The sequence below is a fragment of the Nannobrachium achirus genome (assembly GCF_963921795.1).
Source record: "Nannobrachium achirus genome assembly, chromosome: 19".
NCBI classification, from domain to species: Eukaryota; Metazoa; Chordata; class Actinopteri; order Myctophiformes; family Myctophidae; genus Nannobrachium; species Nannobrachium achirus.
Genome location: NC_137826.1, coordinates 10353257 through 10497435, shown reverse-complemented (window position 1 = coordinate 10497435; position 144179 = coordinate 10353257). Strand labels below are relative to the sequence as shown.

The 144179-nt window shown below is 41.7% G+C and overlaps 7 protein-coding genes and 1 long non-coding RNA gene across 9 annotated transcripts in view; 4 read left to right on the top strand and 4 right to left on the bottom strand.

Annotated features, from left to right (window-relative positions):
- LOC308304598 (teneurin-2-like) overlaps positions 1-24920 on the top strand; it is a gene marked incomplete at both ends in the record, with an annotated part of 147239 nt that extends 122319 nt beyond the window's left edge. The window contains 15 exons of the mRNA XM_080749225.1: positions 186-421; positions 1606-1713; positions 2859-3047; positions 7386-7614; positions 8970-9123; positions 10336-10624; positions 12250-12408; positions 13170-13456; positions 17558-17714; positions 18135-18245; positions 19045-19142; positions 20584-20753; positions 21986-22116; positions 22775-23005; positions 24405-24920. Of these exons, the coding sequence (XP_080605351.1) occupies positions 186-421; positions 1606-1713; positions 2859-3047; positions 7386-7614; positions 8970-9123; positions 10336-10624; positions 12250-12408; positions 13170-13456; positions 17558-17714; positions 18135-18245; positions 19045-19142; positions 20584-20753; positions 21986-22116; positions 22775-23005; positions 24405-24920 (3065 nt within the window). The remainder of the gene's footprint in view (positions 1-185; positions 422-1605; positions 1714-2858; positions 3048-7385; positions 7615-8969; positions 9124-10335; positions 10625-12249; positions 12409-13169; positions 13457-17557; positions 17715-18134; positions 18246-19044; positions 19143-20583; positions 20754-21985; positions 22117-22774; positions 23006-24404) is intronic.
- Positions 24921-37288: 12368 nt separating this feature from the next.
- LOC308304465 (methionine adenosyltransferase 2 subunit beta-like) lies at positions 37289-52453 on the top strand. 2 transcript variants are annotated; one of them, XM_080749066.1, is made up of 7 exons: positions 37289-37404; positions 42136-42330; positions 44482-44596; positions 45230-45385; positions 46872-47068; positions 48867-48980; positions 50510-52453. In XM_080749066.1, exons 1-7 carry the CDS (start codon positions 37375-37377, stop codon positions 50684-50686), a joined length of 984 nt encoding a protein of 327 aa, XP_080605192.1. In that variant the 5' UTR covers positions 37289-37374; the 3' UTR covers positions 50687-52453. The 2 variants fall into 2 exon arrangements, with proteins under 2 accessions (XP_080605192.1, XP_080605191.1); XM_080749065.1 differs by lacking the exon at positions 37289-37404 and adding an exon at positions 38272-38407.
- A 9431-nt stretch (positions 52454-61884) lies between these two features.
- medag (mesenteric estrogen dependent adipogenesis) lies at positions 61885-63993 on the top strand (the record flags this gene model as incomplete). Its single annotated transcript, XM_080749224.1, has 5 exons — positions 61885-62081; positions 62691-62827; positions 63208-63323; positions 63619-63786; positions 63895-63993. 5 exons carry the CDS (start codon positions 61885-61887, stop codon positions 63907-63909), a joined length of 633 nt encoding a protein of 210 aa, XP_080605350.1. The 3' UTR covers positions 63910-63993.
- Positions 63994-66425: 2432 nt separating this feature from the next.
- On the bottom strand, positions 66426-70179 carry alox5ap (arachidonate 5-lipoxygenase-activating protein; the record flags this gene model as incomplete). Its single annotated transcript, XM_080749043.1, has 5 exons — positions 66426-66588; positions 66799-66880; positions 68059-68129; positions 69872-69953; positions 70110-70179. 5 exons carry the CDS (start codon positions 70177-70179, stop codon positions 66426-66428), a joined length of 468 nt encoding a protein of 155 aa, XP_080605169.1.
- A 4132-nt stretch (positions 70180-74311) lies between these two features.
- uspl1 (ubiquitin specific peptidase like 1) lies at positions 74312-96542 on the bottom strand. The gene is made up of 9 exons (XM_080749793.1): positions 96430-96542; positions 93762-93942; positions 91435-91557; positions 90345-91320; positions 86995-87105; positions 84181-84310; positions 80422-80547; positions 78388-78548; positions 74312-77652 (listed from the first exon to the last, which is right to left on the bottom strand). The coding sequence occupies exons 2-9, from the start codon at positions 93909-93911 to the stop codon at positions 75599-75601; spliced, it is 3831 nt and encodes a 1276-aa protein (XP_080605919.1). The 5' UTR covers positions 93912-93942; positions 96430-96542; the 3' UTR covers positions 74312-75598.
- A 7520-nt stretch (positions 96543-104062) lies between these two features.
- hmgb1a (high mobility group box 1a) lies at positions 104063-109022 on the bottom strand. The gene is made up of 5 exons (XM_080748393.1): positions 108907-109022; positions 106290-106463; positions 105737-105882; positions 104990-105164; positions 104063-104808 (listed from the first exon to the last, which is right to left on the bottom strand). The coding sequence occupies exons 2-5, from the start codon at positions 106446-106448 to the stop codon at positions 104659-104661; spliced, it is 630 nt and encodes a 209-aa protein (XP_080604519.1). The 5' UTR covers positions 106449-106463; positions 108907-109022; the 3' UTR covers positions 104063-104658.
- A 3012-nt stretch (positions 109023-112034) lies between these two features.
- Positions 112035-116493, top strand: LOC308305115. Its single transcript, XR_013963088.1, has 3 exons — positions 112035-112440; positions 113478-113580; positions 116255-116493. It is a non-coding gene; the product is annotated as an uncharacterized lncRNA (long non-coding RNA).
- A 12198-nt stretch (positions 116494-128691) lies between these two features.
- The window catches only part of ubl3a (ubiquitin-like 3a), a 63172-nt gene continuing 47684 nt past the window's right edge, over positions 128692-144179 (bottom strand). Inside the window, exons 2-5 of the mRNA XM_080748797.1 lie at positions 143254-143362; positions 139101-139187; positions 134059-134136; positions 128692-130388 (exon numbers count right to left, since the gene is read on the bottom strand). Coding sequence (XP_080604923.1) covers positions 130336-130388; positions 134059-134136; positions 139101-139187; positions 143254-143362 — 327 coding nt within the window. The 3' untranslated portion in view covers positions 128692-130335. The remainder of the gene's footprint in view (positions 130389-134058; positions 134137-139100; positions 139188-143253; positions 143363-144179) is intronic.

Below are 144179 nucleotides of genomic sequence, written 5' to 3'. Positions count from 1 at the left end.
GTAAATATCATACAATAATCATTTTCTTTGTCTTAGGAATGCGACAAAAAACAAAAAATATTATTGAATCAAGTCTCCATGGCGTGAGTAATCAATAGAAAAAAAGTCATTTTGGGGATGAACTACTCCTTTAAGTATATATATTAAGTATACTTAGTTACTTTACAACACTGTTTGTCTCTCAGACCAGATCCGGTCCATCTACCAGTTCTTCTCCAACGGCACCAGTCAGGTGCTGTTCTCCAGCGGGTTGCTGCTCAGCTTCCACCCAGAGCCCCACATCCTGGCGGGCTGGGCCAGCCCCACCGTGGGCCGCCGCAACGTCTCCGTGCTCACCGACGGCGGCATCAACTCCCTGGAGTGGAGGATGAGGAAGGAGACCATCAAAGGAAAAGTCACCGTGATCGGCCGCAAACTCAGGGTGCGTGCTGTGTGCGTGCGTGCGTGCGTGCGTGCGTGCGTGCGTGCGTGCGTGTGTGTGTGCATTTGTTTTGCACAAAAAACATTCCTTGGGCTACAAATGGCCCCAGAGAACTATGGTTTAGTGATGAAAGTGATGAGTCATCACTTTTCACAGTTTTGTGGGTGTTTTCTGGGGCCATTTATAGCCCAAGGAATGTCGTTTGTGCAAAACAAAATGCTTGCAATGGATTCAGCATCATGACAAACCCCTAGTTAGACCCCTCACATCCTACTTAAATACCCAGAAAAGAAAATCTGGGTATTTTCCTCCTGTATAGAAAGTCGAAGGGAGCCCAACTTGATTTGGCCGCTGTGGCGACCCCAAAGGTTGCAGACTCGGGCGCCCTAGCCAAACCATTAGAGCAAGCCCTGGGCTACAGTACATCTGTGCAAAATTTGGCACTTTTAGACTGATTAGCACGAAAAATCCCTAAGGCCTCCTACTACCTGGAGAATTAACCCTACTGAAACTATTTGAGTGCCCCCATGATCTTTCCTATAGAGCCACCCTCAGGCCAAGATGTCAACTTTGCACATAATACTGAATATCCCATAATCTATTCGATTGCAGCATGGGTTTAACTAAATAGCAAAGTACACAATAGAATCCTATGTGTTAACTAAGCTTTGGATCATTCAAGTGCATTTGTATCGTCTCAGATTTAAATGAACACTAGGTCTTCACTGTGTAGCCACCAGTCATCTGAACAACTGCAACACTTTCCTTCCTCACTCTCTCTCTGTCCCCATCCGTTTTTCTCTCTCTCCCATACACACTCACACTGACACACATAAACTCGTTTTATCTGCTCTCTCTCTCTCTCTCTCTCTCTATATATATATATATATATATATATATATATATATATATATCGCCGCTGTCGGGTGAAAACCTTGTATGTCCAAAACCGTTCGTTTTGCATTTATCATTTTAAAAACGATTTTAAACTAGTGAAAACAGCCGATCTACAAGCACACAACGCGTTGTGTGCTCGTAGATCTGCTGTTTTCACTACTTTTGTGCGACGGCCTTGTACGATGAAGCAGGGCTTTACTTTGCGAAAGAACGTACAAATTTGAAACTCGGAGATACGAGGTGTCCACCCGACAACGATGATATATATATATATTTCCCTCTCTTAGGCCCACGGTAGGAATCTGCTGTCTCTAGATTTTGACAGGACAACGAGGACAGAGAAGATCTATGACGACCACAGGAAGTTTACTCTGCGTATCATCTACGATGCTCAGGTAAACACGAGTTGTCACGAGAGAGAGACTCAGTTAGGGCTGTCACGATATGACATTTTACATGACGATTAATTGTCACTCAAATAATTGGCGATTAACGATTTAATTGTGTATTTGTTGTTGATAATTACATTTCTGTTTGGCTTTTAGGCTTTGAAGTTGCATATGGCAGATATGACACTTAACCTAAATACACAAATAAATTACTGACATATTTGACAACTTACTACTTAAAAAATAACATTGATAGTGGAAATAGCCGATCTACAAGCTCACAACGCGTCGCAATGCGACGCGTTGTGAGCTTGTAGATCTGCTATTTCCACTATTTCTGACATTTTTCAACATTCACGATTATGACGATTATGACAAAATAATTGCGATAATGTCAAATAATCACGATTAGACGATTATGTAATAATTGTGACAGCCCTAGACTCAGTATGTCTACAGTCCACACTCGCGGCCCTTTGCACAGCCACACTGAGTCTGATTTCTTTGCATAGAAGAAAAAGAAAAACAGACGACAACGTTTAAGCGAACACGCTTCTGTGACCTTGCACACCTACTCCGAAAGTGTTCTGTAACAGTGTGTGAACTTTTCAAATTACATTTTTAAATCGGTTCTGATGCATTAAAAACTGAATGACCAATTAATAATCACATTGGACACATTGTGCAAGGACCTTAACAATGTTGCAGTGTTTGTGTTTCAGTGTTGTTGATGTTTGTTAAATGTAACGAACATTACGTTCTGTCTAAGCAGAAGTGATGCTGATATACTAATGCTGATATACTGATATACTGTGACTTGAACCTTAATAAACGGCGTATATATACTGTATATATGTATTCATCAGGTTTGATGTGGTTTGTGAGCAGTGTCATGTATGTGATGGAAAGATTTACACACAGACTCAGGATACAAAAGGAGCTGTTTCTTGAAAAATTGGAGAAATGGACTGAATACACGTCGGAAGAATTACACCATGGAGGATTGATATGGACTGAAATATTACGAAGAAAATGATGTAAAACATTGACCCTGTGAATGTCTGTGCATGTGACAAAATAAAAATTAAGTAAAAAAAAAAAGAAAAAAAAACAATTACGACCAGCGACTAATAACAATGAACCCCTTCCAGGGCCGTCCAGTGAGCTGGTTGCCTAGCAGCAGTCTGGCGGTGGTCAACGTGTCCTACTCGCCTACGGGCCGTCTGATTGGTCTGCAACGAGGAAGCATGAGTCAGAGGGTGGAGTATGACAGCTTTGGACGAATCGTTACCAAGAGCTTTGTAGACGGCAAAGTCTGGGCCTACAGCTATATGGATAAGGTAAGGTTATCCCTAGTCCATCAGGCAGGTGCACACACATAGACATCAAAGGGGGCTTGAGCCTCTGCCCTTTTATCCGTCTGTAAAAAGTGCCCTATCCAGAACCACGAAGGCAGTTTTCAATATGGTGAAAGAAATGCAAATGCCTCCTTTCCATGCCATAACTGAAGGCAGCATTCAAGAGAATTTGTCCAAACGTGTCCAAACTCTTCTGAACTTGAATGCAGCATCTTATGTTGAAAGAATTGCCCTCTCTGCGTAGAAATACATGCCGTACGCCACATCTCCAGTATTTACTATATGCTTAGTTCAGTGTAATATCAGGCACCGAAAATATCAGACCTCCAAGCTCACAACGCATTGTGAGCTTGGAGATCTGCTCTTTTAGAAATTTCAGCCCCTGCCTCTCTAACATTCTCTGCGCGTCCCTGGTCCACATTTTTATTCTTCACCTTGATCCCTTTCCATCCCACATGGGATTGCACGGTACTTACATCAAACAGCTGCATAATCAGCATCTTATAAGCCATAGTATATGAAATAGTATTAACTTTATCTTTCGGGATATGCATTCCTTCACATTCGATCTGAAATGGTGAGAATATGCTTTGTCCAAGGGTTGCCTCAGATGAATATCTTGTAGTGTGCATTCAGCCCAACATACTTTACACCATGTCTCCTAGAGTGGGGATGGTTTTACTCCCAAAAGATAGATAATATCTCTGCTATGAACCTGGCATTATATACTCGAAAACCCCAAACCCCAGCACCCTAGTCCAGCATAAGCAGACTTGATGGAGCGTGGTGTAAGTACAGTTGTAAAATCCATATCTCTCATACAGTACTTCTTTTAGTATTAGTCTTACTGATAACTCCCTCTAAAGCCTTGATTCGGAGAACACTGTAGCTTTGAAAGATCATAATGGTCATCTAGGTGGAAACCAATATACAGTATAAGAACCAGTGTAGTCTTTCTCCCCGAAACGAAACAGATGGACTGAGATGGGATTCTAAAATGTATTGTTTGGGAGTTTTTATTTTATTTTATATATTGTCGTTGTCGGGTGGAAACCGTGTATCTCCAAAACCGTTTGTTTTGTATTTATCATTTTAAAAATGATTTAAACTAGTGAAAACAGCCGATCTACAAGCACACAACGGCTAGATCGGTTGTTTTCGCTAGTCTTGTGCGACAGTCTTGTATGATGAAGCAGGGCTTTACTTTATGAAAAAACATACAAATTTGAAACTTGGAGATACAAGGTTTCTGCCCGACACTGACGATATAATGTGTACTATTTACTGTATTAGTTGCCACTTTATACACAATTTCCACTGCCAGTAAAACAACCTGCATACTGTACATTCTCTTCACCCTGTTCTTCGGTTGGTGCATGTTGGAGAGAGGCCGTCACTCTGCCCCAATGTCGTTGAACACCAGCTAACTGTGCGTTTAATTACCCTGATACGAGCAAAATTTGATCAACAAAAGTATATTTAAAATCAATAGCTTTCTTGATGTCAGTATACTGCAGCAAGCACATTTATGCAGAAAAGCCTGTTTTAATTGATTTGTAATAAGTTTGCTGATTGAATAATCATGATCATTCAATCAATGCTGCCCCTTACTTTTTCCGTGCCAATTTCGTTTTTGATCCAAAACGTTTGTTTTCTCATTATTAGTCTCTTGTGTGTTTTGAAATGTAGATTCAGTACTCAATACATGAATTACTTTAATTTAGGAGACTGCTTGGGTCAAACGTTTGGCATCTGGCTATGGGAATCTTCATTGCCATTTGTTTTCATGAGTTTTGCACGTTTTAAACCTCTTAAGATTGTTTTCATCAGGGTTTTTTTATTTTATTTTATTTGATCTTTTACTAATATCACGGATACAGATATCCCAATAAAGAGCACTTTAAAAAAAGGTTTGGTTACAAAAGAAATACCCTTCATTCATAGCCTCCATCTTTTCAATACTAATGTCGTTTCATCAATTTCTGTAATATACCATCTGGATTCCACAACTCCATAGAGACTGCAATTTACATGACTCAGACGTCAGTGGGTTTGATGTCAGAACCTTATCTAGATGCAGCACAAGCCTCCACTGGTATCTCCTTTTGTAGATTCTATGTTTTTGATCAAATTGATATCGACTCGTTCCGTAGCTGCATGTTCCACGTGGCTCTGTACCTCAGGGCCACTTCATTAAGAACAAACACTCAGATTTATGAATATCTGCATACGAAAGGAGTTGTTGTTTGGGGTTTATTAATTATTCATTGGTTTTGCCGGCCTTCATTTGTGACATTTTGTCTCCACTTTGATTCCACGCTGCATACATTACATTACAACATGTCCAGTCCCGTTTGTGAATAATGACACACTTTTCTTTAGCCGTTGACAATCATTAGAATCATTTTTGTCAGTAGTGGTAGAATAAACAAATACAACAGTAGCTGTACTATTAATTCCAGTGATATTACTATTACTTTAACCCATTTAGGCCTGAACACATTATGACGCAATATTTTATGCTTTAACTATTGAAAAATAGCAGATATACAAGCTCACAGCGCGGCACCGAGTGCCGCGCTGCGAGCTTGTAGATCTGCTATTTTTAAAAAATCGTGAAAATTAGAATTTTGACCCGATTCTATAAGTGTCTTTTGAATCCTTCTAAGATTTTTGGAAAAAACCTATGTTTCTATGTCAGCAATCTGGCCAGCTACCGTCATGGAAAAGGTCCTTTTCACTTAACTGGAGCTCAGTTAGTCTGTTCTTGAGAGACTACTATGTCAGAGGTTCTCAAACCTTTTCATGTGAAGGACCCCCAAAATGATATTTATTTGTCCACGGACCCCCATCTCAAAATATTTAGTTCTAGGGACCACCCAGAAGCAAAATTTGAGTTACAGACGTTCGCTTTGAAAAATACATATATTCAAAGATTTGCACACATTTTCATGACTTTTTCAAAAATAGCAGATCTACAAGCTCGCAGCGCGGCACTCGGTGCCGCGCTGTGAGCTTGTATATCTGCTATTTTTCACTGGTTAAAGCATTCAATCATTTCTAGGCCTAAATGGGTTAAAACAGGGCCTGTTCACTTTTCAGCATTTGCACCTTCATAACCGAACAGGAGCAGTCTCCATCATTAGCAGTCCTACCATCCACTGGTGTGTGTGTGTTTGTGTGTGTGTGTGTGTGTGTGTGTGTGTGTGTGTGTGTGTGTGTGTGTGTGTGTGTGTGTGTGTGTGTGTGTGTGTGTGTGTGTGTGTGTGTGTGTGTGTGTGTGTGTGTGTGTGTGTGTGTGTGTGTGTGTGTGTGTGTGTTTGTCTCTCCCTTCTCTTTCCTGTACATTGAATCTGTTTCATCCTTGGCATTTCAGAAGGTCAAAATATCCCTTTAAGACTTCCCCTTTCTCCTCTTTTCATTTGATAGATTATAAGATTAACCCTGTGCCTTCCTGTTACAGCAAAGCCAGTGCTCTATGCTATCTTTTCTTTTTTCTTTTTTTTAGGTCAACTTTGTAATTAAGATCACTTCTGCTGTTGTTATGTGTATTCAACAAAGCGTATTTTGTTTCTTGGCATTGCACTGCTGCGGGGCTCAAACCTGTGACCTTAAAGTTACAGGGCGAGGGACTGTGGGTTGTTTCTCGTTAACTCCAGAGTTAACGCTCTTCCTCCCTTCCTTTTCCTTGCCTCTTCTTTCGTCTAGTTCCTGACTGCAATAGCTCCAGAGTGCCACAATCAAGTCCTAACACATTTCTTTCTTTCTTTCTTTCTTTCTTTCTTTCTTTGCTTTTCTCTTTCTTTCTTTCTTTCTTTCTTTCTTTCTTTCTTTCTTTCTTTCTTTCTTTGCTTTTCTCTTTCTTTCTTTCTTTCTTTCTTTCTTTCTTTCTTCATTGCTTGCTTTCTTGCTTTCTTGCGTGCTTGCTTTCTATCTATGTCTTTCTTTCTTTCCTGCTTGCTTGCTTTCTATCTGGCTTGTTTTCGATTTCTTCTTTCTTCTTTCTTCTTCTTTTTTTATTTTTTTTTATTTTTTATTTTATTTCTTTTTATTTTTTTATTTTTTTATCTTGCTTTTCTCTTTTCTATTTCTTTTCTTTTCTTTCTTTCTCTCTTTCTCTCTTTCTTTCTTTCTTCCTTCCTTCCTTCCTTTCTGTCAATCTTTCTTTCTTCCTTCTTTCCTTCCTTCCTTCCTTTCTGTCTTTCCTTGGCTCGTATCTTCCCCTGTCCTGTCCTTGCCTCTCCTCTCCTCTCCTCTCCTCTCCTCTCCTCTCCTCTCCTCTCCTCTCCTCTCCTTTCCCTCTCTCTTCTCTTCCTCCAGTCCATGGTGCTCCTGCTCCAGCAGACCCAGCGTCAGTATGTGTTTGAGTTCGACCCGACGGGTCGCGTCACCTCGGTGACAATGCCCAGTATGGCGCGGCACACCATGACCTCACATGTGTCTCTGGGTTTCATACGGAACACCTACAACCCCCCCGAGAGCAACGCCACCGTTATCCATGACCTCAGTGAGGACGGCAGGCTGACCAATGTACAGTACCTGGGGACAGGTACACCTCCTATAGCTACGTCATGCTCATGCACATGGATGGACAGTTTTATTAAAGAAATCAATAAAGCCATTATAATAGTACATAATAATACAACCTGGAGGTGTGCATAGTTGAGCTGCATGGTGCCTTTCATTTTGGGCTAGGAAGAAGAGGAAGGGACACCAACGTAACTTTCCCTATCATGCAATTCCAACCGGCAGATTCGCTGCACCATGGGTGCAAAACTGCAGCCGGAAGTTCGGTGGAATGCATTGGAGTCAATGGAAGCCTGTGGACTAAGCTCATGAACAAACACTATTTCTTCGCTTCTGGAAAATAAAAGAAGGCAATTCTTTTTCTGCTGTGTTGATTTTCAATGTGCGCACTGTGTAATTTTATAGAGGTATCTAAATAATATAAAGTAAGTTTCTGAACGTGTCAAGTATCGCAAGACTGTCCACCGTTTCCAGTCTGGCAACCAAATCTCGCGATACTTCCGAGAGAGAAACGATATCTGCCGCTGTTTAGAAAAGCAACTGATTGTAAAAATACCTGTGATATGTCTTCTTTTATTACCTAGAACCGATTATATGATAAAGGTCTCAGTTGTTCAGAAATAGTGTTTGTTCGTGAGCTGGTCCAGCCGGCTCCATTCACTGCCATGTATTTCATCGCACTGCCGGTGCGAGTTTTGGCACGTGTTTCCCTTCCTTCTATACTTTCCTTGATTCTGGGGCGTATGGTAGTCTGTTTTAGCCCAGGGTTTGGACATTTTCTGCACCCTCTCATGGACAGATTTGCAGCCTGCAGGCAGACAGACACAGCCTCATTACAATGGTCCCGCATCGCTTCGCGGCTCAACTGATATCAATAAATATTTCTACATTCAGCAGTGTGAAAAGGGGATGTTTACCGGGGCCTTTCTGTTTATCTTTTAGTGTCTGCTCACAGCTTTCGGGGCGACAGGCGCAAGAATGTATTCAGTTTTTTTTATTTTTATAGAATCTCTATTTTCCATTTTTATCACCATGGCTAAAAGTGGAATTCTTTTTCAAGGAACTTCAGTTTTCAGATCATATCGCTATTCGTCCCCCGCACAAAAGGTGACTTGCAGACACTCTGCGAGGCCCTTCCACACTATCTACAGTACAGAGATGGTATCACGTAGAGATAGATAGCACCGCTGTCATCTTACCCTGTTTCTGTCCTCCTTTTCTCCTAACCTTTGTTTCCCTCCACTCATCCCCTCATACGCTCAGGTAAAAGGTACCCCAAAACGCCATTAACACCATTCCTCACAAATCCTCTCCTCTCCTCTCCTCTCCTCTCCTCTCCTCTCCTCTCCTCTCCTCTCCTCTCCTCTCCTCCTATAGGCCGCAGGGTGCTGTATAAGTACAGTAAGCTGGGGAAGCTGTCAGAGGTGCTGTATGATGGCACAGCTGTCACCTTTGGTTATGACGAGTCCACAGGTGTGTTGAAGATGGTCACGCTGCAGAGTGGAGGCTTCTCCTGCACCATCAGATACAGGTGACACGCACACATGCACTCTATGAACACATTGGCACATTATATAGGCTTACTAGGTATGGGACGATATGAAAATGTCATATCACGATTATTGTGACAAAAGAAATCGCGATTTACGATATTATCGCGATAATCAGAATCCATTATACTGGGGTGGAACATTTTCCAAAAAATAGCTGATCTACAAGCTCACAATGCGTTGCGACGCGCTGTGAGCTTGTAGATCGGCTATTTTTTGGACATGATAGAGAGTGAAAAAAGGACTATCAAGTACATATACTGTATTAGTACATTTTACCAATTATAGAGAGTTTAAGTGGTACCGGATATGCAGCTCGGCAAATAAAAGGTGAATTGATCCCACTGCATGATGGAGGACGATATCACAATAAATTAAAAATGTAAAAGTTTTTTATCACGGTAAGCGATAATATCGCTTATCGTCCCATCCCTATTATATATATGCATGCACACAGTGGCTCAGGGTTAGAGTTGCCGTCATAGAACATGGAGGGTTCCCGAAAGGGTTCCCGTTCGATCCCGGGCTCCCCCAGAGTTAGTGTCAAAGAGTCCTTGAGCAAGACTCTGAACCCCTAGTTGCTCCCGGTGAGGAGGTTGGTGCCTTGCATGGTTTCCTCCACAATTGATGTATGAATGTGTGTGTGAATGGGTGAATGTAATGCACAATCTCTGTAAAGCGCCTTGGATAAAGGCGCTATATAAATGCACCATTTACCAATCTTACACAGACACTGATGGAGAGACAGCAGTGCTTTTGGATACACAGTAATCCCTAGTGTTTACGAAAACTCCAACATCTACAGATAGACTGTCATTTACCGGTCTATATGTAAACTCTCAAAGTACATCCTCACATCCTGTAATGGCTTTCCTCGAGTGATTGTAAGTGGTTGTATTTGAGTGATTCCATTAAGACTAAAGGTGACCCCATTCATTCCATCTATGAAGACTCATTTGTTCATTGTCTCGCCGTCATGTTAACTTGACTCTTCTCCTATGTAGGGCTGACAACTGAGTGGAAGGGTACACTATATACAATATAAAAGCAAATCAATACTTTTTTTTACTATTCCAGGAAAGCAGAGCTGGTCAAACACATTGACTATGTCACTGTGGTGATTAATTTCCTTCAGTTATTGTTACCATCGCTGTTGATATTGATATTATTGTTCTAATACTTGTTTCCAACAGGAGAGTGGGCCCCCTGGTGGACAAGCAGTCCTATCGCTTCTCGGAGGAGGGCATGGTCAACGCGCGCTTCGACTACACCTACCACGACAACTCGTTCAGAGTGGCGAGCTTGAAGCCCGTGATCGGCGAGACCCCCCTGCCCGTGGACCTGTACCGCTATGACGACATCTCGGGGAAGGTGGAGCATTTCGGGAAGTTCGGCGTGATCTACTACGACGTCAACCAGATCATCACCACGGCGGTCATGACGCTCTCCAAACACTTTGACGCTCACGGTCGGATAAAAGAGGTGAGACCAGGGACGTGCACACATAGACATCAAAGGGGGCCCCTGCCCTTTTATCCGTCTGTAAAAAGTGCCCTCTCTAGACCATGAATGCAGTTTTTACTATGGTGAAAGAAATGCAAATGCCTGAAAACCTGAAGGCAGCATTCAAGAGAATTGCCTTGTCCAAACTCTCCTGAACTTGCAACATTTTATGTTGAAAGAATTGCCCTCTCTGTGTAGAAATCCATGCCGTACGACACTTCTCTAGTATTGACTTGATTACACTTAGTTTAGTGTGGTATCAAGCACTGAAAATAGCCGACCTCCATGCGTCGCAGCGCGGCGCATTGTGAGCTTCGAGGTCTGCTATTTTCGATATTTTCACCAAAAGGCCCTTTTAGACATGTCAGCCCCTGCCCCTCTAACATTCTCTGCATGTCCCTGGTTGAGACCATCGCATACACACCTGTGGTACACCTTCAAGTTGCTGACATTTTGGGTGATCGCATATTGCAATAACATATATTATATTCATATCATAATAATTAAAGCTGCAATCCGGAATGAATATGTTTATGTTTATTTAGCTTTCGGCATGATCACAGGTTTAAAAAGACAGGTGCCATTAAAAACACTGTATTCTGTAGAAGGTCCTGGGTTCAATTCCCGCCGGGGGACGCTGTGGGCACTGGCAGCGTGTTCCTCCTCCGCGTCATCAGCGCCCACACCCTAGGTGGGGTTGGCGATAGGGCCTTTCTGTGTGGAGTTTGCATGTTCTCCCCGTGTCTCCTAGGGTTGATACCCTCACAAAAACATGCACGTAATCCTGGTCTCAATAATGCCTCCCCCTGGCCAGCCGGGGCGCCTGATGGAGGGGAAAGGAACTGGTTGGAATAACGTGTTCCTTCCACGCGCTACGTCCAAACTAGGGATATCTCCACTGTCAGGTGAAAAGAAGCAACTTGGACTCCTCATGCATAGAAGGAAGCATGAGGTCAGTCCGTTGTCTCCCCAGGTTGGCAGAGGGAGAGCAGAGCCCAGGATTACATAGGCAATTGGCACTGGGTGAAAAATGGGTTACAAAATTGTGGGATAAAAATTATAAAAAAAAAAAAAAAAAACACTGTATTCTGATTACAATTGAAAACCTCAATGTCAATATATCAAAAGTTCTGAATCTAAAAGAGTGAATAATAGGTTATTTTAACACAGACTTCTGTGCACACATTTTTAACTAAAATCTTTGCTTTTGGCGGTCCCTGGAACAAAATGATTTGAGATGGGGGTCCGTGGCCAAATACATATCATTTTGGGGGTCCTTGACATGACAACGTTTGAGAACCACTGATATAGCAACATAATTACGTTCTTCTTTTTTTTTTTTTTTTTTTTAACTGTTAGGATTTAGAAAAGATTTGTAGAATCGGCCTAATCAGTGGTTAAGGACCCCCAAAATGATATGTATTTGGCCGCGGACCCCCATCTAAAAATATTTTGTTACAGGGACGCCCAGAAGCAAATATTTGTGTTAAAAAAACTTTCACTCTGAATTTGGGTCTTGCCTTAAGCTAGATGCAGAATAGACATACACCCCACACATTCCAATGCAGCTTTCACTTACTCCCTCTGAAAATCCTCTTCTGCAGGTCCAGTATGAGATCTTCAGGTCGTTGATGTACTGGATGACGGTTCAGTACGACAGCATGGGTCGGGTCGTGAAGAGAGAGATAAAGATCGGCGCGTACGCCAACACCACCCAGTACAGATATGAATATGACGGAGACGGACAGCTGGTAGGCGTTAAGGTGAGGAGTGTCTGTGTGTCAGTCAGTATCATCATCATTTCACATCTAACCTTTTAGGCATTTAACTGATACGCAATACAATGTAGAAATGGTCATCCTATGACTTTAAATACATGTAACTAGGGTTGACATTGCAAACTACCTGAAATTCAAGGTCTATATATGTAATTATTTTGTCTATTATATTAACCTGTATTATAGTACATGAGTTGTTTGAACTTGTTAGATGTGGTTCATTGATTGATTCCCCAAAAATAAGGAACAAGGTGTTTCCCTTATCGGTTTAATAAGGGACATGCCATAGGGGCTTTCTTGGGTTTAAAATGCTCTTAGCAGACCTTGTATTGAACTGTACTTTCCTGTGTCAAACTGCTAATATGTGTAGCAGTAGTGCATTGCCTACATCTCCCAGGATGCTTTGGGGCGGGGTTACTTCCTGAAAGACTAGTAAACAGTACAGTTGCACGTTACTTCACTGTGTCCTGTGTCTATCATTATACAGAAGTAACCCCCGCCCCAAAGCATCCTGGGAGATGTAGGCAATGCACTACTGCTACAATATGTATTCAATCAATCAATCAATCAATCAATCGAAAGTTTCCAAAAAAGGCAGGGCGACAACTGGCAACCCTACATACACGTAACAGAATACATTTAACATAATGTTGCATGGACGACTATGAACTCCAAGACATTACAAGGCTCTTGGCCTATATGACATTTTACCAAATGAATATGGTCTTTGCGTACATTCTTTCCAGGTGAACGATTGGTCGGCGTGGCGCTACAGCTACGACCTCAACGGGAACCTCCACCTCCTGAACCCCGGCAACAGCCACCCGAGCAACGCCCACACGGGCAACCCCGGGGCCAGACTCCTCCCCCTGCGCTATGACCTCCGGGACCGCATCACCAGGCTGGGCGACATGCAGTACCGCCTGGACGAGGACGGGGTGCTGAGTCAGCGAGGCTCCGAGTTCTTTGACTACAACTCTAACGGCCTGTTGGAGAGAGCTTACAGTCGACTGCCTGGAGGCTGGAGCGTCAGGTCTGTCTGTGTGTTGGTACTAGTATAGCTCTGGTCCATAGCGTTAGTGGAGTTCTCCCTAACGCTATGTTCCTCTACCTCCGTATTCCTTGGTAAAACCGGAAAACCCCGCCGTCTGGTCCAAAAATAACAAAAACTATTTCGCCCCTCACCAAGGTATCATTGGACAGATGAAAGCTTACTCTACTTAGTGGACGACGTTTGAGCCCCCCACCACACGATTAAAATACATTTCTAGGGCAAAATGAAAAATATTCCACCGGATGGAGACGCACTTCCTGGTTGAAGACGAAACAGCGCTTCCAACGCCACAGAGTTGAATAACACCCAGTGAGACTAATGCTCTGTGTGGCAGTAGTGAGTTGGCACCTTGATGGCGACGACAAATAGTGAAAAACGAGAAGAAATGGAGTCTCCATCTGGTAGAATATTTTTCATTTTGCCCTAGAAATGTATTTTAATCGTGTGGTGGGGGGCTCAGACCGCGTCCACTAAGCAGAGTAAGCTTTCAACTGTCCACTGATGCCTTTGGTTTGGTGAGGGGCGAAACAGTTTTTGTTATTTTCGGACCAGACGGCAGGGTTTTCCGGTTTTGCCAAGGAATACGGAGGTAGAGGAACATAGCGTTAGGGAGAACTCCACTAACGCTATGGACCAGAGCTAGTACTAGTAACTTACAGTGGTGTAAAGCAGTGGTTATCAACCTTTTCAGGCTGCGACATCCCAAAATAATTATATTTTAACTGGGGACCCCCTAAAATAATTTGGCCCACAGGTTGAGAACCACTGGTGTTACTCAAGTACATTGTCTATACTTTTACTTCTACTTCACATCATCTCAAAGGCAAGTATTGTACTTTTACTCCACTACAGTTATTTGAATACTTTAGTTACTAGTTACATTGTAGATTTTGATTATAATTATATAATCGGTTATTACCGGACTTTCTTGTAACAGAGTATTTCTACATTACGGTATTGATACTTTTAGTTAAAGGAGTAATTCACCACCAAAATGACTTTTTTTCCCTATTGATTACTCACACCATGGAGACTTGGTGTGAGTATTTTTTTGTATTTGTCGCATTCCTATTAGACAAAAAATTGGATATAGTAAATTCACCCCCATTGATTCCGGATAATCAATGGGGGTACATTTATTGTAATCAAATTATTGTCTCTAGGAATACCACAAAAAACTAAAAATATTATTGAACTCAAGTCTCCATGACGTGAGTGAGTAATCAATAGAAAAAGGTCATTTTGGTGGTGAACTACTCCTTTAACCCTTCTTGTGCCTATCCCGGAGAAGTTAGGGATTTTTGCTATTTGACTTACCCTGAGCTGCTTGTAGAGATGTGGGTGGTCCTGGCTCGTCCTACGCTTTCCAACGAGTGATTCTAGATGGTCCGACGATTTATTCCATTGAAAATGGTTTAGAATAAAGTTTAGAGCCCCCCCAAAAAAACTCAATCTATACTGTCGGCGGCGCGACGTATTCCGGGGTGCCTATCCCGATCTAGTCTGGGATATTTAATAAAATGAATTAATTAACTCAATGAGTGCCAATCACGAGATATCTCGGGATATATCATCGCATCCCATAGTGCCAATCACGAGATATCTCGTGATTAAAACTCTCTCCCAGCCATTTACAATATGCTTGTGCGCCTATACTGCCAGGAATATTATTAATTTCCAAGTTATCAGTAGCCGATCCCAGCAGGGATAATGTAATTGCAGAATGTAGTACACGTACTATCCACTAGAGTGTGCCCAACGATAAGGTCTTGCAGTCTGCTGTGCAGCCTGTACAGCATTGTGGACCATAATGGCTTCCTATGGAGCAGCCATTATGGCTCCCGGTCCGCCGAACGGGAGCCATCCTGGAGCGAGTGCACGTCGTGCACACTTCATATACACTCGTTTTTGATCCTGAGTGACCACTCTGTCAGCCTGCCATTTTTTTCCGAATGAAAATCCGTCTACATATGGTAAAGTTTGATAAGAAAAACGTCAGCTTTCAATGCTATGGAAAGGCCCATGCTTTGTTATGGCCGAACGACTTCCGGGTTACGTCATCGATGATGTCATTTCCAGCGCATTTTTGTAGCTTAAGCTTATATGAACCTAGAATGGTCATTTATAGCTCAAAAAATGTCAAAAAAATACCAAAAAAATCAGAAAATGATCCCCAAGGCGACGTTTGGCGATCTGGCTGGCTGGGCTTCCTCAAAATGGCGATGGAAGGCGATTTGGCTGTGAACTAGTTAAAAAAAAAAAAAAATTAAAACATTTTTTTTTGAATTTTTTTTTTTGGACCCCATCAAATCTAGTGAACATGATTTCAATCGCGATTTTGCATGTTCCACCCCCATACAACCCCATCTAACATACAGGGCGGCCATGTTTGTTTACATAACATGTAAAACATAATGGCTATTATCTCAAGAATGCCTGAACGGATTTCCAATCGGATTTTTTTGTTTGAAAGCTGTGAACAAACTGCACAAATCCACTCCAATGCAATCCAGGATTGCATTGGATTTTTTAGAGCTCATTCTTCTCTGTTTTTTTCCCATGCATGAGGTGTGCAAGGTTTAATCATGGCTAAGTTGACGAAAATAAGGCTTCTAAAATGCTTGGTAGCCAATAGCTAACTTCAAGCTAACTTCATCCTCTTCCTGTACATGCACAAAGGAAAGTGTTCAGGCAAGTCATGGCTGCAGGGCTTCTGCATATACCAGCATATCTCTATGGGATTTTCTATGGCCACTGGGCGCCCTCTAGTGGTGAAAGGGTGGCATTAAATGAGTTAATCGGAGGCCTCAACGAAGCCCCGGTCTAATTTTCCATCCATGCCCCGGGCCGCGATTCTGTTTACATCGGCCCGTAATCGGGTAACGCCGCCGCACCGCGCCGCCGACTCCAATACAAACTCACATCTTTAGAGACCTTTTTCTCTGAACTGTGTTCCAGGGCAGCGACAATGTTTTTTTGCGGCTAAATAGCTTCAGATCGGGCTTCTAAAAAATAAAGAAGCTAATAGCTAACTGTTAGCTAACTTCATCCGGTCTTCGTTCATAACAGTGTTTGCAGTGAAAGCCTAAGCCACTTCTGCCTGTGTAGACGGAAGTTAGAGCAAAGATATTTAATTAATGAAGATAGCTCATCCTCATTGGATCCACTAGAGTGTGACATGGTACACAAATCCTACAAATAGACTCCTAAGTGGGCGCCGGCTCTGACAGCAAATCTCGCGCACGTCCTGTTTACTGGTGCTATAGATCCCGCGAGAATGTGTTGCTGGGACAGCTAAAGAGCAATAATAAAGTTGATTTTCTCAGTTGTTGTGTTGCTGAAAAAAGCCACTTTAGTATGACAATTTTGTTAATATTATGTGGCTTGTGATGATCTGGTCCAATATTTAGTTCAGTGACTATAGCTTCTGAACTATTATTTTGCTCTGTGTTCACGTTAGCTCTCCCATTGTAAATGAATAGACTCCAAACATGCTTCCTTCTCCTAAAAAGGTATCTACCTACATCACACAGAAACGGGATGTACAGGTCTTTTGCACCCTCTTGCTATCTATGATTGATTGATTGAAGACTTTATTAGAAGTTTGCATAGGAAAAGGTACAGTTTCATGACGGTACAGTTCACTGGTACAAGGTCTACTAAAAGGAGATCCATGAAAAGACTAAGCTTATTTCCACTGGAAACCATTGAAGTATCTCATATAACATTGAATGACAGACAAATAGAACACAGTACTAAGCAGTAGATATGTAAAGAAAAACAAAAAAGAAAACAGTAAGTCTAAACAAACAGTATATACAAAGAAGGGGCAGGGGAGGGTAGGGTTGGGCTAGGTTAGTTTTTTACCAGTTGCGCCCTCTTGGGTTAGAGCGAAGGCCTATGCAGAAATGTCTGGCACTCTAGCGGCACCTTGTGGCCCCTGGCAGTAAGTGGGTTAAGTAAAGAAATGTAGTAATCTTTTCCGCCACTGCTATCTTTATCTTGGCTTGTTGATTGGACACTGTTTCATTGCAATTCAAAAGTGGTTCACATCACTGGTTCTGTGACTTCCTGTACCAGGTACCGCTATGACGGTTTGGGTCGCAGAGTTTCACGAAAGACCAACCAAGGAGAACACCTGCAGTTCTTCTACGCCGATCTGAACTACCCAGAGAGGATCAGCCATGTGTACAACCACTCTGGAGGAGAGATCACTGCCTTTTACTACGACCTCCAGGTAAAACATCTGTCTGTCTGTGTCTCTGTTTATGTTAGCTTTCTTTATCCTGTATAATTCAGGACCTGTCGCTGTCGTTACTTTTACATTTACTTTTCAGGAAATGGAAAAAATAACCTGTGTTCCAAAGGATCCAAAGCAGATATTATTAGTCTCAAGCTCTTGTCAATCCTTTTGATTGTTTAAACCCAAAGACAGGCTTAACCGCTTTAAAGATTTGTCATGTCATTATTAAGGTGAAAATGATTTTTTTCCCTTCTTTTTTCAACAATAGCTGATCTACAGCTACTTACACTGTCTCGCAACAAAGTATAAAATAGTTCATTCATTTATAAAAGCAACATAAAAAGATGGAATATCAAGATGACATACAAGGTTTCTGCCTGTCACTGCAGTGTATTTTATGCTGTGTGTTTGCAGGGCGATGTGTTTGCTATGGAGGTGACGGGTGGAGAGGAATACTACATCGCCTCGGATAATACAGGAACCCCTCTGGCTCTGTTCAGTAGCAACGGACTGCTGGTCAAACAGGTGAAAGAGACAGACACACATACTCAGACACAGACAGGCTATCAAGCCTCTTTATTGTTTTATATTATATTATATAACTAGTCCTGTGCCCGGGGGTGTGCGATGAGGGATTGAATGTAGGAGTCTCAGAAGTAATGTTGGAGAACCCAGACCGGTGCCCTTTGGGCAGAATAGTCACCATCCATGTCCAGCGGTGCAATACCTGTTGTATCCGTCTGTCTGGCTGGCACTCTTTTATGCCCATATATGGTGTTCCGTGTCCAGGCCAGTCTGTGATGTCATCTCCAAATTTGGGCACTGTAGTAAAGTCAGCCAGTGATGTCAGTTGGGCTGTGTTGATGTCAGTTGGGCATTGTTACCATGGTGGTGACACTGTTTAGTATCAGTGATGTCAGCAGGTAAGACGGCGGACAGACATTCGGTAAATTAATTGTTAGATATTACATTATAAAATCGAACCTCGGTTCGAAGTGAAGCGGTGAGTTCTTATTCTATGTGTTCTAGAGCTATGAAATCTGTGTTCTAGATCTATACATTCTGTGTTCTAGATCTATACTTTCTATGTGCTTTAGTTCTATATTTTCATGAATTCTGAATGAATGAATGATTTTGTCTGGAGGGCCAAATTGGCATGTGAAGCTTGACCAATCCTCAATTCTGCATGCACGGGACAGACATGGGACAGACATGGGACAGACAAAGCCAAACCTTGGAAGCGGCTTTCACCGCTTCAATTATATTACATTAGACATTACATTACATGTCATATTTTGTTCCATTATATTTTGTTCTATCTCAGATGGAGTACACAGCATATGGTGAGATATACCACGATACCAACCCAGACTTCCCACTGGTCATTGGTTTCCATGGCGGCCTGTACGATCCCTTGACCAGGTACAGCACTGTTTCTCAACGTCATGTCCACCAGGGGTCCGAATGGACACCAACGGTTCTGTTACTCTGAGAGTGTACAAATGGACCCAAATGGACCCATTCTGATTAAAAACAACTAAACACTGAGGATACTGCAGTGTAAATTGGGGTCCCATAGATGAAAAGAAATAGTATCAAATTATACAAATGAGGGTCCACAATCTCCGAATGCTATATAGAGTCTGGAACTACAGCTCCTGAACGGCGAGTAATGGAAGCTGGCATTTCCGTTCATGAAAATATATTCCAAAATGTCATTTCTGCTAAGCAGCAAGCTACATTTTTGTTTATATTAGGATAAATGTGCGCGATGTTAAAAACGAAACAGAAGTGGGGAGGAGGCTTCACTTCCGCTTTATCCGGATACTCATCATAAGCAGTGGCATCAGTTCAGCAAAAGCTAAGGTATGGCAACATGACTGGTGTCTTGCGCGCGTGCAAGACACCAGTCATGTTGCCATACCTTAGCAACAGGCACGATGAAAAGTACATTTTATTATTTCCCCCTGTAGCCAAGGTATGGCAGGTGCCATAGCTTGCCATACCCAATTGACGCCTCTGATCATAAGACCTCCGTCGCCCCAGACTGTATAATGGGAGCATTTGCAAATCGCAGGAGTCAACAGTCTATGGCACAGTATTCTACTTTGGCCAATCATGAGACAGCAGAGATCTCTGTTTTCTGTAAGAGCTGAACCGTTTAATTCCGCTAGACAGCAGTAACACCTTACCTCTCTGCCTATCAGTAACATGATCAGAGATGTTATCCAAATCAATGACAAGGTTAAAAGCGTGATTGATTTCGTGGCAGACAGAGGGAGAAATGTCCCCGCCTTGCATAATTCTTGAAGTAAATCCAGGGTTCAGTTTGCTGCAGTGTATGGGGGAGAAGATCTGTACCTCTGCTTTTGATGTCCCCTCGATGTGACGTCTTTGTAGATTGTCTATTTTTGCTATTTGTTGTAGAACAAAGAATATATCGTCACTGTCGGGCAGAAACCTCGTATCTCCAAATGTAATTTTTTTCGCAAAATAAAGCCCTGCTTCATCATACAAGGCCGTCGCACTGACTCGCACAAAAGTAGTGAAAACAGCCGATCTAAAAGCACACAACGCCTCACACCGCGAGGCGTTGTGTGCTTGTAGATCTGCTGTTTTCACTAGTTTAAATCATTTTCAAAATGATAAATACAAAACAAACAGTTTTGGACATACAAAGTTTCCACCCGACAATGACAATATGGGTTTAAGTGCTTAAAAAGATTTCCCCCTGTGTTTTTGTTTGGTTATCATAAACCGAACCCTGCATGAATCAGTCACACATGTCAAATAAACAAAAATGTTACTGATAAACTGTATACACTCTGCTGCCACACGACATGTCTTTCTTTCCCGTCTCCAGACTTGTCCATTTCGGCCAGAGAGACTACGATGTCCTGGCCGGCCGCTGGATGAGCCCAGACCACAGCTTGCTCCCCAGGACGGCCCATGACCCCGCCCCCTTCAACCTGTACATGTTCAAGAACAACAACCCTCTGAGTGACGTCATCAGCCTCAAGAACTACGTGACAGGTAACCATGCATTGTTTCATGCACCCTGATGCCAGCACAGGGTTCCCACGGTCATGAAATTCCTGGAAATATTTTGAAATTAGAAAAATGTTTTTCCAGTACTGGAAAAGTTTTGGAATTTATCAAGAGTCCTGGAAGGTCCTGGAAAAAATTGCTATGCATTCATTGTCTTTGGTTATTGATTTTGTTAATACCTCTGAAATGACAAATTAAACATGGGCCAAATTGTCAAGTATTAGAGGCAGAAATGTTGAAAATAGCCGATCTACATGCTCACAACTATTTTCACAATGGAACCGTGTTATACAAAATTCCTCAACTCTTAGTGCTCGTCAGGGTGGGGGGGTCCCCAGTTAAAATATGATTATTTCGGGGGTCACGGCCTGAAAAGGTTGAGAACCACTGGCATACACTACCTGTCTTTGGGCATTGGGCATAGGAGTAAGCGACCTGTTATTGAGCTGAATTATTGTTCTATTGTCCTGGAAATTGCGTTAAATATTCTGGAAAGGTTTTGGAAATTAATTGGTAAAGATGTGTGGGAACCCTGTGCTAGACGTGGAGGGCAGCGATTCAGGAGTCCTGAGTTGGTGTTGGGCTCCTCCATACCAGATCAGCCAACACAGGGATGCTGACAGAACCCTCGCTAAAAACCCCAGGACAAAAATCCACTCGTCCAAGACAATTTGCCCTCCTGGCCCCCAAACTGTGGAATAAACTCCCTGTCGCATTTAGAACTACAGACTCACTCTCTAGCTTCCGCCTTGGACTAAAGACTCACCTCTTCAGACTCCACCTAAGCCCACAGCAACACTCCCCTTCCCTCGATGACCACACATGAAGCTATATAGCATTTTTACGGTTTTAGAAAAGTGTTTTTACTGCTTAGGTGCATCCTCTACCTATGTTATTGTTTTTCTAGATTGATATTCCTATGCATTTGTTGTTGCTTTTAATGTATTGACATATTATCTTGCTTATTATATTGATGTATTACCTGCTTATTATAAGTCGCTTTGGATTAGAAACGTCTGCTAAATTGTAAATTGACTGCACTCTCGTATCGCATCGCGTACAGCTCTGTGACGTAAAAAAAAGGTGTTTGGTTCATGCTAATAGGTTTTCTTCCTTTCCCCGCTCTGTGTCTGTTTGTTTTATGGGTCTATACCTCTCTCTTTCCCTCTCTCTCTCTCTCTGTTTGTCTTTCGTTGTCTCTGTCTATCTTTCTGTAGATGTTAAAAGCTGGTTGGTAATGTTTGGTTTCCAGCTCAGCAATATAATCCCTGGATTTCCTCGACCTCCACTTTATTTCACTGAGCCTCACTATGAACTGTTGGCCAGCTACTACTGGGAAAAAACACAGGTATTCCTTCCTCTCACCTTTCCTTTCTTTCTTTCTTTCTTTCTTTCTTTCTTTCTTTCTTTCTTTCTAGTCAGAGAATATTAATAAAATCTGGGAATAAATTCCTTACCAAGACATTTATTCACCAATGTGTTTGTAAAGGTGTCTAGTGTCATCTGACAAAATTTGAAATCCAAAATCCCTAGGGGAATCTTTGACAGCTGCTGAAAGTTGGGGTCCCATTCACTTAAAAGGGATGATTCATCACTAAACCATAGTTTGGTGGGGCCGTTTTTAGCCCAAGGAATGTTTTTCGTGCAAAACAAATGCTTCCAATGGATTCAGAATCATGAAAATATATATACATGCTACTTAAAGCAGATTTTTTTGGGGGGGATATTCTTTTCCTGTATAGTAAGTGAATGGGGCCCCCGCTTTCAACAGCTGTCAAAGATTCCCCTAGTGATTTTGCATTTCAAACTTTGTCAGATCTGTTACCAGACACCTTTACAAACCCATTGGTGAATACATTTCTTGGTAAGGAATTCCCAGATTTGACATTATTCTGATAATATTCCCTAACTATTTCTTCTCAGCGTTCTCCTGTTGTTGAAGAACCTTCCCTAACGCCCTCCTTCTCCTTATCTTTCCCCTGACTCCCCCCACCTCTCCGGTCCAGTCAATATCCGGGGTTCAGCAGGCGATGGATCGTCTTAACCAGGCCTTCATGGCTCTGGAGGGCAGAACTCTGGATAAAGACCCCAAGCGGGGTCCAGAAGACCGACCCGGGTATTGGTTCGGGTCCCGGACTCCTGCTCTGCTCCGAGGAATAATGCTGGGCATAAGAGAGGGCCGCGTTGTCGCGGTCGCGTCCGGATTGGCTGGAGAGGACAGTAGGAAAATCGCTCAGGTAGGGCATGGTGAAGGAATGGGTCTGAATGTCAGGTCTTGGGATCACCAAGCGGTCCATATGGACCCTTACAGGTCTGTAACAAATGGGACCAAATGGAACTCTCTTTTTCAAGTGGGAACTGGCCATGAACTTCCATGAATACACAGCAAATACCTAAAGTCCAAAGTGATACACTTTAAGCAATAGAAAAAAAGCTACCGTAATAATCCTACATAAAGTAGAAATGTACAAAAAGAAAAACCTACAAAGAGGCTAGTAAACATCCAAACAAGTGCAAATGTTGGTGAGTACGGTACATCTATGGTGTTCCTTTTGAAGCTTCTCAAGGGAATTAGCGAAGCCGATTTGAGTCTGGCCTTTAGGTCGTTCCACAACCAGGGACCAAAGAAAGAGAGACCTTTTTTTACCCACCTCAGATGAAAATGAAGGTACAACACAGCATGGTGTTGGTTTCATTTGTACAAGTTAAATCAACACTGCAAGTTTTACAGAGCAGATTGGGTTTCCCAAAGATTATACCGTATTAGCCCGAATTTAGTACGACTCTGATTATAAGACGACCCCTATTTTTCAATTATCATTTTGGGAAAAAATATGTTGAAGACAAAATATTATATATTATATTATATTAAGTTATTTATAAAGAAAAACGTTATTATTGTAAAATTATTATAGAAAAGCTTATACAGAGATAACATTCTGCTGTATTGTATTGCATTAACCATCAAAGTCAACTTCTATACAAAAACAACATTCACAATTCAGACTGTGAAAAGCACAATAACAAACACTACATTTCCCATCAAGCTTTGCGGCCCGTTTCATTATTCAGATGCGACGGTCCATTGTAAACAGAAACCATTGCAGCCAGCATTATAGCCTAGGGCTAGGCTATTCAGTTGCTGTTGGGATTAAACTTCCACGCTAAAGATCACATGTGCGCCCGTCATCCACGCCGATGTTCGCGAGAACAACGCACACGCACGCGGCCCGGTAAGTCCAATGCCAAAGCCATCCGACTTTGCCAAACGGGAGGTGAAATGAGCCGAGGTCCAAAGTTCGCTGCGCATCAATCATGTAGTGTACGGTAACTGCAGGAGCTCGCGGGGGCTGTGAGAGAGCAGGGAAAGGTCCTGAAAGATACATAACGTATCTCCCCGGTGAAAAGTCTAAGCCCCAATTATAGGACGACTCCCTATTTTGAGGATATGTTTATTAGAATAAAATATCGTCCTATATTCGGGCCAATACGGTAATTCTTTTTCTCTGTCTCAGAGTTGACAGACCCATGGCGGGCCCCGGATCAGACATTGAGAAACTGTGGTCTAAACAAGAGTAATCTTTATAATAAATTGATGATTGCATTGATGTTGTTCTGCCCTCCTCTTCCCTGCAGGTGCTCAACGGCGCCCTCTACCTGGAGGGCTCGCGGTCGACGGTGGACGGCAGGGACTGCCACTTCCTGGTCAAGCTGGGCATGGCCGAGCCGGAGCTCCTCCCCCTGGGCGTCACCGGCGGCCGGAAGTCCCTGGAGAACGGCCTCAACATCACCATCACCGGCCGCTCCCGTCGGGGGCTGATCATCGAGATCCACAGCGCCTCCATGTCCGTCAGCATCCGCTACGGCCTGGGCGCCGAGGTGCTGGAGAGAGAGAGGGCGCGGCTCGCCGAGGAGGCGCACGCCCGGGCCGTGGCGAGGGCCTGGGCCAGAGAGGTGCAGCGGGCGAGGGAGGGCAGAGAGCGGGACGGGGGGAGAGTGTGGGCGGAGGGAGAGAGGCAGGAGCTGCTGTCGACGGGGAAAGTGAGCGGTTACGACGGATACTACATCCTGCCGGTGGAGCAGTACCCCGAGCTCGCCGACAGCAGCACCAATATTCAGTTTCTTCGTCAGAACGAGGCAGGAAGGAGGTAACAGAAACTGGGGGGTAATGTCGTCGGTAGCACTGGAGGGGAGTAATCGCGGAAAAGCAACACAATTTCTCTAGCCGTTATTTTGCACCCCTCCTAAGATTATTTCGACCAAATGTTTACACGGAGGGATGCAAAATAGCCTCGAAACGGACCGGTGAGATTCTTTTGCACTGGAGGGAATCTGGACAAAAAAAGAAAATAATATATATATATATACTGTATCTGATTTAAAAAACACAGGAAAACAGGGTTTGTTCCTTGTAGTTTGTAATGTTGGCAGTCTAGAAATTCAAGCTTATCATTTTGCACTAATTGTATATTGCTCTTGATAACAGCATCAGCTAAATGCCTAAAATGTAAATCTCCATCATAGATGTGTAGGACTGCTTGGACTCCCAAAAAACTGATTCTGAAAAGGGAACGACGGGATCGACAGGATCAAAATATCCTGTGGATGGCATCACTTTTTTTTATACAGCCGAAATTGAAATTGAAATGGAATGGACACTGATGAGGGATACCAAATGGCCGCTGTACATTGACTTTGCATAGGAACTGTGACATCACTGTGTCACACTGTGACATCCTCAAGGCCCACACCCTGACCTTCCTACTGTGGTGACTGAGGGGAAACAGGGACCCCTCCAAACACCAGCGTTGTGCAAACTATGGTTTGAGGACTAAAACAGTTTTCCGGTGGGTCTCAAAAGTTTGTAAACAGTTGATTGTAGTATGTTTGGCAGACTATCTTTTCTAATCGGCCTGTGTTGCAGGGGAAGAGATTGCAGAGTGTATGGGATTTCACACACCATCCGAGAGAAAATGGAAGGGGGCAAAAATAACTCCCCTACAGAATGTTCAAACTGCCAGCGTTGCCCAACAGACGTTACTGTACCTCCATCCATTTGTTACAGCCAGAGAAACATCACCTCACTTCCTTGTTTGTCGGAAAGCTGACAGCAGCTAAACTTTTGGACACCCATCATTAGCCAGTGACTTATTACTAGTGTCGCTGTACAGTATGTGCTGCCTCTTGCAGCAACGTTATTTGTGCTACAGTATTGCTGGCATGCAGCTAGCTAAAAGCAGATGGTAGCACAGAGATGTGGTTGTCAAAACACAATATTATTGCCAGCCGCTAACAGAGCAGACATAGTCGGGAGAAATGGCAGAAACTGGTGGCAAATATGATTTGTCTCCAACCCTGACAGTTGGGTTTCCAAAGCCACAAAGACGTCTAGCACAGGGACCGGAATTCAGGTCCCATATAGAACCCTGGACCTGGTCAGTTGGATACACAACATCAGTGACTCAACCCTGGTCCTCTGGGAATGCATGTATGTATGTATTGTAAAATGAAACTAGAGAGAGGGGCGCTCCGTGGAGGACACATCTCCGCCAGCCCCCCTGCCTCCCTCCCTCCATCGTTGTGTCTCTGTGGTTCATGATGTGATGACATTGTTTTGGCGTTGTGCGTGAGTGTGAAAAGGCACAGGGCAATGGGGAGGAAAGGGTCTTGCCTTGTGTCAGTTATGTTTCTAAATGGCCAGACTGGGAACACAAATCAGGACAGGAATGTAAATAACAGGGGCCTCCCATCTCTGTCCAAAAGTAACACATGACTTAGAGCAGTGGTTCTCAACCTTTTCAGGCCGCGACCCACACAATAATCATATTTTAATTGGGGACCCCCCCCCCCCCCATCCTGATGAGCTCTAAGAGTTTAGGCATTACATTTTGTATAACATGGTTCTATTGTGAGGCGTTGTGAGCATGTAGATCGGCTATTTTCACAATTTCTGCCTCTAATATTTGACAATTTGGCCAATGTTTAATTTGTCATTTTAGAGGTATTTACAAGTCCTGAAATGGTCACTTTAGAAATTTGCAGATACCCTCTATACACTTAAACTTTATGTTGGTTTTGTTTACTGTTGAGTGAGAAAACAATGTTTCACATTAACCCTGCAAGGCCCAGCGTTGCTTTTTGGCAACGTTTTTTAAATCCTGTTCTTTTTTCACATTAACATCACCATTAAATCCTATTGTTTAGTATTACAATGCCATTGGCCACGATATTTGCATATAAATACCCCCCACAGGGGCTGACATTCACACCTCCCAGAGAAGTTGAAATTCCAGCGTCTGGACGAACAACATCTCACTTTTTAACTGAAGCTATTCCTCACTAAAACATAAGTAAAATGCCTGTAATATTGTTTTTCGTGATCATTAGAATGTCTAGAACATGTACATATGTTATTATTGTGAAAAATATCCCCAAAATGCAAATTAGAGCATGATTTATGATTTATGGCTATAAAACCTTACAAAAACATTATTAATTTTTTAACATTACATTTTCCTGTGATTAGGACTCCTACAACACCATCTGATTTTTTTCATTTTTTTTTGGCCAGTAGAAATTCATTCGGGCCTTGCAGGGTTAAGCTAATCATCTGGGGACCCCCCAAAATAATTTGGGCACCCGACCCACAGGTTGAGAACCACTGACTTGGGGCAGGCAGCCAAAGCACTGCAACCAGCTGAGCAGTATGGCCTGGTGGCAGTGTGCACAAGACATGTCACCTAAACAGACACACACACAGACACAGACAGACAGACAGAAAGACAGACACACAGACAGACAGACAGATAGGGACGGAAAAAAATATATATATAAATAATCAATTATAATGTTTTTTATGTATTATGCATCCTTAGTGCAGAAAGAAGTGGATTGAACCTTTAGTTTTTACTTTCAACACAGCTTGACTGTCAGAGTCCTGCTGGACTCCTAGAAAATTCAACAAAAGCTGAGAACTATAATATTTCTGAAACAAAGAAACCACAGTGTCTGTCCCTTTGCCTCTCTTGCTGTCTTTCTGTCTGTCTTGCTGTCTCTATATACACAGTAGCTCGATGTCTCTATTTGTCGGCGAGCGTTCGGAAATGTTCTGATACTGTAAATGTATTTCCTTTTTCCTCCTGAGTTCTTTATATTGCACTAAAACGACAATCATGAAGAACGTGTGCTTATAACAATTTGTATAGAATTTTGACTTGGACGAAAAATATATATAGTTTCTCTGTTTTTTGTAAAGATTCTAATATGTTCTTTAATGTTTGTTGATATTTCACTTCGGCAGAAGAAAATGTTAACCCGTTTCAGTCAATGTGTCTAAACTCTAAAGGAACAATTTAATGACCATAGGCAGAAGGCAGTCATTGTACTGGTTAGCTCACAAGTGTGAATGTGTGCTGTGTGACTGTGACTTTTGTCGGACTGAAAACCAGTATTGGTGCTCAACCATTCATGAATTTCTATGGAGGTGTGTGTACTAATATAATCGCTGTTGGGCGGAAACCTTATACGTCGCTACTTTTCAGAAAATGAAAGAAATGTATCTGTGTTCCAATGGAATCCAAAGTCACAAGCTATTTTAACAACATTTAATATTTATAGAATAACTTGGAAAAAGCCCAGCAAGCACGTTCAGAACCTGGACCAATCAGTGACGTCTCGATTGGGGCCAGATCAAGTCAAACCACGACTAGTCAGATCTGGCCTAGAATATCACCTGATTTCAACCAACATAAATCCTTCCCATGAAAAACGGACATCCTGGATTAATCAGAGAGGGTCAGATCAAGGCCAGATAAATATCATAACTAGTCAAATATGTCCCAGAATATAACCTTACGTGCTCATATTTCAACTAACATTACAAACAAGCAATAATCCTATAGTCCAAATGACGCCCTGATGACGTCAAGATCATCCCCATATGGGCTGTGATCTGGCCCAGTTCTGAACGTCACCGGAGGACGTTCTCATAACGCCATCATGACGTCATTTGGCTTGCAGAGAGAGAATGCTAGGACTCGTCAGTTAGTCGTTCACTTATCAGTTGTCACCTCTCTGACAGGAATCAAGTAGCTTCAAAAGATATCCAGCACTCTCTTTAAAGGGATAAGAAACCCCGCCTCTAATTTGTTTTATGGGATTTCAGAACATGAAAAGATTTCTAAAATGTAGGCGTGGTTATCTGCCGTTGTGGGGGGAGGGGGCGGAGTATTGCGTCTTCTTCTATCAGAGAGAGACAGACAGACCGAAGCTGTCAGCTGTGGGCAGTTGTTGCTTTTCCATTTCGGAAACATTTTTTAAAACCAGTCATTGGAGGTGTAAAAAGTATAAAGATTCGGCAACTCCAGGTTATATAACTAATTTAAATGTGCAGGTATTTTACAAACAAGCTGTCTGAGCCTTTATCCATGGACAAACTTTCTCCAGCTATGGACCATGGAACCAGTGAAGAATGGACGCTAGGCTATCACTATAGCTATTTGCTGTGTAGTGTGTGTGTGTGTGTGTGTGTGTGTGTGTGTGTGTGTGTGTGTGTGTGTGTGTGTGTGTGTGTGTGTGTGTGTGTGTGTGTGTGTGTGTGTGTGTGTGTGTGTGTGTGTGTGTGTCGTGACACTGCGCGCACACACGCGACGTCCACACACGAAAACTAGCAGATCTACAAGCTCACAACGCGTCGTGAAAGGGACGCGTTGTGAGCTTGTATATCTGCTATGTAGCTATGTAGCCTAGCTAACAGCCGTAGCATAGCAGCTTCTCATGTAGACACATGCAGCTTCTCATGTAGAGACATGTTGGTGTCGGCTCTACGGCTAATAGCTAGGCTACATACATAGCCTATATACAAGCTCACAACGTGTCGCTTTCGCGACGCGTTGTGAGCTTGTAGATCTGCTATTTTTCGTGTGGACGTTGTGTGTGTGCGTGCACTGTCACGACACGCACGCACGCACACACAGGCTACACTACACAGAAAATAACACAGGCACCACACAGTGTAACTGTCTGTTGACGGAGCCTGCTCTTCGTTCTCTCTGGCTATCTGGCTGAAAGTAACAAGCATACCGTGAAACCACGCCCCCCTTGATACAACTCTATACGTTAATATTAATTAGATATGCCTACGTCACGTTACACCACAGAACATTGATAGCTAATATTTAATGAGTGGCGCGAAAGATTTCTTTTGACCTAGAAACTGGAAGTACACAGAAATAGCTACAGAGACAGCAGAAAGCTCTGAATCCCCAAGCCTATGGGCAAATTGAACCATATCACTGCTCCCTATCACAAGTGACTCATTGATATAATATATATTTATAGAAAAAGTGATTTTGTGTTTCATGCTCCTTTAAGTCCTTTTAATATCTCTTATCTATTTCTGATGACCCAGCAGCAGCCCACGGTCATCTTCAGCGCAACGCTCATCGCCATGCTGGCTTGTGGTGGACATTTTAAAGTAATTTTTTTGCCATGGACATACAAATGAGCGGGCAATAATAAACAGAAACACATAAAGAGCTAGCCCTGAGTGACCATAACAGGTCTGTAAATCTGACAGTGTTCAAACAGTGTTCATTTGTACAGAGTTATGCAGGTCCTTGAATTTCTCTATTTTATTTTTTATTTTTTAGAAACACTGTCCTAGTGGACTCCTAATGTGCCATAATATTGGCATAGTAAATCAGTGTCATACTGAAGAAAACCTGGAGACTGACATTCAGTAATTGGGTCTTATGATCAAAACGTTATGATGTTAGGTAAAAGAAACATCTAAAATTTGCCACAGACAAGGCCGGGTCTTGCCTCTTTAATCGTGATAATTTGGCCGTGGGCCGAAACATTCATTCTTGTTGCTGGTGCAGTGTCATCATGAATAAATAAGAGATCCTAAAAGGACTTTTAAGTGGGTGCTGGTGAACCTGTAAGCTAAATATTTATACCACCTAAATATTTATAACACCACAGACAGATTTAATCACTTTCAACCTGCCGTCCCTATTTGGGGCGAGTCATTACTCATTATAGGCAGCCAATCATCCGTTATTTTATTTGCATAATATTCTAAAATATAGCAGATCTACCAGCATGCAGCCATGCACATTGGCTATTCCCATTACTTTTATGTGACACGTGTCATACAGCGAAGACGAAGTACAACATATGGCATTAATGAAAAAGAAAACATAAAGAAATGAAATATGGACATACAGTGTTTCTGCCCGACAGCGATGATGTGTAAAATGATATGTACAAATGTATGTTAAGAAAGCACGAACTGCAGCTAGCGAGATGACAGGGAAAGGAAACAAAAAGAAGGAGAAAAATCACACCCGTGTGAACTGAGCGGTGGTTTACCCACCAACCCCCCCCCCCCCCCCCCCCCTCGTGTGTGTGTGTGTGTGTGCCTGGTCTGGCCTGGCCTGAAAACAGCGCCCCTCCCTTAACATGTGTGGTCAGAAAAGGTACTACACCACAGGCTTGAGGCTACATACGGACGCACCCACATACACGTACCTCTACACACACGGCCACGTATAGGAGCGGCGTGACCACCGCTCAAAAAGGAGAACCTAAGAAGTAGGCCTACTATTTATTGCTCGGTGTTGCCTCCTTTCTCTTTTCTCTTCCCCCCCCCCCTCCCCCCCCCCTTTTTTTTTTTTTTTTCTTTTACAGATGTCTGGTTGCCATGCAAATGTGAGCTTCCATTGTGAACAGCACTTGAAAAATACAAAAGTTTCACTGATTATTTTGAAAATGTTGATATTTGCCATTTGGAAAAAAAGAGAAAGTTGAAAAGAATACTTCAAATTGCACGTTCTTCTTTTGACAAAACAACAACAACTACTGCAACAACAACAACAACAACAACGATTTTTAAGAATAGTGAATAACATTCAATCCATCCTCAATATGTATATTGAATATTGAGTTGTAGTTAAAAGGTATTTTTCCAAAATGCTTTTAGGGTACGGTTTTAAATAACCCATCACGTTTATTTTTCATGTATTTTCACAAAGTTCTCTGCCTAAATAAGTAATTATGTTTCTTTTGTTGTGTATAGTAATGGCAAAGATTGTGTAAATGGTATCATTATTTACAATCAGTGTTGGTTAGTAAATGTAATAGTAATCCAGGATTACATAGTCACATTACAAAAAGAAAAAGAAACTACCTGTGCAGTCTGATTCCAGTGCTTATAAAGATCACATTTTCAAATTGTGTATTTAGCCAGGGGAAATTAGCAGAATATCTGTCAAATCTGGGAATAAATTCCTTACCAAACAATTTCTTCACCAATGTGTTCGTAAAGGTGTCTAGTAACATATTTAACAAAGATTGAAATTCAACATCCCTAGCAAAATGTTTGACAGCTAGGTTAATTCTGGGTCTCATTCACTTACTATACACTATACTGTAAGGGAAAGAATGACTCCCAAAAATATGCTTTAAGTGGGATGTGAGGGGACTAACTAGGTGTTTTTCATTATTCTGGATCCATTGCAAGCATTTGTTTTGCACGAAAAACATTCCTTGGGATGTTTTTAGCCCCATGAATGTTTTTCATGCAAAACAAATGCTGGCAATGGATTCAGAATAATTAAAAACGCCTAGTTAGACCCCTAACATGCTAGGGATGTTGAATTTCAATCTTTGTTAGATGTGTTACTAGACACCTTTTCGAACACATTGGTGAAGAAATTGTTTGGTAAGGAATTTATTCCCAGGTTTTATTAATATCCCCTGACTAATTGGGAAATTACATTTTGAAAGATGAAGACATCGTAAATGTCTCAGCTTCCTTATGATTAACAATTGTTATATAGCACTTTAAATAGTTACACGATTTTGTAAAAAGAAATAAAATCACACATTACTATTATAGTCCTGTAACTGTAAGTCTTGAGAAAGTTATGTAGCTTAATTAGATTACATGCAGTCAGAAGTAATCTATTGGGTAATTCATTATAAATTGACGATGCAATCAGAAATTCTCTGTAACCGATTACATTTTTCACAGCCAGGTAATCATGCACATCATACTTCTGCAATTAACTCCAAAGGGGTGTACAATAAAAACTCTTTTTAATAAGTATTTTAGTGGCATACATGACTGTCCATTCTTTTGAGTGCTGATCAGGATTTTCACTTTCAGCACCACTTCTGCGCTTCGAAGTTTAGCGATATAGGTTTTCAAGCCAATAATCTCAATCCGAACATGAAGTGAGTGAGCGAAAGGACACTCTTTCTGCTCATCACTGTGGGATTGAGATCGTCCGCAGTGTCCACGGCTTGGCCTGGCATTCCAAGCTAGCACAATGGCCATGTTCACACAGTGGGGGGGAGAAGGGCTGGGGTGGGTGGTGGCCTGGCAGGGGCGTCAATTGGGTATGGCAGGGGTATGCAGCTGCCATACCCTGGATCCAGGGGGGGAAATAGAAGTTACTTTTAAATATAAATCTATGAATGTCTCTTTGTCTATCTGTTCTGGTTATTATGTTGTTAAATTACAGTAAAATAACTACAAATTTAACAAAATGGTCACTTTAATTGTAATTATATTCTCCACAAAATGGTATATTCCCAGGTTCCGCAGTTCAGCTGCACAGGTGCAATGCATTATTGTTAATTGTGGCACGTTTACTAACATGCTAAGTTTAGCTGCACTTGAACAACCGTTCCAGGCTGCCATATCCAGCCCAAGAAACAGTAGAAACCTGTGTAAAAAACGGACAAAACTTTGTTTTTTTTTCAGACATTGTGAAAATAGCAGATCTACATGCTCACAACGCCTCGCGCTGCGAGGCGTTGTGAGCATGTAGATCTGCTATTTTCACAATAGAACCGTATGTTATACAAAATGTAATGCCTCTTTTACATGAGGACTCCCATCTTTGCCATACCCTAGCTTTTGCTGAACTGACGCCACTGTGGCCTGGTGGGTATTTTCTGTCACTACTCTAGTGGCTACAGGTTGTTGGACAGGGCGCCTGTTCAGTGGGTGTGGATTCTTTGGAACTAGGAGAAATAGCATGTACCTCAGAACGTCCTTCCAGTGAAACTCCTCCCTATCTGGTGACTCCTCACTATCCTTGACTTCACACATATCAGAGGAGTCAAATGGTTGCATGTGCTCTTCTTAGGAACAACTGTATACTTAAGCAGTGACGTGGGACTACTTGGAGAATTGGCATAAAGACGCAGTTGGGCAAAAGAAGAAAGAATGTGAAAAAGAATTGTCTCATGTGTGTGAAAGATTTTTTCTCTAGGTTACGTTTTATTTTTTGTCTTTGCTCAACTCACATATCCCTTGTTTCTAAAGCAGGTTGCTGTACTGAGACGCCTGTTATTAGTTAATAACTGAGTCTTAACACACTGGCTTCTGGCTCGTGGTCTGGGAGTCAATTGGAGAAGACTGAAAACAACTTTCAAATTCTGTTGACTTAAATTGGATGTAATGTTATTCTGAACTCTGCTCTGTAGGTGTTGATATGCTTTCGGTGTCGGGAAGATAATGTATTTGGCCAGTGGGTTTCTGACCTAACATTTTATAGACACACTTTTATTTATAACACTGGCACACAAAGCACCAAACCATCTCAATTACAAAGTACACAGACGGGAGGGGGGAGTTGGGCCACCAACTGTCTAGGATGACACAGATCTTACCTGAGGGCTTCTACTGACCTGCTCACCCGGGTGTGTTGTTGATGCTGTTGGGATGCAGAGTTGTGCACTTCCCTCCTCAGTATGAGAGTTGTGTGGTGTGGAGGATCTCTCTGTCTCCACACTGTCCTCTTTTTTTTCAGATGGGTCGAACAGCCACCCAAGGCTCCTCACAAGCCTGTTTCTGTGGTGGTTGTCGGGGGTTCGTGTACGCGCCAGGTCGGACCCTTCTGGTTAATGCAGCACCTGTCCTTTAAGGAAGTTCAGTCAGTAAAACCCTGCACAATGTATAGTCAGGTCAGGGGCTGGTCAATGACACGTCACAATTCATGGTTCTCTACATCGAAAATCTGGGAACCCATTCTGTTAAAGGAAATCTTTGTTTTTTTACAAAGGGGTTCATATTTTAGATTGTAATTAGAGAAAAGAAAAGATGAGTGTTAAAATGTTTTCATTTACTGCTCTCTATTGTTTTAGCGATTTTAGTATTTTGATTTCAGTGGGTGGGGGCATGCGTACAAGTGGCTAAATATGTCTTTTTAGACACAATAAGCCGGCAATTTCTTTGTTAATATTTATACCAGCCCCCATAAGTCACATCTGCCCATGAAATATTGTGGTGCATCTTGGGATTGGGCTTATTGTGTCTAAAAAGACATATTTAGCCACTTGCATGAATGCCCCAACCTGGTGCCATGCATGCAAATCAAAATTGTTAAAATCACTAAAACGATAGAAAAAAGTAAATAAAAACATTTTAACACTCACCTTTTTTTTTTCTCTAATGACTATCTAAAATATGAACCCTTGTTGTAAAAAAAAAACAAAGTTGTCCTTTAAGAAAAGGGGCACTTCTTGGGCCATCACCTCCTTTTTTATATAGAAACAGGAACCCTGTTTGGCTCCTCCCCTTTCTTAGTCTACTCCCTCCAAGGTGCTTCTGTTCTGTGTTTATTCCTACTAATACCAACACTATGTTCAGGGCAGTGTTGCTGACAGTTAGCCGATTACTGCATCGATAACAGTCATATTGGCCCGTTGATTGGCTTCATCCTATATGCCACGGGTCTTCAATAGGGGGTCCGGGACCCCTAGGGGGTCCTTAGATTTACCACAGGGGGTCCTCCAAATCTTTCCCCCTTTTTTATATTGAACACTTGAATCCTAGCATCCATATTCTGAGAACTTTAGCCAAAAATAGCAGATCTACAAGTTGTAGATCAGCTATTTTTAGCAAAGACTTTTGGTGTAGAGCGGGAAAAGAGCAAAGTATTGACGGTTCAAGTGGTTAAATACGTATCTGAAAAACACAAATTGACATGAATCCAAAATACAATGATGATTGTGCTGTCAAACTATGAAACTGTATGGAATCTATGAAAATGTTGTGGGGGTCCCTGCCCTACTTCATCTCTTTCTCAACTAAGGGGCCTGAAAACGTTTAAGACCCCAGTCCTATCCTATCTGAGACAGAGGAAACCATGCAAGGCACCAACCTGCTCATCAGGAGCAATTAGGGGTTCAGTACCTTGCTAAAGGACACTTTGACAGTAACTCTGGGGGAGCCCAGGATCGAACTGCCGCTCCACTCTGCACCAAACATGGCATAAACACTGTTAAGTGGTCTGCCATGACAATAGTCCCATCAGTGGCCCCCAGGACCACAGGCACAAGTTAACGTTGCTCTCTGACACAAACACGGTTCAATGATCTGCTATGATAGTCACACATAAAAACATGCACACATATGGGGCACTAGTACAGCAGTGTTACAGCAGTATTTCACCTGGCCATCTGACTAATAATAACCTACTTAATGTCTAATGGAGCTGACAAGTATTTTTAAGATGTATAGGCCTATTTATATCAAATACTGTAGGATATAGACTGTAAATACTGTATTTGTCAAAATGTCTACAGGTGCTTTCTTTACGCACACATGCCTTACAACTCGAGTGTAGGCTACCCACCGAACACCAACGCTACAATAAAATATACCCATATCAAAATTCAACGGGTTGCAAAATTTAAAGGACAACTCCTCCCTAAATCACTTCTAGGTTCATTTTCCTACTTATATTGATCCAAAATGACTGTCCATGGGGTCTATTAGGCAGAAATGCCCCTGTTGTCCAGTTTCCCAGCAGAACCCAGCAGCTCTCATAGCATAGAGTGGAGCCTATAAGCCTATCGCTTTTACACTATTTGTTGTGGTCAAAAATGTTTTTATTTTTCATGAATGTGTTACTAGTTGTCATTACAAATTATACTTCATTATAGAAGTGATTTAGGGAGGAGTTGTCCTTTAAGAGCTGTGGATGTCTATATTTCTGACTGTGAATGAGTCCAAAAATGGGACAATGTTGCCATCAAGCGTCCAATTAGGTGAACTGAGGGCATCAATAAAAAAAGCTATAATTTTGTCTTCTTTACACATTCATTAACAATAAAAACACCAACATTGTACGCTCTCAAGAGTTAAATTATAGTTAAACACCTGCATTACTTAATTTACAAAAAGTCTACACAATTAGAAAATGTAGAATAGGCCTACTTGTTATTTTGGTATCATTTTAATATCACTCCTATGGTACCATCAAAAACAACAAAATGTTCAAATTTTTGGGTCTGAGAGGCCAAAATAAATAAAACAATATGTCTAAACAAATGTCCAATAAATAATGGACCTTGACACTGGCGTAGTTATTAATCATGGACTACTTTTAATTCATTTTATATTGAAAAGCCAAGCCCGTCAGTGTGTCGTTGCTGCTGGCTGCCTCTAGAGGGCAGTCCTCCCTCTAGTTTATATCATACCTCAATGGGCTGCCTGTGCACTCACTGCTAGCATCTTTGTGTAGTCGTGTGTGTTGTCTTGTCACTATTCTGTCCTGTCATCTCCTCATCGGACAACTACAATACAATGCCTGGATTTGAGTATGGCGACTGTGAGGTGAATTCAATTCACTTTATTATTTCATAAACGAAAGCAAAAACAAAAGCAAGAACAATAAAGTCGCTTTGTGTGGTAATAATGAACACTATTAGCCTTATCCAATGTTGTGTAACCTTATAGCAAACTCTTGACCATTTTCGCTATTTGTCGTACGATGAAGTAGAGCTGGGTTAGCAGCCTTGGTTTTGGTGCTTTTATGTCTTTAATGTCACTCTATTTGGGCTTTGATTTATGTCGCTATATATCAGCTAGCCGTTGAGCTACAGTGGCTTCTCCGCGTAGCCCTGAAACTCAGGACCGTCATGGATCCGGATTGACGATTTTCGGAAGGAGTGAGCTAAATCGCCGCTTTACAGCTACACAAACATTCATATTTCAAGAACAAAGTGCTCAATCAAGGGTCATAAATGTCTAAATTGTGTACGTTCTACTAAGATTACCCGTATCCTCCGTATTCTTTAATAAGAAGCATTTTTATGCGATCGTTCTGTTTTTCCTTCGGTCCGATTTTGCAAGGCCACGCCCACATCTCAGTGTCCATAGATGGGGTAGATGCGCATCGGGACCACCAGGAAAATCATTGGATAAAAAGGCTTCTTATTAAAGAAAGAATACGGAGGATGCGGGTAATTCTAGTAGGACGTACACTATTTAGACATGGGTGAGCCTTGATTAAGCTCCTTGTTTGTGGAATTTGAATGTCTGTATAGCTGTAAGCGGCAATTTAACTCACTCCGTCCGAAATAATGTCAATCCGGATCCATGACGGTCGTGAGATACGACCGTCATGTTTCAGGGCTGCGTACTCTTCGCGACACTTGTGCACGCTTTGCGTCAAACAGCTGATAGGCTGTGGGCGGAAGCATAGAGATAAGCAACAACATCGTCCTAGAATTAAACGAGAAGAGAGAACATTCGATGGTTAAATCGCTAAGAAATGAGCCGTAAAGACAAAGAGCTGAGGATCAACTTCAGCCCCGGACACGTGGAGGTGGTGGAGGTAATGTACACATTATTAACATGACGATGGAGAGGATAATGTCCTAAAGACAGCGATTCGTCGTAGGTAGAGAATCATTCGTAGTGTAATCATAAAGATGGATCAAAAAATCCAGCAGCTGCTGCACATGTCCTCGTCTCAGATATAAAAATGTATGTATGATCGACGTGAGAGGGTTTAGTTGTGGTCACTGCCTCACTGGTCATAATAGTAAAATGTTGACATGTTGTTCGGAATCAGGCCAGTTTTATGACCAATCTCTTAGCTGTGCAAGTGTGGGCCTGAGCTTATAAGCTTAATGTACCTATAACTTCTTCTTTCAGACCGATTTATCAAGTAAAATAATTGTATGTTTGAAACAATCAAACAAAAAAAGGTTTAATACCTCAGGCTGTAGTTTTTGTCACATCACACATGTTTCAGGTGTAAAAGAGAGTGAATTTATTTTCTGAACAAGCTTCAATTCATTGACAAAAGAAAATGTCATATAACAAAACAATAAAATATACGTAAATGAGGCAGAGTAGGCTATCAGGCCAGTCTTGTACAAGTAATTTTGTTGGATCAGACAGGTGTTATCCTTTCTGTATCCTTTTCGTTTTTGTTATATTTTTAACATCATCCACAGTGTGGGACAAAGAGGCACTTGTGTTGTGTCCAGTGTTAACATTGATTGTGTTTTTATTTATTTTTTTCCATTACAGCTTGTGACTTTATCTTGAATAGAATAGATAAAGCAGCAGTGGAGTGAGAGGTTCCGAAAGGAGCTAGAATAGATGGTGGTTAAAAAGTCCACAGAAGAATTCTCACTGATAGTCTAACTCTTGAGAGTGTAAACATGAAACCATAATAAGACCCATAGAGTTACAAATACAGGTACAGTTTTTTATGAATGTTACACAGATTATCTTCTCATGTAGGCTTACTGATATTACATAATACATGAACACAATGATTTCAGATAATCACAATTATTTCTGCATAGTTGTTTCCATGTTGGAAAATGTGAATACATTTGCAAACATTTCCAAAAATAGTGTAAATAGCGGTTACACCCCGCCATTCCGAAACACCGCTATTCCGAACGTTGACTTCTAACCCTAACCCTACCCCTAACCCTAACCCTAACCCTAACCCTTACCCTAACCCTAACCCTAACCCTAACTAACCCTAACCCTACCCCTAACCCTACCCCTAACCCTAACCCTAAACCTAACCCTAACCCTGCTTCGGAATAGCGGTGTTTCGGAATGGCGGACTGTTGCCGTAAATAGCATATCTACAAGCTTGCCGTAATATAACATTATTAAATATGCCAGGCATTTCTTTGTAGGCCTATGTTCAGGCTATTTTGTCATATCTGACATGTGCAACTTCAAAGCTTAGAAGCCAAACAGAAATGTAACTGTGGGCTTGCTTTAGCGAGCACCCACTAGTTGTCCCCAGTTTATATTTGTTGTTCTTCTTTATTCCGTCACTTTTTTGGCATCCTACTACTTCCACATTCTTTGAGCTAGACATTCCGTTCAAACTTAAAGTTGTTCAGCTTTACGCAGTGGCTTGCTCTGGGAAATGAATTCTGTCTTACCATTTATATTACTGCTGGGGCTTGAGCTGACTCAAGTCCGTCCGAGGAGGGATGTGTACACTGTACAGTTTCTAGTTCAACTTCTACTGTACATAATATACTTTGTGCACTGCGTGTTTTCAGCGAGCCCACGCAGTTTCTGCAGGAACTGCTTTTCTAATTTTAATTCATATGTTCCAGTTTTCAATGACACAATTAAATTGTTAATACCGATTATTTGCGTGACAATTATTCGTCGTGTAAAATGTCATAATCGTGACACAGCCCTACCCATATGGCCGTTCAGGGTGCATTTTTATCCCCCATGTTTGCTGCTTTGTCTGTCTGCCTTTTAGAGCCTAGACTAGAGGCAATGAATGGCTCGCAGAGAGTCACAAGACTGATGGGGCGAATTTGATTGAGTTAGACCGTGTGTGTGTATGCTGCAACAGTCCCTGTTCTGTTTTCAATTGTAATGTTGATTGATCACTTCGAAAACAAAGCTCATCATTCTGCCTGTTGCCTTTTTAGATTAGAACAGTGGTTCTCAACCAGTGGTCCGGGGACCACCAGTGGTCCTTGAGGGGGTTCCAGGTGGTCTCCGTCTAAATGATGGAGAGTTGGTAACCAAATGGACCCGTAATGATCTTTAACTCTTGAGAGATCTAAAATGAAACCAAATGGACCTGAAAAGAGTAACATTATTTTTAAACACCTGCATTACTTCATTTACAAGAAGTCTACACAATTTAGAGAATGTAGAAGGATTGTTATTTTGAATTTTCAATACGTCATGGAATTGTGGACAAAATCCTATCCAACAATAACAAAATATTCAATGTTTTGGGTCTGAGTCAAGGCTAAATCTCATCAAAATGCCGAATAAATAATAGACCTTGACAAGAAAAAGGTTGAAAACCACCGCAGGCATTGACACAAAGGCTTGCCCTCCTGCCCCCGGCAAGTAAATAAAACTTTCGGGCAGGTGGAGTTTGCTTTTTCAGGTCGCCCGACCGGGCAAGTGCTCGTTTGAGAGGGGACGCAACCGTCTCACAACACAAGATATCTGTCTAAACACCCACACGTTTAAGTCTTCTGGTCTGTGGAAAGTAAGTGTTAAACCATAGACATATATTCAATCATAGCTATATACTGTGTAGGGATTTGGAGGCATTGAGATATGATTTTTTTATCGCACAGCCCTTGAGCTGTAATTAAAATCTTACCTCTCATTTTACAATGGACAATTTACTTTCCGGGCAAGTGGGCATGAACTTCAGGCAAGTAGAACATGACCTGTACTTGCCCGATGGGCAAGTGCCTCTGAGACCTTAGTAGGCTTGTCACGATACTGGATTTCTAACTTCGATACGATATTTTGAAAAATTTCGATACTCGATACCATTTTCAATACCACGCAACCACAGCGATTTTAGTGTAAAAGTGTTTATTTTTATTTAAAGAAAAATACTGAACTTCTTGTAGATGGTAGTGCACTTGATGTTTTCACATTCTAAGTACAAATAGACCTTCAAAATAACTAGGAATAAGCCAAAGTAGGAAGGATACACATAAGAGTAATGTTGGTGTAAACCGAGAGAGGTAAAAACTGAGTATCGATATTATAGATACTATGGAAAAGCCATATTGAAAATCGATACTATATTCAAAATCGATACTTTTCGATAAATCAATATTTTTTACAACACTAGACCTTAGTGTCAACCCCTGCACTGGATTAGAATGTCATTGTGTGGAGTTTGCATGTTCTCCCCGTGTCTCCTAGGGTAGATACCCTCACAAAAACATGCAGTAATCCTGGTCTCTATAATGCCTCCCCCTGGCCAGCCAGGGCGCCTGATGGAGGGGAATGGAACTAGTTGGAATAACGTGTTCCTTCCACGCGCTACGTCCAACCAGGGAAGCTCCCCCTGTCGGGTGATAAGAAGCGGCCTGCTCACTCCTCATGCACTGAAGGAAGCATGAGCTCAGTTCAGGGCCCTCCCCAGGTTGGCAGAGGGAGAGCAGAGCCCAGGATTACAGCTTAGGCAATTGGCACCGGGTGAAAAAATGGGTTACAAAAATCGTGGGATAAAAATTAAGGGAAAAAAAAAAAGAATGTCATTGTGATTTAATTGTAAAGCCATGTCTCTCTCTCCAGGAGGATGTGTCCATCCCGTGTCGCAGGGTCCTGGTGACCGGCGCCACGGGCCTGCTGGGCCGGGCCGTCTACAAGGAGTTCCACAACAACAACTGGCACACTCTGGGGACGGGCTACCACCGCGCCCGGCCCAGGTTCCTCCGCTGTAACCTACTGGACGAGGACGCAGTCAAAGCCGTCATACAGGACTTCCAGGTAGGGTGTCTGTCTATGCCGTAACCTACTGCAGTGTTTTCGCAAACTTTCAAATTTCAAGGGCTCCCCTTAACTCTGATGTGTACAAATGGAACCCGTTAGGGGTTCCATTTGTACACTCTGTTAGAGTTACAGAATTGTATGGGTCAATTTAGAACTGGAATCCACTTTGAGAACCACTGACCTACTGGATAAAGATATAATTAGGGGTGTCAAACAGGACGTGTGTGTTCTCTCCACCAAACAGACTACTCCCAACTAGAGCTGTCACGATATGACATTTTACATGACGATTAATTGTCGCTCAAATAATTGCGATTAACGATTTAATTGTGTTTTTGTCGTTGACAATTACATTTCTGTTTGGCTTGTAAGCTTTGAAGTTGCACATGGCAGATATGACACATAACTTAAATATACAAAGAAATTACAGGCATATTTGACAACTTTATACTTAAAAAATAACATTGATAGTGGAAATAGCCGATCTACAAGCTCACAACGTGTCGCGATGCGTTGTGAGCTTGTAGATCTGGTTTTTCCAAAAAAAAATACTTAAAAAAAAAAAAGATATGCACATTTTTCAACATGGAAACGATTATGACGATTATGTCAAATAATCGCGATTATGTCAAATAATCGCAATTATGTGAAATAATTGCGATTAGACGATTATGTAATAATTGTGACTGCCCTACTCCCAACGGCCTCAAACCTTTTCAAACTGCTAGTCTGTTGTAGTCTGCTGGCATTAGTTGGCAAACGGGACATTGCATTTGCACCACAGTAAAATGCATATAGGGGAAACACTGGGTTAAGAGTTACCTTTTTGTGTTAGTGCTGAACGATATTGGGAAAGATTGACATTGCGATTGTTCCGTATTTATTTTGCAATAGGTTTTGCAAAAAAGCAGTAGTTATGTAATTTCCCCAGACGTGTGTAGATCTGCATATCTAAACTTCATTTCGAATTTGGAAGTAGTTTTTTTTATCTCTAGCAATCATTAGGCTGAGAGGGGAAATGCATAAGGACATCTCTTTGAACACAGAAGCTGCATGTAAGACCGAACATTAAATCATTGTGTTATCTATCAGGTATAACGTACTGTTTTTCTTTCAAATTAGTCATGAAAAATCTGAACTTTTGGTAAAAGAGTTAATTGTGACTTATTGGGCCAATTTGTGTTGGCTGCATCCTTTGCAATGACACCATTGCATATGAGCATGTTGCAATGTCAATGTTGAAACCATATATTTTGCATTGTGTGTTTGCGTGTGTGCAAATGGCCCATCTCTTAAACAAACTGGCCATTTCTAGACCAATGCTGTAATGCCTGGTTGATTCATACTTGGTTGCATGCCGGGTCGTGCTTCAAAGAATAATGCAAATATAATAATATTTTCTGTCTCCATTTGTTTATCTCATTACCAGCAGTTTTCTTTATGACAGATAACCAGAATTCATCCTATTCCAAACATGTAATACGAAATGTTTTTACCTCCACCAAGGACAAACAGTTTTTGCATGCCTGTCTGTCTGTTAGTAGGATGTCTCCAACAAAGAGCTGTGTCATTTTGCACTAAACCTGGCCAAGGAATAAAGTGATGAGCTTTTCGTGCCGATTGGCCGAAAGGGGACATGACCTTTCACAAAAAATGCAATGCATACAAGTTCTGAATAAATTAACATGACAGCAGAATGCTTTGAAAGAAGGTTTATTGCGCGCCAAGGAAGAATTAATTAACCGGTCACACAGTTTCCTTGTCAGGCTGTCGACCTCCAGAGGCTAAACCCCTCTAGCATTTTCTGCTCTTCTGGTTTTGATATCGTCAATGTCGAGCAGAAACCTCGTATCTCCAAGTTTCAAATTTGTACGTTTTTTTGTAAAGTAAAACCTGTTTCGTCACACAAGACGAGGTGGTTAGGGCTCAGAAACTAGTGAAAATGGCCGATCTGCAAGCACAACGCCTCGTGGTGCAAGGCGTTGCGTGCTTGTAGATCAGCTATTTTCACTATTTTAAATCAATTTTAAAACGATGAATACAAACAGGACTGTTTTGGACATACAAGGTTTCCACCCGACGACAACAACAATATCTAATTTTACCAAAAAGGCATCTCTCTTTCTGTTTCCATCGTAAATCTATCAGCCAGATGTGATAGTCCACTGTGCTGCCGAGAGGAGGCCAGATGTGGTTGAACGACACACCGAGGCAGCCGTCAACCTCAACGTACACGCCACGGGTACCCTGGCCAAGGAGGCAGGTGGGTCAAGCTCTTTCATGATCCCTCTCTGTCTTGTTTTCTTTCTTACCCTCTTGCATGGGGAGAGACTATGTTTTGCACCCTGTCCGTCCCTCCGTCTGTTACCAGCTAATCTCCGGCGCCGTTGGCACGGTCTCTGCCAAACTGTGCACACACACTCCCTGGATGCCAATTCAGAACCTCTGCCCCACATTTTTCACATGGCCCTGTTCTAGCGCCACCATCAGGCCAATTTATGCAAAACGCATTGTTGCACAGTACTCCTACAGATTTTGTCTCTACAGTCATCTGATCGACATGCATCTGTCCAATTGTCCATATTCCATCCTGATTGGCTAATATTGGCTTCCAAAGTTTGCAGGATTGGGCCGTTTGGAAGAAAATGCTGCACATCACAAACGCAGCTTGCGATTTGTGTGACAATTTGCACGCACATTCCCACTAGGCCAAGGAAGAAATACCACTTGACATTTTTTAAATCCGCCTCATGGTGGCGCTAAAACAAGCCGATTTGTGTTTTTCTCAATAACATACCTGACCTGGTGGAGACCTGTGCTCGGAAGAGCACTGCTTCTCGTTTTTCATACTTTGAATAACCGGACTGAAATATGTATTTTCTGTGTGTGCACATAGCATCAAACCCTGGGATCTTCCTGATCTACATCGGTACCGACTATGTGTTTGATGGCCGTAACCCCCCCTATGGAGAGGACGACGCACCAAACCCACTCAATCTCTATGGCAAAAGTAAACTGGAGGGAGAGAGGGAGACACTGCGACACTGCCCAGGTATCTGACTGTCTGCATAATGTCTGCATGCTCTGGATCTAGGCCTGTCACAATTATTACATAATCGTCTAATCGCAATTATTTGACATAATTGCAATTATTTGACATAATCACAATTATTTGACATAATCGCAATTGTTTTCTTCTGAAAATAATCGAAAATTGTGGAAATAGCAGATCTACAAGCTCACGACGCATTGTGAGCTTGTAGATCGGCTATTTCAACTATCAATTTTCTTTTACAATTGTCTTTATAAAGTCGTCAATTAATTTCTTTGTATATTTAAGATGTATCATATCTGCTATGTCCAACCTCAAAGCCTAAAAGCCAAACAGAAATGTAATTGTAAATGACAAAAACACAATTAAATTGTGAATCGCAATTATTTGAGTGACAATCAATTGTCATGTAAAGTGTCATAATCGTGACAGCCCTAATGCTCTGTGTCTAAAACATGTTGGTTCACCTGACTGTCAGTCTGTGTTCTCCCAAGCATTTCATACCGTATACTAGTGATACCGAATCAACACGGTATGGAGAAGAGCTTGTTAACATGCTTACAATGGGCCAAGTAAAAATGTTGCCTTTTTATTTAAGAAATAACTGAGTTGTATGTTCTAGAATTAGTTATTTAAATTTGTGGTTAATCAGTCCTAAACAGACCGCTAAATAAATAGATTTGCAAAGATTTATTTGAAGAGTGAGTGAAGTTTCAAGCACTCTTCCTCAGACTAATGTTGAATACAGAGTCGCCAGCTTACCGGCACACCTGTCATCCCAAAATGATATCTATAAATACAAACATTTTGCATGTACCAAAAGAAAGATGACAAATGGAGTACACACATAAAACCCACGCTTGCCTGACATTTCCTTTATAAATGTTAATCACAAGGCCCTGAGCGCAGACACTGATTGGCCCTTCCACCTTTTGGTTTCTGCAAAACGCCCAGCCAGCGCTTGTGTCTGCTGCCAGACCAGTCTGCAGATGTCACAAGATAATGTGAATCTACGCGACCGGGATGGTTTACCAGGCTAACGTTTGCAGCTATTCTTCATTCTGTCAAGGGTGCATTCTAGGTCAACCAGTTATGACCTCTCAATGATTAACGTGATTGAGTGGCAATAAATTCTCTATCTGATAGAACAGTGGATCTCAAAGTGGATTCCGGAGACTCTGTTGGTTCCTTTTAGGGGGGTCTAAATTGACCCATACAAGTCTGTAACTCTGACAGTGTACATATATGGAATCAAATGAACCCGACAGGGTTCATTTGATTCCATTTGTACTCTGTCAGTGTTAATTGGAGGCCTTGAAATTGGAAAGTTTGAGAAACACTGATAGACAACTTGTTTATAGTGTTTTGCCTGCAGAGACGCCATCAATGAAATTAATAGCTCCAATTGTAGAAACACCTGTCAATAGAACATAACAAGGCATGTCAAAACCAATGGTGATTGATCTTCATTTGTGTGTGTGTGTAGGTGCAGCTATCCTTCGTGTACCCATCCTCTATGGAGAGGTGGAGCGTGTGTCAGAGAGTGCCGTGACTGTGCTGTGGGATCGAGTCCAGGAGGGGGCAGCAGAGAGCTGCACGCTGGACCACTGCCAGCAGAGGTTTCCAACTGATGTCAGAGATGTGGCTGCAGTCTGTCGGAAGCTAGCAGAGAGGCGGCTGCAGGTGGCGCTTTGTTATTTGTATGTCTGTCTGTCTGTTTCATTGTCTGTAGCAAGCTAGTAGGGCAGAGGACTTGGATGTTTTCAGGCTAAGGACCCCTTATCTGAGAGAGAGATAAAGCAGGGACCCCCACTACGTATTGTATATGATTATTTCTTAGACAGCTTAGACTTGTTTGACAGCACTCATCAGTGTAGGTTGTCGTTTTTAAATGTATTTTTAGACATTGAACCACTTGATCCGTCAATACTTGGTCTGCTCTTCTTTTCCCTCTAGTCTACACCAAACCTCTTTGCCAAGAATAGCAGATCTACAAGCTCGCAACACCTCGCAGCTGTTCCACACAGAATAGGGATACAAGGTTTCAAGTGGTTAGTGTAGAAAAAAGAAAGTTCTTATCACACAACGATTTGGAGGACCCCCTAGGGGTCCCGGACCCCCTGTTGAAGACCCCCTGTAGTAGAGGGAAGATTGCATCTGTCTACATGTTCCTGCCCGTGTTACCGTCTTAAGTACATGATGCAACCAGCTGCAAATAAGTACATAAAGATAAACAAGTGCCACCAACACAAGTGCTCATGTCCATCACAGAGAAGCATGGGAAAAAAACAAATAAATCATAATAGGTTTAACGTGTTCCAGCCAAAAATTGTTAAATAAAGATTTGCCTTCCTTTGATGTGAACTGCGAATAACAATGATTCAAACATTGCATCCACCAAAAGTAAATGAATATCTATTTAAACTGTGTAGGCCTACATGTATTGTATTGGCCTCATTAGCCCGGGACAAGACGGACAGATTTTCTTCATAGGGATTGAGGTTTTTACCATCAAGCCACGGATGTTACCCATCCAATTAGAATTAGATTTAAATTATTTCATTTATATAGCGCCTAATCACAACAAAAGCTATCTCATAACACTTAACATATAGAGCTGGCAGTCTATAAAAACCCTGGTATCTGACGAGTATCAAACCCTTTGTCATCAGTACGATAAAGAGACAGTTCCCCTTTTTTTCCCCCTTTTCTTTTTAAGTGAAGGCCCTATAAACCTCTGAATCGCTCTAACTGTTTACATTGTCTTATTTCCTCTCTGTCTCTTTGAGTTGCATTTCTACCTACACTGTTTACTGAGCATGAATAATGAATACAAACCCAAAGTTAGATTTTTAAGATGAAGCTGTCCGGGGAGTAATACCCAAGAGGGCGATAGCAAGAGGGTGCAAAAGACCCGTACTTCCCGTTTCTGCATGACGTAGGGGGGACACCTTTTTAGGAGGCGGAAGCAGGTTGGAGTCTATTCATTTACAATGAGAGAGCTAACGTGAACACAGATCAAAATAATATTTCGGAAGCTATGCTCACTGAACTAAATATTGGACCCGATCATCACAAGCCACATAATATTAACAAAATTGTCATACTAAAGTGGCTTTTTTCAGCGACACAACAAAGGAGAAAATCAACTTTATTATTGCTCTTTAGCTGTCCCAGCAACACACTCTCGCGGGATCTATAGCACCAGTAAACAGGACGTGCGCGAGATTTGCAGTCAGAGCCGGCGCCCACTTAGGAGTCAATTTGTAGGATTTGTGTACCATGTCGGACTCTAGTGGATCCAATGAGGATGAGCTATCTTCATTAATTAAATATCTTTGGTAATACTACTGGTCCTTTGTTTCCTGGTTGACTTCCTGAAAGAGACATGCAATGACATGGTCTTTGTCGTATTCTTTTTCTTCCTCCTCCCTCTCTCTCTCCTTCTCTCTCTCTCCTCTCTCTCTCTCTCTCTCTCTAGGATCCATCTATCCGTGGGATTTTCCACTACTCGGCTAAAGAACAGATGACCAAATATGAGATGGCCGTTGCCATTGCCCAGGCTTTCAACTTGCCCAGTAATCATCTGATACCGGTAAGTGTTGCACACGCACACCCACAGTGACCCACTTACAGTACATACTGCTGTAATACACTATATACTGCACTGTATAAACGGTACACATTAGACAAACACTGATTGCACAAGCATTATTCATCATGCAACCCCTTTCCTCTCTGTTCAGGTGTCTTAAAGGAGTAGTTCACCCCAAAATGACTTTTTTTCTATTGATTAGTCACGCCATGGAGACTAAAGTTCAATAATATTTTTAGTTTTTTGTCGCATTCCTAAGACAAAAATGTGATGACAATAAATTTACCCCCATCCGGAATCAATGGGGGTAAATTTACTCGAATCAAATTTTTGTCTTAGGAATGTGACAAAAAACAAAAAATATTATTGAACTCTACTCTCCATGGCATGAGTAATCACTAATCAATAGAAAAAAAGTCATTTTGGGAGTGAAATACTCCTTTAAGCTGTGTTTAAACCTGAAGCTGTTTCTTCTATTCTAGTCGCTTCTATCGCTTCACTTTGGTCGCGCAGGTCCGCGTTGGTAAAAAAACCATGTCCCGTTGGAATCAAGGCGAAACACCCGGAAAAAAGGGAGTCCCAAATCCAAACACCAAAAACATGACCGTGTCTCCGGACAACATCAACGCTGATTGGCTGTCAGGACGCGATGGGTGGAGTGGGGTTGAAGCGAAGGTCGCTTCAGTTGAACTTTTCCAAGTGGGGCGAAGATACCGAAGCAACCACTCACGCCGCCCCTTTCGGATCGTTTGCGCTGCGCCCGTTCGCGCTACCCTCGGTCGCACGTCGTCTCGTCTTTGCATTTACTTTGTATGTAATCGCGCTGCTCGAACCATCCATGTTTGAACGCAGCTTTATCCCATTTAGACCTAGAATTATTGAATGCTTTAACTATTGAAAAATAGCAGATATACAAGCTCACAGCGCGGCACCGAGTGCCGCGCTGCGAGCTTGTAGATCTGCTATTTTTGAAAAATCAAGATCAAGTCTTTTGCAAGCGAACATTTGTAACTCAAATATTTGCTTCTGGGGGTCCCTGGAACAACATATTTTGAGATGGGAGTCCGTGGCCAAATACCTGCAATTTTGGGGGTCCTTGACAAGAAACGGTTTGAGAACCACTGATTTAGAGGAAGGATTTAGAAGTCGGGTCAAAGATATTCAAAGACTTGCACACATGTTCAAGTTTTTTCAAAAATAGCAGATCTACAAGCTCGCAGCGCGGCACTCGGTGCCGCGCTGTGAGCTTGTAAATCTGCTATTTTTCAATGGTTAAGGAATAAAATAGTGGTTAAAGTGGTTAAAATCGAACGCGACTCGGGCGCGTTCCAGGTATTTGAGTGTTATACAGTAACAGGGTTCTAATCCATTCATCCAGAAAGAGAACCTTATTAAACCTGCTGTACATACAGTATGTCTTGGCTTATGAATTAAAAATGGTATGCTAAACAGTTTTTGATGATTGTTATCGCTTCTTGTGTCTTGCCTTGATCCCTGTCTCTTCAACGTTTCTGGTCTCTCCTCTCCAGCTGACGGAGCAGCCAGCGGGTGCAGGGGCCCAGCGGCCGCAGAACGCCCAGTTGGAGTGCTCCCGACTTGAGCTGCTAGGACTCAGCGTGCAGCCTCGGCCCTTCCACGCCGCCATCACCGACTGCCTCTGGCCTTTCCTCTCCGACAAACGCTGGAGACAGACGGTCTTTCATTGAGGAGGGGAGGGGGCGATAGCGAGAGAGGTGTGGGGAGAAGGAGACGGGAACGTGGTAGGAGTGGATATTGCCATGTTTAGGGAGGGTGTTATTCCTGATTTATGCTTAGTCTTGCGCAGGTTTTGTGCAAACGAAAATGGACGATCTTCTGTTTCACGATACCTGCACACAACTAAGTATAGCTTACGTTAGCCTTTATGTTGAAGTAGACAGACGGGGAGAGATACCATTGTTAACATTTTTCAAGATAGAGATCTAGGCCTACAGAAAGCAAGTAGTTGAACCCACCATTTTCCACGGAACTAAGCCATTTTTGGTTTTGACCAATTTACTTCCCCTCACTCCCCTGCTCCCGTATCCACTGTGGACCTGGACCTGCTCTGTATGTGGTGTTAAGGTGCCCACACACTGTACGATATCGGCCGTCTCGGTGTCAAAGCACGTGAAGTTTCCACATGGTAGCGTGAACTTGGTCAAATCGTTTGTTGTAAGCATCGTGGGTCATTCAATGTGACAGGGTCGAGGACGGCTGTCTACGATTCCGTCTCGTCTTTTTCAGATTCATCAAATACGGTTGTAGATATTATCAGCTCCCTTTGGAGAATTGCCAAATTAATGTTGTCCTCTCTTGTCACGTTGAGACCAAAAATTCATCCCTTTTCTCTCTTTTTTTTTCTTCTTTTTTTTTCCCTATAAATAAAACATTGCCCATGGTCAATTTGCACATAATGTGACCGGTAGACTGGGTTTAACTGCATTCTAACTAGGTTGATAATCACAATGCTACCGTATTCCCATGTGTGGACAACGACCGTACAAGATGGCCAAAATCGTGCAGTGTGGAAACACCTTTATTTGTTTTGTTTGTTTTTTTACTTTGTGGGAAGTGAGCCTTTGGCCTTGCAAAATTATTCAGACCTCTTGAGTGTGATCATTTACTTGCACTTATTAGCATGAAACTGAACTTATTGTTCGTGCTCCCTGGAAGATCAAACCCTACTGATTTGTGGTGACTCCAGGGCTTTAAACCAAAAGGCATTTTGTAGCTTATTTTGGTGGTAATTTACTTGAAAGCTTGATTCTGTTTGTTTTAGTTTGTTCAATATGCGTTAATCCTTGAGGGAATGAATATATCGTCGTTGTCGCGGGAAAACCTTGTATGTCCAAAACCGTTCGTTTTGCATTTATCATTTTATAAATGAATTGAACTAGTGAAACCGGCCGATCTACAAGCACACAACGCCTCGCGGTGCGAGGCGTTGTGTGCTTGTAGATCTGCTGTTTTCACTACTTTTGTGCGACGGCCTTGTATGATGAAGCAGGGCTTTACTTTGCGAAAGAGCGTACACATTTGAAACTTGAAGATAAGAGGTTTCCACCCGACAACGATGATAATATAATGAACATAACGTACCCCCCCATCCTGACCCGATGTTATGATAGAGCTCCTGTTTCAAGGGGAAATAAGGAGACCATGGGTTCTACTGTACATAACGAGTATTTTAGAACTAAGTCTCCTAGGTGATGGACAGGAGGTTTACAGCTGCGGGATGGTGTTACTCGAGGTATAAAAGTGAAGATTTGGGGAATTGTTCACAGCCTGGATACTATTGCAAGGCGCTAATCTTCTATTGCTTTTGGTCTTATTCCCTTCTATTCTACCGTGGTTCTACTGTTAGTACAGACACTGGATGGTTTTATTGTCTAGCTGTCAGTATGTCTGCACTGGAATAAAGTGGATGTATAAACATTGTCTTTTGAGTGAGATTGAGGTTCACCTTTATTCTGCAAAGCTTGGGAATACCACAGATGGTAATTGTTTTCCCCCACATCCACTCTGTTAACCAGGCACGTGCACACATAGACATCAAAGGAGGACTTGAGCCCCTGCCCTTTTTCCATCTGTAATAAATGCCCCTCTCTCTCCAGACCATGAATGCAGTTTTTACTATGGTGAAAGAAATGCAAATACCCAGTCTTTTCCATGCCATACCTGAAGGCAGCATTCAAGAAAATTGCCTTGTCCAAACTCTCTGGAACTTGAATGCAGCAAGTTCTTATGCTGAAAGAATTGCCCTCTCTGTAGAAATCCATGCCTTTACGCCACATATCCAGTATTGGCTTAGTTCAGTGTGCTATCAAACACCAAAAATAGCCGACCTCCAAGCTCACTGAGCTTGGAGGTCTGCTATTTTCAATATTTTCACCAAAAGTCCCTTTTAGAAATGTCAGCCCCTGCCTCTCTAACATTCTCTGTACGTCCCTGCTGTTATCAGATTGCAGCCTACATAGCAATGTACATACTTTACAGGTAGAGGCATTACCACTGCTTAAAAGGCATGACCTCTAAAGAGTTCATTCTGTACATACTACATACTGCACTGTACAATAACTACAAAAGGCTAATAGGGTGGGTACTATGATACTGTACACACAGTTCACATATGGGGGAAAGAATTGGCCCTCTGATGAGTTTCCAATTTGTGTGCCCAACCCTGCAGCTTTTTGAAAAAGCAAATATCTCAAGAATAGAAATTTAAACATGAAGAATAGACCTTGTATAGGGTTCAGGGAGTTGAAGGTCAACAGCAACGTGAATCGACACATTTTATGTAGGCTGAGGGCATCTTTCCAGTGTCTAGACTATAGATCGAGTGAGATTTTCAGGACGATTCTTTGGGAAGTGTGATTTTCACGTCATCACCATAGTATCATTTAAAGAATTGGCCCTCTGATGTGGCCATTATGGTTATGTTTTCAAACCTGGTACTTTGAAATTAAATAGCCTTTTTAGGTCAAAGTTTAACCACTTACAGGATGCCTGTTGTGAATACCAGAAAAGTCGCCCTCTTTCAATGTCGCCCCAGACTCGTTTCCCAACGGGTCCGTGGCCTTAAGCTAGATGCAGATTAGACTAAAATCAAATCTGTGCTTCTGGGGGTCCCTGGAACAAAAACGTTTGCAATAGGGGTCCATCCATGGAACAAAATATTTTGAGATGGGGGTCCATGGCCAAAAACACATTTTGGGGGTCCTTAAAGGACAACTTTGTTTTTTTACAACAAGGGTTCATATTTTAGATTGTAATTAGAGAAAAGAAAAAGTGAGTGTTAAAATGTTTTCATTTGCCTCGTTCTATTGTTTTATCACGTTTACCGTGCTAAAATGTGGGGCATGCGTACGCATGGGGGCATGCGTACAAGTGGCAGAATATGTCTTTTTAGACACAATAAGCCAGCAGTTTCTTTATTGCTATTTAAAGTAACACTTCTAGCCCCCATAAGTCACATCCAACCATGAAAGGTTGCGTTGTATCTCGGGAATGGGCTTATTCTGTGTAAAATGACATATTTAGCCGCTTGTATGCAAGCCCCCAACCACTGAAATAAGAATCTCTAAAACAATAGAAAGAAGTAAATGAAATAATTTTAACACTCATCTTTTATATTCTTTAATTACAATCTAAAATATGAACCCTTGTTGTAAAAAACTAAAGTTGTCCTTTAACCACTGATAGGCACATTCTACAAATGTCTTCTAAATCATAACAATTTTCTGAAAAAAACTTATGTTGCCATCAGTGTTTCTCAAACTTTGTCATGTGAAGGACCCCCATCACAAAACATTTTGTTCCAGGGACCCCCAGAAGCAAATATTTGATTTTAGTCTATTCTGCGTCTAGCTTAAGGCCACAGACCCGTTGGGAAACGAGTTTGGGGGCGACTTTGAAAGAGGGCGACTTATCTGGCTACCCCTGTTGTAGATCAGCTATATGAGGGGCAGACTGCCCCTCATATAGCTAACAAACACATTTACATTTCTTTAAAATGTTCAAGCGCATTCCAATTTAATACAACTTCAAACGCTACCAATGCAACCTGAACAAAGAAGTCCACGACCTTTCATAAATATTCTACTGTAAATATAAACAGTTCTGGTTGTACTGGAGTGGAAAAAGAAATATGTGGTTTCCGTAAGGATTTGGAGAACGATGGAAATCACAATAGACATGTTGCGAGCTTGTAGATCTGCTATTTTTATGAATTAATTCTAATTCATTAGACTGTGCTATAATGTAATATTGTGTGTGTGTGTGAGACAAGTAGGCCTATACTTTACTGCTGTACCACCTTGATCCAATCACACATCCAATTAGTATGCTCTTCAGTTAAAGATAAGACCCAGATACAAACTTTGTTTGAACCAAGCATCTTCTGTTAACAAAGCACTAACCTTTTCCCATGCTATAGGTAGGCTACATGTGATTTTTGTGACAACTAATTACTTAACAATTAAGTAATATCATTTAGATTCAAAGTGAAGATGACCTTGATATCTGCTATAGAAGCATTCAATATCATATTATAATAGGCTATAGTCTCTAGTTTTTAAATGAGTGAAAAAGCTCCAAATTCCAGATTTCTAGGTTATTTTGAGTTTATTTGGTTCACATAAAAACTAAATTGTGTTTCACACATAACATTGCACAAAAAAAGAACTGTTCAAATGTTGCTTACCAGATATAAAAGATAAACCATAGAACTCATTTAAATTATATTAAGAGCACGGTTACACCAGTTTCTACCTAAGGGCGGATTCTTTCTTTTGAAGAAATCCATAAATGGTATCCGCTCTGTTCCCATTGAAAGCATTGGCAGAATCCCCCTTCATAGGTAGAATATTATTCAAAAAATTAAGCTGCTCAGATTTAAAATAAAATAAAATAAACAAAAATGTTGGAGTCCTTTTTGTGCGGCTAAAATATAATACAAAAATGGCAGTTCAAGTTACTCAACTGCTATTTTTAAATTCAACTTGAGTAGTCCTGGGTCAGGCTGGTCTCCTGGATGTCCTGTAGTAGCCTATCTTTTCCCTGGCGATGATGAGAGGGGAGAATCAGTACAGCGATGCGGTGACGGTCCGCCAGCCAGTGAATTTACATTGAGTAGCCTATGTAGACATGTTGATGGCGCTTATATCGTCGATGGGTGGAGCCAAATACCAAAACGCTCGCCACAAAACACAGTCGCCCCATCAGCCGCAAATCCGGCGACCTCGGAACGGTCTCTACTCTACCTGGAACAAAACGTATAACGTCAGGAAATTATAATAATGCCTATCTACGGGGTTAACCCGGGGCAGCCAACATTGCATTGTCAGAATCCAGGAGATCAGTTTTTGAAATATTTAACTTTAAAGGAGTAGTTCACCCCTCAAAATGACTTTTTTTCTATTGATTAGTCACGCCATGGAGACTAGAGTTCAATAATATTTTTAGTTTTTTGTCCCATTCCTATAAGACAAAAATGTGATAACAATAAATTTACCCCCATGCACCGGAATCAATGGGGGTAAATTTACTCGAATCAAAATTTTGTCTTAGGAATGTGACAAAAACCAAAAAATATTATTGAACTCTAGTCTCCATGGTGTGACTAATCAATAGAAAAAAAGTCATTTTGGGGGTGAACTACTCCTTTAAGCGCCTAAAATGCATTGTCAATGGAAAAAGTGCAAACTTTGGCAGGCTACTAGAGCTACAAACGTACACCTAGAAACACCGTTCATACTTTATCGTGTTCAGCTTATTGTGGAAATGTTTGCCTGAAAATTAATATTTGAAAAGTTTCAGGGTTTTAGAGATAGATAGTCTTTACAAAATTCAAAATGGCAGATTTGTGTGCGTGTTCACCTATAAACTCCATTCATACTTTTTATAATTCACCCAACTGCCAACACACATGCTTGAAGGTTTTACTTTGAAATGTTTTGTAGTTTTGGAGATATTTAACTTTTAAGACTTAAATCTGAAAACTTTGGCACCTCGCTGTTCCTACATACTTTAACCGAGCAACTTGATTTACTGTGGACATGCATGCTTGAGATTTTTACTTTGAAATAATATGTTTTTGAAATATTTAACTTTAAGCGCCCAATGCATTGTCAATGATAATGGACATTTAACCCATTTAGGCCTAACCTATAGAATAGGCCTAAATCAGAAATTAGCCTACAAAACAAATATGTTGCTACATACTACTGTACATGTACTGTAAGCCCCTCCCAAACAGCAAAATGTGTTCCCGGCCTTAAAGGAGGGAAAAATCAAAATGCCAGTGAACCTGCTCAGATGCAGAGGTGCTGGGATTTAATCCCATGACCTTTTGATGATGAGTCAAGAGCTCTTCCAACTAAGCCACCCAGACACACGTACAGTGGATGTCCTGTGCATTTTCAAAAACATTTTCAGTCACGCATGCATATCTTTATGGAGAACATTCCAAAGTACTCCATCATCAAACTACAGGTAGACTGTCTGGCTTCCTTGAAAGCCAGAATGCTGCAGTAGTGCGTCTGGCCCAAAAAATGGCGGACAGTCCCTCTCACCCCCTCCACGAGGAGTTTGAGCTTCTCCCATCGGGGAGGCGGCTCAGAGCTGTGCGGTGCAAGTTGCAAAGGACCAAGAAATCTTTTGTGCCCCATGCCATCACCCTCCTAAACAAGAAGAAGGGGGGTAGATAGGTGAATGAACTTTTAGAAATTTGGAATGAACTTTTAGAATTTTGGAATTGGACAATTTCCAGGTGGATTTGTTTTATTGCTGGCCTTGTGTTGTGTGGTAGTCTGTATGTGTCTGTGTTTTTATTGTGGTGTATTTGTTTTTAGTAGGCACTGTATGCACATTACAACAAATTTCTGTGTAAACAGACAATAAACTGACTTGAACTTGAACTTGAATATGGAACCTCTCTGCTGAAAGTCAGATCATTAGACCACTTTACTACCTGTCAGAAACTCAGGGCACAGCTCTCTTAGTGTTTTGAAGTGTTTTTCTTTTCTCCTATTTCTATTATTCTAGCCTTGAAAAGAAAAAAGGAAATCTTAACTAAGAGACATGTGTCAAGAGAGCCTGAGAGGTGGTAGTGGTCCAATGATTAGATCTTTGCCCTCAGAGGTGCCATGTTAAAACCCCAGTCTTCCCATAGTTCAATGGTGCACTACTTTGGAATTTTCTATGCAAAACATATGGATGACTCAAAATGTCTTTATGAATGCATTGGGTGCTCACTGCTCACACATTCTGCGTAATGGTAGCTCTGTTGGAAAAGCTCTTGACTTAACACCAGAAGGTCATGGGATCAAATCCCAGTACCTCTGCATCTGAGCATTAGACATTGATAGCCTGATTTTGCTCTCCTTTAAAAGGCCATTGTCATTGACAATGCATTGGTCGCTTAAAGTTAAATATTTCATAAACTACAAATTATTTCAAAGTAAAAATCTCAAGAATGCATGTCCACAGTAAGGTGGAATTTATGAATTGTGAATGAAGTTTCTCGGTTAAAGTATGTAGAAACAGCGTGGTGCCAACTTTTTCAGATTTAAGTTTTAAAAGTTAAATATCTCCAAATCTACAAAACATTTCAAAGTAAAACGTTCAAGCATGCATGTTGGCAGTTGGGTGAATTATAAAAAGTATGAATGGAGTTTATAGGTGAACATGTTTTTTTTTAGGTGCACAAATCTGCCATTAAGCTCCATGTTAATTTTCCGAATTTTGTAAAGACTATATCTCTAAAACCCTGAAACATTTCATATATTCATTTTCAGGCAAACATTTGCCCAGTAAGCTGAACGGGATAAAGTATGTACAGTGTTTCTAGGTGTATGTTTGTAGCTCTAGTAGCTTGCCAAAGTTTGCACTTTTTCCATTGACAATGCATTGGGCGCTTAAAGTTAAATATTTCAAAAACTACAAATTATTTCAAAGTAAAAATCTCAACCATGCATGTCCACAGTAAGGTGGCATTTTTTAATTTGGAATCAAGTCACTAAGTTAAAGTATGAAGGAACAGCAAGGTGCCAAAGTTATCAGATGTGGGGTTTAAAAGTTAATTATCTCCAAAACTACAAAACATTTCAAAGTAATCACACATTAAAATTGAACCTATACTGTGGACTTGCATTCTTGAGACTTTTACCTTGAAATAATTTGTAGTTTTTGAAATAATTAACTTTAAGCGCCCAATGCATTGTCAATGGAAAAAGTACAGTCTTACTAGAGCTACAAACGTACACCTAGAAACACCAAAATGTTTCAGGGTTTTAGAGATATATAGTCTTTACAAAATTAGGAAAATGAACATGGGGCTCAATGGCAGATTTGTGCGCCTCAAAAAAACACGTTCACCTATAAACTCCATTCATACTTTTTATAATGCACCTAACTGCCAACACACATGCTTGAAGGTTTTACTTTGAAATATTTTGTAGTTTTGGAGATATTTAACTTTTAAGAATTCAATCTGAAAACTTTGTCACCTCGCAAATTATTTCAAAGTAAAAATCTCAACCATACATGTCCACAGTAAGGTGGCATTTTTGAATTTTGAATCAAGTCGCTAAGTTAAAGTATGAAGGAACAGCGTGGTGCCAAAGTTATCAGATGTGGGCTTTAAAAGTTAATTATCTCCAAAACTACAAAACATTTCAAACAAACACCGTTCAAACTTTATCATGTTCAGCTTACTGTGGAAATGTTTGCCTGAAAATGACTATTTTAAATGTTTCATGGTTTGAGAGGTATAGTCTTTACAAAATTCGGAAAATTAACATGGGGCTCAATTTGTGCGCCTCAAAGAAATACGTTCACCTAGAAACTCTATTCATACTTTTTATAATTCACCTAACTGTGGACACACATGCTTGAACGTTTTACTTTGGCACCTCACTGTTCCTACATACTTTAACCGAGCGACACAGATATGGGCTGTCTTGGCTCTCATATGAAGTCCTGTTAAAGATATGGGCTTAATATTGATGACATCAGGGAACTCCATATATGGGCATAAAAGGGATTCTGTTAAGGGTTCAACAATCTCAAAGAACATTTTCACTTGTCGAAATTGTAAAAGCATCTTGCAAAGATGAATATGTGTAGACTGAAGATTTGGGAGTTCAAAGCTCATAAAGAACATTTTCACTGTCCATCTAAATTCTAAAAGGTGCGCTCCCATGGCTCTTTCTTCCTCCTTTAAATGGCCATTTTCATTGACAATGCATTTAGCGCTTAAAGTTAAATATTTCAAAAACTACAAATGATTTCAAAGTAAATCTCCCATGCATGCATGTCCAGAGTAAGGTGGAATCTTTGAATTGTGAATCAAGTTTTTAGGTTAATGTATGAAAGACTGCGAGGTGCTAAAGTTTTCAGATGTACGTTTTAAAAGTTAAAACTCTCCAAAACTACAAAACATTTCAAAGTAAAATGTTCAAGCATGACATAAGATCATATTTCTTATTTCAAATATATGTATTTCAAATACTGCCCATTTCTGTCATTATAACTCTGTCTCTGCTTCCTTCTGATTGGGAGGTCGTGGGGGGGATTGAAACCCGACTTCCCAATGTCCAGTCAGAGGCAGACCCTCCATACAGGGGTGTCGCACCAAATTCTGGGTACAAGGATTCACTGCGGGCCCCCCATGAATGTTGTTCATAGGGGGAAGTGGAACTGGGAACACATTATTACGCATTATTTTGTGCTTTACAAGCTCACATTGCGGCACCGAGTGCCGCAATGTGAGCTTGTATATCTGCTATTGCTATTGAAAAATCGTGAAAAGTCTTTGAATATTTCAAATCCTTCTATAAGGTTTTTTGAAAAACATATGTTTCTATGTCAGTGGTGCTCAAACTTTTTCACGTGAAGGACCCCAAAATGATATGTATTTGGCGACAGACCACATCTCAAAATATTTAGTTCCAGAAGCGAAATTTGAGTTACAAATGTTCGCTTAAAACATTCATACGTATATTCAAAGATTTGCGCACATTTTCATGACTTTTCAAAAATAGCAGATCTACAAGCTCACAGCGCGGCACTCGGTGCCGCGCTGTGGGCTTGTAGATCTGCTGTTTTTCAATAGCTAAAGTATAAAATAATTAAGGCCCCTCCACCTTGGGCCCTGGTAACTCAGTCCAACCTCCCCCACCCCCTTGTGACACCCTGCCCCCATAACAAGGCCTTTGAGTGGTCAGAGGCAGACCCTCCATAACAAGGCCTTTGAGCTTTCACAGATGGTTGAGTTATTATTTGAGATTATCTATCCTTTGACTAATGACAAATTATGCTGAGAACTGGGTGTTGGGTGGAGACTTTCCTGAAAATGGCATAATATTTCACATAAGAGTGAAATACTATGGACAGTCTTAAGGTGTGCCGTGGTTGTGATTTGTTTGCATTGAAATCAATCATGTGTAAACTTTGGAATGTGTTAACTCAAGTGTGTTAACTCACGTGTGCAAGACTTATTGATTACATTGTGCACTGGTATGCTGTGGAACTTATCTATAGCCCCTGGCCCAGTGACTGCTGTGAATTAACTCAAATTGGGTATCCCTCTATCCCCCCCCCCTTTTGGCTATATAATAGTTTTTATGTGCAATAAACTATAACTGTCTAATGAGTGGAGGGCCGAAGTTTGTCTCCTGTTGCGAGCATACTTCCCCACTCAGTCTGATAAACGTTACAATACTGTGTGGTGTGATATAATATGATATGATATGATATGACATGACACACGCACGTATGCACCACATCAATTAAAAACAATTACACCTTTTAAGTATAAATATATATATTTTTTTATACATTCCCACAAATAAGTTCCACAAAAGGTTTAAGAAGTAGTGTAAATAGCAGATCTTCAAGTCACAGCTAGTGTGGTGTGCTTAAGTTGTAGATCTGCTATTTTCACTAGTTTGGGCAAAATTTCTCGTTTGGGTCTTGAGCTAAAAAGTTTGGGAACCACTGGTCTATAGCAAGATTAACTTAACAAAATTCGATTCTTTAAAAAAAAAAAAGTTTAACGGCATGCTGTCTCATGAAGCATGACATCTTGCTCTAACAACATATATAGCCAATAAGTGTTGGCACACACAAAGCAAACAGCCTCTCTATTATTCCCATGTCAAGTTGAGCCACAATAAGTCACAGAGTGACTCTTTGTTCTTTCGCCGTGTTTACTTGCTCTTATTTCCAGCAAGTAGGCCAACTTCCTTGTCACGTGGTGCTTTCAACATCTGGATGTATAAAAAGTTCAGTCCGCTGCATGAGCTGACACACACAGCCGCACACTAGGCTACATTAACCCCGTACACACAGAGAGACAAGTTCTACCAGGCTAGGAGGAATCATGACCGTAGACGTAGTTCCCAGTGGTAAGGTTAACATAGTAGAACTGGAGCATTTCCTTAGAAACCCCCCGTCTGGTTTCGTGGTGGAGACGCACACGGACTGCACTTCTGTCCAGAGCAGTGAGAACTGCTTGGTGCTCATAGATGACTTCCAGTGCTGCAGGGGGAGAGTGGTCTTCCACAACTCACTGGGACGGTAAGGACACAGGAAAATACTTCTTTTAACTTACACCTACACTTTACAATCTAAGGATGTTGCATGCTGTGTTAAGGTTTATTACAATACTAGGCCAGGGGTCTTCAACGTTTTCAGGCCAAGGACCCCTTAGTTGAGAGAGAGATGAAGCAGGGACCCCCCACAACCTTTTCAGAGATTCCATAGTTTCATTGTTTGACAGCACAACCATCAGTGTATTTTGGATTCATGTCAATTTGTGTTTTCAGATATTTAACCACTTGAACCGTCAATACTTAATAAACTTGACCTTTCACTCTGTACTTAGTCTGCTCTTTTCCCCCTCCAAAGCTCTTTGCCAAAAATAGCCGATCTACAAGCTCACAAGAGCTTGTAGTTCTGCTATTTTTGGCTTAAGTTCTCAGAATATGGATACTATAGGGTTCAAGTGGTTACAGTAATATAAAAAGGAGGAAAAAACAAGTTACTATCACACAAAGATTTGGAGGACCCCCTGTAATAACTCTGAGGACCCCCTAGGGGTCCCGGACCCCCCGTTGAAGACCCTTGGACTAGGCTGTTAGGCTACTAACTTTCTGAGCTGTCTGTCTTTTTGTTTTCCAACATCAGAGCAATCAAAATGCACAATTTGTGGGACTACACACGTGTCAGAAAGAGCCTGCTATCAAAGAGGATCTACATGCTGGTGTCTGCGTGTGAACAAACCACAATAACAAACAAAAAGAAGGCGCTCAAAGCCCTGAAAGGTAATTCCTCCCTTTCTTAACCTAGACTAGGCCCTAGAGACACCTATAGTCCTATAGAGCAATGGTTCCAAATGAGCACTCACGTGTGCAAAATGTGCTGTTGCATGCTCATTTTGAGCATCATAAAGTTTCTGTGGGTTGCTGACATTGTCACTAGATTCAAATAAACATATAACGGCACCCGATTATAATTAAAGTGTGTGTACTCCGCTGCATAGTGAGCACATGAGTGAGTATACTATTTTTGGGCCGGTCACAGGCGGTGTAAGCCAGCGAAGGGCTGACTCACTGTGGTCGGTTTCCAAACATTTTTGCACTGGGTGGAGGACGTAGAAAAACACTACTTACATCAACTCATATCTTCTCTTCCATTCTGTCAGTGCTGAAGCAGTTTGTGCTGTCCGTGGACGGGAGCGACCCCTTCATCAAGTGGGAGCTGGAGAGAGGTCTCGACTGGACCATCTCTTCTGTTGCTGGAGAGAGCTACAGGGTTGATGTAAGCTAATGCACCTATACTGTAAAATCACAACTCTGACAGTGTTCAAATGAAACCAAATGGACCCGCAAATGGACCGGTAAGGGTCCATTTGGTTTCATTTGAACACTGTCAAGAGTTAAAGGTCTCTGTTGCTGGTCCACCAAATTCCATAATCGTTCCATCATTCCATCATTCAAGTCCATCATACATGTATGTGTCCATCATAACATCAGTGAGTGTGACTCACTCACTGATGTTATGCTCATGATGTCATGTTCATGAAAGTGTCCAACCTGGCTTATTCTTTTACCAGATTGATTTCGGGGAGACGTTGCAGACCTGGGCAGGAAGTCTCCATGTGCGAACAGACAGAGGGGTTGTCAGACCAGTGTGGAGAGACACAAGTTTCACCCTCAAATACTATTCCGACGCTCTTTTTGACTTCCCCCACTGGTTCGGCTTCAGCAAACGGCAATTTAAGGTAAACATATCTAGCCTATAATATATCCCAATTGTTATAGCTGTTTATTTGTCTTATTTCCTTAATGGTGCACACCTAACCATGTGTTTCTATACCCCACCCTGAAAGATGAGGCTGACCTGAACCTTCATCAATGACTTCAGAGCAAGGCGAAGCTATTTTGGAGAGGATTGTGTCTGCTTCCATAAGATAGCACCATTGAGTGGATCTTCTTGATAAACAGATTAAGGACTTGCGATCTGGTACCCTACAGCAGTGTTTCTCAAAAGGGGATACGTGTACCCCTACACGGAGGTACAGGAGAAAATGGGAATATCAATTTTACTGTTATGGGTAATGATGACAAAACATTGACAGTCTTTGTGTGAACCTTCTCATCTGTAAATTGTTAAACCAAATCACATCAATACCTTGACTAGTACAACTGTTATTGAATAGAAATCAATGTTTATTTGCCATTATGCTGTCTTATTTTGAACATACTAGCATTGGAACTGGACTTTTGATGTATATTTGATAAGCAAAATGCTGTAGTCAAGGGCAGGGGGTACTTGGCTTCAGAAATCAGTATACGGGGGTACTGTAACTAAAAAGGTTTTAGAACCACTGCCCTACAGAACAATGTACTGTATCATCTGACCTCATTCCACTGTTAGGTCCACTTTATACTTGGCTTGGGATCCTACAGTACATGTCTTCAGTTTGGTACGTGGTGGAGACATTAACCTAAGAATGGACAGTAGAATTAGAGCTTTCCCATACATATTCTGAATTGGATTCTGATGTTGAAAAGTACGGAGAGAAATTACATGTCTGAATTAAAATCCGGAAATCAAATGTACAATTTGTCAATTACAGGAGATATAAAACATTCATGAATAATTACTACTCTTGTACATATATGTTTTTGCATATTGTATATTATTGTCTGTCTTTAAATGTCTTGATTAATTGAATACACAGGACTTTAATGGGAATGTGTGCTTATTTGGGTTATCCTTGTAGCATTCTTTTTAAATAAATCTGTGCCACCGTGCCTATTTTTTGCAAACTGCTAATAAAGTATTCAATCAATTAATCAATTAACGTTACGATGATTTATAATATCTTCACTAATGTATAACATAATTAGAATTAGATTAATTTGAATTAATAATACGATGAATAAATAAGCGCATATAATGGTCTTTATTGTATCAAACTAAACTCAATGTTTTTATACAAAAATGTATTTTCAACTGAGATATTCATAGTTTCATACATCATTTGATTAAAAACAGGAACAAGTGAAACAACACAACACATACTTTGCTGACAGAGGCGTCAATTGGGTATGGCAAGCTATGGCAGCTGCCATACCTTGGCTACAGGGGAAAATAATAAAATGTACTGTAATCGTGCCTGTTGCTAAGGTATGGCAACATGGTGTCTGTTGCCATACCTTAGCTTTTTCTGAACTGACGCCGCTGCTCAGAGATGACCATTTACATGCTTATGTAAATTCAGAGAACAATTACACAGGCCTTATTAAAAAGTCCTCTTCCAAATAGGAGCTTCAAATGCAGAAGTGATCAATGAAATAATATGATCAAATGTAATTACTTTCCTCAATACTGTGACTGGATATTTAATTAGCAAATCTCCAAAGGATTGAACTATGATATTGAATGGCATGTCATGCATGCTCTAAAATCAAATAGTTCACTTAAAATGTAAGTTTTTCATTCAACTATTGACGATTTATGATTACATGCTGTATTCATTCATTAGATGTGACATGTGTATGTGTTGTGGTGTTTCAAGTATTCCTGTTTTTCTTTTCTTCAAACTACATATCCTAGTAACTTATTGAGAACCACTCCCATCGCAGAATAACTGCGTCCCACACCTGTGCACACAGAATAGGCAGACAGAGCATTATCTGGTTCTAAGAATTGCTTAAGCACTTGGTGCCGTAAAGTGATATAAATAAAATAACGTTTTTTGTTAAAAGGATAAAGCTCAACACTCTTATAGTAATCATTGCTATAGAGTGTTCAGTAACAGGGTAACAGTAACTGTATCTCCAACAGAGAACTGACTTTCAGCTCGGGAGACCAATGTAATCCAATCAGGAGAGAGAACCCCACAAAGGTGATTTATCAGCTGAAATTGGAAGTGATGAAACCAAAGAAAGACCACACAAAATTGGAAATGCAACACTATAAAATTGAAGCTCATGAATGGTTTCTCTGTCCTGATGGGAGAACATTGCTGTTACCTCCTGAAATTGTATTTTCTGTTCACTTAAAGGGTATGATCAATAGATTGTGTGATGCTTTAGCTCAATAATAAAAAATATAGCAGTAACAGCGGTTAAAAGACATGGGAAATATAGTTGCTTATATAAGCACAAATGATGTGCTTTGTCGTATGACCATGCCAGTCATACGGCAAGATATACATTCTATGCATGCACAGGACTAAGGCATTGGTTCTCAAAGTGGATTCCAGGGACTCTGTGGGAGTGTGGGTTCCAGGGGGAACCAAAATGGAACCAAATGGAACCAAATGAACCCTAACAGGTTCATTTGGTTCCATTTGTACACTGTCAGAGTTAAGGGGAGACCTTGAAATGTGAAGGTTTGAGAAACACCGGACTAAGGGATGAGGAGGAGAGCAGATGCTGCACTGGTGATGGTCTCCACATACTCCTTGTAGTTGTCTCCATAGAAGCGTGCCAGCAGGTAGTTGAAGATGCCCACCACGCACATGAGGATCAGGAAGAAGATGACACGTTTCCCGAACATAAAGCCTGGAGTGCTGTGATAGAAATGATGATAGTGACAATTAGTGAGACCACAACTAATAGCCTATCTACAAGCTCATATAGCTTGTTACGATGTGAGATTGTAGATTGGTATTTTGTTGACCGTTTTGGATAATTATGGACAATTTTGGCCTGCAACATGCATGAAATAGGCATGCCAGGTTAAATAATTTAAACTAAATGTGTCAGGTTAAATGACATACCTTTGACATGTTTGCCCCATGTAACCAATAAAGTACTTCTGCCTGACCATGAGGTACAGGATTCCAGCGAACGCAGCAGGAGCTGGAAGAAGAAGCCAGAGACAAAGTGAAACAGGAAGTCCAATAAAGATGCCTATTGGTATAATAGGAGCTTAACTAACTATGGTAGTTCCATTGATCCAACACGGGGCACAATTTAATGATTGATCATTAAATATTGATAGGCTATATAGGCCTATCTTTTTGTAAAGCGACTACTATGAGTCCTACTACTAGAAGACATTTGTAGAATGTGCTTATCAGTGGTTAAGGACCCCCTAAATGTGTTTTTGGCCGCGGACCCCCATTTACAAAATATTTTGTTCCACGGATGGACCCCTATCGCAAAATATTTTGTTCCAGGGACCCCCAGAAGCTAAGATTAGATTTTGGTGTATTCTGCATCTAGCTTAAGGCCACAGACCCGTTGGGAAACAAGTTTGGGTCGACTTTGTTTTAGGTCGACCTTTCATGTATTCCTTAGAAAAGCGCTATATAAATCTGAGCTATTGTTATTTTTAAATAAACATGCTCTGAAAATGCATGCAGCCCCCCCATTTGACCACTTAACACGGCAGCCGAGAGGCAAACACTTTTCAGGCCCTGATCCACAAAAGGTTGAGAACCACAGCTGGTCATCTGCTTGTTTCTTACGCCTTGAAACCCTCAGTGATCATTTAAAACTGCAATCCGTCAAATGTACGCTCTGGGATTGGAACCCGGGTCTTCCACGCTCCATACAGTAGAACAGATGAGATATTATGCCTTTAGCTGCATGCATTACCTCTTTCAACCAGTAGGTGTCCTACCTGACCACCACATCTAAATATCTCCATTGAAAAGAAGAGATTCCACCTCCAACCACTGTAGTTACATGTGTCTGTTATATTGTATTAACTTACAACACAAACAAACAAAAAAGCCTTTTTTTTTTTATTAAAAAAAATAAAGCTTTATTCACACTCACCAATAAAAAGAAGAAGGTTTGGATTGCAGCTCTATCTCGGAGAGTGTATAATGTACCATTTTACATTAAAAAGTTAAATTAACAGAGGATATTACTGTGTTACTCATTTTACTGAGTGCAGTTTTTACCTGAGGTATTACTGAGAAATGGTTATAAGCTTCCACAACCACGGTGACAGATTCAATTAATTGTATTTACCTTGTCGTTAAGTAATTAACGTGTAATTAGCGGTTAAACTGGGTCAAGTTCATTACCTTGGTTGAGACACAAACCAGCGCACCACATCACTGCCAAGAAGGTGGGATAGGCATCCATACAGTTACGACTGTAAGAAAAGAAAATCACTGTGATAACTGTTGAAACCAAATTTCTAGAGGAAGTGGTCTTGTATTGCGATCAACGACGATAACCAGATATTAAGCAATCACAAATATGTTCTGCCTCTGTTAAACGACTTATGAAAGACTTGTAATGTATGGCCAATGTAACGTTTTAATCTTTTTTGTAAATTCAAAGACAAACTGAGGCCAGCCAGCATGTGACATTTATGATGTATGCTTAAATGTAATTTCCTAAAAGATGAAGATAAAGGATAAAGATGGAGATTTAAAAAAGAAAACGTGACTCACTGCCTGCCTGAGACTGAGAGGGGACGTGTAGTGTCATTTATATTGACTGACATTTTAAATATATCATCATTACATACAAACTGTATGTGCCAGGCCCAGAAGCACTTCCTTTTTTTACAAACCAGGAAGGGCTTTGCAATACTGTACATGGGCAGAGATGAATTGCGCCAAGAACAAACAGTCAAACTTTGCTCAACATGGACAGCCAATGTATGATCACTTGCACTTACAGTGTTAAACCAGTGGACAAAGCACATCTAATCAAAGATGCCTTGTTATAGAACAATTGGCCAACTACTTAAACCCTACTTCGAGGGGTCTATACTTGGTTCTCTCCCTAGTCAATACTAGACCTTGTATCTGAACTGTACTGTTCTGTGCTTTTCCTATGTGAACTGCTGATGAAGTATTCAATCAATCAATCAATCAATCAATCAATCAATCAATCATTAAAATGTCTTTGCTGAAAATAGGCAATTTACAAGTTCACAACGTTTCCCATTACACTGTGTTGTGAGCTTGTAGATCTGCAATTTTTTGCCGACATACCCAAAATGGGGATGCTGCGGCTGTGGTTAATTCCAATTTCACATATAGTTATTGAACATTGAAAAGACAGATTTGGGCAAGGTTTCAGCCCAACCAGAGACCCAATGACTTCCATATCAAAATGGTAGATATAAAACATATGGTGAACCTCTACAAGACAAGGATAGTTGGGTGTTATACTGTAAGGGACACTTTTGACTCTTCTGTGTCCATGCATGGCAATAAAAATAAAAACAAATATTATGAATAAAACAGAAGAAGACCTCAAAATGTAGTAGTTAGTGAGCTCTGAACACAATCTTGTTACAGTAGGCTAACTATCTGTGTTGTGATCAGGAAGCTGAACTATCTTCTATGTTGAGAGAACTGATATGCATGCGAATGCAAAACCAAGTGTAAAGTTTACACAAGTCACATGCAAATCTATTCTAGGTAGCGAAGACACACACACTCACACTCACACTCACACACTCACACACACACACACACACACACACACACACACACACACACACACACACACACATGCACACGCACACGCACACACAATTTGTATCAACTGAAAGACGGCCATGACAGCAGAAGAAAGAATATTGTATTATTGAATATATTGGCAAATACACTGTCGGGCAGAAACCTCGTATCTCCAAGTTTCATATTTGTATGTTTTTTCGCAAAGTAAAGCCCTGCTTCATCACTAGAGACAGTTGCACAAAACTAGTGAAAATAACTAGTGAAAATAACTAGTTTAAATCATTTTTAAAATGATAAATACAAAACGAACGGTTTTGGACATAGGCCTAGGTTTCCACCCGACAACGACGATATGGTTTAAAGTGTGAAACCAGTTAAGAATACATGTGTTGGACAACGTGGTAACATTACTTACTTGCCACAGGATATTCGTTCAAAAGCAGCCGGATGGGTAGTGGACGCCTTGCCCTCCCGTTCTACCTTAGAAGCAAAGTATGCTATAACACAGAAGCAAGTGTAAAAGTTTATTCAACTTCTAAATCACACTATATGAGTTTTACACATGCAGTTGCTTGATGTAGCAGGAAATAAAATGAACGAATAAATGTATTTGACATGAATAAGCATAATAATCCAAGTTTTCTCTCTCTCACCATTCTGAAGGACACTGATGATGGTGACAAGGACAAGCAGGTAGATGTGTTCCACTACAACGGAGTACATGTTGGTTAGTTAGGTAGGTCTGAAGGAGATGCTTTCAGAGACAGTCAGGCCTTAATGAGAGAGCAGCTTTATAAATGACCTTCCTATATGTGAATATCCGCGAATAGTTCACGCCCCCATGCACATCTTGTGGTTTCCTCTGCAACTGTGGTGTGCCGTAAATCTGAATCAAGACCCATTGCTTGCTCAATTTGTGCCTTTAATGTTAAAGGGATATTCCACAAAAAAAAAAAAAAACGTTTGGTCATTTTATCGTCTAATCAGGTTTTTATGAACACCCTGGACAGTTTTTAATTTGCTTCATTCAATATTTAGATACTTGATGTAAATGTTATCTGAGTCACCAGAAATAATAATGGGTGTTTGTAATGAATCTATCATGGTTGTGTACGTGGAGAGGCCCTGAGCCTGGAGGGCCAGATAACATTTACATCAAATATCTACATTTTGAATGAAGCAAATTAAAAACTGTTCAGGGTGTTCATAAAAGCCTGATTAGACGACAAAATGACCAAAAGTTTCTTTTTTTTTTAAGTGGAATATCCCTTTAAGTAATAAGGAAGGAATATACAGTAGTATATTGTATTTGTAAGTGAGTAGTAGCATAGTAGGCATACTAGTAAGTTAGTTAGTTGAAGATTGAAAACCTTATTAGAAGTTTGCATATAGGAAAAGTTACAGTTTCATGACAGTACAGTTCACTGGTAGGTACAAGGTTAACTAAAAAGATGGTTAACTAAACTTCAGTTGGTTAGTAGTCAGTACAAGTTGGTTAGTTAGTAGTTAGTAGGCTGGGCCTAGGCGGTTTCAGAAGCATCCAATCCTAATCACAAATTATTCTAAATCGAATCATGATCTCTTGACTTCATGAAGCATGCCTGCAGTCGTCTAGATTAAATGTTAAACATTCACAAAAAGAAAATGAGTCCAGGTAGGTAGGGGGCCTAGGCCTTTGGTCTACTGGCAGCATACGTAATAAATGATTTCTTATATTACCAGTAAGACTCCCTAATCGGGAGATAAGCGACCGTTGGTCGCTTATCTCCACAAATATCACAGCCTCCACCTCTCACGTCATACGGGCAGCCATAGTTACACCTGGAATGTTGAATCTCCATATATGGAGATAACCTACCCATCACACAAAGTCTGACCTCACCAGCCCATACCTGGGCATGGACGACTTATATCTCCATATACGGAGATGGCCATATATGGAGATACGATGACATCACAGAGTCCACAGCTGATGATGTGGCGTGATGTCATACAATACACAAACAAGCCCTATATAAAGGGGCAATTCTCACCAGGGAAGAGAGCATTCCCCACTAGCTGAGTATCTTAAGATGGTTGGATGTGATGATAAGCCACAAATAGGCCAAAAGTTTGTTTTACCAATTATCAAGACATACGGGCAGTTGACAGTTTGCCATTGTTACTCATTGAAGTTGAATCTCCATCTGAATCCCTTTTATGCCCATATATGGAGATCCCTGCTCTGAGTATCTGACATCACTAATCCCTTTTATGCCCATATATGGAGATCCCTGCTCTGAGTATCTGACATCACTAATCCCTTTTATGCCCATATACAGTATGGAGATCCCTAAAATAATCCATTTTATGCCCATATATGGAGATACCTGCTCTGAGTATCTGACATCACTGTGATGTCACCTGTTTATGCCTAAATATGGAGATCCCTGCTCTGAGTATCTGACATCACTGCGATCTCACCTGTGATGTCACAGTGACACATCACCTCAGTATCTGTGATGTCACAGTGACACATCACCTCAGTATCAGGCGTTACACATATACATTGAGCAGGGCAAAGGTGTGACGTGTGTGACGGACGGACGGACGGACGGACGGCCGGTGGAGGTTTTCATACTAAACTGCGACCTTACGGTCGCAATTATTTTTATGTTTCAAAGATTTAATACAAATACTAAATCTATCAAAAATAAATAAAACATGGGTAGGCTACTAGGCTATATGATTTAGGAAAAGAATATGAATCATTTATGTCTCTCTGGATCCACGTATAACAGCATGGCCCTGGCGGCTCCAATGTTTGTGGATCTCTAACTTCATGTGGCCAGCCTGTGACGTCATCGTATATGACGTGACTAGTCTATAATATTAGGCTGCTAACTCCAAATTTGGGCAAGGTTTCAGACCGAACCGACTTCCTTATTAGGTATTAATGGTCGGACTTAAGAAATTACACAACAAGAAACGTCATGTTTGGCGAACTACCAACTTAAATTATTTAACCCATATTTCCCCCTGTCTTCATACGCCTCCCATATGGTCTAGCGGTTAGGATTCCTGGTTTTCACCCAGGCGGCCCGGGTTCGACTCCCGGTATGGGAACACTCGTTTTAGTTAGTCATAAATACATACACCTCCTGTATTTAATCCGCAAACAACACACACACGTTACCCGTTTAGAAGTCATTATAGACATTTTTATTGAAAAGCGGTTCTTATGAGGCATTAGGTTAAAACTAAACATTGCCGTTCCCGAAAGTTAACACTAGGTGGCGTATTAACATTACATAGCAATCTGCGGAAAAGGCTCACTTTCAGTTTTCACTATTCAGCATGCAGGTTGTTTAGGTTTAAATGTTTTACTCATTCGTTGTTAGTAACAATATTTTTTTTTAACTAAACAGATCATATTATGGGTAACAACTTGTTACCACAAACATAATATAGGGTATCTGTTTAGTTAAAAAAAAAAAAAAGAACTTAAAATTAATTGGAGTAGGCTAGCACACCAACTTGGCAGATCTTATTTCATTTGACTGTTCTGGGAATATCAAACCCATTGCAACGATCGTGGTTAAATCCCTGCATAAGTATTGTAGATAGTAATGTGCAGAGACTCATGAAAGGTGGGACGGGGGTCTTCAGCTGTAGCCTGTATATGGCGCAAAGTCGAACGATTGGTCAGTCTGCACGTCGAAGCACCACCCGTAGCCTACGTCAGTTTAAAAGCAAAACCACCTAGTGTCAGGTTTTCCCAAGCAATTCTTATATTATGCTCGTTGTCCTGTTACATTTATGATTGTGTAGTCAAGCAAATCAACCGAAATCCTATGCAAATATGCACAGGTAGGCCTATTTGCATTATTCTACTCTGCAGCAGGCAGCTCCGAGTAGCCTAGTTTAAATTCTGTTTCTTTTTGGGATTATTTCTTCTATACATGCTTGCATACTATTTTAGCGCTAATCCGTATGCTATTTTAGTGTATGCCTACTTGTTAGGCTACTTACCCTCTATTAGTTTAAGCCAATATCAGGCAGATTTGAAGTGGCAATCTTCTGTACTTCGAGCAACTTAGATATCAACAATAGTGCAGCAGTCAACATCATAACACGTTTCTTAAGTCGTTTGTTTTTGTTTTCAAGTTCTTGACTTCTCTCCGCGCAAGCTGAACTGCTTTCGACTACATGGGAGAAATTTGGCTCATTGGCTGTGTGGTTAACTGCCAATTAACTGGCTACCAACCAAATAAATAAATAAAACAGACTGTGACTCAACATTTCTTCTTACACAGATTTAAATCACTTTGCTGAAATGACACTAATCTCAACAAGCCTAAAACAAGAAAACAGACTTCCATGGAAGTTCCATGATATATGCCGGACACCCAATGCAAATGAGCGGGTAGCAAACATTTTAATTTGAACTGGTATTAAAGAGAATATGCATAATGTTGGTATAATCATATTAAGGTAGTCTGGTGGCTAGACTGTTCTACAACTTGGAAATCACCTGTCCAAGTTTTCTTATGCAAGAAATCTAACTCTACCTGCTGTTTGATAGTACTGCAGACAGTGCTTGATATTATGTACAAGACATTTCTTTAACTATATTTAAAGACAGCTCCACTGCTTTGTCAGTCCCTGTCTATGCCAATGTTCAATGTCAGGTTAGTTGTGAAATCCATTGAGAAAACACTGTCCATTCTTCTCCAATTTCATAGGATAGTGTAGGGAAGTAGGTAGTGCTGTCGTTTGGATTTATAATATTTCTGAATATATATTTCCCACTGGAAAAAGGAAAGAATCCAATGCACATTAATCAGAATCTTTGCAAAACTTTATGTTTCAGCTTTGCAAAACTTTGTTCCATTGTGGCAAATACATTATTTACATATTACATTTACACACATGAAAATATAACAATAACTAATTTATTCTTCAGAATTTCCAACAAAAAAAAAGTCTACAAAGGAAACAAACACTATTTAACAAACACAATGCCTTTTCATAATGCATCCATGAAAGATTGGCATATGCAAAGTGCATACGTACATTAGTACTCAGATTGTCCAAACCAATAAATACAGTACTTAGGGAAACTGCTTCTATCCAGTGGTCTTCTGTTCAGTAATACATAGCCTATGCCATCTCTAACAATGAAGATGCTACCTTATGATTCTGATGGATTTCATCAGTCCAACTAAACACTAGCATTAACATGATGAGAACTGTTCCTCTCAAATGATTTTGAGACCGTAGGGACAATACAAAAAATCCACTTGAAGAGCATTTTTAAGAGGTAGTGTAAGGTCAGACTTTAACCCATTCAGGCCTAGAATGATTGAATGCTTTAACAAGTGAAAAATAGCAGATATACAAGCTCACAGCGCGGCAGGGTTAGGGTTAGAGTGCCGCGCTGCGAGCTTGTAGATCTGCTATTTTTGAAAAAGTCGTGAAAATGTATGCAAATCTTTGAAAATATGTATTTTTAAAGCGAACGTTTGTAACTCAAATTTTGCTTCTGGGTGGTCCCTGGAACTAAATGTTTTGAGATGCAGGTCCGTGGCCAAATACATATCATTTTGGGGGTCCTTCACATGAAAAGGTTTGAGAACCACTGACATAGTAGTCTCTCAAGAACAGACTAACTGAGCTCCAGTCAAGTGAAAAGGACCTTTTCTTTGACGATGGCTGGCCAGATTGCTGACATAGAAACATAGATTTTTCAAAAAACCTTAGAAGGATTCAAAAGACACTTATAGAATCGGGTCAAAATTAAAATTTTCACGTTTTTTCAAAAATAGCAGATCTACAAGCTTGCAGCGCGGCACTCGGTGCCGCGCTGTGAGCTTGTATATCTGCTATTCTTTTATATTTAAAGCATAAAATATTGCGTCATAATGTGTTCAGGCCCAACATGAACCCTCGAGTCCCCTAGTGGTGAGCATTCAGCCGTAATATCCAATCTACAAGCTCAACGTGTCGCAATACATTGTGAGCTTACAGATCGCAGATTTGGTGTAGAGCGGGGGAAAGGAGCGCGCCTAGTTATAAATATGGCTTAAGTGGTTATGTGTGTGAAATGTTAGTTACATAGTACTGTAAGTTTGACAAAGAAAGAAACAGTTTCCCACTGGGCTTAAAAGTTAAACAGGTCCAGCTCGCTAAGCACTTCTGTCTCAATTCCAGCCGGCTGCTGAGCGGCCACCCTCAGCATAAACTCGTCAAGTAGGTTGTCATCGTTTGTTGGCATGTAGCCATCCAGTGTAGGCAGCTCCGTTAGGCCATTGTTTCTTTTCTGAGTCGCCATGTTTAGCTGAGATACTGCACCACCAGTAATCCTTCCAGGTTGCAAGTAATCACCTCCTTCCTGGGTGCCGGTTATCAGGAAGTCTGTGCTGTCTGGCGACAGGTTGCTAGCTGTTGTGGCTGGCGACAAGAGATCCGCGAAGAATTCATCATAAGTGGAGCCTTCGTAGGTACTTGAAGAGACGGTCTGCGGCGAGCTTAGGTCTGTACTGTCTGGTCTGGGAACTGCCCCGTGGTTGCCCAACATCTGGTTCAACTTCGCCAGCTTCTTCTTCTTTGCCTTTAACTTCTTGAGGAGCTTGTACCGGAGGAGGTCAGTGTCTCCGATGCTAGAAGGGGTCTTTACGGAGTGGCTATTGAGTTTCTCAGGGGACATTATCTTAGGGACTTCCATTGCTACCGGGGGAGGTGGTGATGCCTTGAACGCCGGCAGTGTGTTCAAGACCGGGGAATTCTGGTAGGCAGGGGGTTGAAAGGTGGACGGGCCATTCTTAGGAGCCATGAAAGAGTGTGTCTCGGGGACATGTGGGGTGTGAGGGGTAGGGACAGTGGAATCAGTAGTACCCTTTGTGCAGAACGAACCGTACATCGCAGCTGCCTTCACTGGTAGGTCCTCTATGTCCACTTTCTTGAGCTGGCTTTTGGGGGGTCCCACCGGGGCCGGTTGCTTTCTCACTGGGTTGGGTGTGGAGTGGTTGAGGACAGGTGGCGGCTTCCTTTGTACGATTGGGTTAGCCGGAGGTTTCTGAGGTTGGTTGAGTTTGTTATAGGAAGGGTGCACAGTGGCGAGTGGGTGCCTGCTAAGCAGGTATGACCAGCGGGCATTGTGGTCAAGTGGGGAAGCCAGCTCAGGACTTTTTTGTGGGGAGGACTGGGGCGATAACACAGGAGAGGCTGGGTCAGTTGTTTCAACAGGTGGTTCAGCCTTTTTGGCTGTACGTCCAGCCTGGACTCTGCCCCTACCTCTGCCCCGACCTCTGCCTCTACCTCTCCCGCTCATGGATGCAGTTGCAAACGCAGGATCGATGGATAAGTTATCATCCGTCTCGGGTTCAGTTTCTACTGGGTTGGGCAGGAGGTCACTGGCAGAGTCAGGACTTTTTCGTGGGGAGGACTGTGGCGTCAACACAGGAGAGGTTTGGTCAGTTGTTTCAACAGGTGGTGCGGCTTCTGCGAGAGCGGTTGGGGACACAGCCTTTTTGGCTGTACGTCCAGCCTGGACTCTGCCCCTACCTCTGCCCCGACCTCTGCCTCTACCTCTCCCGCTCATGGATGCAGTTGCAAACGCAGGATCGATGGATAAGTTATCATCCACCTCGGGTTCAGTTTCTTCTGGGTTGGGCAGGAGCTCACTGGCAGAGTCCTGAGGCATCGGGCAGGAGGTGTCTGGAGATGGAGAAGCTTTTTCATCCTTATTCCCAACAGCACTGGCATCGGGAGGTGGTTTGTCATCATCCAGAGGTTTCCCATTCATGTCTACTTTGACTTCGACCAGTGTGAGCGTGACAATGTCGCTGTGGGTGAGGCCTTCGAAAGTGTCGAGCAGAGTCGTGGAACCTATAGATGCATCTGCTGCAGCCGTAGTGTCCATGGCGTCGTCACCAGGTACCGTTAGAGCGCTGACAATTTCAGTGTCATTGTGCGCCGCAAAGATGGACTGGTCTGGTGACTGGGTGAGTTCTTCATCTGCCCCCATGTCGCTCAGACTGCGGCCGATCTCCTTTCTCGACAGCGAGGGTTCCGCAGATGGAGAGCAAACGGGGAGAGCATCCGTGTTTGTTTCACTCTCCCAGAAGATGATGTGGATGTCCTGAGGAGGGACAGGCAGCTCTGCATGGGCAACACAGCGCGGATGCTTCAAGTCATCAAACTCAAGCCAGGATCCTGTGTAGAGCAGATGTGCAAAATGACATTGTTACGCAAAATAAGTGGTGTAACTAAGTACATTTACTCAACTTAAGTACACTTTTGAGGTATGTGTATTTTACTTTAGTGTTTCCAATTTCCAATACTTTTACTTCTACTCCACTACATCTCAGATCCGAATATTGTACTTTTACTCCACTAGAATTATTTGAAAATGCTAGTTACTAGTTACTTTGCAGGTATATTATAAAACATACATAAACCACTTTAGCCCTATTTGACAATAGGCGATCTACAAGCTCACAACGCGTCGCATCACGCTTGTAGATCTGCTATTTTAGAACATTTTGTACTTTCATACTTTTACTCAAGTACATTTTGAATTCTGGACTTTTACTTGTAACGGAGGATGTCTACTTTGCAGTATTGATACTTTTACTTAAGTACAAAATGTGAGTACTTTTTCCACCACTGCACAAAATACACAGCAAGTGAAAAACATTTTCAACAAGCACCAGATCCAGAAGGAGCTTAACAGATCTGGTTGTCACGGATAAAAGTTGTGGTTTGTGTTCAGAACATTGATTAACAATTCATTAGATCTAATGCACATAAGGGGTTGTACAAAGTGTTGCCCCTTTCCCACATGGAATCCATTACATTGCTGGGGGACATTGCTGGTGGAAAAAATAAAACAATAGCCAGCAGAGCTGTCATTCAGGTGAGTATGTGTGTTCTGTGTTTTATACCAACCATCAGATTGACGGATCCAGGTGACAAAATGCTTGAGCTCCTGATCATACTGAATGACAGTGGTGACTGCATAACGTTTCTCCTGGTGGTTGAAGGAGTAGATTCCAACGTTGTTGTCAGGCAGCCCCTCCACAAAGTGCAGTGCAAATACTGGAGGCACACTGGAGAGAGAGACACCACGCACACGCACACACACACACACACACACACACGCGCGCGCGCATGATTAATCAATTTGTAGAGATGTGCTATAAGTTTATAAATTGCTGTTCTGAAAAGATCCCTGGCCTGCAAATTAACTTGCATGTAACCCTTGCCTGCACATTAACTCTTATGTAAAGAGAAATGGGCTTGGATGGTATAAAAGGTAGTATGGCATACCAGGGTATTTATATACATCCCAAAGGTATGATTTTCAATCTGGTCAAAAATACAGACGGTCCCGTTTCTGTTAAGCTGATGCAGAGATGCTGTATTGAGGTGACGCAATTATGAACTTAGCCAAAAGAGGTAGAGAATAAATCATTGGCTGCTCATTTCTACTGTATAGGTCTTCCTAGCCAATACATTTAATAAGAATTGGAGCCACCATTGCCACACACATCAACTCCGCCCAGCCTACTGACGTGTTGGTGTCCGCCACAGCAACAAGCAGCATTGGGCCCTCCAGTAAGATATGTTGGATCTATGGAAGAAGGGAGCTTATATCCTTTCCTTCCTAAGTAATTTACTTCCTAAGTAAATGATGGACACAGCATAGCAGCATTACAGGCTAGACTCATACATGCTACAATGACTTCCATCTCCACCAGCCCAGCGTTTACATTTTATTTGACACAAATGCTGTCATATATTGTATACCCCGGTGAAATGTCAGGAACCACAAGCCTCGTGGTGATGTTCACAAACGAGCTGTGAGAACAGCACAAGGGCTGTTCAGGTCCTTGCTGCTTTTGATGCTCTATTAACCAAATATGTAACTTTTATAACGGTATGAAATTGCCAACAAGCAAGTGCACACCATACAGCTACAGACATGTTGCTGTGACAGCAGCTGGTGTTGTGGTCCCCAAATAGAGCAAGATTACAGATTAAGAAAGAAAGTGAAGATTGTAAGCTTTCATACATTCAAACTTATTTGAACGTTGGTACACCTAAAATCAATTAGCAGAGGAAATCCGACTCAAAGCTCCCCTGATAGCCCGGCAATGGGGTGGGAACAAGAGCAGGTTAACCCATTTAGGCCTAGAATTAGAAGGATTCAAAAGACACTTATAGAATCGGGTCAAAATTCTAATGTTCACGACTTTTCAAAAATAGCAGATCTACAAGCTCGCAGCGCGGCACCGAGTGCCGCGCTGTGAGCTTGTATATCTGCTATTTTTCAATAGTTAAAGCATAAAATAATGATACACAAAATGTGTACCCGTTCTAAATGGGTTAACTCCACTCCCAACTAGACAACCATCCTTTTCTGTAATGATCTTCAGGAAACAAGCATGGCTAACATGTTTAAATTGCTTTGAGGCTAAATAAATTGAGACAATAATGCAAATAATATTTCAAAACGAGGTTGATTAATTATTCAGTGAGAAAATAAATAATCAACCTGTATGAATGAGGCACCACTACATGAATTGTAAGTCAATATTCTGTATGCATTTTCACATTGTTTATTCTTCACACTCCCGGTGTGTAAGGACCTTAATTTTGAGACAGTGGTCAGTGAAATTCATCACTTAAAACCCTGTATACTTTGTGGAGCGGGGTCCCCCAGGGGTTGATTACTTGGTCCCCTCCTTTCATCCCCCTCTACAACGCAGAAAGTAGCCAATCTACATGCACACACGACACATTGCAACACGTTGTGAGCTTGCAGATTGGATCATTTCGGTGAACGTTCACCTATTTTGGCTGAATAGTCACCCATTATGACAAGGCCAGAACAGAGATGCTGTGGTTAAAGGCCAGCGTAGAATAACAGCTTTATCTTTGTATATAATAGATACATAATAGAAATATTGTGCAACTCACCCCTCCAGCACCATAACCCTCTTCTGACAGCTCTTTGAGCATGTGTTGCATGGGGCCAGATGAGCAGCGTTCAGTGGGTGCCAATCGGGGACAACATTTGTGAAGGTTGGAAGAGGCATTGTGACCCTGAAAGGACAGCAAGTGAAGAAATATGTTGTTGTTACTGGGCAGAAATTTGTGGTAGATTAACGCCCTACTTCATGGGTCTTCGACGTTTTCAGGCCAAGGACCCCTTAGTTGAGAGAGAGATGAATCATAGATTCATTGTTTGACAGCACAATCAGTGTATTTTGTGTTTTCAGATAATTAACCACTTGAAGCGTCAAAATACCTAATAAACTTGAACTTTCACTCTGTACTTAGTCTACTCTTTTTCCCCTCTACACCAAAGCTCTTTGCCGAAAATAGCCGATCTACAAGCTCACAACGCCTCGCGCTGCGAGGCGTTGTGAGCTTGAAGATCTGCTATTTTTGGCTGAAGTTCTCAGAATATGGACACTAGTGTTCAAGTTGTTAATATAAAAAGGATTGGAAGATTTGGAGGACCCCCTGTAGTAACTCTGAGGACCCCCTGTTGAAGACGCCTGCTCTACTTGATCATACTGCAGCAGCGCCACACAAAAGTATCAAAAGCACATCTACAAGCTCGAAACACAGGGTGGAAGAGACCCGTATTGAGCTCATCGATCTGCTACTTTTGCTGGTTTTGGATTTGAATCCTGAAGAGTAAAGGTTTTGGACGTATGAGGTTTCCACCCAACACACCTCCTACAATTTGATCAAGAATGCAAGCGATGTCACAGCATATTAATTACTTGTCGCTTGTTTTAAAACGGTAACAAAATGTATTGTCATTACTTTGAAGCGATTTAACACAACTCCATGCATTTGCTACAGCAGCCTCAAACAAGCAACAACAAAAATATTACATTAGTAAGTTAAGAAATGCCTATTATGATACGGATTAAGAAGTGAAATACAACCATAATATCGATAGTCAGTGTTACAACATAAATTATGAACAATCAACATATACATAGAATAAAGGAATTATTCATCCACTCGGCTACAAGTACACAAAGCTGCTGCCTTAAGATATCACAGAAATGGGATTTTAAATTAGATTTAAAAAGGGGGACACCCTTTTAAATCTCATTTAAAATCCCATTTTTGTGCTGGCCAACTTGAGGTCCTCAGGCAGGCTGTTCCAGAGAATTTAACACACGCAATAACGTGTGCTCATACTTCCAAACTTGGAAAGCCTCTTGGAAACACCTTGGTTCACAAGCTATGTTACATTTGGGAACGTCTACCTATATGAGAGACACATTTTTCATTTGAGATACAAGTCTTATCTTTTATATGATGCTGTCCAATTGGAGGGGTGGCATTTACTGGCCCCCTCTACATTCCATTTATTCGCAATGCTTTTTTTTCCTATCTTTTTCTTGGCTGTCATCTCAGAATAGATATCTGCATCTCCATCACTTGACTCCAGTTCTGCTTCGGAATCCAATCAGCCTCTCTTATTTCTGTAGATCTCAAATCACCTGCCATTGAAGCACCTTCTCCATCTGTCTCTCCCAAGTCTCGTTCTCTCTCCCCTCGTTTCTCCCTTTGCTGTCTGTCTACCGTTACAATCGGACAAAAACTATATATTTATACTGAGCAGGGATTGACACTAACGGTTGCCCGACAGCCCGGGGCAGGCAAATAAAATGGTTGGGCAGGTGAAGTTCCTACTGGGTTGCCCGACCGGGCAGTAACAAAATATGAGATCTGTGTCTTTAGCCTACTTGAACGGGAGAGGCAAGTGAGGTAGAACATGACCTGTACTTGCTCGACAGGTAAGTGCCTCTGAGATCTTCGTGTCAACCCCTGTACTGGCACTAGATTAGGAATTATAACAATGGAGGAGGATTAACTATGATCTCGTTTTCTTGTGGCATATTTAAGTAAAGTAAAAACTGCAACAAGCTGATTCTAGCTGTCTTGGCTACTTGATTAACGAGTAAAACGGATCTAGAACAACACTAGCTTCACAATCGAGCTGACAGGCTCTTTTGTTCAAATGTAACATGTCGACTGTCAAACTTCAATTCTTTCAGCAATTTGTCTCACCTGTCTGCCAGACACAGTCAGCGCTTATTTTTTTCCCCCTCTTTGACACAAGTGGGTGGAGGGTTGTAGACTTCACTACGATCCATCTGTGCACAATCTGCCCTTAGCTAAGAGGACTAAAACAAACCATTTCCGAGTTCCTAACAGCATGGTGCACGAGGGAGTGAGGCTAGCGTAGCAACCAATTGTACGCCATATGTTCTTTAGTCAAGATTTGTGTAATTAATGGAGTGAGCCGGTGCTGTGCACTGTTTGTGTCAAGATGTATTTAGTAGTATTTAGTGTTCTGACATTTTATTCGCAAACTGTTCATCCGATTGCCTTCACACAGGTGTACTGCTGAAGACACAAGGAAGTAAATGTTGTGTGAAGTCTACTGAATGAGCTGCCTGCTCCAATCCACTAGTGGCTGACAATTTTTCGTTGGTACTGTTCGTTACTATTGTTAACCACTTATGGCCTATAAAATTTGACACAGGACTAATCATTCTACAAAATAACATACCTATGCCTAATGACATGCCCAATATAGTGACACCAGGATGAAAGTGATAACGACAGCAAAGCTTTCAAAGCCTCAAAACTAAATGAAGCATGCAAATTAGGAGTGGTTTAAAGGAAGGGTAAGTGATTGTCTTTGATCAAAATAAAAGTGTTAAATAGCTATATATTCTTATTGTACTCATTGTTATAGAGTGTTTGTTCAATAACAGGAGTCTCCATGTCTCTCCTACTCTTTATTAACACATTGGGTGCCCACGTGGTGTCTACGCGTCAATCTCTTTGATCTTTACGAGTGCCCAACGACGCGTTTGACGCGTTGTACAGTAAACTATACTGTACTGTAGCTACTGCACTTGGCTACCGCGGTGATGAAACAACTCCATTTCCCAACATGCAGCGCGCAATTACGTCACCCGGACGTGCTGTGTGGCTCGTTGACTTCCTGTTTACCGGCTGCACAAAAGTGCTGTTTTCTCCGGATTCCCTTCCTTTTTTCATTTTTTCTCAAAACGGCAGCCTCTTCTACATGCCGTAACACAAACACTGTGGCTTAGAAATGATAAAAAACGGTCCTGACTGAAAGAAAAGATTTTCGCGAAATAAACAGGACATACTCGGATTACATTTACTCGGATTACTTTTCTCGCCAGTACTCTCGCCGGTAGGTAAAATGACGCGTTGCCATGGGCACCAGCAAATTAGACGTCAGAGATCACGTGGGCATCCGATGTATTAAACAGAAAATGCATTTTCAGGTATTCAATCCGGCTAGAGAACTCAGTCAGGAATCTCAGGATACAGATTAAACAAGTGAAATTGGAAGTGATGACACAGAGAACTGAGCAGACAAAATTGGAACAGGAACTCTATACAAATGAAGCTGATAATGGCTACTCTCTCCTGATTGGCTGACATTTTGTCACCTACCTGAAAATGTATTTTCTGTTTACTAAAGAGCTGGAGAGACATCCTCCTGTTACTGAACAAACACTCCATAGCAATGATTACTATCAACACTCCATAGCAATGATTACTATCAACACTCCATAGCAATGATTACTATCAGAATATAGTGCTTTAACCTTTTTGTTTTAACACAAAAACATCCCTACCTTTAACTTTGTTGTTACTTACCTTTGCGTCGAGGACATTTTACAACCACTGCATTCAAACTCCCAGCGAAAGGCCACCTGGAAAAGAGGCTCTGCCCAAGAGTCGGCTGTGAGGAGGAGGGGAAGGGCAAACACCGGCATTTCCGGGTCACCTGAGAAATACATTGTTATGGAGTTAAAGCATGATTGGATAAAGCAATAACATGCAATGCTCAGGTACAACCTTTACAACTTGGTGTATAGGGAAGTCTTATACCCTATTGTTGACCAAGTATATTCATCTATACTTTGTACTTCCCTTTTTTCTCTACACACAAAGTCTCTTTGACAAAAATAGCAATCTTCAAGCTCATGACATTTACATTCACCTTTCCTATAGTATTTTCAATGAATGTTCGTTGTTCACCTATTATGAATGAGCTCAGAATAGGGAAGCCATGGTTCATGCAATCTTAATCACATTAATTCATCTTGAATATGGATTAAACAATACAACCAAAATAGTTGTGTGTATGTGTGTGTGTGTGTGTGTGTGTGTGTGCTCATAATAGTCGTTTCATCATAGGGTTGTGACAGTGTGACCATGACATTGTGAATTGACAATCGCAGATTGCAGATGCCTCTGTTGTTATAGAGTGTTTGTTCAATAACAGGAGTCTCCATGTCTCTCCTACTCTTTATTAACCCATTTAGGCCTAGAATTATTGACTGCTTTAACCAGTGAAAAATAGCAGATATACAAGCTCACAGCGCGGCACCGAGTGCCGCGCTGCGAGCTTGTAGATCTGCTATTTTTGAAAAAGTCGTGAAAATGTGTGCAAATCTTTGAATATGTATTTTCAAAGCGAACGTTTGTAACTCAAATTTTGCTTCTGGGGGGTCCCTGGAACTAGATATTTTGAGATGGGGGTCCGTGGCCAAATACATATCATTTTGGGGGTCCTTCACATGAAAAATTATGAGAACCACTGACATAGTAGTCTCTCGAGAACAGACTAACTGAGCTCCAGTTAAGTGAAAAGGACCTTTTCTTTGACGATGGCTGGCCAGATTGCTGACATAGAAACATAGGTTTTTTCCAAATATCTTAGAAGGATTCAAAAGACACTTATAGAATCGGGTCAAAATTCTAATTTTCACGATTTTTCAAAAATAGCAGATCTACAAGCTCGCAGCGCGGCACTCGGTGCCGCGCTGTGAGCTTGTAGATCTGCTATTTTTTCATATTTAAAGCATAAAATATTGCGTCATAATGGGTTAACAGTATCCAGCCTTTTCCATTCCATGCAGCAGCATGTTTATTTGAAAGGTTTTGGAAAATTGAGAAAGCCCTGCCTCCAATAATGGATGGCTGGAGTGAGCCTTTGGCCAACCGTAGCTAGCCATGTCCACCTCGATTCCATATTATGTGTTGATTTGAGATACGTAGAGCAGGGGTCTTAAACAGGGGGTGCTGGAACCCTAGGGGGTCCCCAGTTACTAGAGGGGGTCCGCCAAATCTTTGTGACAGCATAATTATTTTAAATGAACAACTGTAACCCTCACATCCCTATTCTGAGAACTTTAGCCAAAAATAGCAGATCTACAAACTCTCAACGCCTCGCAGCGCGAGGCGTCGAGAGCTTGTAGATCGGCTATATTTGGCAAATAGGTTTGGTGGAGAGGTTAAAAAAAGAGCAGATCAAATTGACTAAGTATTGACGGTTCAAGTGGTTAAATGTCAGAAAAAACTGATGACAGTGCTGTCAAACAAGTCTATGAATCTATGAAAATCTGCAACACAATTTTATACAATATGTAGTGGGGGTCCCTGCTTCATCTCTCTCTCTCAACTAAGGGGTCCCTTGGCCTGAAAACGTTGAAGACCCCCGACGTAGAGTATGTGTATCTTTGAGCGGTGCTAACCGCTCCTGTCCCACAAAGCTGGGCATTGGCCAAGCTTCGTGGGACGTTTAAATCAACTTGTTAAAAGACACCGCTCACTCCATAGTGTGACGTTTTATTGCGACCGTTAGGTCGCAGTTTAGTATCAAAACCTCCACCGGCCGTCCGTCCGCCGGTCGGTCACACGTCACACCTTTGTTTGTGTACGGTGTGATGTCATACTGATGTCAGCAGTGTGATGTCATACTGATGTCAGCAGCTATGTCTCTATATATGGAGTTATATGTTGTTCATGTCCAAATATGGGGCTTGTGAGGTCAGACTTAGTGAGATTCGTCGGTTATCTCCATATATGGAGGGAGAACCAGCTTATGAGCCGATGAGTTGTGTCAGAGTCGAGATCCTGCTTGCATCTAATCTGTCGGTAGATAATGCCGGTCTTATATAAGGGTCATTTGTGTACGGTCTGATGTCATACTGATGTCAGCAGTGTGATGTCATACTGATGTCAGCAGCTATGTCTCTATATATGGAGTTATATGTTGTTCGTGTCCAAATATGGGGCTTGTAATAATACTGTCCAAATGGAGTGTTTACCTGCCGCTTCCCCCGTCTCTCCATTCTTACTGCTTTTTTCTGTCTATTTCTTGGCCGTCTTCTCAGAAATAATATCTGCGTCTCAATCACTTGACTCCAGTTCTGCTTCTCAATCCAATTATCTTTCCATCTTATTTCTGTAAATCTTCAATCAGCTGCCCTTCATGAACCTTCTCCATCTCTCTCACACGTCTCCTTCCTTCTTTCTCTCCTCATCTCTTCCTAAGCTCGCTGTAATTAGTTTATTGTATTTCAGACTTTTTAATACTTTTTAAGGCCTTAATGTGGGTCAAACTGATTTATTTTTCAAGGCTACTAAATAACCCTGGTTTGCAGTTTAAGTGAATTAGCTTACCGAGTTGACAATGTAGCTTGGGCTGCAGCAGTTGGAACATGGACAGCCTGAGCCGTTGCAAGTCCGAGTTAACCTTTTGAAGTACCCCGTTTGGAACCCTCACAACACCATCTGAAACACAGAAATTGGTTAATGTGATCATTTCTCAGCGCTTCACACATGACTTAGTCTAAAAAGATAGTCGTTTTCCACACCATATTGAAGTAAATGAATTCATGAATACTTCAGCACACAGGCGTGGTAAACAAACCCTAAGGGAGCAGAGAAGAGGATACAGCACAGAACGACATTCCGATTCGGAACCTCAGGTATTAATCAGATATTTGGAAATGTCTGTGCAGCCTTATAATTGTAATGATTGTAAACTTGAAAGTGTGCAGGATAGGGCTGTTAACATTCCTCAGAAATTAAATGTGAATATTGGGTCTTAAAGATTGGCCAAACAATATTGAATATATTTTTATTATTATTAGATATTATCTATATAGATATATATTATAGATGTTTTCCCCCATAAGAAAATGACTCTTATTGTAAAAACATAACAGCAGAAGAGGGACAGAACGGTTCTGAGAATGCCTTATAACCATTCCAGTTGCATTTCCATTTGCAGTTTGCTTCCATTTGTTATAGACAGCAGAGCAGAGCATTCCATGAATGTTTTACCACACTGAGATGATTATAATCGTCATAAATACCTTTTAATAGACTGAGAAATTAAATTTAAATGATTTGAAACATGCCCATTACTAGATTTTCAGCATGGTTTCCAAGCCATGTTCAATCATTCATGGCCAAAGCGCGGTGCCTGTGGGAGGATACCTACCTGCATCATGTACGTTTTCATTGATTGGTTTTAACCCATTTAGGGTGAACACATTATGACGCAATATTTTATGCTTTAAATATAAAAAAAATAGCAGATATACAAGCTCACAGCGCGGCACCGAGTGCCGCGCTGCGAGCTTGTAGATCTGCTATTTTTGAAAAATCGTGAAAATCAGAATTTTGACCCGATTCTATAAGTGTCTTTTGAATCCTTCTAAGATTTTGGGAAAAAAACCTATGTTTCTATGTCAGCAATCTGGCCAGCCATCGTCAAAGAAAAAGTCCTTTTCACTTCAACTGGAGCTCAGTTAGTCTGTTCTTGAGAGACTACTATGTCAGTGGTGCTCAAACCTTTTCATGTGAAGGACCCCCAAACTGATATTTATTTGGCCACGGACCCCCCATCTCAAAATATCTAGTTCCAGGGACCCCCCAGAAGCAAAATTTGAGTTACAAACGTTCGCTTTGAAAATACATATACTCAAAGATTTGCACACATTTTCACGACTTTTTCAAAAATAGCAGATCTACAAGCTCGCAGCGCGGCACTCGGTGCCGCGCTGTGAGCTTGTATATCTGCTATTCTTTGATAGTTAAAGCATAAAATATTGCGTCATAATGTGTTCAGGCCTAAATGGTTTTAGGCCTTGCAGTAGGAAAGAAGCACTAACTATCTGTGAGTCAACACTAAAGGCTGCTCCAAATGCATGACTGAATATTTACCTAACCCCAACCCTAACCCTGTTGCAGACAGCTGAGGAGAGATACCAATATAATTCTAAAATCCAGAACTATTCATAGGAGTCTAGTGTCACCTATTGACACTCAGTTGCATTTTGTCATGCAATCACTCAGCTGATTATAGGCTATTCAGGTAACACGCTCAAGTTCTCACCAGAAATGGTTTTGTGTGTGAATACAGATGTGGATCAGCGCTAAACAAAGCTTCTCCATTCCAACGTCAAACTACTAGTAGTGATCTGGTCGGGGCATATTTACATTCTAATCGTCAATGCTATATAAGCCAGAGTCAGCCAGTCAGGCCAATTCCTGACCCTACTGTGCTTCGTCTTTTGACACGTGTTTACCGCAGTGGCAAAAATGTTGACATGGACCTCATTCTATTACCTTTTGACCAAACTCTAATCAAGTGTTTAAATTCATAGTGCCAAATGACCGGAAACTAGGACTATCGCGATTATGGAATTTCACTTGACAATTGTCATACAAATGGCTTTTTGGAACCGAGACAATCATTTTAAGATACCTTACATAGAAAGCTTGACCTGACAATGGTCAAAACAATGTCGGTCTGTTAAAAAGGTGAAGGTTATGGTCACCTCAGTGTGTATTCATTGAAGTCCTGCTCCGCTGTCCATCTACGCACGGTATAACACTCTGGAATTGGACCAAATGTAGAAAGAAGTTTGTGCGGAAAATATATTCCTGCATTGATTTCACTACTGCCTATTTTTTAAAAGCTGGAGGCAGACTGAAACAAGCCTGAAGCTAAATTACAACGAAAGCTCCAGGGAGTTAAATTAACATTATCAGGGGATCTTTGTCTTCACATTAAAGTAATTCATCATTTTTCACAAGCGATTTGCATAAAACAACAGTACAAACAAGGCCTGTGGTTATTACAAATTGCTCAGCATCCCCACATTATGGTAGAATTGGTCCGCTACAATCACGGATCAATACACAATTCCTTCTCCACAAATTGCAACCTCTTCTGAAATGGATAGCCAGTACTGGATAGCCAGTACTGTGATTAGATGCGGTGTATTTCAGATATCCAGTGGTCTCTCCTCACTGGGAAGTGAGGAGGCAGCAGTGACAAGACTACACAGAATGTGTGGACACATTTTTGAGAATTGGCATAACGACTAAATTGGGAGAAAACAATACATTGAAAATTGAAAATCTCGCAAGTTCACAAGTAAACACGTTGCATCGTGACAGGTTGTGATCTTAGAGATCATTGGTTCTCAACCTGTGGGTCGGGACCAGGGGGGGATTTGGCCAATTAAACATTGGCCAAACTGTCAAATATTAGAGGCAGAAAATGTGAAAATAGCAAATCTACATTGCTCACAACAAATAGAACCGTGTTATTCAAAATGTAATGCTCGTCAGGGTGGGGGGGGGGGGGCAGTTAAAATATGATTATGTTGGGGGTCGTGGCCTGAAAAGGTTGAGGACCACTGTTATAAATTAGATCACCATTTTCATTATTATTGATATTGTTGGAACATTTCGGGGGAGATTTCTGCAGGTGATATGTCTAAATTTCAATACAGCAATGCATTGAAAACAAAATGTACTTTGTATAATCTGTACTTCTGAAGAAAAAAAAAAGAAAAAAAACAATTACTCCTGTACTTTAACTCAAGTATAAATTGAATGAGTAACTTCCACTTGTAGCAGAGTAATATGTATCTATACTTTGACTCTATCACTGGGGTCGAGTACTTAAATTGCCCACTATAGGTTACAACAGAGTTGTAACCTATACTCACCTGCACAAGTCTGCTGGTGGGCTTGGATCACTTCACAAGCCTGATCATATGTCTCCATCAGCTGCCAGATAGGTGACTGCTGGGGCCCTTCTTTGGGCTTGGAATTCCTCAGTGTCTTACTGTTTACCAGAGCAACCAGCAGGGTGTCCAGCCAACAAAGTTTGTCCGCATTTCTCCAGAAAAGCTGAGGTGGGACAGGTACAAGGTCCTGTGGAAATACAGTGTCTGTCTGTTTCTTTGGGTGAATCCTGCTCTTGCCTTGGGACAAATCGCCTGGGCAAGCCTTCATGTTCACGTCCCCCTTCAGTGTGGCCATTACATTAATCTCCATAGCCCTTAGGTCCAGCTCAGTCTTAACAGGCTGCTTCTTGTACTGTGGCGATGGAACCATGGTCGTTCCCTCCTCTGTTGGCAAAGCACACAGGCTGGGGTCTGGATCGCTGGACATGCATGCTGACCTTGGCGGGCTCATTATTATGTCACTCACTGCTCCATCCTCCGCCCCCGGGGCGTCCAGTGGCTTTAGGGGAGACATAGGGGGCCTGCCCTTCTCTGTAGTTAAGGAGTTGCCTGATGAACAGTGCTGAGGCCGATCTATCGTTGGCATATCCTCCCGCACAGCAGAACTAGGATCCAAGCGGGTGGGCACTTGGATATCACTTCTTCTCTCACCTTCCTCGGTGAGACCCAAGGTCTTCAGTGGGGTAAGATCGCCATCATCTTCTTCAACCTCCGTCTCGGACGCAGGGTGCTTCTGGCCATTACGAAGTGCAAGCTCCGAGCATTCAGCTTTGCCGACATGTTGGTCAGCAATACTTTGTGGCACAGGACCGCCATCTGTGCTTGATCGCAGACGTTTCAGCTCATTAGTTTCCGATGCTTCGGTTTGTTTTCTTTTGAACACAGACTGGTGATTTGCAGGCACCAGGCTGGCCAAGATATCCTCTAAAGGCCGGCTGACGAGAGGGAAGAGGCACTGCAAGACCCAGAGAGGAAACACTGAAGTTACACAGGATACACGTGAATGAAAACTAGCATTTCAAGATATGTGTGTGTGGACATCAGTCATCACAAGTTCACAACAACTCACCTGTGGATTTGTGCAGAGGGTGATAGTGTCTTGTAAGTTGATGTGATATGAGCGCAAAGGATAGTTCAAGCCTTTGGCAGCACACCAAGGACACTGCTCTAGTGAAGCAGCCCTTTCCTGGACCTTTGTAAACATAACAAAGAAATATAAATGAAACAGGTTATTATTCAAAATATGATTGACTTCTTAAGTAACATTATTAACAGTATTAGTGGACATGTTATTACTACAAACTGTGTTCATTAGTTTAGGATAGGGATATTATCGTATTATACAAAATACATCATTATACGCAATCGCATTTCTTCATTAGTCCCATTGGCGTGACTTAACTGCAGGTAATTCAAAGATAGAGGCACAGTAACAGTTTGAGAGTTCATAATCATGTAAATGATAAAACCTTTGCAGAAGGCCTCATACAACTCCTAGAGCCACCCCAAGAGGAAGGAACTGCTGCTTCCATCCTCTTCTTTTTCTGTTACAACTGCCATTTCTCCACACATTAAAGTGTTCAAAAGTATTCAGACATTTAAGTGAACAAACTATATATAAACATAACATCAATTAATTTATATGGCTTTTTACAGACAGAATTATGTGATACTCTCATATAGAGAAAAGGCATTCAAAAGTGGCAAAACCCTGGTTAAAATGCTGCAAATAGCAATCATTTGTTTGTTTAAATTACAGATTTTTGTTGTTGGTCAGTCTGCTGCCAGACATACATAGAGGCAATTGTACAAAGTACAAACCTGTTAAAGCTATAGGCAGTGGTACACAATACACATTTTGGGTAGGGATGTTAATCGACGCATTATTGGCGAATCGACGCGTCGCGGCCGAAAATCGACGCGTCGATCGACTTTTTTCACACGCTAAGCAGCAGCTGAGAGGAGAGCACAACGGCGCATTACAAGCAACACAACGTATGCAGCTGCACCCATCAGAACTTGCATCAAAGCCCTAATAATAATTATAATAAATAATTGCTCTTCCTTGCGTTAGCATGGAGTCTGTTCTTTAGAGACTAGAAGCGGAGTTACAAAGTCCATGGAACGTAGTGGGGGCGCTCAGGCTAGCGCACCCCAGGCTAGTGTATCAAATGTGGAGCAGTGTCTGACTCGCTTTCTCCCCGACCGAGTCAACGGGTGTGTCGCATTAACGTGTATTTTGCAATCATCGCACACGACGGCGACGCTGCCATTAACAAGCGAGCTTTCGTGTCAAGCATGCATGCAGAGGCAGGAGGTAAACAAAAGCATCCAGTCCGGTACAGTCAGGCAAGTCAGCGCGCACTGCTATGACGCGCACATCAGCCCGGTCCAGCAGTGTTTCTCAACCAGTAGTCCGTAGACCTGACTAGCGCCGCATGCACACACACACACACACACACACACACACACACACACACACACACACACACACACACACACACACACACACACACACACACACACACACACACACACACACACACACACACACACAAAACATTAACGCTTATAACGTTTTTGAACGATTAAAACCTTTTTTGGGGGAAAAACTTTTGAAAAATAAAAAAATATATATATTTTTCGACTCGTACTTTTTGAGTCGCGGTGAGCGTGAGTCGATCGACGCGTCGATTTTCGATTTTTTTTCACATCCCTAATTTTGGGCAGAGGCATATTTGACAAAACTGAACACCATGCAGTGGCATAGCAGAGTATCATCAGAATGAATATAAATTATTATGCACAAGTTCAACACATTAACTAATTTACTACCATATCCCGAGTTTCCAAAGTTATTCCCGTTGTTCCAGGCCGCCACACCCGAGTTTCCCGAGCTATTAGATTAATTCGATTTTATTCAGAAAAATCAAAAATCGGATCGCCGAAATTGGGTTCCTCGGTGCTCCAAAAACAGTGCTTCCGGTTCGGGGCCAGAAACGGACAGGGATATGCTTTTTTGGGGGGGCGACCACGTTAAAAGGTAAGAAAATCGCGGCGGTCAACCTCGAAAGTCAGCCGTTTTTTAATGGCAGTAAATTAGTTAACAGTCCATGTGCCAGCTCCAGTACACTTTTTCCTTCCAGTACAGTATCAACACATGCTGCTCAGTGCATGTTCAGCATCACTGCAATCACAGTAATGTAAATGTCCAACCTAAAATTAAACCTTTCGCCTTTTGAAACCAAAGATTTCCATTGTTGTTTAATTTGGGCTCATACTGTTAATTTAACAGCATTTTATTTTTCTTTCCAAACCTAAACAAGCTTTGCACAGAGGACAGCATAGAGAGGGAGATGAGCAATGAGTTCAACTGACTTTTCCCAAATACCCCACCAGCGGCTGGGCCAAAGCAGCCCCCAAACCAGTGTCTTCAGTCATGTGGGCCAAAGCAGCCCCCAAACCAGTGTCTTCATCAGTCATTGGCAAAACGCGGCTTATCTTCTGGTCTGAGACAGTCCGATGCCATTCACTAAACAATACCATGTCACAGCAACCTGTCTCATCTCCAGAACAGCTGAGGAGAGAATAAAACATCAGGAATGTTACTCACTGCATTGAAATATATATATGGTACAACATAAAAATAGTAGACCTAAAATTTAAAGGAGTCCTCAGTTGCCTGTCCTTTTTCCCTCTACACTAAATCTCTCCCGGTGAAAATAGCAATGTACACAAGCTCAATGTGTCATGTTGCGACACGCAACACAACAGCTTGTAAATCTGCTATTTTAGCTAAATGTTTGCCCCTCAACAGGGACATTTTTAATGAGAAAACCAAGGTGGAGTAGTGCAAGTGAGTTATTCTGTAACATGGGCATTAATACTTTTCACGCACTTATGAGAAACTTGATGTACAGATTTATGAGTCGTTTGGATGAGTCTCAAAACTCCATTATCAAACTGCTGGCTAACCCCTGCCTAAGTGCTACACGGTATCAGTCTCCGTTCTGGAAACACTGGTATGAGTGTCTCTTGTTGTAGCTGTTTTATGTACCGGTATTTGTATGTATTTTAGTGTTTTTTATGTGTTTTTTTTAATGTGTTTCTATGTTTTTATTGGACCTTGAAGTCTACTCAAATAAAGTTGATGATGATGATGATGATGAGGATGATGATGATGACACTTGAATACCAGAAGAGTCGCTGGAAAGAAACTCGCCTGGGCTGATGGTTTATGCATTTTGATTGATTGATTGATTGATTGAGGTATTTATTATACGTTTTGGATAGGAAAAGGTACAGTTTCATGACAGTACAGTTCACTGACACAATGTCAACTAAAAAGAAACTCGGGTAAGGCAAGGCTTATTTGTCATTTTCCATTGAGATCCTTAATACCCTCAGATAGGTGTAAACTATGCCTAAACAGTTAAACCCAACCTTATTCCTAACTTTAACCTCAGTAAAACAGTTCCAAAACCCTATTCCTAATCTTAACCTCAGAAAGATATCCATAATCCTAAAGTTACTTATTTCTAACCTTATTCTCAGTAAAAACTAATACAATAAAAATCTCTGCAAGTTTCTTTCTGGCGACTTTACCGGTTACCGGGACACTTGGGTTCATGTGGTTAAATGTGATGGGGTGCGTTTTGAGCTTATATTTATTTTTGCCTATATATGTGTTTATTCATTTGTATACTGTATATGTTTGCCCATGATGCCATGATGACCCAAAATAGGGATGCAAGGTTTAAGGTTTAAGGTTAATACAGAACCCTAGTAGTACTGACTGAGTGTAATATGAGTATAATATGCATGAGTGAGATCTCCTGCCCCTGTTGGGGTCTGCTCATTGTTCCGCTGGTCCATTGTTCCGACAAGTTAGTTACTCGTCATGGTTACTGAGGTTAGGTTTAGTGTCGACATACCGGCCCGTCAGCATATTGATGCGGACCCGCCCTGTCAGGTGGGGTCCTATAAGTCAGTGGTTCTCAAAGTGGGGTCCAGGGACCATAAGAAGTGGGGTAGTTCTATAATAAGGAACCACTGTTGGTCCTCATCAAATTATTGGCTTAGGAAAACATTCATGAATTCAAGTCCCCATGGGATGAGTAATCGATAGGGGGAAAATGTTGTTAACTATCCCTTTAATACAGAATCACAATCGTGTCCATAACCACTACCACTAACCACACAACCACTATCCATCCATATTTTATACGTTGGCTATTCAAATATAGCATACCGTTTGTGTGATGCACTGCAAGCACATAGAATACCAACCAAGTTGGACAATAAGGATCAAAGCGAGACATAAGTTATGAGACACATAAGTTATGTGTCTCACTTTGATCCTTTGGTATAAGCTAACTTGGTATTCCACGACGTGCTTGCAGTGCATCACACATACGGTATATGATATATTTGAATAGTAATAATGTGACATAACATGCCATGTATCAGTGCAATAAATAAGAGGTATTCCTGGAAGAGGTTTATCTATCTCACCCTCGTATAAGTATGTGCACTTAGAATGGCGTGACACGTGACATTCTCCAAATGGTGCTACCAGTACACATAAAAACATTTTAAACAAGTTAAATAAGGCCTTTTAGCAGCAATAATAAGTAATATGCTTAACAAGTGCATCATGTGAGCAGGCTAACAGTAAAAAGTGTGAAACATTTCTAAAATCGACTCGTTTGTGTGGCAACCACCAACACCATGTACAAAAAACGTTATCATACCGACAGGTATGGCCAGGGTATGTTGCTGTTATAAGCTGCAATTTGCATTTATTTCACCAAGCAAGGCATTTTAACAGGGAACTTTAAAAAGTTAACTTTCAAGCTAATGTTAACATGATTATGTCAACTCAACCACGAATTGGTTCAGAGTCTGAACTAGTCTGAATCTATGGTCTGAATGAACTACAGGCGTTAGCAGGTTAGCTTAGCTAGCTGGCCACTGACATTAGCAAACGTTCAAGCAGAGCAGACAACAACCACATGCGGTTTATGCCCAGCGTGTTCACCAAACAACGAAATAAAATACATACCAATGTCATATTAAACAACGACTTCGTTTGCAGATGAGAACAGCTTCAATAATCCTCAGTTTATTCCAGACAAGTCGAACAGCGTGTTTCCATGTGCGCCTTTTTACTCTGTCGTTATTGAAACGCTCCGTTTCCGCTTACCGGCACGTGTGCACCAGTCCTTTCCTTCCCCCCCGTGTCACCAAACATGCGTTCCGTTCCGTAGCCCACAGACTCAGCGGCGTCAGTTCAGAATAATCTAAGGTATGGCAACATGACTGGTGTCTTGCACGCGCGCCCCCTTAGCAACAGGCACGATTACAGTACATTTTATTATTTTCCCCTGTAGCCAAGGTATGGCAGCTGCCATAGCTTGCCATACCCAATTGACGCCTCTGCACAGACTCCGGTCGTTTCACTCGTGTACATTTTATGACAGGGGTCTTCAACGTTTTCAGGCCAAGGACCCCTAGTTGAGATATAGATGAAGCAGGGACCCCCACAACATGTTCATAGATGTCATAGTTTCATTGTTTGACAGCACAATCATCAGTGTATCTGTGTTTTCAGACATTTAACCACTTGAACCGTCAATTAATAAACTTGACCTTTCACTCTGTACTTAGTCTGCTTTACAGGTAGATCTGCTATTTTTGTCTTAAGTTTTCAGAGTAGGGACACATATAAAAGAGGAGAAAAAAGTTTCTATCATAGGTCTACAAAGATTTGGAGGACCCCCCGCAGTAACTCTGGGGACCCCCGGACCACTGTTTTAGGAAATGTCACTGCTAGACTTGACTGAGTCATGTTCAAAAACAAGTGAATGTTTTAGTTTAAAACGTTGTCGAGTTTGACGGAAAATCACATTTCTACCACTTTTTCTAGTCACGTGTTCAAATACTGGATTGTGATTGGCTTAAAACAGTAGTAAATGAGGCCACAATAGCCGGAATGTGTGAAATGCCCGGATGTACATGCAAATGAGGCACATTTCCGAGATCAATACGCGATGAACGCATCCGGGGACTTCAGGAGGGAGTCGGAACCCATGGTCGGAACACCTTTCCCCCCACCAACAAATGACGGTCGCAGCCGTCCTATGTTTACTAACAACGTGCGTACTATCGTCGCCGATTTATTTGGATCCAATGCAATCCGCCAACTTTAAAGCCCCTTTTCTCTGAACCTATGCCTTTCTGGAAGCGAACAGCCTCTATTTACGGCCGGAACGGTGCTTTTAACTGACGTTAGCTTAGCTGTAAGCTAGACATCTGTCTCAGCAGCGACCGAGTATTTCCCGGTGAATCTGTGCGCAAAGGTGGGGGCTTGGGAGTGTGCACCACTGACTATTGCGGATGATGATGAGGTTATAGTATAGCTTAGCTTTTATGTATTGAAAATGAGAGGCACTCTTGCCGATTTAGTAAGAGACTCGTCTCCAATTGCAAGATATTTAAAAGTTATTTGGGGCCATGATGATGATGATGATATCCTTTTCTTCCCACAACTAAGGATTTTATATTGTCTGTGTTATTGTTTACAACCACTGAACCACAATTATTCACGTGTGGCAAGATTCACTCGTTTTTAGTAGGCTATATAGTGTAGGCTTAGAAGAAGCCTTTTCAGAAGTTAATTTAATGTTTTCCATTTAATGATTTCCTTTATCCTCATCTAATCTTGCGCTAATGCACCGTATGCACGCTGTTTAAAGGCCGTGTAGGCTTTTCAGAAGTTAAGTAAGCAATTTACCCCGAGTGAGAGGACATTATGCTCTGATAATGTCCTGTGTTAGGGGGTGATCGGACGAGGCGAAGCCGAGTCCGATAACCCCCTAACACAGGACATTATCAGAGCATAATGTCCGACCCCGAGTGGTAAATAGCTTTTCTACCACTTTTTCCCATATACATGAAAGAAAACACATAGTTGTAACTTGCAAGGATCTTAAGTTACAATCATTATTGCCTATAAAACTTCCGCCATAACAACAAATAGTGCCACAAACAACATCTTCTACTCACCACCAGATGGCGCCAACTCCATGCTGAGACGCGACCGAGTATTTCCCGGTGAATCTGTGCGCAAAGGTGGGGGCCGATGGGCAAGGAGGGTTGCGAGCTTATGAGAAACAACTAAAATAATAATAATATAAACTTGGCGAAAACAGTTGCGTGCATTAGCGCAAATGGAAAACATTCAATTAACTTCTGAAAAGCCTACACGGCCTTTAAACAGCGTGCATACGGTGCATTAGCGCAAGATTAGATGAGGATAAAGGAAATCATTAAATGGAAAACATTAAATTAACTTCTGAAAAGGCTTCTTCTAAGCCTACACTATATAGCCTACTAAAAACGAGTGAATCTTGCCACACGTGAATAATTGTGGTTCAGTGGTTGTAAACAATAACACAGACAATATAAAATCCTTAGTTGTGGGAAGAAAAGGATATCATCATCATCATCATGGCCCCAAATAACTTTTAAATATCTTGCAATTGGAGACGAGTCTCTTACTAAATCGGCAAGAGTGCCTCTCATTTTCAATACATAAAAGCTAAGCTATACTATAACCTCATCATCATCCGCAATAGTCAGTGGTGCACACTCCCAAGCCCCCACCTTTGCGCACAGATTCACCGGGAAATACTCGGTCGCTGCTGAGACAGATGTCTAGCTTACAGCTAAGCTAACGTCAGTTAAAAGCACCGTTCCGGCCGTAAATAGAGGCTGTTCGCTTCCAGAAAGGCATAGGTTCAGAGAAAAGGGGCTTTAAAGTTGGCGGATTGCATTGGATCCAAATAAATCGGCGACGATAGTACGCACGTTGTTAGTAAACATAGGACGGCTGCGACCGTCATTTGTTGGTGGGGGGAAAGGTGTTCCGACCATGGGTTCCGACTCCCTCCTGAAGTCCCCGGATGCGTTCATCGCGTATTGATCTCGGAAATGTGCCTCATTTGCATGTACATCCGGGCATTTCACACATTCCGGCTATTGTGGCCTCATTTACTACTGTTTTAAGCCAATCACAATCCAGTATTTGAACACGTGACTAGAAAAAGTGGTAGAATTGAATGTTTTCCATTTGCGCTAATGCACGCAACTGTTTTCGCCAAGTTTATATTATTATTATTTTAGTTGTTTCTCATAAGCTCGCAACCCTCCTTGCCCATCGGCCCCCACCTTTGCGCACAGATTCACCGGGAAATACTCGGTCGCGTCTCAGCATGGAGTTGGCGCCATCTGGTGGTGAGTAGAAGATGTTGTTTGTGGCACTATTTGTTGTTATGGCGGAAGTTTTATAGGCAATAATGATTGTAACTTAAGATCCTTGCAAGTTACAACTATGTGTTTTCTTTCATGTATATGGGAAAAAGTGGTAGAAAAGCTATTTACCACTCGGGGTCGGACATTATGCTCTGATAATGTCCTGTGTTAGGGGGTTATCGGACTCGGCTTCGCCTCGTCCGATCACCCCCTAACACAGGACATTATCAGAGCATAATGTCCTCTCACTCGGGGTAAATTGCTTACTTCTACCACTTTTTCTAGTCACGTGTTCAAATACTGGATTGTGATTGGCTTAAAACAGTAGTAAATGAGGCCACAATAGCCGGAATGTGTGAAATGCCCGGATGTACATGCAAATGAGGCACATTTCCGAGATCAATACGCGATGAACGCATCCGGGGACTTCAGGAGGGAGTCGGAACCCATGGTCGGAACACCTTTCCCCCCACCAACAAATGACGGTCGCAGCCGTCCTATGTTTACTAACAACGTGCGTACTATCGTCGCCGATTTATTTGGATCCAATGCAATCCGCCAACTTTAAAGCCCCTTTTCTCTGAACCTATGCCTTTCTGGAAGCGAACAGCCTCTATTTACGGCCGGAACGGTGCTTTTAACTGACGTTAGCTTAGCTGTAAGCTAGACATCTGTCTCAGCAGCGACCGAGTATTTCCCGGTGAATCTGTGCGCAAAGGTGGGGGCTTGGGAGTGTGCACCACTGACTATTGCGGATGATGATGAGGTTATAGTATAGCTTAGCTTTTATGTATTGAAAATGAGAGGCACTCTTGCCGATTTAGTAAGAGACTCGTCTCCAATTGCAAGATATTTAAAAGTTATTTGGGGCCATGATGATGATGATGATATCCTTTTCTTCCCACAACTAAGGATTTTATATTGTCTGTGTTATTGTTTACAACCACTGAACCACAATTATTCACGTGTGGCAAGATTCACTCGTTTTTAGTAGGCTATATAGTGTAGGCTTAGAAGAAGCCTTTTCAGAAGTTAATTTAATGTTTTCCATTTAATGATTTCCTTTATCCTCATCTAATCTTGCGCTAATGCACCGTATGCACGCTGTTTAAAGGCCGTGTAGGCTTTTCAGAAGTTAAGTAAGCAATTTACCCCGAGTGAGAGGACATTATGCTCTGATAATGTCCTGTGTTAGGGGGTGATCGGACGAGGCGAAGCCGAGTCCGATAACCCCCTAACACAGGACATTATCAGAGCATAATGTCCGACCCCGAGTGGTAAATAGCTTTTCTACCACTTTTTCCCATATACATGAAAGAAAACACATAGTTGTAACTTGCAAGGATCTTAAGTTACAATCATTATTGCCTATAAAACTTCCGCCATAACAACAAATAGTGCCACAAACAACATCTTCTACTCACCACCAGATGGCGCCAACTCCATGCTGAGACGCGACCGAGTATTTCCCGGTGAATCTGTGCGCAAAGGTGGGGGCCGATGGGCAAGGAGGGTTGCGAGCTTATGAGAAACAACTAAAATAATAATAATATAAACTTGGCGAAAACAGTTGCGTGCATTAGCGCAAATGGAAAACATTCAATTAACTTCTGAAAAGCCTACACGGCCTTTAAACAGCGTGCATACGGTGCATTAGCGCAAGATTAGATGAGGATAAAGGAAATCATTAAATGGAAAACATTAAATTAACTTCTGAAAAGGCTTCTTCTAAGCCTACACTATATAGCCTACTAAAAACGAGTGAATCTTGCCACACGTGAATAATTGTGGTTCAGTGGTTGTAAACAATAACACAGACAATATAAAATCCTTAGTTGTGGGAAGAAAAGGATATCATCATCATCATCATGGCCCCAAATAACTTTTAAATATCTTGCAATTGGAGACGAGTCTCTTACTAAATCGGCAAGAGTGCCTCTCATTTTCAATACATAAAAGCTAAGCTATACTATAACCTCATCATCATCCGCAATAGTCAGTGGTGCACACTCCCAAGCCCCCACCTTTGCGCACAGATTCACCGGGAAATACTCGGTCGCTGCTGAGACAGATGTCTAGCTTACAGCTAAGCTAACGTCAGTTAAAAGCACCGTTCCGGCCGTAAATAGAGGCTGTTCGCTTCCAGAAAGGCATAGGTTCAGAGAAAAGGGGCTTTAAAGTTGGCGGATTGCATTGGATCCAAATAAATCGGCGACGATAGTACGCACGTTGTTAGTAAACATAGGACGGCTGCGACCGTCATTTGTTGGTGGGGGGAAAGGTGTTCCGACCATGGGTTCCGACTCCCTCCTGAAGTCCCCGGATGCGTTCATCGCGTATTGATCTCGGAAATGTGCCTCATTTGCATGTACATCCGGGCATTTCACACATTCCGGCTATTGTGGCCTCATTTACTACTGTTTTAAGCCAATCACAATCCAGTATTTGAACACGTGACTAGAAAAAGTGGTAGAATTGAATGTTTTCCATTTGCGCTAATGCACGCAACTGTTTTCGCCAAGTTTATATTATTATTATTTTAGTTGTTTCTCATAAGCTCGCAACCCTCCTTGCCCATCGGCCCCCACCTTTGCGCACAGATTCACCGGGAAATACTCGGTCGCGTCTCAGCATGGAGTTGGCGCCATCTGGTGGTGAGTAGAAGATGTTGTTTGTGGCACTATTTGTTGTTATGGCGGAAGTTTTATAGGCAATAATGATTGTAACTTAAGATCCTTGCAAGTTACAACTATGTGTTTTCTTTCATGTATATGGGAAAAAGTGGTAGAAAAGCTATTTACCACTCGGGGTCGGACATTATGCTCTGATAATGTCCTGTGTTAGGGGGTTATCGGACTCGGCTTCGCCTCGTCCGATCACCCCCTAACACAGGACATTATCAGAGCATAATGTCCTCTCACTCGGGGTAAATTGCTTACTTAATCGTCAGGTGTCTGACTGTTAGTAGCCAACAATAGATTTGTATTATGAGGAATTAGGCTATGCAATCAATGAAAAATAAGCACAAAGGGTGAAATAGCCACATTTTACATTTTGTAGTGTAATGGATGTTATACTGTAATCACAACATTAGGTTATATTTTTGGCATTACATAAAACGTTAATAAAATATCAAATAAACTTCTAATCTTCTCAGTCCTCCTGAGAGTGCTTTGAAATCACAAATGTAAATTAAATGCAACATTTCCTTTTAATGTTACCTGGACGTTATCATCATAGACATACAGTCTCCGCTTTGACGCTCTTTCTTGATGGACTGTTTTGATGTAGCCTACCGACGTACAGTCACAGCCCCGCCCACACCTCCAATTTCTACTCCATCGTACGAAGGTGTCGCTTGCCGAAAATAGATGATCTACAAGCTCACGAGTCACGACCATAGAGTATATATAAATACGCTATAAATACGGTCACGACGCGTTGTGAACAAAATATACCTCCATGGCTGTGATCGTGCGTCAGTTTCGTTCAAGCGACACCGTCGTACGGCGAATTATCATATTAGGGCTGCCTGAGTTCACTCAGAACAGCTTCTTACAGGACACAGTGGGCAAAACAGCAAGACTATCTCGCAGACTATCATGTCACCTCTTTTTGCAGACATAAACAAATGAGAAAATCCAACATCCTTTGCGAGGATGCCCACGCCTGTTGGCAGTGTTTCAACATGTTTTGAAACACTGCCAAATACTACCGTGTCATTGCAAGACATCTAAAATTATTTCTACCTTTTACAGTTACCCCCTACACCAGAGGTCTTCAACAGGGGGTCCAGGACCCCTAGGGGGTCCTCGGATTTACTACAGGGGGTCCTCCAAATCTTTGAGTGATAGAAACTTACACCCTCGTGTTCATATTCTGAGAACTTTAGCCAGAAATAGCAGATCTACAAGCTCACGCCTCACACTGCGAGGCGTCGTGAACTTGTAGATCGGCTATTTTTGGCAAAGAGGTTTGGTGTAGAGGGGAAAAAGGGCAGACCAAGTACAGAGTGAAATGTCAAGTTAAGTATTGACGGTTCAAGTGGTTAAATATCTGAAGAAAAAAAATTGACGTGAATACAAAATACACTGATGATTGTGCTGTCAAACGATATGGAGAACTACATGGAATCTATGAAAAGGTTGTGGGGGTCCCTCCTTCATCCCTCTCTCAACTAAGGGGTCCTTGGCCTGTAAACGTTGAAGACCCCTGCCCTACACACACATCAAGTGACAGTTCAATGTTGTTGCAATTCACACCAAGATATGATTTTGTCATCAAACTTCCACTTGTCATTCGCTGTACACTTTGACAGTCTAATCAAAATATGGACCCATTTATTGTGAAACCTTTGGAAAACAAAACTAATTTAGTCCTGCTGTTAAAACAAAATAAAAATGAGATTTATTACAAAATGTTTATTGACATCATAAGCAATTTAAATTCCAACAATAAACAAGGCATTTTTTTTTCTTCTTTTTGGAAATTACAGTGGTACTCAAAAGAACATTAACTTGAATAGAATACGTCAATTTTTATATATGCCATGAAAAAAAGAACACAGGGAAAAGACACTCAGAACTCAAAAGTTTTTTTCTTTTTTTTTTTGTGCTGTGCACTTCTAGCTAGGGTAAATACTGTAAGCCCACCTGTCCCTGGGCCATTCCACATACAACCCCTTCAACTGCACCAGGCGGGATAGTGGTCTATAGGAACTACCACTGAAAAATATAAGACTGGCAGAAAGATACAGACACGTTACTTTTGTAGTGTTAACTATACAAAAACTGAGAAAAAAACAACTGTACAGCTTAAAAATAACTGATATACACAGCCTTTTCATTTTAGCCTTTTCCCCCCAACATACTAACTCGTTTTTTTTTGTCGATTTTTTTTGTATCCATTAAGTGAAGTGTGTACAAGTGGATTAAATGCTTTATAAACAAGGAACTGAGGACATATTATGTCACGGAATCTACTCGTCATCATCGTCGTCCTCATCCTCATCTTCGTCATCGTCCTCATCGTCGTCATCATCGTCATCCATCTTCTTCTCCATCTTGGGTGGGGCCTTGGGAGCTGCTACACCACTTGGTTTGCCCTTGGCACGGTACATCGCAACTTCCTGTGGTGAGGGAATGACATGCAAGTTATTCTTATGAACACTGCACACCATCCTACTTTCCAAAAACAAGCGTGTCTAAAGTTAAAACAACTTAAACCATGTGTATGTTTTACACCTCCTTGCCATCGATGCACTGAATGCAGCATGACACTGTGCAGGACCATGTCAACCATTTATTTACCTTCTCATACTTCTCCTTCAGCTTAGCAGCCTTCTTCTCAAAGGGCATCTTATCCTCTGATGAGGTGCCGTTCCACATCTCGCCCAGCTTCTTGGCGGTATCGCCAATGGTCATACCAGGGGTCTCAGCTTTGACCTTGGAGCGGTACTCTGCGCAGAAGACGAAGAAGGCAGATCTGAAGAAAAGGGAAAGAACAGTGAGCGGGGCTGTATAGCAGCAGCTGTCACTCGTCACATGTTAACCTAACTACATGTGGCTTTCTAACCTGAAATGAACCCATTCTGAGCATGCCGCAATATGCAAACATTTGGCAAAAATAGACAAAACATTTGATGAGAACAGTAGATCTACAAGCTTGCAACGCGCCACTATTTTAGGCAAAGCCATAATATGGTGTAGAGGGGAAAAAGGAGGGCAGTAAGTATGGGGCTTTTAAGCCGTGACATCATTTTGTAGGCAGAGGAGAACTCTGCCCCCAGAGCATTTTCTGTCCCTCGCCATTTCAACAGATCCGAGACAAAAATAACGACTAAAGTATAATTCTAACACTTTCCTTTCAACAAAAAAGAGAAGAAAAATTTGTAAATAGTAAAAATAGTAAAAAATATTCACGGAAACTGGGGGCAGAAATTCTCCTCTGCCTACAAAATGATGTCATACTTAACAGCCCCGAACGCGCTTCGACTATATTTAGGCTTCAAGTGTTTTAAGACTCAGTCAAAAGGAAATGTTGACAGCTGGACTCACGGGGGTCTCTTGGGGGCATTGGGGTCCTTGAAGCGCTTCTTCTTCTCTCCCTTGGGTGGAATATAGCCCTTCATCTCCCTCTCATACCGCGCCTTGTCCAGTTTGGCCATGTCCTCAAACTTGCCCTTCTCCTTGGGAGACATGGTCTGAAAGGCATACAACATGACAAGTAAGCACTGCACTCCATATAGAATACCTATAGTTTACTCTAATAGTAGATGTATCCTAGACACATCAGGGGTGCCATGATCTAAAGTATGGAATTTGGGATATCTACAAAAACATGCCTCTATAGAATCCACAAGCACTGTATAACAATCTGAAAGATTCATGCAATTAATTGCCTTTGGCATATAGATCTGTGACATCCAGACAAAAGTAAATAATTCAAATGTGTGTAAATTCTTATTGCATTGCATATAGCATACTGTCTAAGTGCAGCAGAACATTGTATGTTGGCACATGTAGCCAATTTACATGGCATACATGGGGAAAGGTGATGCATATGTAGGCCTACAAAAAAATAGCCCATCAAATTCCCACTTGTACCCACCACTACCTTCCATCTCTCAGAGCACTTCTTGGAAAACTCAGCAAAGTTGACCGAGGCTTCTGGGTGCTTTTTCTTGTGTTCCTCCCGACAGGTCTGAACAAAGTAGGCATAAGAGGACATCTTCCCCCTCGGTTTGGTTGGATCTTTATCTTTACCCATCTTGATAGTCGGTACCTTAAAAACAAATATGGCCAATTTAAACAAATGTCAATCAAGTAATAATTACATTACAATCCTCATGCCTACTCTATTTCTTAAGTCTTCTATACAGTCGAATAATATGGAGATATAACTGGATTGCTCATTTATACACTTTATCATACCCTTTATTTGAGTCATGTGCTTTTGTGTCAAACTCCTCAGTAGTATTAATTTACCCTTTCATGGTTCAAATCCCTTTTTTTGTTATATTTATATTGTTGAAACACCATGTATGTAAGCATTCCCTACATAGATGTTATCATTGTTACCTCCACATATTCATAATATGCATTTATTTATTCATCATAAAGCCTACAGCTCAAGTTCATATGTGCACCAAAGTAGATCATGTAGCTGCCACTATTAATGGACTTGCCTACAATTTGATCTTCCCTCCCTGCTGTTAAACTACTACACTCAGTAAACATAGACCATTAAATAAACACATCCTGTTCTGGAGAGTCTGATGGAAAAATATGTTATGAAAACGACCATCTTGTCATTGTTGTTTTCCATTTCTCTCATCATAACGTCGAATTCTTTCTTAATAAGCCTCGGTGGTTTCTGGCTGTCAACCCTAAAGATCATTGTTTCAGACGTGATGACACATTTTCACTGGGATATTAAAAAAAGAAAAGGGAAAAAAACTATAATAATCTTTTCCTCATAACTAGAACATGAAGCGAGCCGCTAAAGTCACTTTCACTGCGCTAAACTATAAAAGTTTATGAAGTTCAAGAGCAGCTAGAGCACACATGACTTGGGATGACTTCTCTAAGCAATTGCGTTTAAACCCAAAGTGTTATATAATAAAAGCAAAAGTATTGTAAATGTGCATAACGTATACTTCAGTAAACGTTTGAAAAGCGAAAAGAATTACACCATCAGACGTTATAAATGTGTTTATTAAAAAGAAAGGGGGAAAAAAAGAAAAAAACAATAAACCTCCTAATTTCTTATTACGTGATCATCAAAATCTTGATTGATGACGACGACGAATCCTCTTTGCTTTCAGTCGAGTACAAATTCGATATTTTTTTCAAAGTCCGGATAAAAATGCGGCACATTTCATAATAATTCTCCCTATCCACGTTAACCGCTATTGTAAACTCACTCGCAAGCAATGTGTGGAGTCCGAACTATAGTAATGGCGCATAGGCTTCTCGTTGAGGAAAAGGAGGTCAAACACGACGGCAATATTTCTTCTTCCATTTTGGGAGAAAGGCTTCTTCGTGAAAGAAAGTCCCCCTCAAATGTCTCCCTCCGCAATCCTGCTCGGTTTTTGACCCGACAAACGCGTCCACGACGCCCGCGAAGCTGCCAACAATTTTCCCCGGTAGAATCCCATTGCACTGGCCGTGTTGTATAGTAATACATTGGGGCTATGTGTTGTAGTTAGAGTGGGTTCCTATGAGCGCGGAATGGCCGCTTGTTCTTCATCCACTAACATGGAGAATATGGCTCCTTGTCTTTGTGTACAGCCATGGCACTGCAATAGAGGGCAGAGCGACCGCGGACGGACCCACCTCTCTACAAACAGCGATTTCGACACTTTAAAATGAGCGGAAAAATAGCACGACGCCGCCGTTGCGACGAGGAAAGATTGGGCTTTTTTTCGCCGTCATTACATTTCATAGTTTCGCGTCGGTTTCGTTAGAAAACCCGGTTAGAAAAAGTTGGACCGCAACTGCGCCTCTCCCCGTTCGCCTCGACTGCCTTGTGTTTCCTATGCGAATACAGTCAGCCATTACAGTATGAGCGCAGATTCTTCGGGGATTTTTTTCTCATCGTTTTACACAAGTAATGTATGGCAAATAACTCAACCTATGTATATATTTGGAGATGTTTTGTCTTTTTCCACGTTTCGCGTTTCTTTATCTAAATTCCCATGCTTTTCCAGTGTTCACCAATTTATACAGGCTGTTCAGCCTGGGCTCGATCGCAATACACTGCAATGCCAATGGGCTAGCATTGTAAGTTAGCTAACCGTGTTGAGCGCTGCCCAGTTTGCCCCGCTCGACATTCCTTATTTTTTACACGATTACTAGCGTGCGATTCACCGCGATACTGTACCAAACACATGACAACAATATTAAAAATTATTCTTATTTACAAAAAACAACATTATGGCCAGAACCGGCGAATATTTCCCATTCCTCCCCCTTTTAACAAAGCTCTCCTCTTCCGTCCACACTCCCCAGTCGGAGTCATGTATCTGCTTAGCGTTAGCGAAATTCATCTTTTTTCTCTTTTTTGACGTTCCGTCAAAAATGGAAAAAAATCCAAACTGCAAAAGCTGTCATATGTGACTCCGATCTAACACGTAACTAACGGTTTTCATGAATGTTATCGCCGTTTTCATCTTTTTTTCCCCCCCCGACACTTTAGACATCGGGGTCTGCCGTGGGATACTTACCACTAGGTTGTATGTGTCTGTATGGATCTCAATGCTCTGCAATGGCTGTGTGTGTCTGCTGTGAGAGAACAAACAGCAGCGGTACGCAGTGTCTTCAGCCCCACACCACTCTCTAACATTACTCCCGGCGGGGCTCGCCTCCCATTGGCCGGCGCCCGGAGTAGCGCCGCGGCGATTGGACGGGGGCTTTTCATTGTTCTAATAGAACACGAGGCGCCATTGGCCCGCCTTTGTGAAACGTCACTTGACTTTTGTGGGGCGCGTGGATACGAAAACAACTCTCTCCTCAGTCAGCAGCACGCTGGTGCTGGTAGTAGTAGTGTGTGTTTTGCCCATAGTATTGAGTTCACTATGGAGAGCCCCAGTGTAGTACAGTAGGCAAGGAGTAACGTGAATGAGACAATGTACAGTGGAGCGCCCGGTGAGAAAAGCGTTTGTGCGGACCGTGGTGGGAGAGTGTTGGTGGGCGTTTCCCACCCATCAACCAACACTATTGTCCACTCACCTCCTCCAGCTATTGTTGTTAACTATGGGCTGCAAATTAGTACCTTGATTATTACCAAAAAATATCAAGATTCTGTTTTTGAAAATCTAATAAGGAGAGTGATTGCTTGATGTGATTTGAGCATGGGGACCTGTCCAATGTGAATGTTTACACAATTTGGCAGTGTTTTTGATCCCAAAAATATTGTAATATGTAGACAGCCTGCATTCGTTTTTGAACAAGTTTGGCCTTGTGTTTACATTTCTATGGCCCACGATGAGCAAGCAACATGTATTTGTTTGTTTGTATCCATCACATATCCAGCTTTAGCTTTTAAGGATAGATAGGCATGCGCATGCATGCTATAATGAGAATAGTACTAACATGTCCCAGCTTGCCTTGCATAGAGGATTGTGCATCACACTAAGTAATGTTAATGACTATATAGATTTGTATTATTTTCTTTAAGCACACTGATAGCTTTTCATGGCTTATTGAGATTATTTAGACGACTGTAACTAAGTGTCATCATCGTTGATAATTAGGGAGTATGAGTGCCCATACTGCATATCTTAATTTGAAGGTTATATCAAGCCTAAACCTTTCCAACTGATGACAAGAGCTGACTTGATGTCATTTGGTTCAACATAAAACATAAAACAACACATAAAACAATAAAAAAAAAAAAAGACTTTCTCCAATTAAGTTTAAATAGCATATATGCCTATAGTCCATCTAGTCCACTGCTACTTGATAGTATAAGTTTCTTATAGTGGAAAAGTAACATATTGGATTATTTTTGTTTCAACATTTGTATCAATTATGTTCTCCCCTTGTTTGTCACAAATACTGTCACTTCAATGCCTGTGTCTGCAAGGAATGCCATTAATTATTGTATTGTCATAATCTATGTTTATTCCAATGTTAAGTGATTTTGTATGGAATGGGCTATTTGGAGTTCGCACGCTATAGGCTATATAGTCCTAACAGTAACAGTAGTATTCATTAAAGTTATGCTCATGCCCCATGTCCATTTTTATATGAAAAACAATGTATTTATGATTATTTCAGCAAATCTGTGGGCAGGTCGGTTTACTCAAGAGTGCCCCCTATAGAGAAGACTATCCTCTGAATGAGCTGCAATAAATACAATTCAAATGATTCTGTAACCAATTAGCATAAATATTGACCTCAACATAATAGCCAGATACAGAGCAACATTGATAGCCTATTTTATGACGTTTAGACTACAACTCAATGACACATTATCGTTGATAATTTAATATGGAAACAGTGACAGTGACTGCCAGCAAAAATTACATGCTTTAAAAAAAATACGTTTAATGGCGTGTGGGCGCGCGCGCGTGCACGTGTGTACTGGCGTTCCTTTCTATTTCATGGTGAAACTTGAATTGGCCTACAGCACATTTGTTTATCCATGGAATTTAAATATATTTACTTGGGAAATATCAAGCAAATTACATATTTTCCAAATAAATATAGGCATATTCACATTATGCTCGTGCGTGACAACTGATATTGAAACAAAGAAAATGGCTGACGCATAATTTATCCCTGTGTTATGCCTGGATTAAAGAAAAGGGACAGATACACTGATTTCAAATGCCAATCACAACCCGCACGCACGCAAGCAATAGCCACATGCTGTCTCTGTGATGCCAACCGTCCCTATGCTCCATTTTGCATGGAGAGAAGAGGAGGTAATATAATAATAATGACAGAATGCTAGCCTGCATCAGGAGACTTGAAGGCTACCCGTTTATGCATTCTAATGAGTGTTCCTTGGGAAAGATATGCAAATTCATTTTGTCATCATCAAGAGAGAGAGGGAAACAGAGGACAGGAGAGGAGCAGCAGCAGCAGACAGGAGGGGCTTGGGGGAGGAGGAGGAATCAAGGAAATGGGATGGGAGGGAGAGAGGGAGACGGGATACACATTACACAAGAGAGAGAGAGAGAGAGGGGGGGGGGGGGGCATTGTATTTCAGAGTGGGGGAGAGGCTTGTTCTCTTCTACAGTCTACTACACCACAGTGGCGTCAGTTCAGAAAAAGCTTAGGTATGGCAACATGACTGGTGTCTTGCAGTCATGTTGCCATACCTTAGCGACACCGACAGGCACATTGAAAAGTACTTTTTTATTATTTCCCTCTGTAGCCAAGGTATGGCAGCTGCCATAGCTTGCCATACCTAATTGACGCCTCTGCTACACCACTGGTTGCCAAACACTGGGTCGGGACCCATTTGTGGGTCACGCACAAAATGTTATGGGTCCCTTAAAATGTATTTGTAATTATTATTAGGCTATTAGGCTATTTCTAAACATTAAAAAATAAGCTATCAAGCGATTTTTATTTTATGATAAAAAAAAAGTAATTTCATGAATAAATAAAATAGAAATCCCTATGTTTGGGTCCCAGGCAAACATCTGATTTCTGTTTTGGGTCACGAGCTAAAAAGTTGACTAGCCTACTGTTTTGCCCACCGTGTCCCGTCAGTTAGCTGTTCTGACTGAGTGAACAGTGAACACAACACAGGCAGCCCAAATTTCTAGCCTATATACTTCACCTTACGGCGGGGTCGCTTACACGAAACTGACGCACGCTCACAGCCATGGAGGTAGGCTATTGTTCACAGCGCGTCGTGAGCTTGTAGATCAGCTATTTTCAGCAAGCGACACTCCAGGCGGGAGTGGGCGGGCTGTGTGATGTTCATCCAAACACAAACAGTCCATCAGATCAGTAGAAAGAGCGTCAAAGCGAGGGATGGGCGGATGGCAGGTAGCCTACGATAACGAGTAACGACCAGCTAAACATTAATAGGATATCGTGGTTATTTCTTTTGCATTTAATTTACAAAATTGTGATTTCTGGAGTGTAGGCTACCCTTTCTGTAACATCTTAATCATCTGGGACTCCAGAAGATACCAAAGCGTGACTCTGACACTCTCAGGATTGAGAAGATTGCGTTTACTTGATTCATTTTTAGATTGCGTAATAGCCGCAAAAAGGTTATGTCGACCGCACTAACGGTAGGTTATGTTCTTGCCATTGAATAAGACTTTAACGTATTAAAGTGGCCTATTTACCGCAGGATAAAGAAAAGTCATTTCAGCTGCAGCCTCGGATTATTCATCATACATCATAGTAGAGCCGTTCTGAGTCGGGTCAGGTCAGTGCGCCGCGCTCTAGCCTAGGCTACAACTTTTTCTAAGGAACTGACAACTGTGCGGCGGTGGTCAGTCAGTCAGTCAGTCAGTCAGTCAGTCACGTCCCAGTCATTATCATATCATATCCCAGTCGATACACTGAAATAAGCTATTTAAATCTTAGGCTGTGGCTGGCTAGTATGTTCTCAATTAGCCACAAAGGAGCCTTGTTTTTCCCCACGTAGTAGCCTAGTAAAGAGCACATTGGAATCGACTCTTCTGTAAACACAACAGTGAACAGTCTTTGTCAAATGTCTATATATAGCCTATCTCATGACGAAATCGGTCGTTTCATCATTCTGGATTTCTGTCCCAGGGTAACCTATAGGGATGAGGGAGAGAGAGGGATCATGTAGCCTAAGCAGAATGTAGAACCTGTCAAAGTAGGCTTTTTGATTGATTGATTGATTGATTGATTGATTGATTGATTGATTGGTTGATCATTGATTGATTGAAGAATGTATTCGAAGTTTGCAAACCTATAGGGATGAGGGAGAGAGAGGGATCATGTAGCCTAAGCAGACTGAACCTGTCAAAGTAGGCTTTTTGATTGATTGATTGATTGATTAATTGATTGATTGATTGGTTGATCATTGATTGATTGACGAATGTATTCTTAGTTTGCAATAGAAAAAAGTACAGTTTCACAACAGCACAAATCACTGGTACAAGGTCAACTAAAAGGAGATCCTAGAAAGCTCTACGGCTTATTTCAACAGGAACCACACTTTATTTATTCCATATAAAGTCATAATATCACACAATGAACAATATGTGGATGTGTTTTGTGTTTTGAGTCATGTTCTTTTAGACTGAGTAAATGAGCAGCAAATGACCATGGTGCCATTTCCCACCCACAGATATGCCTGGCCCAAATGTGAGAGCCCTGGCCCATATCCATTACAGATGTTGCTGAGAGAGATGAGAAAAAATACTTCTGAACCTAAAGAGAAATACGAGATGGTACGTTATTATGAAAAATGTGTGTGTGTGTGTGTGTGTGTGTGTGTGTGTGTGTGTGTGTGTGTGTGTGTGTGTGTGTGTGTGTGTGTGTGTGTGTGTGTCTGTGTCTGTCTGTCTTGATTGGGCTCCAAATGGACCCTTATGTCCATAACCCGGAGAGTTAAACCCAAAGTAACAGGTCTGTATGTAACTTGGCTGGAGAGTGTACACACCAAACCAAATGGACCTTCACGGGTCCATCTGGTTCACTCTGGTTACAGAGGGTTCCTTGACATTTATGTTTATGGGGTCCCTTCCTTGACATTAAAACGTTTGTGAACCACTGGATTAGATGATCAAAAATGTCAGCATTACTGTCTGCTACTGCTCCCAGTTAACATTAACGAGAGGAATCTCAGTGATTAGAAAAAACAACAACTCTGATGTCCTTGGTTCTGCACTCTGCTACTGTATATCAACATAGTTGTGAATAAGACTGGAAGGATCTCAGGCAGCACTGACAGCTAGGCAGAAACCCTGTTTGTAAAAAAAAAAAAAAAAAAAAAACGTTACTTTTAGAAATTTGATATAATTTGTTTCAAAAAGAGCAAAAATAGCATAGCTCACAAGTCACATAGCTCACAAGTCACAATGCGTTGCATTGCAAGGCATTGTGAGCTTGCAGAGCTTGTGAGATTGTAAATAATAACTACAGTGGATCCATTGAAACAAGTTATTTTGTTCCCCATTTCCTGAAAATAATAGTTTTGGACACAATATGTCTCAACTATGTTGATATATTATATAGTGCAAAGCCATTATATAGTGCAAAACCATGGACAGCTAAGTTATGTTGATGTTAGCTGCACTATATAACTTTCCTCTTCTACCCCGGATTTGTACCCGGTTCCTGCGCAGACACTGAAATGTGTATCATTGAGCTAATAGCGCCTGCTTGCTTGATCAGGGGATAAATTGAATCTTGATCAGGACAAAGTTTGTGTCAGATCCTGTGTCTGGGTGAGACATGACCTTTGACTCAATCTAAAGGTCTCAATAGAAGAGTAAGGAGTATACCACCCCAATACGTTACTTATGGTAGAGTATGTTATATTACATACTCTAGTACTCTACCATAGATTGGACAAAATTAAAATGTATTCATAAAAAGAAAGTATTATTATCAGTAATGCTCTGTTGATCTTTCTTTGCAGACGTCATTTTCGATCATCCATTCCTTCCACTATAACAAGCTATAAAATAGGGCATTCATTTATAAAAAGAAAAAAAGAAACATGAGGCTGCAAGGTTTCTGCCTGACCTTTGAATTTTTCATGTTCTTTCTTTCATTCTCTAATTGCAAGTGTCTCTTCTAGTCTTAGTTAAAATGCTGTTGAGCATGTCTCTTATTCAGTTCAGATGACCAAGCTTGATGAGCTGAGCTAATGATGTTAATGTACAGTATGACTCATTTGTATGTGTTTATATGCATGTGCTTTTGGCGGAATGCAAACAAGACGTGCGTTCAGTGTACTTGCCTCTAGTAGAGGTACATTAAGTTGTAATCTCACGTCTTCTCCACATCAATGCACAACACTGACTTCCTGTTTTATTTAGATACAGCTTCCTCTCTCTCTCTCTCTCTCTCTCTCTCTCTCTCTCTCTCTCTCTCTCTCTCTCTGTCCCATTCAGGATGAAAAGAGTCCATTTATATAAGAAGGATTATAAAACCCAGTGACATAAGGATATAAATACACTCAACTGCTGTATATATATACAGTGCTGTAAATCAGTGGTTCTCAAACATTGTCATGTCAAAGACCCTTAAATTGATATGCATTTGGCTGCACACAACCATTTGAAAATATTGTATGCCAGGGACCCTCATAAGAGACGTCTTTGTCGACACTCATCAGCATCTGTCAACGTTGTTCAAAAGTTGCAGATCTACAAGCTCACAGCGTGGCACATCGTGATGCCTTGTGAGCTTGTGCGGTAGATGGGCAATTGAATAAGTATAAAATAGGGCTAAAGTGGCTCAACTGTTCCTCATTTTGCCGGCGACCCTCTGGAACCCCCTCAAAGGCCCATGGGGCCACTTTTGAGAAGCACTGCTATAAATCACCAGAGCTCAAACCAAAAACACTGTCACGTGTTCAAATTCAAAATGCATTGAGTGTAGCACAAACATGGCTGATTGATCTGTGTTGTAATACAGTGGTTCTCAACCTTTTCAGGCCGCGACACCCATCATATTTCAACTGATGAGCACTAAGAGTTGAGGCATTACATTTTGTATAACATGGTTCTATTGTGAAAATAGTGGACCTACATGCGTTGTGCGCATGTAGATCGGCTATTTTCCCAATTTCTGCCTCTAATATTTGACAAATTGTCCAATGTTTAATTTGTATTTTAAAGATATTAAAACGTCCTTAAATTGTCAGTTTAGAAATGTGCAGATACCCTCTATACGCTTAAACTTTATGTTGGTTTGTTTACTGTTGAGTGAAAAAACAATGTTGCACATTAAGTTAATCATCTGGGGACCCCCCCCCCCCCCAAAATAATTTGAGGACCCCCCTGGGGGTCCCGACCCACAGGTTGAGAACCACTGTTGTAATATACTGCGGTGTATGTGTGCGTGCGTGCGTGCGTGTGACATCTAACTTACATTGCCTTTCTTTGTCTGCAGACGGCTGCACTATACTATCTGCTTAGCCTTGGACTGCTGAATAATCCTTGATATCAAACTGTCTGCGGGGAATAAACAGGCTGCTGACCCCTGCACTGCTTTGATAAAAGAAGCCTGTCAGTCACTGGAGGTTTAAGTGGACACTTGCTGTTTCCCCCTGACTTCTTTTCACTCCTGGTTATGTCATTGTGCTTAGTAGTGGATAAATGTATACCGTCGTTGTCGGGTGGAAACCTTGTATGTCCAAGACCGTTCATTTTGTATGTATGATTTTAAAAATGAACTAAATGAGTGAAAACAGCAGATCTACAAGCACACAACGCCTCGCACCGCGAGGCGTTGTGTGCTTGTAGATCGGCTGTTTTCACTACTTTTGTGCAACAGCCTTGTATGATGAAGCAGGGCTTTACTTGGTGAAAAAACGTACAAACTTGAAACTTGGAGATACGAGGTTTCTGCCCGACAGTGACGATATTCTATTTAGAGGGATGATGACTCTCATTTCAGTTCTTCTTTGTATAGCCTACATCATCCAGGACAAAATGCTTGCATCTGTATTAGAAATGATTGTCTACAACAGGGGTCTTCAACGTTTTCAGGCCAAGGACCCCTTAGCTGAGGGAGAGATGAAGCAGGGACCCCCACTACACAAAAATTGTATCGCAGATTAGAAATGTTCATTAGATTTCTTAGACAGCTTAGACTTGTTTGACAACACTGTCATCATGTTGTGTATTTAACCACTTGAACCGTCAAATACTTTGCAAACCTCTTTGCTTACAACGCCTCGCAGCGCGAGGCATTGTAAGCTTGTAGATCTGCTATTGTTGGCTAATGTTCCACTCAGAATAGGGATGCTAGGGTTCAAGTGGTTAATGTAAAAAAACATGATCCTATCACACAAATATTTGGTGGTCCCCCGTAGTAACTCTGAGGACCCCCTAAGGGTCCCAGATCCCCTGTTGAAGACCCCTGATCTACAAAATGAATGTTATGCGCTGAGATGAAGGGTATAGCCTTCTGTTCACATCTACTCTCACTGCTTTCTTGTTTGGCAAGTAGAAATGCTACTGTCACAGAGGAAGGTAATCATGACTGTGGCCTCAGGGAGAGGGAAATACTGTTTGCTGCGTGGTGGCTGCCATCATCTGTTGACATACTAACTGTATAGACTTGTATAGAACAGGCAGTGTTGATAACTAACTGTATAACAGGCAGTGCAAGAGAGGGGACAAATACTGCAGGCTTAGTTGCACAGTGACTCTCAAAGCCTTGTTAATCCTGGCCACCTGGTATACATAGCACTCAGTTACTGGTGTCAGAGTGACATCTAGTGGTGGCATTGATGCCTGCAACTACATGAGTTTTGTGAGCAAAACGCTCATCACACAGAAGCAGTGTTGTTTTTGACAGCAAATTTTGATTTAGTTTTAGTCATAGTAAGTCTTTTGAATAAAATGTCATTTAGTTCATAATTTAGTCACCTGAAAGGTTTTAGTTTTAGTCAAATTTTAGATTTTTCGGCGACTAAATCTACAGTTGATTTAGTCGACTGAAATGTATTTTGGCAGGCCTTGATGACATTGTAATGGCTGATTTTACACTTAGTTGTGTGCTGAAAATAGCCGATTTACAAGCTCACAACGCGTCGCGCTGAGACACATTGTCAGCTTGTAGATCCACTAGACCCTACCTAACGTTTTAGTCTAGTTTTTATTTTGTTGACGAAATTTACAATATATTTAGTCTTAGTTTTAGTCATCACAGCTTAGTTTTTATTTCGTTTTTATTTAGTTTTCGTCAGTGAAAAAAATGCAGTCGACAAACATCTTTCGTCATAGTTTTAGTCGACAAAATCAACACTGCACAGAAGGGTCTTGCACCAGGGCCAACAGGTCATAAAGCAATGAAAAGTGATAATGATTCATTGGGGCCCAGAGCTATAAGGGGGCCCATGGTGACTGGAAACCAGCTCAGTGGCATTGTGGCTAGGTAGCTCTGGTCCATATAGTCCGCCCTGAGATTGGTATAGGTCCCTGGCTGGGTCATACCAAAGACTATAAAAATTAGAGCCGGACCGATGCCATATTTTTTGACCAATGCCGATGTTTGCCGATGGAGAGTGCTTGACCACTGATCGCCGATGTTTAACCAATGTTTTGTAATAATATAAAATCATGATAAATAGCCTAAATTTCAAAAACTTCAAACCTTCAAAACCTTTTTTCCTTTTTTTACCAATGGTCCGGGGACCACCAGTGGTCCTTGAGGGGTTTCCAGGTGGTCCCCAGCAAAATGATGGAGATTTGGTAACCAAATGGACCCTTTATAAGATCTTTAACTCATGAGTGTAAAATGAAACCCAATGGATCCTTACGGCCAACAACAATATATTCTACGTTTTGGGTCTGTGTGGCTAAATGTCATCAAATCAATGGTGGTCTAATATTACTTATAAAAATGACTGATACATCGGAGAGATAATGTCCGATACCGACATGACATCAGGGTCCAAAAACGTCCGATATATCGGTTTGACCCAAACCGATATATCGGTCGGGGTCTAATAAAAATGGGACCCGATGCCTCCCTGTTTGGCACTCAGCATCAAGGGTTGGATTGGGGGTAGTCTCTCAAGAACAGACTCTATCAAAGGAAGAGGAACTTTCCTTTGACGATGGTAATACAGAATGGATTGGGGGTGAGTCCCTGTGACTACTAGTTACTTTTCCATCAAGCTGCCTCATGCCACATGGCTCGGCAAGGCTTATGGTGGCTGGTAGGGCATTCACCAAATATTCGAACATTCAAATATCAAAGTCACCATTCTCCAAAGTCGAATATTCGCTTGTTTTTTTAAATTATTGTTTTCTCTTTAAAAAATATATAGTTTATAAAGCTTGGCTAGATAGGAAGTCATAAGAATGAGTTTTGAATGAATTTGTTAATGCTCTATACCAGGTGTTCTCAAACCTTTTTAGGCCGTGACCCCCAAAATAAACATGTTTGAACTGGGGACCCCCCACCCTGACAAGCACTTGGAACTGTAGGTATTACATTTAATGTGACTCGGTTCCGCAGATAAGTATTGTGAAAATAGCAGAACTACATGCTCACAACGCCTCGCGTTGCGATGCGTTGTGAGCATGTAGATCGGCTATTTTCACAATGTTCGCCTCTTGCTTACTTAATATTTGACAGTTTGGCCAGTCCTGTAGAATATTCGACTATTCGAATACTTTGAGGTAAAAATCACTATTCGTGAATGCCCTAGTAGCTGGACAGCTGAAGTGTCTTCTTTACCCAAAGTCTCCCCACATCTACAGTATACAAAAGACATACGGTTTGTTGTGACCGTATAGGTCGCAGTTTACTATCAGAACCGTCACACCTTGACTGTATCTGTCTGTCTGTATGGGTAACGCTTGTCTTTTTTGTTGATTGACTCTCACGCTCTGCCATCAGTGTGATGTCATGGGAACCAAATCCCTTTTATTGCCATATATGGAGATCCCGGTGATGCCAGGGGAACCAAATCCCTTTTATGCCCATATATGAAGATCCCTGATGTCATCAATATTAAGCCCATATCTGTGAATGCCAATATCATCACTGTGATGTCAGGGGAACCAAATCCCCTTTGTTGCCATGTATGGAGATCCCTGTGATGCCAGGGGAACCAAATCCCTTTGGCCAGATGGCCAAGACATGGCGCGGCCTCACCCTTAGGCGTCGTCTTACTGGTATTATCTTGTGTTTAATAACAAGACACCTGTCATGTTTTCAATACAGAAACACACCTAACCCTTTAGTCATTATTTAATAGATGTTCATGCCGTCTCTCACCACTCTGAAGGATTGGCTGAGAATATAATGTATAATCTCCTTATTACATTTTTGTTAATAACACATTGTTCTGTATTGTGAGATCAACACGCACGCACGCACACACACACACACACACACACACACACACACACACACACACACACACACACACACACACACACACACACACACACACACACACACACACACACACACACACACACACACTGTAATGCAGGGGTGGGCAATTATTTTTTCCATGGGGCCACATGAACAACAGAAAATATTTTGGCCGGGCCAAAAGGCAGTGCAAGATGTGCATCCCGCAAACTTCCCGCAAACTAAACACACGGCTTTACCTCCGACTTCAGTAAATAAATACTTAGCAGTCAAATTTTTGTTGAAAACCTGGCATTCGGCATCGACTTTTCTTTTTTTGCCACTTTTGCCATTTTTGATAGGTAAGGTAAGGCAGGTCATCTTGACGTGTGACCTGTCTGACCACCTGCTTGTTATTGAGACAACAATCCAATGATCACACACGTGCTGATGTATGCATTGCGTCCATATGTACGTGAAAAAAAAGTCAAAATAAAAGAAATGCAGCTTTAGTCCATGCATGAGGTCAAATGAGAAAATGTGTTTATTTTGTAATTTGCCATTAACCCTACAAGGGCCGATCAGAGTGAACCAACCGGGCCGCACAATGCCCAGGTGGTCTGCTGTAATGGTTGTGTCCTGCTCCAGTTTGTTTGACTAACCTCTTCTGCCACTTGGTGGTGCTGTTTTCAAATAGATACTTAGTGGGATATTTAAGCCCCCCCAATGAAACAACCTGGATTTGAAGTGAACCAGGGTCTCTGTCTCCCATGTGGAACCGCTCATCTAAAGTCCCCTGGGATTCAGCCTTCAGTGCACGTGTATCCTGCTACACTTGCAATATGCTCAGATTGGCTTCATTTCACCGTCAAAAGCCCCTTTTCCACAGGCCCGACACCACACCACTCCACACCACACCGCCCACTTGTGACAGGTTTTCCACTACAAGGAACTGGGTAGAGTGGTGTGAAGGTGGTACTAAACGTGGTACTAAAAAGTATCCACTCTAGAGTAGGTCTGAGCTAGGCCAAACAGGGCCAAACACTTCATAATGACTGATCACTCACTGACTTTTCATTTAGACCACCAGGATATAGTTGTAATACATGATAATAGGTTCTATTGAGTTGTGATCACTATTATAATCTATTATAGTGAATTATAATTATCATAGTAATACATTAATACTTTAAAGTGTATTATAATCACAGTTATAATCCATTATAGTGTATTATACTTTAGGATAGTTGTAATACAAATTTATATTGTATTATAATCACAGTTAAAAGGGTCAATTTGTTTCTTACCGATAGGGGTACTTTTGTGTAATTGAAAATGTAGATATTTTTATGTGGTGCGGTGTGGTGTGGTGTAGTGTGGTGTGGTGCTAAAGCTGCAGTCGAAAAGGGGCTTTAGAGCAGTGGTTCTCAACCTTTTCAGGCCGTGACCCCCAAAATAATCATATTTGAACTGGGGACCCCTCACCCTACACAAGCACTTGGAATTGTAGGAGTTGGCACTACATTTAGTTTGACTCGATCTATACCATTGTGAAAATAGCCGATCTACATGCTCACACGAGGCGTCGTAAGCATGTAGATCTGCTATTTTCACAATTTCTGCCTCTTATATTTGACAATTCGACTAATATTTGACCAGAGGTACTAAAAACGGTCTTTAAAGTCCTTAAATTGTCACTTTAGATACCTTCTATACAATTATACTGTATGTTGGTTTGTTTACTGTTGAGTGAGAAAATAATGTTAACCTTTAGCTAAACATCTGGGGACCCCCCAAAATAATTTGGGGACCCTTCTGGGGGTCCCGACCCACAGGTTGAGAACCACTGTCTTAGAGCACTGTTTCTCAAACACTGGGTCGGGACCCATTTGTGGGTCGCAGATACATTTTTATGCATGGGTCCCTTCAGCTTTTGTTTCCTATATTGTGTTTTTAATATTATTTCAAAACATAAAAAAAAATAACCCAAAAAGATATTCTTTTCATGAATTAAAAACAAAATTCAACGATCTTTTCACTAATTTCATGAAGAAATCAAAGAAAAAAAATTGAAGAAATTCCATAAATTAGAACACAGATGTTTAAGTAGTGTAAATAGCCGATATATACAAGGTTACAACGCGGCGCGAAGCAGCACGTGAGCTTGTAGATCTGCTGTTTTCACTAGGTTGAGTCCCGGGCAAACGTCTAATCTCTCTTTTCGGGTCACAACTTTAGTGACCCAAAAGTATTAGAGAGTCTATTAATAATCCATCTACTCTATGCCTAATCTATGCTTCCCCACATGCTGGTCTACAAGCTCACAATGCGACCCACTGAGCTTGTAGATCAGCTGTTTTCTGTGTCCAACACACCAGCGTATGATGAGGTACAGGGACATGCTGGGCCCCTGATTCAGCCCGGGAAAAAGAGTTGGAGAGGCCCTCATTGCGCGCTATACATCATTTTGTAGGCAAAGGAGAATTTCTGCCCCCAGTTTCCGTGAATCTTTTTACTATTTTTACTATTTACACATTTTTCTTCTCTTTGTTGTTGAAAGGAAAGTGTTAGAATTATACTTTAGTCGTTATTTTTGTCTCGGATCTGTTGAAATAGCGAGGGACAGAAAATGCTCTGGGGGCAGAGTTCTCCTCTGCCTACAAAATGATGTCACGGCTTAAAAGCCCCTATGCGCTGCTGCTACTCAAAGATTTGCCATTTCAGATCATGACAATTGACAAGCCAGTGGGTCAATTACTGTACATGAGTTATATTTCGTCGTTGTCGGGTGGAAACCTTGTATGTCCAAAACCGTTTGTTTTGTATTTATCATTTAAAAAATGATTTAAACTAGTGAAAACAGCCGATCTACAAGCACACAACGCCTCGCACCGCGAGGCGTTGTGTGCTTGTAGATCTGCTGTTTTCACTACTTTTGTGCAACGGCCTTGTATGATGAAGCAGGGCTTTGCTTTGCGAAAAAAATGTATACATTTGAAACTTGGAGATACAAGGTTTCTGCCCGACAGTGACGATTTATTCTGTTGGCCGCCCAGCCCCCAAAATGGAACGAAGGCCGACATTTTATTTTTTATTTTTCCCTAATGGCCGGCCTGGACCGGCCGAGAATGAACCGGCCGTTCGGGAGTTGTCCCGCTTTTCCCAATGGCCATCACGTCCCTGATGCCATGTTTAGAGAATGACAAACCATAATCATGTTGGAGCCTGAATGAATGATCCACCCATACACCTCCACAGAGAGATTACATGTAGCAAAGCATGACACTGGGATACTTATGTGTAATGATCTTGTCTAAGGAAAACACCCGTAGTTCCTCTTATTATGGAGTGACGAGTGTCGCACCAAATTCTGGGCCCTGGGTACTTTAACTATTGAAAAAATAGCAGATATACAAGCTCACAGCGAGCTTGTAGATCTGCTATTTCTGAGCCACTTAGTATCGGTTAGTATCCAGCCCTGACTGCGACATGGTAGGTTGAGGGTTCAAATCCCTAGCCGACTCTTACAAAGACCATGAAAATGAGACCCAATGCCTCCCTTCTTGGCACTCAGCATCAAGGGTTGGATACTGGCGTCATGTCGAGGGGGTATTCTTGAATATTAAGCTGCCTCACATCAAGGAAACAGTATATAGGCCCCTGGACTAGTGCCACGTGGCTCTGGAACCGTTGGTTCCCAGGGCCACTTAACTTATATGAAATCACAACCACAGATGTTCAAGTGACTAATTCAGGAGAAATATGTCCTTTTGTGTACTATATTGTGTATTGTTATAAAATGGTTATAACATTATACAGCCCGGCTTGTTATACTGGGAACAGCAGTTATTAGTTATCGTGTCCTCAAATATCAAAATCTGATAATAATGACACAAGTCATGAGACAAGATAACTCTCATTGTACCAGAGCCCGGGGCCCTCTTTAAAACAGTAATCCATCTGTACTCACAGATGGCTCTATTGTCCAGCTAGAGCTCTGGAACAGCCAAGGGAGAATGGTTTAATGTCATACACGCCCGCACACGCGTGCACACGAACACATACACACACACAGAATAAGCTGTCCCGGGACTTGAGTGGTACAGTAAAAAAAAAAGAAGAAAAAAAAGAACAGTCCACGTTTTTGCTCACATGCTCAGTGCTGTGTGTGTGTGTGTGTGTGTGTGCGCGCGCATGAGCAGCAGAAAAAGAATAGTTGCATTCATGAATAACCCAGCCCACACTACGTCCATTGTGTGTACAGAGTAAGACCGGGCAGGCAGGGGAGGAGAGAGGGATGAGAGAACGGCAAGGGGGGAGAAGAGAAACACCAAGCAGAATTTCAATCGAGGCTAAAGGCTGCGTCGACACTTTCAGTTGGACACGTCGTTCCAATGTAGTGTATTTAGTATGTGCATGTGCTGTAGAGACGAGTGTGTTATCTTAATAGCGCATTGATTGACTGAATACTTTATCAACAGCTTGCAAATAGCAGGCCTACAGTAGGCTTGTCACGATACTGGATTTCTAACTTCGATACGATATTTTGAAAAATGTCGATACTCGATACCATTTTCGATACCGCACAACCACAGCGACTTTAGAGCAAAAATGTTTGTTTTTATTTAAAGAAAAATACAGAACATCTTGAGGTGGATGGTAGTGCACCTTTTAAGGGCCTGCCTTTGATGTTTCCACATTCTAAGTACAAACAACAGGCCTCTAGAATAACTTGGAATAAGCCAAAGAAAAGGCCCATTCCCACTGGGCCAGATAACAGATATCTGGAGATATTTCTCCAGATATTTTTCCATTCAAAGTGGATGGTAGCTACAGATAAAAAAAATATCTACCACAGATATTTGCCACAGATACTTTTATCTGTGGCAAAACATTTTTTTATCTGTATCTACCATCCACTTTGCATGGAGAAATATCTGGAGAAATATCTCCAGATATCTGTTATCTGGCCCAGTGGGAATGGGCCTTAAGAAGGATACACATGAAAATAACATTGGTGTGAACCAACGACCGAGGTAAAAACTGAGTATCGATATTATCGATACTGTGGAAAAGTCAAATTGAAAATTGATACTATATTCAAAATCGGTACTTTTCGATAAATCGATATTTTTGACAAAAGCTTGTAGATCTGCTGTTTTCACTACTTTTGTGCGACGGCCTTGTATGATGAAGCAGGGCTTTTTTTGCGAAAGAACATACAAATTTGGAGATACGAGGTTTCCACCCGACAACGACGATATACTAGTGTTGTTGCTGCTCTTATACCACCATTATTACTGGGGTTGGTGAGGACCAGACAGTAGCCCCCCGCGGGCCGCAAATGGCCCACGGGCCGCCTATTGGGGAACCCTGTCCTACAGTATGTATTCAACTCATCAAGTAAGGTGAGCATGAACCACATACAGTATGTACTGTTCTTCATCATATGACAAATGAATTAATGAGACAAATAAATAAAATAGCCGATTAACCAATCTCATAATGTCTCCTTTTAGTGTGATTGTATAATCGTGTACCGCTGAACCTTTTACAAACTGTTAATTAATAAAGTATTCAAACATTTTATAGGTGCTGCAAGTGTTTTGTTGTTGTTGTTAAAAAGTTAAAGCTCTATATTCTGATTAGGGATGGGACGATATGAAAACTTCATATCAAATATTTGCTTCTGGGTGGTCCCTGGAACAACATATTTTGAGATGGGGGGGTCCGCGGCCAAATACATGTCATTCTGGGGGTCCTTGACATGAAAAGGTTTGAGAACCACTGATTTAGAAGAAGGATTTAGAAGACAATTATAGAATTGGGTCAAAAAATATTCAAAGACTTGCACAAATGTTCACGACTTTTCAAAAATAGCAGATGTACTGTGGTAGAAATATTTATAGTGTAACAAATGTATTACAAATGTGCAATATGTGTATGTAGTCCTAAATCTCTCACAAGGCTACTTACTCATGTAGATGTACCTGCAGCTGTCACTCTAACAGCTGAGTTCTCTCCCCCACTACTTCACTCTGTGTCAGCATAAAACCTGTACTAAGTGAACCTATACATGGTCATTGCAACTTAACCAGTCAGCCTTATTATATACTGTATGGTACTTAGTATAGCTGTTTAGATTCTCTCTCCATCTAGGGAGAGCACCTTGGTGTATAAGAGGTGTCCCATATGACACTTCAGGAAGTCTTCTGCCCGACAGGGCAAAGGTGAGGCCAGAGCTCTCTGATGCTGTGTATGCTGTTTCTCTGATGCTGAAATCTTCAATAAATGTTTGACTTCACCCTGACTGGATATTAATATTTTTCTATCACAGTACAAGCTCGCAGCGCCACACTGTGAGCTTGTATATCTGCTATTTTTTAATAGAACAAATGAGACTTCATTCCAATAGGTTTACATCTAACAACGGAGATATAAAGCTTGATGCTATACTGCAGGGGTCTTCAATGTTTTCAGGCCGAGGACCCCTTATTTGAGAGAGAGATGAAGCAGGGACCCCCACTACCTTTTTATAGATTCCATATACCTGTAGTTTCATTGTTTGACAGCACAATCATCAGTGTATTTTGGATTCATGTCAATCCGTGTTTTCAGATATTTAACCACTTGAACCGTCAATACTTTATCTTTCACTCTGTACTTAGTCTGCTCTTTTTCTCCTCTACACCAAACCTCTTTGCCAAAAATAGCCGATCTACAAGCTCACAACGCCTCGCAGCGCGAGGCGTTGTGAGCTTGTAGATCTGCTATTTTTGGCTAAAGTTCGCAGAATATGAACACTAGGGTTCAAGTGGTTAATACGTATAAAAAAGAAGAAAAAAAAGTTTCTATCACTCAAAGATTTGGAGGACCCCCTGTAGCAACTCTGAGGACCCCCTAGGGGTCCCGGACCCCCTGTTGAAGACCCCTGCTGTACTGTATATGTAGTAGGCTACCTGTATATATGTAAAGCAATCAATCGGGACAAAGGCAACGCACTTCAATAATTTTTATTTAAGTTTAGAGATGTAATCCATTTGAAGTCCTTTAGAGGGAAAAGGGGGAGGCATTAGTGCTATTTACAATTGGCTTGAAAACTTTTTTATTTCTGTACAGATTTGAAACCCTGATCAATATAAACAATATTCTTAAGACCTAGTGCTGTTACAAAGTGATTCTTTAAAGCAAAAAACAAAATACAAATTACATTAAATTATAAACAGCTGAAAAAAAAGACCAAAAACAGAGCACAGAAGAGAAAATAAAAAAATACAGTCTGTCAATGATTAGTTTTTTCTTTTTTGTTGTTGTTGCTGCTGTTAAGTACAAGACATTGTCAGCGAATAAGAAGTGGCTAGAGGCTAACCATATACACATTTGTAGACTAAACATCGATATACTGTATCTCAACAAGATCTAGAGAGTCATCATGTTCTATATATAAGATTCATATTAAATATATTCTACATTATGTTACCTTAGTCTGGAACATTATTCCCCCATTTGGAAAAATATAAAATAAAATAATATTATTTTTTTATGTACTGTATATATATTTTTTTATTCAATGAAGGAGCACATGCTTCGGTTGTGCAAAGAAAAAAAGACTTGAGAGAGATAGAGAGAGAGAGAGAGAGAGAGAGATTTGTAAGAGTAAAAGTAAGAGTTGAATTTAAAAATAATAAAAGGAACATTTCATTCCAAGTTAATTTTCCCTGCTTGGATTGCAAATGTCAGCGAAATCCATCAACAACACTGTGTTAAAAATGAGAACAACAATAATAATAATAATAACAGTAATGGAGAGAGGTGTGTGTTCCCTTCCTACGGGGGAAGACAGGGACAGATGGATGGACAAAGGGTGTGAGGGTTAGAAGGCCCAATTATACGCAGCGGATAAAGATAAAAGGACAGAGCTTAATCCGTCCCTACTCTGTGTTCATTTCACGCTGCACGTTGTCTGAAAGCCTACGTAGCCGAAATATACGTATATCCGTAAGGTGCAATACCGCAGGAAACCATGGGGGGACAGTGGGGATCCCATGCCAGACGGACACGTCGAACAGTACACAGCGAAGACGAAATAAGGTAAAAGGGATATCAAGAGTTTTATGGTCTACAACAGGGTTCCCCAATTTGTTTTCCCCAAGGGCTGAATTATGTCTAGGGTACCAAGCTGATGGCCACTTGGAGGGGGTGACGGTGGCGTTCCCGCTACTCCAGCGACAGTTTAGATATCGTCGTTGTCGGTTGGAAACGTTGTATGTCCAAAACCGTTTGTTTTGCATTTATCATTTTAAAAATGATTTAAACTAGTGAAAACAGCCTATCTACAAGCACACAACGCCTCGCACCGCGAGGCGTTGTGTGCTTGTAGATCTGCTGTTTTCACTACTTTTGTGCGATGGCCTTGTATGATGAAGCAGGGCTTTTTTTGTGAAAGAACATACAAATTTGGAGATACGAGGTTTCCACCCGACAACGACGATATACTAGTGTTGTTGCTGCTCTTATACCACCATTATTACTGGGGTTGGTGAGGACCAGACAGTAGCCCCCCGCGGGCCGCAAATGGCCCGCGGGCCGCCTATTGGGGAACCCTGGTCTACTATCTGCGCTGGCGCCGATTACACCTTTTCCACTCTCTTTCTCAGAAGATTCATCCACATCACCTCCTCTACAGTCCCCATGTTTGTGTCAATATGGACGTACAGTACATGGATATATAAGGGGACGTAGCGTTGCGGAGGGACTGTGCTGGTCGCCAAGAGAACGTTGCCCTATTTTCCCCTCTACCTCCATTTAGACACCAAGTATGGAGCAAAGAACGTGAGGAATACTGCTTGCGCTCTGAACGCACACATAGATGGGATCCATTCTGAACGGGAGCATAAATGGGCCAACGGAGGGATGGAGAAAGTAGGCGAGTCGGGGTTGGAAGTTGGGTCAGGCATGAAAAGAAGACTGACAAGAGCTTTCCCCCAACTCAACACTGGCTGTTTGTGTGTCTGTCAAGTCTGTTTTACACTTTGTAGTATGACCGCGTTCAGTGCCCGAAAACAGCAGGTCTACAAGCTCACAACTCGTCGCAAATCGCATCGCGTTGTGAGCTTGTACATCTGGCCTTTTTCATTGCGCGACACGGCAGACAGTCGCGACGCTGCTGACAGTCATGGCGACAGCACCACGCGTGGATGAGTACGATCTGCTTGTTCCGCTTCAAGCAAAAATCAATCTCAACTCTTGTGTGCACGTTGAGGGCACGTGCAGAGGGAGGGCAGTTGAAAAGGACACGTGTGTAAGAGTGTGTGTGTGTGTGTGTGTGTGTGTGTGTGTATGTGTGTGTGTGTGTGTGTGTGCAACGTGCATGCCTATTGCCTATGTGTGTGTCTTTGTTGTTGTCCGAGTTATCTGATCAGGCACATCATCGCATTATCTGTTACACCAAGCACATATGGTGGACAGCTTCTGAATGTCTGTGTGTACGTGTGTATGGATGGATGTGCGTGTGTGCTTGTGTGGGTGTGTTTTGGAGGAACTGTTCGTCGGTCAAACAAAATCCTGATGGTCAAATATGAGAACAACGACCATGCACGCCAATGTGGGCAAGCCAATGGGGGCAAGCCAATGGCTAGCTAAAAAGAAAGAAAAAAGAAAAAACCCCTGACAGGACTGTTACTACAACAGACCGGGCTGGGGTTAGCGAAACAAAAGTAAAGGATTATGAGTACGTGTACGTCTGTAGGTGTGGGTTTTAGAAGGCTTAAAAAAGAAACGTGTGCACATGAAACATAATAACACAACATGCGAAAAACTCTACCGATCCAGTTCTTCCATTCCTGTTCTGATAATCAATGGAGTTTAGGAACAACAAAAAGGAATCAATTCCATCATCAATGAATGCCCCGTTCCTAAATCTGTGTCCTGGGATGTCAGCCTGAGCCCTGCCTTGTTGTGCGCTGTGTGCTGTGTGTGTGTGTGTGTGTGTGTGTGTGTGTGTGTGTGTGTGTGTGTGTGTGTGTGTCCGTGTACGTCAGCATTGTGGTCAGGCTGCAGAGCAGGGGCGGAGCTTGCTAGGTGTCCAGGACGGCGAGGAAGAGGAGGAGGAGGAGGAGGAAGGTGGTGTTGATGGCGGAGGAGGAGGTGTGTATTTACAGAATGACACAGCAGTTGCTCTCCCCGGTCTTTTCTCGATTCCTCTGACCTGAGAACACACACGCACACGCAGATGGATACGGTTAGATCAGGGGACTTCAACAGGGGGTCCCGGGACCCCTAGGGGGTCTTTAGAGTTACTACAGGGGGGGCCGCCAAATCCTTGTGTGATAGGATAGTTCTTTTAAATTAACAAATTGAACCCGAGCATCCCTATTCCAAGGAGAACTTTAGCTCGTAGATCGGCTATTTTCGGCTTAGACTGATGACAGTAACCTGACTTTCGTCAGATGGTGGCAGTAGTGCGTAGGCTACCGCTCTACTTTACCATCTGAGATCTCTCGGTGGGAGTTGATAACGCTCGTAAAGCCCCGGGCCGGACCAATCAGCGGCAGCTACGGGCGGGCTCTGAGCCAATAGAGTCTGATTGCAGACCACGTGGATGCAGACAGGCCAATATGAGTGGTTGGAGTTGGCACTCCCAGACTGTGATAGAGAGACGGCCACATCCAATCACCTGCTAAAGAAATTAAAAAAATGGCCCGCCCCTTACATCGAGTCTGCCCGAGAGAGCCCAGATGTAAGGCAGAGCGTTACGCACTGCTGCAACTATCTGGCGCAGTCAGGTTATGAGACAGTGCTGTCAAACAAGTCTATGAATCCATCTATGAAATCGATGAAAATCTGCATCACACATTTAAATACAATATGCAGAGGGGGTCCCTGCTTCATCTCTCTCTCAGCTAAGGGGTCCTTGGCCTGAAAACATTGAAGGACCCTGAGTTAAGCCTTATTCACGGCCCGCCCACTCAGCAAATTTCTCAGCAACTTTCTGGTGCTGACGTCAGTTTAGAAGGGGAAACTATAACAGAAATTGCTGGACTTAAAGCCAACAAATCATTATTTCGAACGGTAAAGTAAATTATAACGCTTTGTGCCTTTTACTATCTTGTGTTCTTGATCATGCTAGCCGTATTTTATACAGTACTATTCGGAAATTGCATTAAATTAGCGATTTCTGTGTTAACTCTATGGGCTTAGCAGGGTTTTACCCCTTCAAAACGTGACTTCAGCACCGGTGGGATACTGAGTGGGCGGGTCGTGAATAGGGCTTATAGCAATAGTACCAGGGACCAAACATAGGGTCGCGACCGATACAAAAAACGACTTAATAATAGTGAAAATAGCCAATCTACAATCAGAAATTTAATTATTTCTGAAATAGAGATTAAGTGGTTAATTCATAATAGTTGGGAAGCACTGTAATTGATTGATTGATTGATTGATTGATTGATTGATTGAAGCCACATAAAAATACCATTAAAGCATTGCCTCCCTCCATCAGACATCAGTCCAGGTCTGGACCCAGTAATATTCATCTGGACTGCAAAGCATTTCCCATAAATGATTGTATAAAATGATGTTTTGTACTTCCCAGCATGCATTTCAGCCAATCAATTCAATTGTGTACAGTGCATGAGAGGATATACGTTCGTAGTCAGGGAGGAAGAATCCAAAGTGGAAGATGACAGAATGGCTTGGTCAAAAGTCAGTGATGTTTACAGAAAAATCTTTCAAAGTTGAGTGGATGGACAAATTATGTCTTCATTTGTTGTGCAGCCGTGTGTGACAGGCCAGTCTGCCAAATATGTTATATCAGTGGTTCTCAACCTGAGGGTCGGGACACCCAGGGGGGTCCCCAAATTATTTTGGGGGGTCCCCCATATGATTAGCTTAATGTGCAACATTGTTTTCTCACTCAACAGTAAATAAAACAGGTCAACCTGGTTGTGCCAGACCCCCTGTCTGTCATCATCATTTATGACATCATGCCTTTTGTAGGTATGTCATCATCATGTCATCATCATATATACCCTTTATATAGAAAACCCGGACCGACATTTGCTTATGTAGGCCTACCCATTTCATGGGTCTGGCAAACAACATAACGTTTAAGTGTATAGAGGGTATCTGCACATATGATTATTTTGGGGGTTGCGGCCTGAAAGGGTTGAGAACCACTGTGTTATATGAGTGTGGCAATCATAAAAAGCAATAACGTCAAACTTCACTACATAAGACAGAGATACCTGAACTAGGACAAATGGAAGCTAATTTCTCTCACTGCACAAGGGAGATGAAAATGACCCAAGGGACATTAACCAATGAATCCCTACATACTGCATCACATGATGAATAGCAAAAAATAGACAATCTACAAGCTCACAATGCGCCGCAGTGGGATGCCTTGTGATCGTGTAGATCAGCTATTTTCACTCTTGTTAATTTTTTTGTTAAATTCTTAATATTTTTAAAATATTGTGTTTGCCTATGTGATAGCATGCCAAACAAATCGGGATTGAAAGTGGTTAAGGCTGTGCTAATGTAAAATTCATATTTGTTCAAAATAAGACATTTTGTTTAGTCATAACTCAGTAATACATGATACAAAATCATGTCTTTTCTGAAGAGTGTTAAAGTGAGCAGTATATTCATTTATCTTCAACATTTTCACACTTTTATTTATGCACGGAAAGGGGGGACGGCATACATTGACAATTACAATATATATATTTCAAATGATGTATGTAAGTGTATACACTGTATGTTGCTGTTCATTGTTGTATCTCGGCTGCGTTGTAAAGGAGTGCTTGCCCTCAATTGTATTCCCGAGTTTAAATAAAGGTAACAAACAAACAATGAATATTTACTGTAGTCCCGTACTTTGACCTACAAATAATAACTACATACAGTCTGCTGTAAACCCCTCAATCTCGGCGCTGCTACTGTAGATGCTATGATTGCTTCTTCAGACCTGGGCTCAATTGAATAACCCCCCCCCTGGCCTGTTAGCAATTGCCGCGCAATTACCCAGCATGGTGACTTTTACATAACATTATGAATTCTGGACGCCGTGCTATGTCCCGCGGACACATTTTGGGCCCGAAACTTGGTTATTTGCGGCAATGACGGTTGAGGAAACAAAAGCCATGTGTGGAGAGAGAAATCATGGCGGAGAATAGAGCGCTCAAAGAAGTTGTTTGGCGTGTGAAAGGCCTGCTGAAAAGGGGTTGGGGGGGGGGTAGCGCTGGTGGAAAGCTGGGTTACCAGGGGTGTCGCACCAAATCCTGGGCCCCCTGGGTACAAGGATTCACTGCGGGCCCCCCATCATGAATGTTCTTCATATAGGGGGAGGGGGTTTAACCCATTTAGACTGGGAACATTATTTTGTGCTTTAACTATCGAAAAACAGCAGATATACAAGCTCGCAGCACGGCATGCAAAGCTTGTACAAGCTGCGAGCTTGTAGATCAGCTATTTTTGAAAAATCGTGAAATATTAAATATTTCGAATCCTTCTAAGGTTTTTTGAAAAAAAACCTATGTCTCTATGTTAGTGGTGCTCAAACTTTTTTATGTGTAGTTTTTTGATATGTATTTGGCCACGGACCGTCGGACTCCCATCTCAAAATATTTCGTTCCAGTGACCCCCCCAAGAAGCAAAATTTGAGATACAAAATGTTCACCTAAAAAATACATAATATATTCAAAGATTTGCACAAAGATTTTCACAACTTTTCAAAAATAGCAGATATACAAGCTTGTATATCTGCTATTTTTCAACAGCTAAAGTATAACATAATTCCAGGCCCCTCCACCTTGGGCCCTAGTAACCCAGTCCCACCCCCACCCCCCCTTTGTGACGCCCCGGCCGGTTACCTTGGGAATTTGGCTCTGGCAAGGTCTCCCTGGCGACTAAGTGCATCACTGTGGTCTTCCCCAAGGGCAGCTTGAGAGCTGGCAGAGAGAGAGAGAGAGAGAGAGAGAGAGAGAGAGAGAGAGAGAGAGAGAGAGAGAGAGAGGGAGAGAGAGAGAGAGAGAGAGGGAGAGAGAGACATGTGATGGAGAGGTGAGCCACATCATCCATGATTATAAAAGTCATACATCCTTCCTCGCCATCATCATCTGACGCACTCATAATAATGCCAGTGACGCATGTGTGCTTGTTTACGTGTTTGTGTGTGCCAAAGTGTCCGGCACAATCAGCTGCCATTGTTGGACTTTGTATCTCGAAAGATCCGAGCAGCCTTTTTATTATGGCCGACATCTACTGCAGAGCATGGTTTGTCTGTTCTGTCTGTTTATGTCTGTCTGTCTGTTCCCCAAGGCAGGGTTCTTCAACAGGGGATCCGGGACCCCTAGGGCCGGGGTCCTCAGAGTTACTACAGCGGAGCCGCCAAATCTTTGTGTGATACAGTAGGAAAATTATTTTAAATTAACAACTTTAGACAAAAATAGGAGATCTACACGCTTGTGAGGCGTTGAGAGCTTGTAGATCGTCTATTTTCGGGAAATAGGTTTGGTGTAGAGGTAAAAAAGAACAGAACAAGTACATAGTGAAAGGTCAAGTTTACAAAATATCAACGATTTAAGTGGTTAAATGTCTGAAAAAACACATTAACACGAATCCAACATAGATTGATGACAGTGCTGTCAAACAAGTCTATGAGTCTATCTATGAAATCGATGAAAATCTGCATATCAAATATATAAAATATGTAGAGGGGGTCCCTGCTTCATCTCTCTCTCAGCTAAGGGGTCCTTGGCCTGAAAACATTGAAGACCCCTGGAGTGGACCAATCACAGCTCATGCTGCTACTTGCATGACGACACAAAACAGATGCCCCTATCCACCTGTTTCCGCAGGAGTTTACTGGAGATTATTTGGACCACACTTCCGGTTTAACAGCAGACATACAAGCTCACGTCGCATCGCAGATGCAGCCTGTTGTGAGCTTGTAAATCACACTCGGCTGCGGCGCCGGGAGCTCGGTACAGCGTCTGCGCAATGCACTATGGGGCGTTGGTAACCCGTGGATAGATGGCTATAAATGACGGCTGGGAATGCTCGGTGTAAGTGAAACGTCATGCGAGCAATCTTCCTTTTTGAATCTACAAAGTTACACCAACTTATTTTCTGTTGAACCACTTTTGTACTTTGTAAAGTATTTACACAGAGGACATGCTGAGAAGCAGCCACCCTGTGTAGCCGCTGAACACCGCATAGGGAGTTAAAGAGGATTCAGTGACAGTGTGCAAACATGTTAATGATAAGGAAATCAGTTGGCAGTGGCAGTAATGAGTCTAGTGTAACAGGTTTGGTGACTATAGCCACTAGCTAGTGACATTACCGTCTTCTGTCAACCCGGCATGGTGACGATCTGTGACGATACGTTCTATTAACTGCCGGCGCCAACTGAACGCATAAAAGCATCCTGATCCATTAGACCAGGGGTCTTCAACAAGGGGTCCACGACCCCTAGGGGGTCCACGGGGATACTGCACAGGGTCCCCGAAATTGTTTTATATATGTTGTTATATTGTTATAAACATAATAAAGTTTTATATATGTTTTATATTTATTTTAAAAAGGAAAAAAATAAAATATATATATATATATCATGATTCTGTCTATTGATATAAATGATTATTGTGCAATTGACAGATTGTTAGTGATATATTGTTAGTATTGACATTGGTTCTCAGTAAAAAAGGTATGTTTATAAATGGCAGTATTATGGCCACTTGTACATGCATGTTTAATATAAAAGCATGAATGCATTAATCTTATCTAATCTAATGCACAATAACATGGTATATTTGTACACATGAAACACACTATATATATATATATATATATATATATATATATATATATACAATATGTTCTAGCCCCACCCCCACCCTACGAGGTAGCGAGGTACCCCATCAGTTTGAGGGTCCGTGGCCTGAAAACGTTGAAGACCCCTGCTTTAGACAGTGAACTTGTGTTAATTGAATGCATTTGTAGAGACTAGAGAGTGTAACCAAATGGATCCTTACGGGTCCATTCGGTTACCTTTGCACACTGTCTCCGAGTTAAATGAACACTGGTGTAGTAGAAGTGTAGAAGTGAGGCCCAGCTTGCTTCAAAAGAAATGGTAAACGGTCTGCATTTCTATAGCGCCTTTCTCCCAAGTGCATTACACATTCAGCCATTCACACACTGATGGCGGAGGAACCCCGTGCAAGGCAACAGCCTGCTCACTGGGAGCAGTCAGTCAGGGGGTTCAGGGTTCCGCTCAGCGTTCCACAAATGGAACCAAATGGACACTCTCAGTGTTACAGACCTGTTATGGTCATGCAGGGCTATCTCTTTATGTCAGGGGTCTTCAACGTTTTCAGGCCAAGGACCCCTTAGTCAAGAGAGAGATGAAGCAGGGACCCCCACAACCCATAGATACCACATAGTTTAGTTTCATCGTTTGACAGTGCAATCAGTATTGTGGGTTCATCTTAATTTGTGTTTCCAGATATTTTAATAAACTTTCACTCTGTACTTAGTCTGCTCTTTTCCCCCCTCTACACCAAAACTCTTTGCTGAAAATAGCCGATCTACAAGCTCACAACGCCTCGCAGCGCGAGGCGTTGTGAGCTTGTAGATCTGCTATTTTTGGCAAAGGTTCTCAGAATATGAATGCTAGGGCTCGAATGGTTAATATAGAAAAGGAGAAAAAAAGCTTCTATCACTCAAAGATGGAGGACCCCTTGTAGTAACTCTGCGGACCCCCTAGGGGTCCCGGACCCCCTGTTGAAGACCCCTGCTTTATGTGTTTCTGGATATATTATTGTCTTCTCATTTTGTCTGTCGGTAGCAAAAATGCAGTTCTTACAAAAATGTCCACCACTGGCCAACATGGAGATGATGTCTGGGAACCTTCTGATTCCAAGGCGGCTAGAGTTGTTCCGATACCTGTACCAGTATCGGAAAAGCTGACGATACTCCCTAAAATGCTAGTATTGGCAATGGCGAGTATACCAGTCTGTGCCAATGCAACACCACATCTTTTATCACGTGATGATTTTCATATTTTGAATGCTTGAGTCGATGTTGCGCGACTGTTTTACACGCTTACTGTACCTTTTACATTGTCATTTTACTAACTTGTAGCTGCACTTTAACACATTTTATTAATGGAGGTTTATAACCTCATAACTCTCAGAGTTACAGACCTGTAAGGGTACATTTGGAACCCACTCAAGGGACCCAGGGTCCCTGGACAGCAGTTTGAGAACCATCCTTTAAATTGCACACTGTTATGATGGTATCAGATCGGTACTCGGAAGCGACTGATACACTAGTTGTGGGAATCGGTGTCGGGAAAGTAAAACTGGCATGGATAATAATAATAATGATAATACATCGAACTTATATGTTTTATACCTTTTCAAGGTACTCAAAGTCGCTTTACAAAACAAAAAAATTATAAAATAAAACAACTTTATTAGGACAAAGTTAAAAGGATAAAATCTAAGAAGTACATTTAACAGGGCACACAAAGAATAAAAATAAAAACTGAAAAAGGTGGGTGGAGTAAAGTTAGGTAAGGAAAGCAAGTCTGAAAAGGTGGGTTTTGAGGGAGGCTTTGAACACGGCAAGGGTGGGGGCTTCTCTTATACAGAGGTGGAAGTGGGTTCCAGAGGGTGGGGGCTGCAACTGAGAAGGCCCTGTCACCCCAAGTGCGTTTCTTGGCCTTATGAGTGAACTTCAAAAGGTTCTCATTTCCAGACCTGAGGTTGCGGGAGGGAACATGGCGTTCGACATCTCTAAAGATGGCCACTCTACCTTCTGAGCTCCTGCTGACCCAAAAGGAGGCGCACAGCGCTTATTTTCATGCACCCAGTTTTGTTATTCTTCTACTTTCCCTCCCCTTCCCTCAATTTGGTGACCTTCTTTTATAGGGAGCAGCAGTCAGTCGCACTAGTTGAGGTAATTGGTTACAAAATAAATATTGATAATTTAATCGCTAATAATCTATCCCTATTTTGGGCACATGCCCAAAATAGGGATAGATTATTGGCGAAACCTAGGCGATACGAGCTCACGACATGTCACGATGTGAACTTGTAGATCAATTTGTTGTCTCCACATATGGACATAAAAGAGACAAGGACGGCCATATATGGAGCGTGACATGAAGCTTGACTGACTGACTGACTGACTGACTGACTGACTGACTGACTGACTGACGAACGCACGCACGGGAGCTGCATGTTTTCATAGTGAATGCGACCTATGGTCGCAATAATCTCTAAGACAGAGGTCTTCAACAGGGAGTCCGGGACCCCTAGGGGGTCCTCAGAGTTGCTACAGGGGGTCTGCCAAATCTTTGTTGCATCCCTATTCTTAGTGGAACATTAGATCTGCTATTTTTGACAAATAGGTTTGGTGTAGAGGTAAAAAAGAGCAGACCAAGTACAGAGTGAAAGGTCAAGTTAACTAAAAACACAAATCCAACATAGACTGATGACAGTGCTGTCAAACTCTGAATCTATCTATGAAATCTGCATCACACATTTATACAATATGTAGAGGGGGTCCCTGCTTCATCTCTCTCTCGGCTAAGGGGTCCTTGGTCCTGAAAACGTTGAAGACCCCTGTAATAATCTCTAAGAAAAGATTTGATAGTGTGCAGCCCTGGTCTCTGGCTCCGTGGGCCTGCAGCCTGACGTCTGCCTCCAAACCCTGCTCTTCCCCCTTTCCTGAGCAGCCTCCTTCCTCTGTGTTCCTGGGTTTCCTCTCTGCTCTCTGTCTCTCTGTCAAAGCAGGCTTGTCTGCAGCACTAAGGTGCCTCTGTTCTCTTCTGGGGACCAGGAAGAGACGGGGGAACTTTCCACAAATCCACTGCTGTGTTTGTGTGTGCGTGTGCGTGATTTCTCACCTCCTAGCGTTACGTTGCCGTGTAGAAAACGACCCTGGTAGATGAGTCTCAGGATGTTAGGACTGCTGACTTGTTCCTCCTCCCAGTCTGAGAGAGAGGGAGAGAGAGAGAAAGGGGGAGAGGGAGAGAGAGAGAGAGAGGGAGAGGGAGAGGGAGAGGGAGAATCATTTTAATGTTTCCTTTTTGTGGAGAGATGTCTTTCTAAGTCTCTGAGATTATTTGTCACACTGACACTGCAGTCTCTCTCTCTCAGTTGAGTTATTGAGTTATCATAACGTCTTGTCGGGTGGAAACCTCATTATGTCCAAAACCGTTACTTTTCAGGATTCAAATTCAAAAACAGCAAAAGGAGCACATCGAAGAGCACAAAGCGCGACGCTTCAGATCTACGAGCTTTCAAGCTTGTAGATCTGCTACTTTTGCATGAAAAAAGAAAACACAAAAAATTCAAATATGGAGAATGACATATAGAGATTTCTGCCCCGAGTTAACAAATCTAGACCTGAAAAAAAGTCTTCTAGGTCCTAACAGTTTTCTGAAAAATCTATGTTTCTCTGTCAGTGGTTCTCAAACTTTATCATGTCAAGGACCCTCTAGAATTATATGTATTTGACCACTGACCCCCATCTGAAAATATTTAGTTCCAGGGACCAAGAGAACGAAGGATTTGCGTTACAAACGAAAATATATACATTTAAAGATTTTCACACATTTTCAAGATTTTTCAAAAATAGCAGATCTACAGGAACGCAACGCGGCACTTGTTGCTGTGCTGTGAGCCTGTATATCTGCTATTTTTTAATCGTTAAAGCATGAAATAATGGTTAAAGTGGTGACACAGATATGCGTTACCCTATCTAAAAGGGTTAAAAGAGACAGATTGCGACAGAGAGAGAGAAGGGGAGGATCAATAGCTCCTCCTTCCATCCTGTGTTATACTGCTCTCTCTCTCTCTCTCTCTCTCTCTCTCTCTCGCCACATCCTCCCTGTTTGCTGGTCTCATTTCACTTCCTGCGTGACATCCTCCTCGCGCTGCTCTGACTCCACTGATCATGGTCTCTATCTGACTATCCATCTCCCATCCTCTCCATTTACAATTTACAATACGCTCTTAACCAGTGGTGTAAAGTAACCAAGTACATTTACTTAAAGCTATACTGTGTAAGTTGCTCAACTAGTGGTCTGTAGCAGTATAACAAACCGCGGTCGCGTCTGCTTTTTTCGTCCGTTTTTCGCCGCGGACCGGGCCTTCAGACCACTGCGTCCGCCTCGCCTCGCCGAGACGCATCCATCGAGGTCACTCGTGTGCCTCTACGAGCAGCGGTTGGGGAGATACATGCTAGACTTCTAGACCAGCGTAAACAAAGCTGTTGAAGCAAGCTATTTCCTGAAAAGACGCAAGATGCACTGTAATTGGCCGGTAGTGTATCATGTGTGTATGATCTGCGATGTGATTGGCCAACGTATACACAACGTATACAGATGATGCAGATTACGTCATTTTGCCGCGAAATCCCGCCCCTGTCAAGGCTAAGTAGAAAACATATAAAGAAAAGGCTTTTGGGGCTGAAATTAACGGAGTGGGGGTTCTAAAACTTTAGCGATTTAATAGTTAGGACAATTTTAAGATATGTTTTATAAAAAAAGTTACATAGTATAACTTTAAGTACTGTACTTAAGTACAATTTTGAGGCATCTGTACTTTACTTGAGTATTTCCAATTTCCAATACTTTTACTTCTACTCCACTATATCTCGGATCCAAATATTGTACTTTTACTCCACTACATTTATTTGAAAACTTTAGTTACTAGTTACTTTGCGGATATAAATGATTCTATTATAAAACGTATAAAAGCCTATTTTATACATAGGGCTATTTGAAAATAGCGATACGACGCGTTGTGAGCTTGTAGATCTGCTATTTTCAAACATTCTGAGTGGATTTTTGTCCCGGGGGTTTTTTAGCGAGGGTTCTGTCAGCATCCCTGTGTTAGCTGAGCTCTCCATCATCATCATCGTCATCATCGTCATTATCACCATAATCATTATAATGACTAAATTCCATTCAGCCAGTAGGTTTTAAGACATCTTGTGTGGGACCAAAATGTTGGATGGATGTACCAACATCCTCATGGTGTGTTCACACCGCACCTAAAAGCCAATGTTCGCCTTGCTTCACTCTTGCGAAGGAAGTGAAAAATGTACATAGATCACGCCCGGTGTCGTGTGTTTTCTTTTATTTTTTAAGATTTGTTTTGGGGCTTTTATGCCTTTATTGATAGGACAGTAGACTGACAGGAAATGGGGGGAGAGATGGGGAGTGACACACGGCAAAGGTCGTCCGGATCGGGAATCGAACCGGCGCTGCCGCCAGGCATCTATGCCTACGTGGCAATTCCACGGTGTTATGCACCTGGACCAGTAGGCCAGCGGGCGCCCCATCTATTCGCATCTTCGTGTTCAGATGTGTGATTTTTGAATAATATATTGACATTTTTAAACAATGGGGGTCCCCGTTTTTCAGATGGGGGGTCTCTGCGGACACATACATGATAAATCTGGCGGTCCATGAAAACCCTTTGGGAAACCAACGCATTCATTAAGAGACACATGAAAGGCCGAGTGACAAAGATCCACAGAAGAAGAAAGAATGGGCAAGAAAGGTCACATGGAAAGAGACGGCGGAGAGCCTTTAAGACAAAAGAGTAGGATTTAAAAGCAGAGGGAGAAGGAACGGGGGGAAGGTGGGGGGGGGGGTCTGGCCACCAGATGTGGACCCTCTCCAGACCCAGTACAAGGTGTTAGTGTTTCACTCAGGGGTGTCGCGCCAAATTCTGGGCCCTGGGTACAAGGATTCACTGCGGGCCCCCCGTGAATGTTCTTCATAGGGGGGAGGGGGTTTCTATGTGTCACTGGTGCTCAAACCTTTTCATGTGAAGGACCCTCAAAATATTTAGCTCCAGGGACCCCCCCCAGAAGTAAAATTTGAGTTACAAATGTTCGCTTAAAAATAAATGCATAGATTCAAAGATTTTTCAAAAATAGCAGATCTACAAGCTCGCAGCGCAGCACTCGGTGCCGCACTGTGAGCTTGTATATCTGCTATTTTTCAATAGCTAAAGTATAAAATAATTAAGGCCCCTCCACCCTTGGGCCCTAGTAACTCAGTCCCACTTTCCCCCCCCCCTTGTGACGCCCCTGGTTTCACTACGGGCTCTGACTGCTCCCGCCAAGCGTTGGAGATCCACAACTCTAGGCAAAACACAGGGCTATACTGTGGAATTCTGAGCGTCAATATGCCTCTGAAGAGTCACTAATGGATAAATTAACACAGTGCACTTCCCTAAACCAACTGCATTTGTGTGGCGTCGGAAGGGAGTTGACCCCGGAGCTCGTCATGCAAAGCGCAGAGGGCAAACGCTAATCTCATTGGGGCTGCAACGCTTCCTCGCTAGCTTGCGCCAATCGAGTTTATCCTGCCTTCCAAGCGTAAGCTGCCTAAGCCTAATTCAATGTGCTGTCATATTCCCACTACCTGCTACTCATCCAACCATGGAAAATGCCTTCCAACAGCTGATTGAGTATGAGATAAATACTGTATGTTTTAATTTGGTCATACAAGCTGGCATGGGGTCAGTTACTACAGGGGGTCCTCCAAATCTTATATATATATATATATATATATATATATATATATATATATATATATATAAATATATATATATATATAAAATTATATATCCATATCCATATTCCGTGAACTTAAGCCAAAAATAGCAGATGTACAAGCTCACAACGCCTCGCGCTGCGATTTTTGGCAAAGAGCTTTGGTGTAGGGGGGAAAAAGAGCAGACTAAGTACAGAGTAAAAGGTCAATTTTATTAACTAATTCGATGCCCACGAGGTGTCAACGCGTCAATCTCTTTGATGTCTCTGGAGTACTCTGTACTCTGTTGGCACTCTGTATCCAAATAATTACAAAAATAATGGCATCTCAAGTGTTCATTTACGGAATAAACACAAAAAGGCACTGAATGTATCTTTTGGGTCTTGAGATGAAAGGTCCGGGAAACCACTGGACTACACCACTGAACCCTGTTACTGCTATCATTGCTGTCGCCAGTGTCAGTTAAACTTCTAATGCTACTCACCCATTGGCCAGTTGTCATAAACATGTTTGGCGATGTCTGCCGCCGAGTCGTTGGGAGAGAAGAGGAACTCTTTTGTCTTCCCGCTGACCAGAATGAGCCGTAGATTGATCTGTAAAGTAGACAAGACATGCACACAGAAACATTAATAGAGTACATGTACAATGTGTGTGTGTTTATACACTGGAAGTCGTTAGGGTTTATGGTTATTATGGTTAACCACATTCAATCGGGCATGTCACCATAAGCTAAATATACAGATTTTCAACAAAATAAAAAAAGGAAAAACTGTGCAGGGGTAGATGGCTCAGGTGTAGAGAAACCGCCATTAGAACACGGAGGGTTCCCAAAGGGTTCCCAGTTCGATCCCGGGCTCCCCCAGAGTTAGTGTCGAAGAGTCCTTGAGCAAGACTCTGAACCCCTAGTTGCTCCCAGTGAGCAGGTTGGTGCCTTGCATGGTTAGTGAATGTAATGCACAATCTCTGTAAAGCGCCTTCGATAAAGGCGCTATACAAATGCACCATTTACCATGTACAAAACAGAAGCCCCACTTCCAGCTATGAACGATAGCTGGGAATCTAGATCTACAAGCTCTCGACGTGTCGCATCAAGAGATGTTGTGAGCTATTTTACTGGAACGTTGTTTCAATCACAGAGTTCCTGTCAAATATAAGCTGTCAGCCCAACAGCAGACAAAACCTTACAAAATGTTTTAAAACATCCTTTGAACCTTGGCAGGAATGAAGTGCAAAGAATTGCTCATTCTAGATTGTTGACAGTTGTTCACAGGGATGAGTCACGCGATCAGCCTTGCCAGCAGTCCTACAGTAGATGACTAATACTTGATGTTTACTGGGCTGTGACAAGCGACAGATAACAGATAACAGAAAGAAGCAGGTGAGAGAAAAAAGTATAATATATAATATTAA

Bases quoted from the DNA above. Each gene is read 5' to 3' on its own strand.
- uspl1 (XM_080749793.1), bottom strand. From the start codon at position 93,911: ATGGTATTGTTTAGTGAATGGCATCGGACTGTCTCAGACCAGAAGATA. The intron at 91,321-91,434 runs GTGAGTTGTTGT...TGGGTCTTGCAG, and splicing joins CCCTCTGCACAAATCCACAG to TGCCTCTTCCCTCTCGTCAG. The intron at 87,106-90,344 runs GTGAGTATAGGT...TCTGTGTTTCAG, and splicing joins CCACCAGCAGACTTGTGCAG to ATGGTGTTGTGAGGGTTCCA.
- hmgb1a (XM_080748393.1), bottom strand. From the start codon at position 106,448: ATGGGTAAAGATAAAGATCCAACCAAACCGAGGGGGAAGATGTCCTCT. The intron at 105,883-106,289 runs GTGGGTACAAGT...TATGCCTTTCAG, and splicing joins CTGAGAGATGGAAGGTAGTG to ACCATGTCTCCCAAGGAGAA. The intron at 105,165-105,736 runs GTGAGTCCAGCT...CCTTTTCTTCAG, and splicing joins AATGCCCCCAAGAGACCCCC to ATCTGCCTTCTTCGTCTTCT.
- LOC308304465 (XM_080749065.1), top strand. From the start codon at position 38,345: ATGAGCCGTAAAGACAAAGAGCTGAGGATCAACTTCAGCCCCGGACAC. The intron at 44,597-45,229 runs GTGGGTCAAGCT...GTGTGCACATAG, and splicing joins TACCCTGGCCAAGGAGGCAG to CATCAAACCCTGGGATCTTC. The intron at 45,386-46,871 runs GTATCTGACTGT...GTGTGTGTGTAG, and splicing joins GACACTGCGACACTGCCCAG to GTGCAGCTATCCTTCGTGTA.